At 41.3% G+C, this 125,000-nt stretch overlaps 3 protein-coding genes across 4 annotated transcripts; 1 reads left to right on the forward strand and 2 right to left on the reverse strand.

Moving 5' to 3' along the window:
- Positions 1-11,296: 11,296 nt before the first annotated feature.
- abcb7 (ATP-binding cassette, sub-family B (MDR/TAP), member 7) lies at positions 11,297-46,209 on the reverse strand. The gene is made up of 16 exons (XM_053630322.1): positions 46,049-46,209; positions 37,949-38,020; positions 36,502-36,576; positions 34,533-34,652; positions 31,840-31,972; positions 30,075-30,343; positions 27,593-27,681; positions 25,862-25,949; positions 24,173-24,347; positions 23,646-23,803; positions 20,653-20,816; positions 20,404-20,533; positions 19,131-19,302; positions 17,223-17,326; positions 16,354-16,461; positions 11,297-12,528 (listed from the first exon to the last, which is right to left on the reverse strand). Exons 1-16 carry the CDS (start codon positions 46,193-46,195, stop codon positions 12,304-12,306), a joined length of 2,229 nt encoding a protein of 742 aa, XP_053486297.1. The 5' UTR covers positions 46,196-46,209; the 3' UTR covers positions 11,297-12,303.
- On the forward strand, positions 46,152-64,444 carry LOC128611078 (uracil phosphoribosyltransferase homolog). The gene is made up of 7 exons (XM_053630325.1): positions 46,152-47,060; positions 47,146-47,188; positions 54,961-55,030; positions 56,582-56,644; positions 56,744-56,905; positions 62,561-62,659; positions 62,750-64,444. Exons 1-7 carry the CDS (start codon positions 46,906-46,908, stop codon positions 62,854-62,856), a joined length of 699 nt encoding a protein of 232 aa, XP_053486300.1. The 5' UTR covers positions 46,152-46,905; the 3' UTR covers positions 62,857-64,444.
- Positions 64,445-64,538: 94 nt separating this feature from the next.
- zdhhc15b (zinc finger DHHC-type palmitoyltransferase 15b) lies at positions 64,539-75,829 on the reverse strand. Of its 2 annotated transcripts, XM_053630324.1 has the most exons (12): positions 75,467-75,826; positions 75,030-75,056; positions 74,776-74,870; positions 74,575-74,695; positions 74,220-74,289; positions 74,040-74,072; positions 72,948-73,068; positions 71,391-71,523; positions 69,773-69,899; positions 69,504-69,613; positions 67,239-67,309; positions 64,539-67,160 (listed from the first exon to the last, which is right to left on the reverse strand). In XM_053630324.1, the coding sequence occupies exons 1-11, from the start codon at positions 75,717-75,719 to the stop codon at positions 67,263-67,265; spliced, it is 1,137 nt and encodes a 378-aa protein (XP_053486299.1). In that variant the 5' UTR covers positions 75,720-75,826; the 3' UTR covers positions 64,539-67,160; positions 67,239-67,262. The 2 variants fall into 2 exon arrangements, with proteins under 2 accessions (XP_053486299.1, XP_053486298.1); XM_053630323.1 differs by lacking the exons at positions 64,539-67,160; positions 67,239-67,309 and having other exon boundaries at positions 67,320-69,613; positions 75,467-75,829.
- Between the last annotated feature and the right edge of the window lie 49,171 nt (positions 75,830-125,000).

A 125,000-nucleotide genomic window follows, 5' to 3' on the forward strand; every position in this document is an offset into this window, starting at 1 on the left:
CGTGAAGCCAGAGGGGAGAGCAGCATCCTAAGGGAGGCCAGAGGGGGGGACGGTATTCTCTGTGGAGCCAGAAGGGGGAGCGGCGTCCTCTGCGAAGCAAGAGGGGGAAGCGACGTCCTCTGCAAAATAAGGTGGGAAGCGAAATACACTGCAAAGCAGGGGGAGGAGCGACGTTCTTAGAGGAGCAAGGAGGCGGAGTGATGTCCTCTGCATAGCGAGGAGGCAGAGCGACGACGTCCTCAGCTGAGCGAGGAGACAGAGCGACGACGTCCTCGGCCGAGCGAGGAGGCAGAGCGGCGACGTCCTCGGCGGAGCGAGGAGGCAGAGCGGCGACGTCCTCGGCGGAGCGAGGAGGCAGAGCGGCGACGTCCTCGGCGGGTGTAATGTTGTGGATATGGTTATATCTGCCCACTGCACCCTTTCATGGTAAATATTTAGGAATGAACTTTAAAATTAAATGAAGATTTTCACTTGAACGAGGAGCTCAAATATTAACGAATTTATTTATTCATTCCTACATCTTCAGTAACTGCTTCATCCTGGTCAGGGTCGAGGGTGCGAGGCAGGAGCTCACATCAGAACCTACACACAGATAGTAAACTCTGGCTCGAACTGGAGAACCTGGAGGTGTGAAGCAGCGACGCTACTTGATACAGGACCAAAAAATGAATGCCATTTTAATGAAGTACCTGATTACTTGATCCCACTCCAACCATTTATGTATCCATCCATCTATTTTCTATACCGCTTATCCTACACAGGGTTGCGGGGAGCCTGGAGCCTATCTCAGGGGATTCGGGGCATAGGGCGGGGGACACCCTGGACGGGGTGCCGACCCATAGCAGGGCACAATCACACGCACACACTACGGACAGTTTAGGGATGTCAGTGGTGGGGGCAGTGGTGGCTTGGCGGTTAAGGCTCTGGGTTACTGATCAGAAGGTCGGGGGTTCAAGCCCCAGCACTGCCAAGCTGCCACTGTTGGGCCCTCGAGCAAGGCCCTTAACCCTCTCTGCTCCAGGGGCGCTGTATCATGACTGACCCTGCGCTCTGACCCCAGCTTCCTGACATGCCGGGGTATGCGAAGAAAACAATTTCACTGTGCTGAAATGTATATGTGATTAATAAAAACTCATTATCATTAATCAGCCTACAACATGTCTTCAGACATGTGGGAGGAAACCGGAGTACCCAGAAGTAACCATGGAAGCACAAGCAGAACACGGAAGCTCCGCCCACACAGGGCAGAGGTGTGAAGCGAACTCTCAACTGCAGAGGTGCGAGGTCAAACGTAGCTCGTTTATTTATTTGTGCTGTTAAACCAGTGCATATCGGCTGCTTTTATACTGGAATTTTTTCTTCAGGCAGATTTCTAGACAACAATTTTTTAAAATATATATATCGCAGTTGATTTGAGATATTTTTATCCAATGTAAATCATACAGCCGGGCAGTTGAGGGTTAAGGACTTCGGTCAGAGGTCCTTAATTCCTTCTCAGTCCTGTGATTTGAGACCATAACCTTTCCAGTCCCTAACACAGGGCTTTAACTCTTATGATTAGTTACTTCACTGAAATATAACTAAAGAAAATTCTTATTAAAAAAAAAAACCTTTCCTGCTGTTTACGCTTTACTTTTCAAGCTCAGACTTGGTCCCTCAAGGCCCCGTTGGTCCCATCCTGTTTACCCATAATATGCTAAAATCTTGTGTTTATGTGACAGTATACTGTATGCTTATATCCCTTCTCATCTATTTCAGTCTCATCTCATTGCGTGAGATTTGAAGAACTCGGATGTTATCTTGACTTATTGCAAACTTTACTTTTTTTTTTCTCTCTTCTTTTTCCGGTGACCCCTGTGACATTTCCAAAATAAGATCAGGAAAAAGGTCGTTTTTATTTGATAATATGAATGTGCCCGTGCTTACTTTAAAATTTAATCCTTGGTTATATTGAATAATCTACATTAATTTTTTTTTTTTTTTTTAGAAACTAGTAAAGTTATTAGAGCGGGGCAAGCAACTAATGTACTACTGAGTGATTGAGACTAATAATAATAGATATAATTATTGACTATGTATAAATTCCATATTATGACTGCAGAACTAGGCTATTGGTTATGAAAATGACCCCCCCCCCCCCCCCAAAAAAAAAATAAAAAATTAACAAACAAAAAAAAAAACATGACGTTTATGACGTTGCTCTGTACATTACTGTTCGGATCGCACAACTGTTTGGTATGCCTGTTGTGTTGCATTTTTCTATCGACTTCACCTTACAGTGATGAGTGATGAAAGAGCTTTGAGCTGCATGTGAATATTCATATCTGTTTTGACCGGAAGCACTGAGACTTTACACATGCATTACCCACGTGGATTTACCCTCCTACACAGAGCGGTGGGAATAACGGCATCTTCTTGCAGGTTATAATGAATATTCATCTTACACACCCCACACACACACACATTTGCATGCTTCACTGTGTTACCCATTAACACCACTTCTTGAGCTTCTCTGACCCCAGGCACATAAACGAATTGTCTTAAAGTTCATTTATTTAATCATTCCAATGTGTATTGATTTTCACCAAATAGTGTGCTACTAATGAACCAATCATTCGAATTTCTGCCTTTGATCTTTCTGCGATATCATATATTAATATATTTTTATATATATATATATATATATATATATATATATATATATATATATATATATATATATATATATATATATATGATATGATATGATATATATTCATAGTTACATGACCCCAGTCAGATTTTAATCCTATTTAAATAAGGATTCATTTTTTTTTATTATGGTTTCTGCAGAGACAATCGATTAAGTCACATCCAGCAGTTAGGAGTGTAACACAACGCCTTAACCGAATCTGCATCTCTCCAGTGCTCAAAATATCTGTATCCTTACCTGTATGATTTTTATTTATTGTTTTATACATACCACTACGCCCCTGGAAAGATTAGAAAAAAAAAGAAATAAAAACCACACACAGAGCCACTGGGTCATTGTTTTTTTTTTGTTTTTTTCCCCCCATTCCCAGATTAAAAACAAACAGCAATTTGCAGAACATAACCTGTACTTCTTGTACAGTTCCTCAGCTATCTGAGCTGCCCTGTGGAACTTTCTTGCAAGCTTTCTATCTAATGTAACCGAGCAGGTTAGGGAAATATCTTTCCAAACAACAGCAGCTACCATAAGAATACTCTATGCGATTAGATCTCCTTCAGTCTTTCGGGTTTGTTACTCGCGTACATTCCAGAAAGGTTCGCCGAACGTGTGATCCGATTGGACTAGAAAGCTCGGACGTGGTATGATTTACTGTAGGACATTCATTTAAGAATGACGAAAAGCATGCGCGATGAACATAGGAGTTATTTATTTATTTTTAAATGAATGAAATGTTTATTCTTTAGAGACTCCAGCGGAGAGGTGTCGATCTGTGCACAGAACGTGGCTATGGAGCTGCAGCTCTATCAATAAAAGCATGTTTTGTTTGTGAATTTGGGCCAATTTGTAGGTATTTAGAGGCGAGTACTGTATTTAGGCTGGGATACTGTAGCAAACTACTGATGATGGACAAAAACTGGTGAATGGTCTGCGCTTTTTTAACCTTAGCGGTCCTACAAAGTCCTTTACACCGGTTCTCATTCACCCATTCACACACCAATCGCTACGTTTACATGGACAACAATAATCCGATATTAACCCGATTAAAGACGATACTCTGATTAAGAAACTGCCATCTAAACAGCGATTACTGATCACATTAATCTGACTAAAGTCGTACTCAAAGTAATGACGTGTGCTGTTAATCGATCCATGTCCTATAACACGTCATACGGGAACATGAAAGGAGTATCCTAAAAGCGACTCATGTAAACACCTTAATCGGAATATTGTCTTATTCAGAATATGGTCAATAATTAGATTACTGCCGTCCATGGAAACGTAGTCAGTGGTAGTGGAGATGCCATGCAAGGCGCTAACTTGCCATCGGGAGCAACTTGGGGTTCGGCGTCTTGCCCAAGGACACTTCGGCACGCGGAGTCACGTGGGCCGGGGATCGAACCGCCGACGCTACGATTAGTAGACAACCCGCTCTACCAGCTGATCCACAGCCGCTACATAAAAAATAAAAAGAATAAGCTTACAAGATGCACCTCTCATTCGTGAATGAATATTGTCGTTCTCTTGCGAGCTCTCAAACTACAAAACCATGAAATTAAAAATCTCCCATGACTTTTGTGATGTTTTGTGTGGGAGTCCCGATGTAAGCCTCTAATTTCAATGAGATTTGAATGAGATTACATCTTTAACAAATAAACAAACAAAAAAAACAACCCACAAGCAGAATATTGCACCTACTGTACTATTTGTATCTGTATTTGGGTTTGTTTAAAACTCTTTATTTATTGATTCCAAATAATATATTCCTTACATCCACCAATGGAAGGGTCAGGGGTGTATCAGTTATGAGAAAGCAGACACGCCATTTTCCCTCCGTCTCAGTTGGACAGAGAATTGCCCTGACTGGATATCTAGTGTATATTCAGCTTGTCAAAAGCCAACATGAGTCACGCAGAGTCTGGTTCAGACTGTATGCAGTGACAGAGGCGGATACGAGGATAAACACAGCACGGGATACAGCCGTATAGACACCGTTTCCTGGTAAAGGATAGGTTAAATTTCCAATGTTTGAATGTTTCGGAAGTGGTAAGTTAGTTTAAGGAACGTTTCTCATTGAAATGCCTGCTTAAAATAATAATAATAATAATAATAATAATAATAATAATAATAATAATTCATTCATTTAAAAAGTACTTCCTGAACGTTCACGAATAAAATACGGATCTTAAACCTTTTTTTTTCCTTTCTCCTTTTTCTTTGGTGTATTACTAAAATGTGGCAAAATTGTAGTACCACATTTTTTAAAACAAGATGGAATGATCTTTCATTTGAAAAGAAAATCATACAAGCAGCTTGCCCCATCACTCAGCATGACTATGTGTACTCCGCTTTCTTCCAGAATGATAAAAGACATCATGGAACGATTGTGCAGTCCTAAAACTACAAACCTCATCTGCCCAATTTACAGATTTATTTATTTATTTATTTATTTAGTTTTAGAAGACTTAACTACAACTAAAAGATGAAACCCAACCACATATCTACTAAATATTGCCCGTCTTGCCTTTAAGATAATCACTTCAAAGGTCTTGCTTGAATCACTGGTAGATCTCCTACTGCCCTGGCTCACCCTACAACCCATCTTGCCTCGCCTCCCCCCCACCCCCACCCCCACCCACACACATACACTCACACTTGGCCTTATTAGAGCATTTGGTGTGCTTTCCTGCCCGCGTTGTAACATTATCCCAGCACACGGTGAAAAGAAAAGTCCTCATTACGTCCTGAACTCTTGAATCTACGCAGGCGCATATCATGTTAGACACGGACATCTGTGGCTGGAACAGTTCATTTACTCTTCTTTCAAAAACCACTTTGAAACATAATTCTCTGTATTTATATAAAAAAAAAAAATCACACTGACGCAGTCACTACCTTTACAGTAAGCTGACTCAGTTCACTTACTGAGATGAATGACATACAGGGCGCAAATGCTAAATGCTAAAATACTCTTTAAATGTTAGGTTACCCTGGGTTGGAACGCAGGTTTGGACTTGCTTTATAAAAAAAATGGTGATAACACACCAAGATTCCTTACTATAAGGAACGTTTGAGCTGCTCGACCAGAAAATAGTCGTTTAAAATAATGATAAAAATAAAGAATTAACATGGCCGAGCGCTGGCCTTTGTCGGTCTGCAATATCAAAGCATTTTTAAAGACAGTGATACTGTAAATACGTTTATACCCCTGTCCTACTATACTACTATTCTATAAATGCAGTGCCTTGGAGGAGTATTCACCCCATGGACCCGCTCCACATTTTGTACAGTGCTGTGAAAAAGTATTAGCGTCCATCCGGATTTCTTCTGTTTTTGTGTACATCTCCTACTAAATAGTTTTAGATGTTCAAACAAAATACAACATAAAACAAAGGCAACCTGAGTAAACACACAATACAGTTTTTATTTCTTTTATTTTTTATTGAAACAAACAAACAAAAAAAACTAATTACGGCCTTAAAATGTAAACCTGGTTGTGCCACCTTTAGCAGCAATAACTGCAAGCAAACGCTTCTGATAACTGGAGATCAGTCTTTCACTTACCTCTAGGACTAGGATTTACTCTTGTGCTTTGGTTCACTGTCTCGCTGGATAATCCAGGTGCGCTTGAGTTTCAATTTACGGACTGAAGGCCGGACATTCCCCTTTAGGATTTTCTGGTAGAGAGCAGAATTCATGTTTCTCTCAATTATTGCAAGTTGGCCAGGCCCTGAAGCAGCAAAGCATCCCCACACCATCACACTTCCACCACCATGCTTGACCGTAGATATGATGGTCTTTTTGTGGAACTCAGTGTTTGGTTTACGCCAGATGTAACGGGACCCCTGTCTTCCAAAGAGTTCGATTTTCGACTCATCAGTACACAGAACGTTCTCCCAAAAGGTTTGAGGATCATCAAGGTGTGTTTTGGAAAAATTCAGACGAACATTAATGTTCTTCTGGGTCAGCAGTGGTTTTCACCTCACCACTCTTCCATGGATGCCATTTTTGCCCAGTGCCTTTCTGATAGTGGAGTCATGATCAGTGACCTTTATTAATGCAAGAGAGGCCTGTACGTCCTTTGATGTTGTCCTTGGCTCTTTCGTGACTTCCTGGATGAGTCGTCACTGTGCTCTTGCAGGAATTATGGAAGGTCGGCCACTTCTGGGAAGGTTCACTACTGTGCCGAGTTTTTCCATTTGGAGATAACGGCTCTCGCCGTGATTCTTTGGAGTCCAGGAGCCTTTGAAATAGCTTTGTAACCTTCTTCCTCAACATTTCTGGAATTTCTTTCAACTTTGCCATAGTGTGTTACTGGGTAAGACCTTTTAACCAACTTCATGCTGCGGAAAAAGTTCTATTTAAGTGTTGATTTGATTGAACAGGGTTTGCAATAATCAGGCCTGGTTGCGTCTGGTCCAGCTGAACCCCATTTGGGGGAATTAGTAACTATGGGGGCAAATACATTTTCACACAGGCCCAGTTTGTTTATGGCTGCCTTTGTTTTTATCTTAGTTTGAATTTCTGAAACAACTTAGTGAGATATACACAAAAACAGAAGAAATCAAATACTTTGTCCACATCACCCTAGTTTTAATTATTAATGGGATCTTCACAAACATACTTACAGTATCTTGAAGACTGAAGAGCTATCAAAACAAGTCCAGGACAACGTTCAATCCCGGACTTCAAAATGGAAAGAATATGGCACAACCACAAACAGTCACGAGCAGGCCATCCATCAAATGTCAGTGATTGGATAAGAAGGGTATTAGTCAGAGAAGTCAAGGGTACCTAAGAAGCCAAGGGTAACTTTGAAGGAAGTAGAGCTGGAGCTCAGATGGGAGACGGTAGACACAGGACAGCTTTAATCCAGACACTCCACAAAGCTGCACTGAAATATCTAGTGAGTCAAGTTTATTCAAATCATTTAAGAAAACTGATTGCCCTACCATTTAACTGACTGCTTCGAGTACAGCTAACTCATACACATTTGAGTTTACTTAGTCATTATTACATTTAAATCCACCAAGTTACATTTAAAGAACTAAGTCACGTTCGAAATGCTCTTTTGTTTATAAAAATTATGTTAAAAATCAAAACATCTCACTTACTCTGAGTAACCAGTTTATCAGGTATGTGGCATATCCAGAGTCTATCCTGGGAGGCAGGAATACACGCTGGATGAGATGCCAGTCCATCACAGGGCACCATGTATACACTCATTTAAACAATCATTCGCACCTAGGGGCAATTTATCTTAAGTCAGTCCATCTACCTGGATGTTTTTGGGAAGTTTGAGGAACCCAGAGAACCTATGGGAAACCCAGATGGACACGGGAACAACATGCAGAACTCCACATAGTCACCCAATGCTACGATCGAACCCAGGATCCTGGAGCTGCCAAATCTACGCTAGGGTTGCTCAAAACCAGGAACCTACAGTACATGTGGTAGAGAGGTCCAGTTGACCAAGTCAATGCGAAGACCTCAATCCGATCTGAGAATCCGCGGCCCGGTTCACCAATGGCCTGCGTCTAATTTAGCAGAACTTGAGCAATTTTGTCAAGAAGAATGAGCAAAAATTTCAGGATCCAGATGTGCAAAGCTGATAGAAATCTATCCTCGAAGACTGCCAGCTGTCATTGCAGCCAAAGATGTTCTATCAAATATTGATATTAGGTGCTGTGGCTCAGGTGGTAGAGCGGGTTGTCCACCAATCACAGGGTTGGTGCTTGTCCTTGGGCAAGACACTGAAGGGTAAAGACACAAGTTGCTCCCGATGGCAGGCTAACAGCTAAAGTTAAAAGGCGCTATATAAGTTCAGACCATTTACCATGTTACCATTTTATTTAGCTTAAGTGTTTAATTACCCATTGGGTCACAATAAAAATATTTGGCACTTTTTTGTTATAGTGTAAATCCAATGGTAAAATGTCTAATTAAGCCATTTCAATTCCAGGTTTCCAGTGTAAAATATGGAGAGGTTCAAGAAGGGGAGAGGAGAGGGGGGAATACTTATTTAAGATACAGTACCTCCTGAGAGGTACTTGTCCCAGTATAGTGACGCGGACGCTATATTGTAAAAACAGACCTGTCTTTCGGATGAGACGTTAAAACCGAGGTCCTGACTCTCTGAGGTCATTAAAAATCCCAGGACACTTCTCGTAAAAGAGTAGGGGTATAACCCCGGCGTCCTGCCGAAATTCCCCCATTGACCCTTCTCCATCATGGCCTCCTAATAATCCCCATTTCTGAACAGGCTACATCACTCTCTTCCCCTCTCCACTAATATCTGGTGTGTTGTAAGTGTTCTGTCGCACTATGGCTGCCTTCGCATCATCCAGATGGATGGTACACACCAGTGGCAGTTGAAGAGATCCCCTCCCCCATACTATGTAAAGCACTTGTATAAATGTAGCTGTAACTAACTTATACACAAAGAAAACCCAGCCCAAAGAATGGATAGTAGAAACCACAACTTCAGATGTTTTTCAAACATAGTTACAGGATTCCAGGAAATGTGTACAGGGCTACACAGATATCAGGTAACACACCATATGTGAACAGCGAGCGCTGAATAGCAGCAGCGAGAGAGGGGGAGAAAGAAAAAAAAAAAACACTCAGAAGAGCTTGGTTTAAAACAAAGCAGCCTTGTGCGATTTGCTGCTTGAATGACAGGAGAGGGAGTAAAGCTACTCAAGCAGTGGTGGAATGAGTGAGACTGACTAGGCTTGACGAAATAGGAATCAGTACCCGGTCTTCGTGACAGCTTGGGAATGTACAGTCGTGAGAATAAAAACGCTTGTTATGATACGTTTATTGATTGATAGATAGATCATTACCAGGTCCTAAATATTTGAACCTGTTGCAGGGCATCCCACATACTATTATCAGAAGGCATTAGGTGTGTAAAGATTGAGAGCATTGGATGAGTGAAAGCCTCCCAAAAACGTCAAACGCTTTCCATATAGAAATCAAAGATGAAAAATCCGGCATTATTGTGTTAATTCATCCATCTTCGTTAACGCTTATCCAACACAGGGTCACGGGGGAACCTGGAGCCTATCCCAGGGGACTCGGGGTACTAAGTTTGGATACCCTGGACCCATTACAGGGCACAATTGCACACACAGACACTACAGAGAGTTTGGAAATGCCAATCAGCCTACAACGCATGTTTTTGGACTTGGGGAGGAAACTGGAGTGCCTGGTGGAAACCCACGAAGCATGTGGAGAACATACAAGCCCACACATGGCTGAGGTGGGAATCGAACCTCCAACCCTGGAGGTGCTAACCACTAAGACACCGTGGCCCCCCATATTGTGTTAACCTTTAAGTGGATTATTTAATAACGTAGCAATCACCAGCCGACTAGATTTCAGTAGGCATTTACTGGTTTAGCATCGAGCTACCATCATGAAATGAACAGTATATACATCTATGGCTTCTTCATTGTTCTATGTACACTATATGGCTAAACGTGGACAACTGACCATCATACCCATACGTTCTTTTTGAACATTTCATTCCAGATTTAGTCACCCTTTGGCGTTATATTAACCTCCAGTCTTCTGGGAAGGCTTTCTACAGGATTTTGGAGTGTGGCTTGCTCATTTAGCCACAAGTGAGGAGGTCTGGGGTGCAGTCGGGGTTCCAGTTCATCCCAAAGGTGTTCAGTGGGGTTGAGGTTAAGGCTCTGTGCAGGCCGCTTACGTTCTTCCAGTCCAACCTCGGCAAACCACGTCTTCACGGAGCTCGCTTTGCGCATAGGGCCATCGTCATGCTGGAAAATGTTTGGGTCTGTTAGTTCCAGTGAAGGGAAATTGTACATCCTATACAATTGTGTGCTTCTAACTTTGGGAAAGAACCAAGTATGGGTATGACGGTCAGGTCCGCAAATATTTTTGTCCATATAGTGCATCTTTGTAAGAACCGGCCTCCGTAGGCGCCATTTCTGAAGGGTACTTGGACCCCGCAGATTGATGCTTGAGGCTATATTTGTTTATTCTTTGATGATTTCAATGGCATTTTATTTCGGCTTGTTGAACACGGTCAGTTATTTCATTCAGTGGCTTGTTAAGCCGGGTTAAATCTGTCCTTTTCGAATCGACTAATATCGTCACTGTTTTTTTTGTTTTTGTTTTTTTTTAATGGCTTCTGGTGATGTAACTCCAGTAGAAAGAAGGCAAAATAATCCAGCTCGTATCCTGTTCCTTTAGTTGCACCACACATATTATGCAAACTAAAACGAAGCACTAATTAAATGGCAAGATGAGCGTAATCCTGCTACTTCATTGCATCGCCGGACATTCGTGAAGGGGTTTCGAATTCAAGTGCGGTTTCTAGTCCTATCGTTTTATCCTTTGTGGAATCCAACGACGAGAACTGCAGTATAGTCGCCCCATAAGCATATGGATTCCTCAACGTGTGCTCGATTAGATTTAACCATGAACATCTGCTCTAATATTATCTTGCTCCACACCTACACACAAGCCAGCAGATTCCAAATTAGACCTTGAACAACATTCAGACATCAATCATAAGCTAGAGTGGCACATTTATCATAGGAAAACAATTAGCGCAAAACACACTAGGGTGAAACGTTCAGAATTATTTGGGCTTTTATTTCCAACACACCTTCTGCCTTTGCTCCGGACGTTTATGATGTAACGCCTCATTATGATGGGCCAACTACAGAAAATGTTTTTTCAGATTTCAGTATACTTCAATGAGCATATCTTTATTTTATTTTAAATAAACACAACTGACGGAGCACTGTAACACATCTGAGTGTCGTTGAGGAGAAAATCACTACGCATTACTATATACGACCCCACCCAGAAAGCTGATTTGGAGTTAAATTACTTCTATATTGCTTTTTGACAATATTTCAAGTCCATTCATCAATAATAAACTGGGCTGATGGAAAAAAAAAAAAAGAAAAAAAAGAATAGACCTAAATATAGTGTCATTATGCTGAATACTGCTCACAGCGAGCACATCGAGGCTGGGGTCAATTCTGCAGTTGATGTGCGGTGAGGAATGTGAAAATCATCACGTCCTCTCTTAAAGAACCAAAATATTACGAAATTTCTTTCAAGCTGATATTTGTGAAGCTCCATTAACATCACTGGTACAAATGAATGCTGGTTCAAACACCTGATATAACAAGACTCCGCCGCCATATTATATTCAAAAGGACAGATATAAAGTGTTCCTGTTACTTCTGGTCAATATTTCTCTTAAAAAATAGCCATGAGAGACAAGTGTACACCTGTACAATGCGATTCTGGTCTCTTCTTATATTAATATGTACACATCCATGATAAAAAAAAAAAAAGATTCCGCGTATGGAGAAAATGTTTTAAAAGTTCAAAACGCCTGCATAACGTGCTGAAGAGAAAAGGCGTGTGTAATTCACGTGACAAAGACTACAGAATACCAGACCAAGCCAGGAGACCTGCTGAACCTACCGAGTCCATCACTGCTGAGCGCGGTCTAAACTCAGGCACGTGATCGAGAAAGTTTGCCAAAGGTATGCCGGTATGTGCAAACCCGTTCCCATAATGTCTCCAGGAAGAAAAAATAAACGACTTTTCGTGTGCGCGTCTCAGCAGGAGCAGTTGCCGCAGCCCTTGACGCTGTTCAGGATCTCCTCCTGCAGCTTCCTGCGCTCCTCCTCCTTCTGAGAGACTCTCTCGGCCGGAGCGGGATGCGGCGTCTTGTCTCCGTTGCTGTTCAGCACTTTGCTGTTCTGCGTGTGCCACAGATCGCCGTACAGGCTGCCTGGAGTGCTCAGGAGTGTGTGGTGATCGCCTTGCTCTGCCACCTTTCCCTGCAGCATCATGGGAAATGAGAGACAACAAAAGGTGAGAAGGAGAGGGTGAGTGAAACACACACACGTGGATAAAGAAAGAGAAATAAGTGGAGGGACAGACAGAATAGATGACGTGAGAAACAAGGAGGGTTGACGGAAGGCCAGGGCGGATTAAAAAAAAAGAGGGTTGAGAGAAGAGAGGGCACAGGAGGAGGTAAGAGAGATAATACGGGGGAGGGGCATAAGACAAAGACAGAAGGAGGTGTAGATCAGAGGAGGTGAGAAAGGAGGAAATTGGACAGGGGGCGTGAGTGCATACAAGACGGAGATAAGAACCAGATCGAGAGAGAGAGAGAGAGAGAGGTAGTAGAGATTGGAAGGCAGTGATGAGTGGGGGTGGGTTAAGAGGGTGCATGAAAAAGAATCACAGGAGAGGAGAGAGAGAGAGAGAGAGAGAGAGGGAGAGGGAGAGAGACACAATTAAACTTCCATAGAGCAGTCGAGGTTAATGACAATTTACTGTATCTATTTTTTGCCACAACTGTCGTGACAGTAGCCTCCTCTTCTGCAATCTAGAGCTCTCTGTTCCTCATACTGTTCTACGCAGTAAGTAAACAAAAGCTGCGCGCTCGCTCGCTCAAACACACTCTCTCTCTCTCTCTCTCTCTCTCTCTCTCTCTGACACACACACACACACACACACACAAAATCTGGCAGTTCAGACAGGCTTTGCCTTGGGAGCACTTGAAGAGTCCGCATGAGTGTATTACAGTGCTGTTCGCCCGAGCATTATTGACTGTCTTAAATGGATATGATTCTAAAGCAAATGAGAGCACTGAGATGAGGGGCAATGGCAGATGAGCCAAAGAAAGAGGGCGTATGAGAGAAAGAAGACACAGACCGCGAAAACATGTAGCGGCCCTGAGCAGGCTCACACAGGCGGTGTGTGGGCGCGCTCGCAGCACCAGGTCCTAAAAGCCTGCCAGCAACAAAGAAAAAAAAAAAAAGAATAAGAAAATTTTAAATATTTTATATATATATATATTATATATATATATATACATACACACACACACACACACACACACACACAAAATCATTAAATTAGTTCAGCCGAATGTCAGAAACCGCTATGCCACCAATGTGCTGGCTGTATTTTTAGGCATGAGCAATTTTGAGACCCATCCTTTCAAGAAACGCAAGATTTACAGCAAAATCATGTCCTGCAGCGCACAGCGTCAAGTCAAACTATGACCTCCACAAGGCATGAGGCACGACCTCTGACCTTTGCCTCGATGCTTCTTCCATTCCCGAAGCTGAAAGGGCTCCACCTTTGAGAGATGCATGGCGGTGTTGAAGCTAGAGCCAAGCATGAAGCACTACCACTCATTATTTTAATGAGCTCCAGCACTCCCCATCCTCCCTCTCCTGAGCACCGACCATGCTGAACCCTGAACATCGTGTACGAGCGACCGTTACGTCCTAAAATCGCACACGTCAAAAAAATCATTCCTATATACAATATTACATTTTCGTATGAAAACTGCCTCGCCTTTTAAATTGCCTTGCCGTTTAACACGACGTATCTGATTTCTGATTGGCTGGCAGGCTTCATTTTCACGTCATAAAAAAAAAAAAAGTCAGGATAACGACATCCATCCTCCTAACAGCTTACTATTTAACCATGTTGGCTAGTAACCATGACAATGAGCATAAATAATGGTTCAGACTAGGCCTACAGTTACATATGTGCTATTGGAGTGATAATTGCAGCAATAGCCTGTGGGTGTAGGGAACTAGCAAGTAATTTACATATAATAGGACTGTGTTTCAGATCATTTATGGGCAAAAAAAATAATAATTCTTACATGTAAATAACCTTTTTACAAGCATGAAGTGTTCCAATATGAGAATCACACTGTGCTCACCTCATCTGTTACTTTCTTATATCGGGACATATTGCTGGGTTTCCTCACGTACACCACGGCTTGATAATGATTGGTCGGAAAGTGTTGATTAATTACATTTCTATACGACCAGCTCTGACAATCGTCCCGCTACAATATTGATATTAACGTGCGATATTAATCATTCTGATATGTTATAGTAACACATTACACAGGGACTGGTAGGGTGGTGATATGTTTTCAGAGAGAATGCATGTTTTATAGCATTTTTTTTTTTGAAGGAGTCTCCAGTGCCAGAAGTCTGCAACAGGCATAAAATTTTTTTTTTTTAAATTCTGTTACGTTTTCCGACAAAGGAAAGTCTTCAGGGACAGTCTTGAGGGAATTGCTAAAAATGTAATCATTGGCAAATTGCTGTTGTGTAAGAAGAATAAATAGATTTTGTTGTGTTTTAGTCCTTACATATTGCCTAACTAAGGGATCGTCAATGGACGGACCACGGTTCAGATCACTTGGGAAAAAAGGAAAGGGGGGGGGGGACAGTGTAGAAGAGCCAGTGTATTAAAAAACAAACAAACAAACAAAAACAAACAAACAAACAAAAAAAAACACCTTTCTGTAGTTCAGCAAATCTAGTTTTCTTAAGACGAACCAGCTCGGCTTCTGTAGCAGATCCTCTGCTGTGGTTTATTCGATCACGTGGATTTTGAGATAGCGACTCCAAATTTGCCATGGTAACATTTCGGTCCGTCCCCTATCGGTGTGCCAAATTTCCTAACTTTCCTATGTACGGTTCTATGAGCTGCCATAGACTCAACAGCAGAGAAAGAAGAAGAAAAAGAATAACAACAATAACGATTATGATAGGGGCCTATGCACCTGCGGTGCTTGGCCCCCGAATAACACAGACACACACACACACCATTAAAATAACTTTGATCATACAGAACGAAAGCTACTAAAGGATGTTCCGTAAATTAACTCCCATGCCAGCCATTTTAGTTCTCCACTAACAGACAATGACACGAGTGATCATGTTTTGTATGGGATGTGATTTCTACAGCCTCGCTGCTAAACTCTTGGCAAGAGAAAATGGCCTTATTTCCACATGACTGCACTATTAAATCACTACTGCTTATGAAAAGATAAAACGTCCTTAGTTTTTTTTTTCTCAAGGTCAGCTTTGGAGGACGGCGCGCGTGCGATTCACAGGACTTTCGCGCTCAGCTCAAGCGTCCTCTTACCAGCATGATGCTCAAGGCCACCTCGACACTAAAGACTTGGTTTTTCTTATGGTGACGAGGAAAACGTACGCAGTGGAACTAGAGGTGGGAAAAGAATGTGCCCAAAACCACGTCCAGTTTTGTCTCAAATACTAGCCATCACTGCTATGCTTTGGATTTATCGTTAATGATGCTCAGAAATAATCGCCATTCTGAGCTGAAGCAAACTATTAAAAGTATTTAAAACAAGACTGGAATCATTCCAAAATAAAATCGGGTGGAATAAACCATCAGCGGTTGAGAAAGTTCTCCTCCAGCCACTAGAGAACAGCAGCTGAACCCCTCATCAAGGCCCTGGAGCCTGAATTTGGCGAAATCGGGATCGCACCAAATCGTTTTGGACGGGTCTTCTACAGTGGTGCTTGTTGGTAAACGAGAACATTTAGCTGTACTCATGTTCGACGCACGTGAATCGAAGAGGGCTTCGACTGGACACGCGTCGTGATGGTGTCACGTGGCCCAAATCCGTGGGAAATCTAAAATTTCACGCTCCTCCGAATATCGTTAAGGTTTGCTCGATTTTCCGTTATTCTCTGCGATGGCAAAATCCTGGACGGTCCGATTTAAGGTAAACGGACAAACGGTCGCCGCACGTGCGCGGTCCGAGAGTCAAACTGAACACGGTTAGGAATGACTCCTACATGTGATCTTACCTGATTCAGCACAATAATCTCATCTGCATCCACGATGGTGGACAGCCGGTGGGCGATGAAGACGGATGTTCTGTCAGTTACCATTTTTTTCATGGAGCTCAGAATGTTCTAGAAAAAAAAAAAATAATAATAATAATAATAATTCAACAAGGTAAAACTCAATCAATTTCAAAACATTAAAATGAACCCCCGCCTGCCCTCACAGTGATGTTTCAACGAGAGAGCTTTCCGGTTCATTTCCAATATCTGGCAACAATATGATTGACAGGATTTATATGAGGACTTCCTTGTGACAGGATAGGTGGGGGGGGAATATAGCTAAATAAGAAGTGAAGGCAGTCAAAAGCAAACATCGCCCGTGTCTGTAATAACGTATAAAGCCTCGTCCTCGTGAAGAAGAAAAAACACTGAGCTTCCTCTTTGAATGTAAATATGAACTGAGAGAAAAATGATCTTTGCTCTATTGAAGTTTATTGTCAGCTGTACTCTTAACAATAGCTGTATACCAGTGAAATAAGTGCTATTTTACTCAAATATTACATTGGCGCCTAGCTATATTGGTCATGTCTGAGCCATCTAATTATTTTTGAGAGAATTTGATGCAATTTGCTTTCAAAGACAATAACACTTTTTGAAACAAACCCCCCAAAAATACATTGCAGATGAATTTAACATTATGAAGTGATGCTATTGGTTAATACTGCGATTTGTCCAGATTTCCAGTCAGATTATTGGATCACAAATAATGCCATTTCGGTATGTCTGTCAAACACTCCGAGAGAGGTACGCAAGGATTAGTGCACTGGTATGAGCTCCTAGAAGTTGTGTTTTAAAAAAACAAAACAAAAAAAACCCCTGAAATACTGAACCTCTTCGGTAATGGAGTCGAGGGAGGAAGTGGCCTCGTCGTAGAGCAGGATAGGAGGGTTCTTCAGGATCGCCCTGGCGATGGCCACACGCTGTTTTTCTCCACCTATCAGCAGCCGGAAAGGTGTGAGGTCATTAACGAAGGCATTAAGCAATACATCATTATAAGCCGATCAGCCATAACATTAAAACCACTGACAGGTGAAGTGAAGAACATTGATTAGCTTGTTACAGTCGCACCTGTCAAGCGTTGGGATTTATTAGGCACCGAGTGAACAGTCGGTTCTCGAAGTTGATGTGCTGGAAGCAGGTAAATTGGCGAGCGTAAGGATCCGAGTGACTTTGACAAGGGCCGAATTGAGCAGGCTAGACGACGGGATCGGGGCCTCTCCAAAACGGCAGGTCTTACGGGGCGCACCAATTGCTGAAAAAGTTCATGCTCGCTATGATCGACAGGTCTCGGAACACAACACACAGTGCATCGCAGCTTGCTGCGTATAGGACTGCATAGTTGTAGACCGGTCAGAGTGCCTACGCTGACCCCTGTCCACTGCTGAAAGCACCTACAAAGGGTACGTGAGCATCAGAACTGGACCATGGAGTAATAGAAAAAGGTGGCCTGGTCTGATGAACCATGTGCAGTGTTCTGCTGGGAAACCTCGGGTCCTGCATTCATATGGATGTTACTTTGACACGTACCACCTACCTAAACACTATCGCAGACTAAATACACCACTTCTAGGCAACGTGGCGTCTTTCAGCAGGATAACACGCCCTGCTACACTGCAAAAATAGTTCAGGAACGGTTTGAGGAACATGTCAAAGAGTTCATGGTGTTGACTCGGCCTCCAAATTCCCTAGATCTCAATCCGATCGGGCGTCTCTGGGATGTACTGGACAAACAAGTCCGATCCATGGAGGCCTGGCCTCGCAATTTAAAGCATCTGCTATTAACACCGTGGTGCCAGATACCACAGCGCACCTTCAGGGATCTTGCGGAGTCCATGCCTCGACGGGTCAGAGCTGTTTTGGCGGCGCAAACAGGACCGACACAATATTAGGCAGGTGGATTTAATGTTATGTCTGATCGGTGTACATATTTATAAAAATGATACACAGTCACTTCTTAGCCGATGGCCCAATTGACACCATTCACATTTAATTGTGCTAATTATTATCGACAACTGTAATTACTGCTGACAAGCAGCTTTTATTCCAAGCAGCAACATATCCTGCCCTTGAATAATTGTGCGCTTGAGTGTTCGGGTCACTGCACTTTACATGCATTGTCACAGTGTTTCTCATTAAAATTGCATTAGCATTTAGTATTCATATTAGTAAATTGTCCTGGCAACCGTATCTGGCTATAAAACTCTAGAAGTCTGATTTAAATAATGGTTCATGCGAACAAGAACGTGTTTTTGACAGATTTCCTAAATGACCACACACGTGAATTATGACCGAGATGTCCTCGTTAATAGCGGATATCCGTCTTAAAAAGAAACGATTATAGAAATCTTTACGCACACAGCTTCACCTTGAAGCACATTAAGGTTAAAGGAGAAACTGAAATGAAAACTTTTGCTTGGTAAAAGTCCATTATTTTTGGTTCTCATACTCTGGGCCTCTACAAACTAATAGCTTGGACACAACATCTACCTGTCCCAGGCGACAGCCTAGTGATTCGACCATCCCCGAGTCGCTGTACAAGTAAATCCACAGCTTCATCTCGACGACAAACTACAAGTCATAACGACGCGCGTTAAGCGTCCGGAGATAAAACTGATAACGGAGGATTCAGTTTACGTTGCCATGTTACCGTTATCATAAACGACCTGGTCCTCACTAGCTTCATACGGTAACAGCCTTAATTAAAAAGAACGCGCGCTTTAAACTGACGTTCGTCATACCTGAGAGTTTCAAGCCTCGCTCTCCGACCTGCGTCTCGTATCCATGCGGCATTTTGAGGATGGCATCGTGGATGCCGGCAAGCTTGGCCACTCTATATACGTCCTCTGGTGTGGCGTTGATGTTACCGTAGTGCAGATTGTAGAAGATCGTGCTGTGGAAGAGGACTGCATCCTTAAGCACAAAGAGGGGAAATCAGATGTTTGCATCAATTGTCTGTTATCGCTAAACCTATACTGTATTAATCTCTCAAAGATTCTATTACCAAGAGGTTACGTGAGGAAAAATAGGCCAAGAATTCAGTACCGAGAGATGTTCATTTCACCACTGATCGAAAACAAACCAGAATGAACCCAGATATTATTATTATTATTATTTTTTTTTTTTAAATAATCTGAACACTAATAATACATGTAATTATAATAATAATGCATAATGACGTTGACCGTTTCGGTCTCTTAATGTCTGATATCTATCTGCGAAGGACACTGGTAGTAGCGAGCTACCAAATTAGCTGAATGTCATCATTACAACATGAGAGCTTCATGCAAGAGAATATAAACAGTGTAGGATTACCCTATTATTAGCCTATGTTTCTGTATAAATGTCAAGGGAATTCAGCAGGTCTGCCTCGGCAAATGTGAGGCTCATCAATAAGTATAATCAAATTGCTGTCTTCGTGTTTAATATTTAGTGACGCACGAGTTGTGGTGTTACGCTATTATTAATCCGTTTGTGCTCTTAATTATCCACCGACGTCTTCGATCCTATATGCTTCATCAAACTGTCTCGGTAGTTGTGCACCCACTTCTTAAATGCCATGCATGGGTTCGTTTCAAATCAGCGGTTATTGCGCATTCTTGCAAATAAGCTCCCCAGACCAAAAAATAAATAAATAAATAAATAAATAAATAAATGAATAAATAATTGTCACAGGTGTCATTTTCCCCCCTAATACTTGGTTACGCCTCATCGCCTTAATAAGAGTGTCAATTCTGCCAGGATTCCAATAGTGTCTAGAGATAACTCCTGTCAATTTGATCCCACTCTTCCACTTAGAGTCTGGACAACAACAGACAATCTGGTTTTATGCTGCATTTATATCAGGACTATGACTCCACAAGGAACATTTCTGGGATCTGGGATCAATGGAGCCAGTTTATTTATATTAACTGTATAAGTATCGTTTAACAGAGGGGGAAACAGTCAAATATGTACTGCAGGATTACTTTAACTGGGAAATAGTAATGTTTTTTTTAATTTTAAAAAACCCACCTGAGGCACCACACCCAGAGCTTTTCTTAAGCTCTCCAAGCTTACATCTCGAATGTTCTGGCCTGCAATATAGATGTTACCTCGCTGGGGTTCATAGAAGCGAAATAGCAACCGTACGATCGTGCTCTTCCTATTTAAAAATAAATAAATAAATAAACAAACAAAAAGTTTAGTAATAGCTACTGGAGAAACATCATAAAACAGGACTCCCTGTAAGCGGGTAATGATGCGGTGAAGTGACGCTTTTACCCGGATCCGCTCCCGCCGACAATGGCCACTTTTTTCCCAACGGGTACTTCGAAGGAAATCCCGTTGAGGACCTTTTGTCCCTCTAGATACTCAAAGTAGACGTCCTCGAACCGGATGGAGGCGTCCTGTGGGGTAACGAGCAGTGGGGGGGCCAGGTCTCTCTCCTGTGACACAGAAAGCACATAATGGATGGGTTTATTTATTAGTAGTGAATATATATATTATATATATATATATATATATATACACACACATACACATACATACATATACATACACACACACACACACACACACATACAATTTCTCACAAAAGTGAGTACACCTACCCCCCTCACATTGTTGTAAATATTTGATTATATCTTTTCATGTGACAACACTGAAGAAATGACACTTTGCTACAATGTAAAGTAGTGAGTGTACAGCTTGTGTAACAGTGTAAATTTGCCGTCCCCTCAAAATAACTCAACACACAGCCATTAATGTTTAAACCGCTGGCAACAAAAGTGAGTACACCCCTAAGTGAAAATATCCAAATTGGGCCCAATTAGCCGTTTTCCCTCCCCGGTGTCATGTGACTTGTTAGCGTTACAAGGTTTCAGGTGTGAATGGGGAGCAGGTGTGTTAAATTTGGTGTCATCGCTCTCACACTCCCTCATACTGGTCACTGGAAGTTCAACATGGCACCTCATGGCAAAGAACTCTCTGAGGATCTGAAAAAAAGAAAAGAATTGTTGCTCTACATGAAGATGGCCTAGGCTATAAGAAGATTGCCAAGACCCTGACACTGAGCTGCAGCACGGTGGCCAAGACCATACAGCGGTTTAACAGGACAGGTTCCACTCAGAACAGGCCTCGCCATGGTCGACCAAAGAAGTTGAGTGCACGTGCTCAGCGTCATATCCAGAGGTTGTCTTTGGGAAATAGACGTATGAGTGCTGCCAGCATTGCTGCAGAGGTTGAAGGGGTGGGGGGTCAGCCTGTCAGTGCTCAGACTATACGCCGCACACGGCATCGAATTGGTCTGCATGGCTGTCGTCCCAGAAGGAAGCCTCTTCTAAAGATGATGCACAAGAAAGCCCGCAAACAGTTTTCTGAAGACAAGCAGACTAAGGACATGGATTACTGGAACTATGTCCTGTGGTTTGATGAGACCAAGATAAACTTATTTGGTTCAGATGGTGTCAAGCGTGTGTGGCAGCAACCAGGTGAGGAGTACAAAGACAAGTGTGTCTTGCCTACAGTCAAGCATGGTGGTGGGAGTGTCCTGGTCTGGGGCTGCATGAGTGCTGCCTGCACTGGGGAGCTACAGTTCATTGAGGGAACCATGAATGCCAACATGTACTGTGACATACTGAAGCAGAGCATGATCCCCTCCCTTCGGAGACTGGGCCGCAGAGCAGTATCCCAGCATGATCACGACCCAAAACACACCTCCAAGACGACCACTGCCTTGCTAAAGAAGCTGAGGGTGAAGGTGATGGACTGGCCAAGCATGTCTCCAGACCTAAACCCTATTGATAATCTGTGGGGCATCCTCAAACAGAAGGTGGAGGAGCACAAGGTCTCTAACATCCACCAGCTCCGTGATGTCGTCATGGAGGAGTGGAAGAGGACTCTAGTGGCAACCTGTGAAGCTCTGGTGAACTCCATGCCCAAGAGGGTTAAGGCAGTGCTGAAAAATAATGGCGGCCACACAAAATATTGACACTCTGGGCCCAATTTGGACATTTTGACTTAGGGGTGTACTCACTTTTGTTGCCAGCGGTTTAGACATTAATGGCTGTGTGCTGAGTTATTTTGAGGGTATGGCAAATGTACACTGTTACACAAGCTAACAGAGGGGTAGGTGTACTCACTTTTCTGAGAAGATATATATATATATATATATATATATATATATATATATATATATATATATATATATATATATATATATATATATATATATATACACACACACACATACGTATAGACACGCACACATACATATACATACACATATGCTGCTTGCTTGGTGGTGCCCCTTGGCTCTCGGGCCTTTCAGATCAGGTGTCTATATACTGAGATCATGTGACACTTAGATTGTACACAGGCGGACTATTTAATTCATTATGTGAGTTTTGAATGTAATTGGTTGCACACGATCTTATTTACGGGCTTCATAGCAAAGGGAACGAACACACATGCATGCACCACTTATCCGTGAATTTTTTATTTATTTATTTATTTTTTTTTAGAATTTTTTAAAATAAGTTATCTTTTAAATTTTACTTCACCAATGTGGACTACTTTGTGTACGTCCGTTACAAGAAATCCAAAGAAAAATCCATTTAAATTACAGGGAGGTAATGCAACAAAATGGGAAAACCGCAAAGGGGGTGGAGGGGGTGAATACTTTAAGTTAATGCTACATTCATCCATGTTAGCTGAGAAATCTAATGAAAAATCCCTTGTAATGTTTTGATGGGCTGGTCAGTCATGCAGAGAGGCGTTGGGTCGGGTGGGGGTTTAACGACCGTGACATGTTACTGATCGCTGGGAACAACTCGACGGATTTTGTTCGAAATAATTATAGGCTGCATGAAGAATGAGCTTCATCAACCTCAAATGCATTTCAACAACCCCCCCCCACCCCCCCACCTCCCCTCCCACCCCAAAGAAAGAAATGTTGCAGGGATTAAAATGAATACTAAAGCAAAATGTTATGCTAATTTATAATCCACAGAAAGAGCCGCGGTTAAGAATATGTGACTGTTGCAAAAAGCACTGACATTTCAGGCGCGCCGGAACAATAACGTTCTGATGAAGCTGGGATTGCAGTTATTAACATGATGAACAATTCAACATCATTTAAAGTGAATTGCTTTAATCAAGCGGGCCACAATAATAGATCAAACTGAACGGGCGATAAAACGAACGCGGCGGTCGAGTAGCGGCGTCTGAGCGATGACGTGCGGCGTAAAAAAAAAAGATCGTGGAAATCGGTCTACCTTAATCTTGGTGTCCACGCTGAGCAGAGTGAAGAGCGTGTTCATGTCGATGAGAGCCTGTCTGGTCTCTCTGTAGACTGTGCCGAGAAAGTTGAGGGGCATCGAGAGCTGAAACAGCAGTCCGTTTACCATCACCAGATCTCCCACGGTCATGGTTCCTTTCAAAACAAACCACGACGAAAGGAATTAGAAAGTCAGCGTTGTGGGCGGAGTTTTACCAGGCGGATTAAATTAGCGTGTATGGGTGACGCACAGGTCTGTGGAAAGACGGACAATGCAAGGTGAAGAAGTTAGCCGGACTTGTTCTTAAAGGTTCAAACGTAACGTGAAAAAGTGGTTTTTAGCCGAGCTAATACATAGGAATGGGCACCACACTGGAGCTTTCACTTGCCCAGTGGGCAAGACAATAAATTCCTGATTTGTCCAGCCCTCAGATCTTACTTAAAATAAATAAATAAATAAATACTGCACAATTTACTAATAGATATGAAAAGGCTTAATGTTTAACATGCACTGAGGATTTTCACCTGCCATTACGCCCTTGCTAGCCAGCACCATGACAGCCGTGAGCCCGACGCTGAAGATCGCGCTCTGTCCGAAGTTTAGCATGGCCAGGGTCAAGGTAGTCTTTAACGAAGAGGACTCGTAGACTTTCAGAAAGCTGTCATATCGCTCTGCTTCATATTTCTCATTGTTGAAGTACTAAAGGAAGAGAGACACAGCGAGCGAGACAGAGAAAGAGAGAGAGAGAGAGTGTGAGAGATAAAGGAGCACAAAAGGACACGTAAGATAACTGGAGGACTGGACGCGTAGTGAAATTCACAGCCATTTGAAGACATGCGAGGACAAATGACAAAAGTCGGGTATTCTAACTGCACCCGTGGGCACTTTTATCATCTCGGTCTGTTGAGTAAACGACTATCTGAGAGAAAAGAGTTTCAAAGAATAATAACAATAATACATTGGTTGGTGTGTCGTGGAGATGCACGCGGGTTTACGAAAACAAGGTAGCAACCAAGTTAACACATTTCAGCACAGGCTTAAAGGCCACGCAGGATCCGTGTGCTGCGGCGAGGAACCCGAAAGCTGAATGAAGAGATAAGGAAGGGGGAAGGAAAAAAAATCAAATAAAATCACGACTTCCCTTGCACTCCTGTTCAAAAATAGAACTGCATCGCACAGCTATATTAATTAGTTTCGAAACAGAGGTGAGGCGATAAACGCAGCTTATTAAATGAATCAGTCTTATCAACAGAACTGCTGATGACATGATTACAAAAAGCATCGGTGCAAATGAGAGAAGACTCTCCAATACTGGTCCACACTGACAGTGTTTTGAGACCCTTTTTTTTTTTTGGCTACACGCAGAGAGCGCTACTTGGCTTCATTAGCGCATTACCACTGTGTGCGGCTGCCTCCGCTGGCAACATGATCAAAAAAAAAAATAATAAAATCCCCTGGACCGTAATGACAATCAGAATATTTCATCAGACCGCGACAAACTTAACAAGAACTTTCTGTGCCAATTAGCTAGGGGAGCGAAAGGTATCAAAGAGCAAGCAGAGGAGTTTCATAGCAATTTCTCTGCTGTCAGGGAACATGCTCAACAGGATAGAGGAGACAAGTGTGCAGTAACGTAAAGTGTGTGTGTGTGTGTTTTGATGTTCTGCAAGAGCTTTTGCGAGTGCAGAACAGATCAGGAGTGGGTGCGGATCTAATTATGCATGCACGCTGGCTTACAGTGATACTAAATCCAGCTGCATTGACATCAGTGACTCGAAAATAAAGCCTTATACATAATACACCTGCACGTAACAACAAGGGCAGGGGAGAAAGAGAGGAGAAGGAAAAAGAAAAGAAGAAAAAAAAAAAGACGGCAGAACAGAAGAAAATCCGACAGGAAGGAGAAAGTCGAGCGCTGACAAAGAAACATGAAGGCATTAATCAAAAGCATCAGTGGAGAGCGTTAACGACTACGGCGGTAAACCGAGCCGAAAGGATTTCTACACAGACCTAATATTCTCCGATCGTACAGATTTGGTTTATTTTGCACTCTGAGGTTTAAATCCCAGAAGCAGATTAACTTTATTTCCGTCTTAGACGGTTAAGCGTCGCGGAATTAAACCAGCTGATTAAACATGACGAGCGCAAGAGAAATATTTGTGCCTGTAAAATGGATACGGTGGCTCGTGGCTGGGATGACGAGCGTGACTCACCTTTACGGTCTCGTAATTAAGGAGAGAGTCGATGGCCGCGTTGCCCGCTTCGTTATCTGCCTTGTTCATTGCTATCCTGAACTGGGTCCTGATCAAAAATACACAGCGTTTCAAGGAGAGTTCAACATTTACAAAGATGTAACATTTGTACTAATGGTTTTGCACTGAAATGATCAGACGGGAGGAAAACAAGCTCACGGAGGGAAATGACATATTAGTCACGTAGGGATAAAGTAGTAATAAAAGACGTTGGGACGTGCCGTTACAGTTAAATAATCAACGATAGGGTGGGGTGACTCATTACCACCCATAAGTCTATTCTCTTCCTATAACAGCACGGCCCGGAGTATTGTATTCCTCTCAAACCACAGCAATTTTGACAGCAATTACGTTTCTTTTTAATTCAAAATGTGTTTAATTAGGTCGTTCGCGTTGACATTATTACAGCTAAAACATTTATTTCCTCACCAGGTTTATTTATTTCTCTCTCGAAGGGAGTGAGACGATATAGAAAGCAGCTTGTTACCAAGAAACTGCAAAAACATCTGTCTCGAAGACCTCCTTATGACTGTCACGCAGTGCTCACGCAGGAAACTCCTTCCAAAAGCGTTAAATAAACGGCGCTTAACGGAAAACTTCACCGAATCGACGGTATGAGTTTTGCTGTCAAAGAACACATTTTTAAAATCTGTTTACTATCAAGCGTCTGCTATACAAGTCCCTGCGAATGAGCTATTACTATAGTAACAACAACGTCTTAGAAGGACAGCTAAAAACCTGGACTGCACCTGTAATCCTGGACTGCGCCTGTAAACCTGGACTGCGCCTGTAATCCTGGACTGCGCCTATAATCCTGGACTGCACCTATAATCCTGGACTGCAACTATAAACATGGACTGCACCTATAATCCTGGACTGCACCTATAATCCTGGACTGCACCTGTAATCCTGGACTGCACCTATAATCCTGGACTGCACCTATAATCCTGGACTGCACCTGTAATCCTGGACTGCACCTGTAATCCTGGACTGCACCTATAAACATGGACTGCACCTATAAACATGGACTGCACCTATAATCCTGGACTGCACCTATAATCCTGGACTGCACCTATAAACATGGACTGCACCTATAATCCTGGACTGCACCTGTAAACCTGGACTGCACCTGTAAACCTGGACTGCACCTGTAAACCTGGACTGCACCTGTAAACATGGACTGCACCTGTAATCCTGGACTGCACCTGTAATCCTGGACTGCACCTGTAATCCTGGACTGCACCTATAAACATGAACTGCACCTATAATCCTGGACTGCACCTATAATCCTGGACTGCACCTATAATCCTGGACTGCACCTATAATCCTGGACTGCACCTATAAACATGGACTGCACCTATAAACCTGGACTGCACCTATAAACCTGGACTGCACCTATAATCCTGGACTGCACCTATAAACATGGACTGCACCTATAAACCTGGACTGCACCTATAAACCTGGACTGCACCTATAAACCTGGACTGCACCTGTAATCCTGGACTGCATCTATAAAAATGGACTGCACCTAAAAACCTGTGATCTGTCTTTTAACCGAACTAGCGTCGGAGCCGTGCTGTTACAGAAAACCGGAACCTTCTGACCAACAGCACTAGGTATAAACCGCAACAACAATAAACACACCTAATATGCTCCATTACACACACACATAATTAAAGTGTTATACTGTACCTCCACTGTGTAACTGCGATGGTGAACAGTGTGTACGCCGATAAGGTCCCCAGAGTGACGAGAGCAAACTGACCGCCGCATTTATAATACTGCCAGAGAGACAAACACACAGACACACATTTCCACAGACCGTGACGGAATACCTTCTTCAGCCTGGCTAAAAAGCAGCCGCGGTTCGGTTCGCGTAGCACTTAACGCGCTTCCGCGGCGAGATTATACCCATTAAATTGAGTGTTACAAATGGACAAAGTAAAGGTGCGGTCAGAGTTCATGTCTGAATCATCGGAGCACAGACATCATTAAAGGACCAGAAGGTGACGAAGATGAGGACGTTAATCACACACTGCTAGCGGATATGGAGTGAGTGCGTGATCTTCGAGAGCACTGCATTAGTACAGACCAGCTTAATTCAGTCTATAATAAGCAGAACTGCTTTGCGATTCAACTGGTTTGTTTTCCCCCTGATTTCTTGATGTTTTCCCCGTCACTACGGTGCGACGCTGTTGAGAAATCAACACCGGGATCATTAATATTATAATGAGAACCTAATGAGAATTACTACTAAATTACTATACCGTAACATGCCATTCAAATCAGATTTAACTACTGCTTTTAGATCGTAAGCCAATCAGTATCTCTAAAGGCTGTTTATCAGACAGCTAATACTTCTTATCCGAGATCAGATAAGTGCTTGATATCTTAATGCCCTTTATCAGACATCTGGTATCTTAATGCTCTTTACGTGCTTCCTTAAAAGGTTATATAATATTTGATAGCCGCTATCTTAACATTTTAGGTGATACTGGATGAGTGGTGATAACCTATAACACCCTATATTATATACAGTCATGTGAAAAAATAAGTGCACCCGATGGAAATTGTTGGGGGTTTTTTTTTTGTTTTGTTTTTGGACATATTTGGACAAGCAAACATTTGATCATCTTTGAAACAGTGCCTATTAATAAAGCTGACGTACTTGAACAAAATCACAAGGAACATTAACTTTTCAATCAATTTTTCAACAGAAATTGCAATAGATGTGATATTCTTCTGTGGAAAAAGTAAGTACACCCTTGACCTCAGAAGCTAGTACTGCCCCCTTTAGCAGAAATAACTTCCTGTAGGTGTTTTGTATAACTGTCCACCAGGCTTGCTGGAATTTTTCACCATTCTTCCATGCAATATTCTTTCAGATTCATCTCGAGTTTGAGGGTTTACTTGCACGTACGGCCCATTTCAAATCCCCCCCACAACATTTCAATAAGATTCAAATCCGGGCTCTGTCTAGGCCATTCCATAACCCTCCATTTCTTCTTTTTGAGCCATTCCTTGGTGGAATTGATAGTGTGCTTAGGATCATTATCCTGTTGAAAGGTCCATTTAGATCAGATGGCCTCACATTATCTTCAAGCACTCTTTGATAAGATGCAGAATTCATAGTTGAATCAATGAATGCAAGCTGTCCAGTCCCTGAGGCAGAGAAGCAACCCCAAACCATAACATTTCCACCACCGTGCTTCACAGTTGGTATGAGGTGCTTCTCCTGAAAAGCTGTCTTTGGTCTGTGCCAAACATGTCTACAGCTACTCTGGCCAAACAACTCTATCTTTGATTCGTCTCTCCAGAGCACATTATTCCAAAAGGCCCGGTCTTTGCCTATATGCTCATTTGAAAACTGTAATCTTGCAAAGGCTTTTTCCTGACACACCTCCCATGCAGGTCAAATTTGTGCAATCTCTTTCTGATTGTAGAAGCATGCACTTTGACACCAACAGTTGAAAGACTTACTAGCAGATTTACTTTTTTTACATCGGACGGTCTGCTCTTGGGCTGAATTTGCTGGGACGGACATCCCTGGACAAACTGGCAGTCGTTTGAAGTCTGCACCACTTGTAGATTGTTTTCCTTATAGTGGAATGATTTATTTCAAATAATTTGGAGATCCGTTTAAATCCCTTACCAGACTCATAGGCATTCAAAACCTTTTTTTTCAGAAGGCCTTACAGAACTCTTTAGATCTTGGCATGATGACACCACACACCTCAATAACAAAGCGAACACCAGACACTATATATGAGAGGGGTATAAATAAGACCGGTTCCACCTGCACTCCCTAAGCAGGTTCTAATCACTTGCACCCAATCCTGAACACCTGAATCTAACTTTATGGATTTGAAGGTGTGATAAATGTAGGGGTGTACTTACTTTTTCCGTGTGAACGATCTAATTTTGTTGATTTAAACTACTACAAAATTTTATTGTCTTTTGATCGAGTACATCACCTTTATGAATAGGCACTATTTCAAAGAGGCTCAAATGTTTGCTTGTCCAAATATGTCAAAGAAGCCAACAATTTCCATGGGGTGTACTTATTTTTTCACATGACTGTATATATATACACACACACACACACGTATGCATATTATATATAAACATAATATCTGAGAACTGATGTTATATTTCAAACTTGTTATGTACTGACCAGGATGGCGCTGACTAGAGCCATCTCGAACGCTGTGGGTCCGAGATTGAAGACGAGGGCGCTGAGCACGAAGCTGATGCCACGTGTGCCCCGGTCGATAGCCTTGGACAGTCCGCCCGTCTGCCGGCTCAGATGGAACCCCAGGTCCAGGCTGTGCAGGTGCAGGAAGACATTCTTGGCGATGCGTCGGATGGAGCTCTGCGCCACCTTGCCGAACACGGCATTGCGAAGCTCGTTGAAGAGCGACGAACCCGCCCGAGACACGCCGTCTGAGACAAACAAACAGTGTCTCAGCAAGCGATTTACAACAGCGCTTCACCAAATACATAGCACAACCTTGTTATAGATGTGATTAAAGGACAAACATTATGCTCAAGTTATTCAACATTACACTATATTACAGATGGGCGATATGGACTTACAACTATATCACGATATTTTCCGGTATTTATCGCGATAGCGATTTCAGTGACGATATAACTATAGCACCATGCGCCACTGTTTTTGGCTACAAGTGACGGCTGTGATCATGAGAGCCTCAGAAACACAAACGCTGATCTAAAAATAAAACACATTTTCTCTAACCGAACCAGTTCCAGATTGTAGAGGTAGCTCCTCGTCTAGCGATAAACTCCTCCTCAGCTTCACGTCCACACAGTTCAGTTTAGTTCGTAAATAACATTTTTGTTAAAACATGAATGTTTCTACAGAGCTTACAATTCTGGCAAAAAAAAAAAAAAAAAAAAAAAAAAACCCCGCCCTGAAAAAACTTTCTGAAAAATTAGAAAGAACTAAAAACTCCGCCCTGCGCCCTCTAACTGTTGTTTCTGCCCTGATAGCAGGGTAAGTAATCATGTTACTGGACTCTCTCAGGAGGCCTCGGAAGGACAACAAGGGTGGAACAAAAGCCATCACATCGCTATTTTGCCCTTGAATATAAAAACAAATTCTGCACAAGCAGAATAAATCCTTCAACCTCAGCATTCAAGCTTGTGAATGCAACATACAATTTCTATGATGGCTAATTCTGCTCAGGTAAAAAAAAAATAAATAAAAGTGTGTGTGTATTTGCAGAGGCGCAGACAGACAGCTCCAATTAATTGTCTGTGTGAACAGAACCTAATGGCTCTCATTAAATTTGCAGCCACAGGGAGAAGTGACCATACATTTGGACGGCATGCTACAATAACTTGTGGTTGTTATTACTCGTTAAGTTCGTTTTATTGTCCTCAAGTGAGCAAGCGCGTAAGCGAGTATGTTCAAATTCACGCGTGTCACCCTTTGTGCATTCACATACATGTGAGCTGTATTATAGAGCAGGCAACCTTGTATACGGTCTAGTTCTGGAGAAACGCCATCGAGTGTAATCTGTGCTTTATTGAACTTCTGAGCCATTATTTAAGGACTTACTGATCAGGTCATATATATATCACAGCACTGCTTTGCTCTGTCGCGTTCATGAACGTTTAAAAGCATGGTATCTGAAATACGAGCTGGAAGACAGAGGCAGTGTCGAGGAGCCAGCCAGAGGATCTCCCCCATCAGAAGAAATAAAACCGTCACCAAATTAAAAAAAACACCAAATTATATTAGCATCTGTGCAGGCAGACGTGGCGGGTCCTCACTAAAACAACAAAAGGTTTAAAAGCAATATGGATACCAGTCTTTCTAGGTAAAGGTCACTTGGCTCATAAGGACGCTGTTCTGCCTGAGATGAAGTCAAACACCTGCCAAGTAAGGAGGAGTGGGGAGTGGGGTTACTCACAGCCAATGAGAACGGCCGTTGCCATGGTGGCCACCGTGTTTGGCGCGTCGCTCAGGTTCAACATGTGTCCCGACATCTGGTTTAGGCTGTCTACCGCATATTTAAACATGAAGGGCACCATCACATTGCTGAGCTGGAGGACGGGAGGAAAATGGGGAGAGGGAGAAAAGAAACAAAACAGGGAAACAGTGTGAGAGTGAGAGACGGAGCGGGCTTCGGAAGCATGCTGATGAGCGGTAGAGTGGCAGTGCATTAGGGGCAGAGTGTTTTGTGCACACTCCTCTAGACGGATCTGGAAATGAGTTGGTTGATGCATCCGCTAATGGAATTGAAATGGTTATTAAAGCTAATTAAAAGCTTGGGGACAGCTGCTCGGCTGTCGAGCTCTGCCGCGCATTAGACAGGGCCGGAGTGTGTACGCCATGTACCATTTCCCCTTAATATCCTCCCCTACTTTTGTTTTAAACCCTTATGCCCAATAGGACCATGAAAGTGAGGGATGGAATTTTAGGTGAATGGCATTTTTGGGGGGAATTTGATCCATACCCCCCCCCCCCCCGACCCCCCCTTGTGTTAGTGAACTGCATAATGTTCGCGCACGAACAAAGCACAAAGCAAATGGCCTTTAACCACAATCATGCATGCAAGGCTATGAATAGAAATAGTGCTTCGAAATAACAGTTTTTTGCAACAGGAAAGAAAAGCCCAATTACCAATTACTGAAGTGAAAAAAAAAAAAGAAAAAAAAAACCCCAGAGAATTTGCTGCCAACACCCAACTAATAACTTCATTTTTGAGTCTCACTTCCATATGTCTATAGTGCTGCCCTTTTCAGTAAAGAGCATGTCTGAGGGTGACTAGACTGCAACCAAGTTTAATTACTAATGCAACTTCGTATGATGATAACATGAACATGGCTTAATAAAAAAAAAAAAAAAATACACTACAAAAAAAGGCTTTATTTTTAAAAGATTTCTCAGCGTGATATATACTTTAACGAAGGACTGCTGACGGACGTTTCTTTCCCCGTATGAATCTGCCCAGCATGATTAGGTGGCAGGGAGCCAGACAGGCTGATAAAACGGAGCGGGTTATCGGTTCCTGACACGCTTGTCAATCTTTATCTACGTTTCCAGATATGCCCTTTCCTGAACTCCGGTGTGAGCACACCGGGAAATATTAATGCCCCCTTCCCCTCGCACCTGATCCTGCAGGACTGTGGCACGCTGGAGGCACAAATCATGAGTCACAATCCTTCAAAGACGCGTCTAATAATACAATTATACAGTATACGAGACGTTACTGAGGCTGGGCTCACGGATGGAGAACAATGGAGAGTGCATGCAGCAGCAGTTCGTTTGTGCTCATGCTGAGTGAGAACGGGCAGAAATAAACGTGTGAGTCGAGATCCTGTCAGTCCTCTTTTGGGTGCCAATTAGTGACGAATCATAACACAACACTTGCAGCCGAGGGCATTGCGTTACGCAACTCATCGGATGACCCAGTGTTCCATTGTGGAGACTTGAACAGCTGTGAAACATCCGCGTTTTCCTGTTTTTTTGCCGAACTCGGAACAGTACATAACGTGTCCGATGAGACCGGGCAAAACCTTAGACGAACGTTCTGGTAATGTGGATGGTGCACCAAGGTTACGCCCACTGCTAGGATGTTCAGACCATAACGTCATTCATCTCCTTCCAAAACATAGACAGATGTTAAAAAGGACCGAACCTGTCGTCCAGCAGGATCAGTCATGGGCCAAAGACTTGGTTTTGAGCGCGCCGATTTGTTTTTGTTTTTTGATGCTGCGGTCATCACGAGTCGTTGAATTACTACTTACGTTCATTTTTGCGCAGGTGGCGGTGGTTCAAACAAAAAAAAAAAAAAAATATTCGAATATTCCCAAACAACAAACCCTGGATTAACATGGATCTTAAACAATCTTTAAATAAGAAGAGAATAGCTTTTTTTAAAGGAATGAGACGTACGAGGTAAAAGAGTTCAATGGAGTTAAACGTAAGATAAAGGAGGCGCGAATATGGTATAAAGGGAAAGCTGAGAAGGAATTTAAATCCGGTAAGGTCGGAGATGCACGGAGGGGGTTAAATATAATGACGGGCAGACAACAGAAACGAATACGACTGTTTGATGATGACCCCCATAGCTTTGTAAATAGTTTAGGTGCTGTGAATAATGATACTCGGACAGAATCTGAACCTATACGTACATATACATATATATATACATACACACATATACATAAATTGTATTGTATTTGTTTTACGTATGTTCTTAATGGGGACAAATGTGTGTTCCATGTGCTTCATTATGTGGTATGTAAGTGGATGTGCAGTATTGTCTGATAAGATGTTTTTTTTTATGCCAGTGTCAAAGACGAATTTCTGTCCAGGAAATCTGAACAGATAATAAAGTCAAACCAAACCAACAAGGAAAACAAATAAGCAGCCAAATTGTGATGCTCCTCTTTGTTAAGCCACAATCATCCTTTTGGAAAAAGGCGCTGGTCTATTACTCTTTGAAATGATTCACACAGCAGCACATCAGAAGGGCTCGAGCTAATTGAAGCTAGACGAGACATCACAGGCATCGACATGATGGATGAAATGTCTATCGCGCTGGTGGAAATGACAAATTAACAGACATCTTCCCATGGTTCAACAACGTCGACCTACCTTCGCTCCGACAAGCAAGCCGAGCGAGATGGCCACTCGAGCTCGCAGATCCGGTCGATCCTTAGGCCAGACGTACGCAAACATGGCGGACAGGATCTTGGTCGAATCCACCTCCTTTAGCTAGGGAAAGAAAGAAAGAAGAAGAAGAAAATAAAAAGTGTCAATTCTGTACCATTTTTCATACTAATGAGAAAGGATGCAAGCCATGGAAACAAAAAGAAACAAAAACATGCAATCAACTCAAGGGCTGGAAGGTCAGTCCTTCAGATATGAGTTTGTTCACAAGAAAGAAAAAAAAAAAAAAGATTTGACTGCAGTTTTAGAGCATCAAAGTCTGGCTCCGCGTGACTCACAGCTGTGCACAGTTTAGCGTTTTCCTTTCTCCGACACACAATTCGCCTCATGATGGACTTGATAATTAACTCATGGGATGAATCTGATGGCACATGAAAGCTTTGTGTGTGCGAAGGTCCTCCGGGAATATAATTCGATTCGTTTGTTTTTAAACATTTCTCTCGTACATTACGCAGAATTCGACCCAGCCCGACCTGATGACTTTAAAATCTCTTTTACTAAAAGAGGCCTATACATGTCCATGCACATAGTAAACAGCCAGTCAAACCGAACACTGATGCCCGAGTAACCAGCTAAAGACAGCTTCTTGTCCTAATCAAACTTGCAGCTATGCTCGAGTACTACATTTCGTCCTGATCACTACAAGCTGCGAGTGAGCGAGTGAGCGAGTGAGCAAGTGAGTATCGCATCGCTGTGAACTCTTTGAAGCATTCGATGCTTGGGATTGTAGCTCGCTTTGCATATAAAAGGTGAAACCAACTGAAAGTTTCTGCACGATTCCATCCTCGAAAAAAAATAAAATAAATAAAAGACATGGGCAAGTTTAGAAGGTAAAGGCTTCTCGGAGACCGCAAACAGACACACGTTGTTGCGTTGCCAAGGGATGCGGCGTCATATGGTCCAGGCAGCAGTAGCCACTGGAGGTGGTGCCTGGCATCCCACACAGCACAGCTCCCTAGAGCCACCCTGTGCGTGCCAACCAACCTGTTTATGCAGTCAACCCACCTGCTGCCATTACTGTTGCGAAATTATTATTATTTTTAAAAAAAAATAAAAATAAATAAATAATAGCAAACTCCCTCTAATCCTGTCAATATGCTAACAGAAAAAAATGAGGCACTGGCAGAATGGCAATGGGACAAAATAAATCAAATTAAAAACAGCCAACACCTGTGCTTGGATGCATCCAATGAGGCAACATGTTGAGGAGAAAATGAAAAACAAATAAATAAATCAAATTAAAACAAGTGATGAGCTTCACTTCACTTCTCTGTCTGAACAATGACAAGAAAACTGGTTCGATTTCAGTCCGTGTAAATACTGAGCTAGTCAGAACACCTATAATACCTGCTCGTTCATGTAATAATCATAATCATAATCCTACCAATCCCAGGCTACAGTGTAATGCATAAAATCAAGTCAATACAGATCAAGACCTTCAGTGAATGTTCTCGTTAAACATCAGAATGGAAGGAAAAACGTGATCTCGGTTCCTCTGACTGTGGCATGATGGTTGGTACCAGAAAGGGACAGATCTGCGGGCAGAAACGCCTTGTTGAGGAGAGAGGTCCGAAGAGAATGACCAGACTGGTTCAAGTTGACGGGAAGGTTAGTCTTTATGACTGTACTTTACAGCACTGTTTACGACATTGGTGAGCAGAACACGCAGAACCTTGGGGCTACAACAGCAGAAGACCAGAATGAGTCCTGCATCTGTCGGCCGAGAACAGGAATCTGAAGCAACAGTGGGCACGGTCTCACTGAAACTGGACAGTTAAAGATTAGAAAAGAAGACCTACAGTGCCTGAAGGTTTGATGTGCTGTGCGTTTTGGATGGTGCTTTTTTTTTTGTACACCATGGTTGTAAAGAGTAGTTTCAAACAGTAAAGTTTACCACATTTTTGGGATCTGCACTCAGCCCTCCCCCTGCTTGACCATGCCAGCATGTTCTGTCTGGTATCTTTACATGCTGAAAGACAAATATACAGATTAATCATACTGTTTTCATCAAGAAGGGCATTTATACAGTGATTTCGGAATACGTCGGTAGATCAGGTCTTTGAGACTTGATCTACCGACGTAGATACATTTTTTTTTATGTTTTAATGGGAAAATAAATTACGTTGAGTGCGTTATAACCCCGTATCAATTACAAGGTTATATCGGAGCAGATAACACAAGATAAAAGAAAGAAACTCTGTGTAGGAGCACAATTATCTCAAAATGAGATAATATAATGAGAATCCCAATCCCATACTATGAAAATAAGAATCCCAATTGTATGAGAATCCCAATCCAATGAGAATGAGAATCCCAATCCAATGAGAATCCCAATCGAATGAGAATCCCAACGGAATGAGAATCCCAACTGAATTAGAATGAGAATACCAATCCAATGAGAATCCCAATTGAAGGAGAATATTAATCAAATGAGAATGAGAATCCCAATCGAATGAGAATCCCAATCGAATGAGAATCCCAATCCAATGAGAATCCCAATCCAATGAGAATGAGAATCCCAATCCAATGAGAATGAAAATCCCAATCCAATGAGAATGAAAATCCCAATCCAATGAGAATCCCAATCGAATGAGAATCCCAATCGAATGAGAATCCCAATCGAATGAGAATCCCAATCGAATGAGAATGAGAATCCCAATCGAATGAGAATCCCAATCAAATGAGAATCCCAATCGAATGAGAATCCCAATCGAATGAGAATCCCAATCGAATGAGAATCCCAATCGTATGAGAATGAGAATCCCAATCCAATGAGAATCCCAATCCAATGAGAATCCCAATCCAATGAGAATCCCAATCCAATGAGAATCCCAATCCAATGAGAATGAGAATCCCAATCCAATGAGAATGAGAATCCCAATCCAATGAGAATCCCAATCCAATGAGAATGAGAATCCCAATCGAATGAGAATCCCAATCGAATGAGAATCCCAATCGTATGAGAATCCCAATCGTATGAGAATCCCAATCGTATGAGAATCCCAATCGTATGAGAATCCCAATCCAATGAGAATGAGAATCCCAATCGAATGAGAATCCCAATCGAATGAGAATCCCAATCGAATCCCAATCGAATGAGAATCCCAATCGAATGAGAATGAGAATCCCAATCGAATGAGAATCCCAATCGAATGAGAATCCCGATCCAATGAGAATCCCAATCCAATGAGAATGAGAATCCCAATCCAATGAGAATCCCAATCCAATGAGAATGAGAATCCCAATCCAATGAGAATCCCAATCCAGTGAGAATCCTAATCCAAAACATGGATGATTGCATTTATAAGAACATTTGATACAAGGAAGGTCATAATATGTACTTTCACGGCTTCCAGTATTTGTCGACTGGTATCTCCTCGTGTTGATGTCCATGTTGATGACAGACTGAGACTCTGTAACAATCAAAAAAAAAAAACAAAGAAGCATTGATTAAACCAAAATCTACAAGAGCAGATAAAGCAGAAGAGAAGCATTTTGTGTGCATTTTTTTTCCGCTAATGGGGGCCAGGCAAAAGCCACATGAGGGCAAAAGCAAAAGCAAATGTAAAAGCAGAAATGCTATGATTAAGACAAAGGGAACCGTTACATTATAGTATAATGAAATATATTATATTATAGTATAGTGGAACAGTCAGAACATTAATAGCAAAATACATGCAAAAAAAAAAACCCACTGATGTATTTGGACAGTGAAACAATTTTCATAATTTTGCTTCTGTACACCGCCACAATAGATTCGAAATGAAGCAATCAAGCTGGGATTGAAGTGTAGACTATCAGCATTAATTCAAGGGGTTTACAGCCATTAAAAAAAAATCTTTTTTTTTTTATACATAGTCCGTCTGTTTTCACGGGCTCAAAAGTAATTGGACAAGCTAACAATTATAAATATAAGGATCATTTTTTTTTACTTAAAATCATGGACATCAAAGCATACAGTCGGGTCCATAAGTATCGTTCTGCTGTGCGCTTTTTCGTTACGTTCTGGTAATTTGCATAAAATCTGGGAGGAAGCACACACCTTTGAGGCATGTTGAGTGAGACGAGTCCAAGCCAAAGCTGACCACTCAACACAAATAAAGACCAAAAAAAAAAAAAAAGACTGTACCTCAGAAGTTTCTGAGGCAACATTTTCCCATAATTATTTTTTTAAACTATTTTTTGTGTTTATTCATATCTATTTTCTACGGTGTGGCTTCTCGGTTATGTTCTTGTCTAACTATCAGAGCCCAGTAAATCCACTGAAGGAAAAATAAAACCATTTACTAAGGCATAAGAAATATTTTCAAAATTATTTTGTATCTAAAATGATTTTTTTTTTTTAAATATTATGAATATTCATTTCATCATACACTGCGATGGATTGGCACCTCGTCCAGGGTGTACCTCGCCTTGTGCCCGACGCTCCCCGGGATAGGCCCCAGGTCTCCCGTGACCCTGTAGGATAAGCGGTATAGAAAATGGATGGCATCCAATGCTAAACTCACTCAAAGCGAGCCTGTGAAAAGGTTACTTATAAACACCCTACGACGACTCTGTTACTTTGCTTTCATACCACATTTTAAATAATTTCTCCGCACATCTTATTAAGAACACATTGGGACCTTCGTCAAAGTGCACACCGTGACAGATCCCACACAAACGCAGAACCTTTTCTGAGTTCTGTATTACGCTATGTGCACTGTGCTCAAAATAGATCATAAAAAATAGAAAGGACTGCACAATCCTGAAAATCTTAAACAGACTATGAGCATGGACGACAAACAAGCAAACAGTTATCCGACGAAAAAGATCCCACTTTAAGCTCTGTACTGGCACGCTGAAATGCCTGCAACCCTAACCCTAACCCGACAGGATTCAGAGTTCGCGAGCCGTAATTTCGCGATGAATTCATACTGAGGCATAAACCCATATTCAAATTGAAAACCAAATGAGCGGTCAAGAATTAAAACTGGGCATTAAAGTCCTCAGCTCATTGAGATGTTACAACAAAAATGCACTTAATGGCGTGTGTATGAATGGCAGTCTTTTACGACTTAACGTGAAGAGCCACCTGAGGCCTGATTGCAACTACTGAGACGGAAAATCGACTTTAAAAAAAAATAAATAAATAAAAAAATAAAGGGAAATGAATACAAAATGGAACAGTAAAGACACGAATCTGCTTGTGAGAAAGAAACTACTAAATCAATCCTAGGCTAATAAATAATGTGCTAGCCGAGTTCTTTGCTACTCTTCTCATAGTTTATTGATGGATTGTCTAGCCCATGCAAGTCAGGCTAAAAATATATATATATATATATATATATATATATATATATATATATATATATATATATATATATATATATATATATATATATATATATATATATATAAAATAATACAAACAGCTTGAGTGTAAAAAGTGTCTTAAATGGCTCTGAAGTGGTTTTACCTGAACACCAGCTGACCCAAATCTTCTCACAAACCCATAATGCACCAAGCCAAAGAAATACAACTGTTTCAGTGGCCTGTACAAGTGTACTGCTAATATACTAGTATACACACACACACATGATTTGATATTGAAAAGCCTCACTCTCTGGGTGGGTGGAAAAGATACTAGTTTTAGTTTAGTGATGTTTTATTCATGTACAAACAGCCCACCAGTGACCCATAATGCACCCAGCCAAAGAAATACAGTTGTTTCAGTGGACTGTATAATACGCCTCGTTTCTACCGGTATACCAGCCACCATTAACTCAAGCAATGTGCTGTGTAAAAGGTCACACTTAAGCACACAAGAACCACACAGGAAAAAGGCACTGAAAGCCATAAGACTGAAGTTTAAGACTGAAGCTCGCCGGCCACTTTAATAGGAACATCTACACCGCTTTTTTTTTTTGCGCTTTCATGCACTTATCCCAATCAGCCAATCATGTGGAAGCAGCGCAATGCATAAAATCATGCAGATAGAAATAAAGGGCTTCAGATAAATCTCATATCAGAATGAGGGGGTGGGAGGGGAATGTGACATGAAACCCACCATGCCAATGGGATGGAAAACGGTCTCTTTTTTCCCCCAATCTTCAACTGTCTGAATTGCGCTTTGCACCGCTGCCACACGATTCGCCGACTGGATAACCGCATGGATGATATTAAAGTGACCAGCGCACGTATGTAATATACGATAAACAGGATAAGACCAAAAAAAAAAAAAGAAGTTGGTATTATTATAAAACGGACAAACTTTTAACAACCAAGCTGACTCGCTCTAAACGGCACAAGATTGGAGAAATTTCCTCCATTTTCTCCACTCTCTGCGTCGTTTAACGTCGCCGAACGATAAACAGACGCTTTAGAGTGCTGTTCTTTAACAAAAGAGTAATCGTTGACGAACCAACCTGTACGGCGATTCACGATGGAATCCGCGTTACGTAAAAAGCTTATTTGTTTCGCTAACGGCTAATTGGGTTTCACCGACGTGAAAACGTTGAGGTTGACAAGGTGTTTACAAGGCGAGTGTCTGACGGAGTTGAGCTTTAATCGCTCTGTGGACTATATAAACGGTAGAAATGATAATAACTACAGATACAAAGAAAACCACGATAAGCTTGCGGCGCTGCTGGGGCAGTGGCTAAGAGTGGTTAAGACAGTGGGCTACTGATGTGATGGAAGGATGCGAGTTCAAACCCCAGCACTGCCAAGCTACCATTGTTGGGCCTTTGAGCAAAGCCCTTAACCCTCAACTGCTCAGATGTACAAGTGAAATAAAAAATATAACTCACTCTGCATAAGAATGTCTGCCGAATACCGTTAATGTAACGTAATGTAATGCTGTCCATCCGTCTCAACAGATGAGCGCTATGAGCAGAACCCCGGAACGTCAACACGTGCGCTCTGACCAACGAGAGGGCAGTTTGCTCGCGTTTCGGAACAAAGCGCAGATCTTCACGGCTGAAAACGCCCTAAAGTCCATCAAATCTGCGTGCAATTACAGGCGTTTTTAATCTCCCATCTGCACCTGTCAGTTTGAAAGGACAAACCTGACTTGTGCCTATGCAACCTATATTTTTAGCATACGTAGACTCTCGCCTAGTAACGAGAATCCCTGACAAAAGGTTCATCAGATACCGCACTAATTAAAGAACACTGTGTCACACATGCCAATGCACCAACACTACTGTACATGCTTTAGACCACCTCGCTTTACGTGAATCCTACCTCACTCACAAGTCGCTTAAATATAAACGAATGCTAAACGGCTTGAGAAAGGGCTCAAACTCTCTGAAAGTCCTGGAGTTTCAACTCTCAGCTAACTCATCTTAACTTAAAAAGCGACGTGACGTGGAAAGAAACACAGGGAGAATGACAGCTTCCAGGTGTGTCGCTAGCTACAGTAATCAGCACGCAAACCAAGACGTTCTACACAACTCTGCGCTTCAAACGTCCACCTTCATAGCGCCACCTACTGTACATTCTTCCCGTTTTTGCGAGGAAACCGCATCAGCAAGTGCTGCTCCTGAACTCTACTATAGCGTAGCTAAATCTCGATCCCTCGGTCCCGCACCCAAACCTCACTCGAGCTATTAAAGCACCGGGATCGGCCCTGATCGGGACTCCGTCATGAGGAAACGTTAAGGACGAATCAATGAGCGTCTGGTAAAACAGTAAAGGAAGCCAGTGTGCTCCTTATAGACTTCTGTGCAAGCCTGAGTGCTGATAATCTGCAGACACGCACACTCGTTACCGCGAGTCTCGCGGCTACCTAATCTCATTCGTGGAGGGAGGGAATGCTTCTGCGGCCTTATCTCAGCTTGGCACAAGTGGCGGAATTTGACAGGCATTTGCTTTGACAGCTGCAGTCATGTGACAATGCGACAATGCTCCACGACCTCTACGCGAAGGCGGGTCACGCTAAAGCCGCACTTTAGCGTGGCGACTAGTGTGATACTGAGACCCTTTCGTTTTTCATACAAGTCGAGAAGTCACCTGTCAGTTGATCCCTCTTTGCTGTCAATAGATGTGGAATTACTCTGAGCTTCACCTGCTGTGTTTGTTCTTTAAAAGGCAGGCTTTTCAGTTTGTTTGTTTTTAAATCTTGCAGAATATTCCAACCAAAGTCCACCTTATAACGAACCCCTGTACATTCATGCGGTTATCTAATCAGACGATCATGTGGAAGCACTGCATTGTGAGGAAAAAACACCAGAACGGGGGGGGGGAAAAATAAATAAAAGTGTCTGAACTCTCGGACTTTGACCGTGGCGTGGTTGTTGGTAGCAGAAAGGCTGGTTTGAGTGTTTCAGAAACTGCTGATCTTCTGATGTTTGATGCAAACATTAACTGCATGCACTGTGCTGCTGCCACATGATTGGCTGATTAGACAAGCGCATGAATGTGTGCAAGTGTTCCTAATAAAGTGGTCACTGTTACGGTGACCGTTAATCAGATGTCCTTACACCTTATTTTCACAGAACAAGAGCAAGACTTAACCTCAGGACAGAGGTTTATCTACAGCACACTAAATTACTTTTGCTTAATTATTTATTCCGAATTTGTCATGTCACTAAATTACAGTGCGTGGAACTATCGGTCGTCATCTTACGAACTGCGTGCCAGACCTGAAATTGAAGAGGGAATGTCAGACGGCGTGGCGTGGGGACGTAATGACGTGTGCCGTTAATCGATCTACGTTCTATAACGTGTAAAACGGGAACATGAAAGGAATATTCTAAACACGACTCATGTAAACACCTTAATCACAATATTGTCTTATTCAGAATAAGGTCACTAATTAGATTACTGCTGTCCATGTAAACCTAGTCACTGATGACTGAAACATGACCCGATGACAATGTTTACAGAGCGGTTGTAAACGTGTGTAAACACAGTGGGCTGTTGTTTTTTGATCATAGCAAATTATGCCCTAAACTAGCACTCTGTCCATGCCTCAGTGTTGCTGCAAAGCTAGGTCTGAGAGCCATAGATCCTCTAGCATGATGGACTTGGATATTGGAGCGGAGATTCGACGCTTGAGAGTCTCAGGCTTTTACCTTTTTTTAAAGCCTACAAATAGCTTGGGTTGGATCCTCCAGTTTTCCTCTTTTGTTTGATTTCAAGCCAAAATACTGCCAAATGGATGATGTAGGGCCGTTCTTACAAACCAACCTAGTGTCATTCATGTTCGCGTCTGTCAATTCAAAGATTGTTTAGTTTCCGCAAATGCCCGTTTTATTTCCTTAATTTTCTCAATACTGAGCTCAGTCAAACAGAATTCATATGACGGATTATCATGATGTTTTAATAAGGAAATATTGGGATGATAATATTTCACCCAGCCCTACTAGATCAGGTGTATAAACTATTATTTCATCTGTATTTGTGTAGGGAGCTATATGGGACAGAGTGCAGACCGGAAGTCTATTTCTAACTACATTTGAGGACTTTTTAGGCCACTTTAGCAACTTCATCACTCAATCACTGACACCATGGAGCCCAACGGCCAAACACTGATGACCACTACCGTATCACAACGACCAATCACTGACCACCACGGATCCCAACGGCCATTCACTGACCATCACGGTTCCCCAAGGACCAATCACTGACCGCCATGGTTCCCCAACGGCCATTCACTGATGACCACTACCGTATCACAACGACCAATCACTGACCACCACGGATCCCAACGGCCAGTCACTGACCACTACGGTTCCCCAACGGCCAATCACTGACCACCACGGTTCCCCAACAGCCAATCACTGACCACCACGGTTCCCCAACAGCCAATCACTGACCACCACGGTTCCCCAACAGCCAATCACTGACCACCACGGTTCCCCAACGGCCAATCACTGACCACCACGGTTTCCCAACGGCCAATCACTGACCACCACGGTTTACCAAGGACCAACCATAGACCACCACCGTCCAAACACTGACCACCACGGTATCCCAACAACCGATCGCTGACCACCACCGTTCCCCAACGACCAATCACTGACCACCACCGTATCCCAAAGACCAATCACTGACCACCACTTGGCCCACCAACCCACCAATGTCCCACTGTTTTGAAATCTCTTCTTGGATAAATTTACAAGTAATAGACAGTTATTCCATCTGTAACTGGTTCCTTCAGGTCTATTTCCCCTGACACTCACTACACAGCTTAATTTTGTAGGCACGCTTGACAGAAATTACAGTATTGCTTAAATACATAAATAGTTAGTGTGTGGTGCCATGACCAAAGATTCTAAGAAATAAGTTATAATCTATTGTTTTCTATTCTGATAAAACTCTACTGTATTCCGGTCTGCAATATGCCTTCAGATGTTTTCCTTCCAGTTTGTTTTTTGATATTCAAATGATCACCTTAATTCAGCAAATATGCAAATTAGTCCAAGACATCATTCTGTGCCTTCTAGTGACTTTTAAAACCATGCATTAGTTACTTTCCCATGAAGAAACTTGACAAAATAAAAAGAAAAGTTAAGTTACATTTTATATATATATATATATATATATATATATATATATATATATATATATATGTGTGTGTGTGTGTGTGTGTGTGTGTGTATATGATTTCATACCACACTTGTGTAAGGTTGTATGGAGCTGTTTGGGGTACAGTGCTGAGGGGAAGTCATCAGTAAACAATTTGTCCGTTTTGGAATTGCGCAAAACACATTTAAGATCATTTTTCTGTATGTTACAGGGCAATATGACAAAAAAACCATTCCATGATTACCAGAAAAGCATATCGTGACATACTTTATCCCGATATTGATTAGTCTAAGACATCATCCGGTGACCTCTAGTGCCTTTTTTTTTTTTTTTTTTTTAAACCACACATCGCATACGAAGATATCGATATAATGACATAATAATGATATCGTGACTACTTCATCACGATATCGATATTATATCATCACATTGCCCAGCCCTACCCCATGACATGAGAAAACACTGCTCACCTGATTGCACACTTCCTAAGTGTCAAAGCTTTAGTGAACTCTCAAACCACAGACATGTAAACTACATGAAACTTATAGTGGTAAATAATAATAATAATAATAATAATCTGAGTTTTGTACATTTGTCGAAACCTCCATATAAATGACTCCATTTTTTTTTTTACCTGAACGCTACGACAGGTAAAGTCATTTTTATAACGTAAAGCGTATTTATATTACTTTACACGAATCCCAAACAACAACCTGCTTATTCACAAACACTACCCATTAATTTACAGCTTATGCGACACACTATTTCTTAACGTGACCCCGTTTGAAATTTAGCCATAGCTAAATGGCAACGTTAGCCTTGCTAGCTCGTCCGTCCTTGTTTGTTACTTAGCTAGTTAGCCGTTAGCTCCGGTAGGTTGCCATTAATTAAAGTCTGACACGGGTCACACTTCATTTGCAGCGTACCTCATATGCGCTCCTCTGTTTCCGTTTGAATTCACTCTTACTGTTACAACTCCAGGCGTGATAAGAGCTAGATCTCTGAAGGAGGAGAGCTAAGTTTCGTCTCTGAAAGCTGAACCCGCACCATACCGGGACCAAGAGCGGCGCCATGTTGGTGACTGGGGGTCACGTGATCACGCGGAAGTCCCTGGAAAGTTTCCAGTCAAGAAACACCGGTTGCGTCTGGTGGTGCATTATTTATTTATTTATTTATTCATTTATTTTATTTAAATTTACGCTAAGAAATTATGAACGACAATTATACTTAAAGTATGCCCAATACTATATTTCAGAGTTAACTCACAATTCTATGTCATTCAATGAAATCGCAGTATATACAGGGTTTTACGGAATGAAGGGTGCGTTGAAGTAACTCAACTCACACACGTTTGCGCATACTGCCTCAATACACATGGCCATTGAAAGTGCAACAGATTTTATTTTTATTTTTTTCTTCTGTTATTTGTGTAACAGATTTTCTCCCTTTACACGCAAAGATAACTTCACCTCGGTGCAAATTAGTGTGATGAAGGACTTTCTTCCGAGCATGACAATTTTATTTAAAAAAATATGCAATTTTGACGCGCCGAAACAGCCGCCAAAGGATGTGACGCTGTCACGTGCTGCCACTGTATGAGAAGACACGTTGTTCGTTAGTCCATTTCTTTTTCTTTTTTCTTTAGTGTGCGTGTTGTAGGGTTCTGTAAACGATTACATTCTTCCATAGGCACTTTATACTTAGACGTAGATCATGTGTCATTATCAGCGTGCCTTGCTATAATCAATAGGCTGCACGTGGTGGTAACTGTGAACAGAACACAATGAAGCAGGTGCGTTTTACCAATGGCGTTGGTTCTGAGAACGAGTCGTTGGAGAAAGAGAGTCAAGCCGCAGTAAACAGCGACCCCCCGATCCAGCTGAAGCTTTTACCCCTCACTGATCAAATCCGTGAACTACAGACCATAATCAGGGACAAGTGAGCTTCAACCATGTCCTGAATCATGCATGCTCTGCACTTAGAACACGTGTAGTACTCTAACATTTGAATGTGTTCCCTATAGAACCACAAGTAGAGGGGAGTTTGTGTTCTGTGCTGACAGACTGGTAAGATTTAGAATATACAATCCTGTACAAAATCTGACCTATACAAACTACTACAATGATTGTAAAGTCCCCAGTCAAGTTCCCTTAATAACAAGTCAGTGCTGAAATAGTTACATGCTTATGTGTAAACCTTCTCTACACAAACGAGTGTGTAAGTCACAGTTTACATATACTGTTTAGACTTGCATACAGAACTGTGCAAAAGTCTTGGGGACATGTAAAGAAATGCTGTGAAGCAAAGATGCCTTCAAGAAGAATGAAATGTTTCTACAAATCAAGAGATCGACAATAGATTTATCGTTATTGCACAGTACAGATACTCAACAACGAAGTGCAAATAGCATTGTTCAAATTAACAAAGTTAATATAGAGGTATTATATATACCTCTATATATAAATAGAGGTTTATATTTATATATACATATATATATATATATATACATACACATACCGTGTGTGTGTGTGTATGTGTGTATATATATATATATATATATATATATATATATATATATATATACACACACACACACACACATACATACATGCTGTGTATATACATATACACACATACAGCATATATATGTATATGTACAGTATATATGCTTGCCACGTCTACTGTTAAAGTCCATCGCAACCTTGAACCTTGTGACAGCTTCTCGATCCAGCCATGAGAGTGATTTCAATATGGCTATCTGGGAAAAAAAAATATTATATAATTATATATATATATATATATATATATATATATATATATATATATATATATATATATATATATATATAATATAAACTAGGGAAAATTTTGGAAGATATTTTGCTAAAAAGTGTTCATTTCTCCTGTGTATGGAGACTTTTAGGACACCCTGTATGTTTGTGTGTGTGTATATATATATATATATATATATATATATATATATATATGTATACAGTCATGTGAAAAAATAAGTACACCCCATGGAAATTGTTGGCATTTTTCAGATATTTGGACAAGCAAACATTTGATCCTCTTTGAAACAGTTCCTCTTAATAAAGTTGATACACACTCTCAAACGACACATAAAACCAAAATTTTGTAATAATTTTCTATTTAAAAAAAAAATAGATCAGACACATGGAAAAAGTAAGTACGCCCCTGCATTTATCGCACCTTCAAATTCATAAGATTAGATTCAGGTGTTCAGGATTGGGTGCAAGTGATTAGAACCTGTTTAGGGAGTGCAGGTGGAACCGGTCTTAGTTATACTCCTCTCGTATATAGTGTCTGGTGTTCTCTTTCTTATTGAGGTGTGTGGTGTCATCATGCCAAGATATAAAGAGTTCTGTAAGGCCTTCAGAATAAAGGTTGCGAATGTTTATGAGTCTGGTAAGGGATTTAAACGGATCTCCAAATTATTTGAAATGCATCATTCCACTGTAAGGAAAACAATCTACGTTTCTAGATTGTTCAATCTACAATCTATCTAAGTGGTGCAGATTTCAAACAACTGTCAATTTGTCCAAGGATGTCCGTCCCAGCAAATTCAGCCCAAGAGCAGACCGTCTGATGCAAAAAGAAGTCTCCAAAAATTTCACCACAAGATCTGCTAGTAAGTCTTGCAACTGTTGGTGTCAAAGTGCATGCTTCTACAATCAGAAAGAGATTGCACAAATTTGCCTTTGCAAGATTACAGTTTTCAAATGAGCATATAGGCAAAGACCGGGCCTTTTGGAATAATGTGCTCTGGACAGACGAATCAAAGATAGAGTTGTTTGGCCAGAGTAGCTGTAGACATGTTTGGTACAGACAAAAGACAGCTTGTCAGGGGAAGCACCTCATACCAACTGTGAAGCACGGTGGTGGAAATGTAATGGTTTTGGGTTGCTTCTCTGCCTCAGGGACTGGACAGCTTGCATTCATTGATTCAACTATGAATTCTGCATCATATCAAAGAGTGCTTGAAGATAATATGAGGCCATCTGTCCGAAATTGAAGCTGAACCGAAATGGACCTTTCAACAGGATAATGATCCTAAGAACACTATCAATTCCACCAAGGAATGGCTCAAAAAGAAGAAATGGAGGACTATGGAATGGCCTAGTCAAAGCCTGGATATGAATCTTATTGAAACATTGTGTGGGGATTTGAAACGGGGGCAGTACATGCAAGAAAACCCTCAAACTCAACTGAAACTGAAAGATTATTGCATGTAAGAGTGGTGAAAAATTCCAGCAAGCTCGGTGGACAATTATGCAAAACGCCTACAAGAAGTTATTTCTACTAAAGGGGGCAATACTAGCTTCTGAGGTCAAGGGTGTACTTACTTTTTCCACAGAAGAATATCACATCTATTGATATTACTGTTGAATAAATGATTGAAAAAGCTCATTTTCCTTATTGTTTTGTTTAAGTACATCAACTTTATTAATAGGAACTGTTTGTGTATATATATGCAAGTATTAGTCATAAATATATGTAGGTGATACAATGTTGCTTGAACTTTTGTGAACCCTTTAGAATTTTCTATATTTCTGCATAAATATGACCTAAAACAACCAACAGATTTTCACCCAAGTCTTAAAAGTAGACAACGAGATCTCAAGTAAACAAATGAGACAAAAATATTATAAATTTATGATTTATTTGTTGAGGAAAATGATCCAATATTACATATCTGTGAGTGGCACAAGTAGGTGGAACCTCTTGGATTAGCAGTTCATTTGAAGGTGAAATTAGAGTCTGGTGTTTTCAATCAATTGGATGACAATCAGGTGTGAGTGAGCATCCGGTTTTATTTAAAGAACAGGGATCTATCCAAGTCTGATCTTCACAACACATGTTTGGGATGAATAAATGAGATCTCTGAGGACCTCAGAAAAAGAGTTGTTGATGCTCATCAGCCTGGAAAAGATTACAAAACCATTTCTAAAGAGTTTGGACTCCACCAATCTACAGTCAGACAGGTATACAACCTGAGGAAATTGAGAAAATTCAAGACCATTGTTATCCTTCCCAGGAGTGGTCAACCAACAAAGATTACTCCAAGAACAAGATGTGTAATAGGTCATAAAGGAACCCAGCGTAACTTCTAAGCGACTAAAAGCCTCTCTCACACTGGCCAATGTTCATGTTCATGAATCCACCCTCAGGAGAACACTGAACAACAACAGTTCCTGTCTGTGAAACATGGTGTTTTGCTGCATCTGGGCCAGGACGACTTGTCGTCATTGATGGAACAATGAATCGTGAAATACACCATCGAACTCTAAAGGAAAATGTCAGGACATCTGTCTGTGAACTGAATCTCAAGAGAAAGTGGGTCATGCAGCAAGACAACGACCCTAAACATACATCATTCCACCAGAGAACGGTTAAAGACGAATAAAGTTAATGTTTTGGAATGGTCAAGTCAAAGTCCTGACTCTAATAGAAATGTTGTGGAAGAACCTGAAGCAAGCAGTTCATGTGAGGAAACCCACCAACATCCCAGAGTTGAAGCTGTTCTGTACTGAGGAACGGGCTAAAATTCCTCCAAGCCGACGTGCAGGACCGATCAACAGTTAGCGCAAACGTTCAGCTGCACTTATTGCTGCACAAAGGGGGTCACACCAGATACTGCAAGCAAACGTTCACATACTCTACTTATATGTACAGATTTGTCATATTGGATCATTTTCCTCAATAAATAAATCCACCTTTAGGACTTGTGTGAAAATCCATTGGTGTTTCAGGTCACATATATCCAGAAATGTAGAAAATTCTAAAGGGTTCACAAACTTTCAAGCACCAGTACCCAGATGGTACTGGTGTGGGGAAGAAGCTGGCCCTGAGCCTGCTCGTTCTGATGCGAACGTTCCTGTATCTCCTCCTGGAAGGAAGGAGGTTGAACAGTTTTTGAGTGGGATGGGAGGAGTCCCTGGTGACGTTGCGTGCTCTATGCAGACATCTACTGTAGTGAAGATGTTCAATGGCTGGTAGTTGGGTGCCAGTGATATGTTGGGTGGTTTTCATCATTCTTTGCAAGGATTTTCTTTCAGATACCACGGAGCTGCCTTATCACACTGTCACGGAGTTGGTCAGGATGCTCTCAATGGTTGCAGTTACTGCTATAAAAAGCTTATATAAAACTACTATAAAGAGCAGTAAACAGTAATAAACACTACATTGCGTGTTTTGTCTGAAAAGAGGTCTGTTACGTAATATGCATTAACAATTAGTATGCCTAAGATTTTTTGCACAGTACTGTATGTGACTGCCATCGTTATGATACATTTCAGGCAGATTTCTTTGTGTTTAGCTTTAAAACACTTTAAAAGCATGTGCAAATCATTTTTGTAACTACTATGTGCTCTCATAGCGCATATATATCACATATAACGTCTAAGCCAAATGTATAATTTTACTCATTATAATTACAATCACAGTATAACATGACAGTGTAATATTGTGTGTGTGTATATATATATATATATTATATATATATATATACACACACATTCAGTTCAAATACAAAATTAGCATTTTCAGAGTGTATCTTCAAATTACACAGTATTGGAAAAATTTGAGTCATTGGTAATTTTGTAAGGAGTAAAACATTTTGGGACGTGCTGTTATAGGAAAATAAGCAACAACTGGTTGAAGTTGAAGTAGATTATTTTCCAATAATGCCCCAAAGTGCTTTATTCCTTTTCTACTACAGCACTTTATAAATATCTACAATTCTTTATTTATTACTGAATGGCATGTCATGCTTTTTAACTGTATATACAGTCATGGGCAAAAGAACGTATACCGTCCTTCAATTCTGTGTTTGTTTGTTTTTTAATAGGAGCCTAAATAACAATTGTGTGGTCCTCATCAACTTCTATAAATAAATAAATAAATAACCTCAGGTTGTAACTCGCTAGATTTCAGTATGTAGTTACATGTAGTCATGTAGTGAAAGAAAACTAAACCAACATTCAGAAACCCGGTGGGGGAAAAATAAGTACAGCCTTCCGACTTGCACCATCATTAAGAGAGTAATTAGTAGCCAGGTGTTACTAATGAAACCTACAAGATTAGGTAATCATTAAGAAGTGTGACTAGATCTATGAAATCAGAAAGTTTTGTAGTTTGGTGTTATGGAGCACTCAGGTGTGTGTCTACATCATGCCAAGAAGAATGGACATCAACCATGACCTCAGAGAAGCAATTGCTGCTGCTCATCAATCTGGGAAGGGTCATAAGGCCATCTCCAAACAATTTGAAATTCGCCATTCTGCAGTGAGGAGGATTGTTTACAAACGGAGAGCCTTCAAGACAGTTGCAAATCTCCCCAGGAGTGAGCCTTCCCAAGGTCAGAACATTTAATGTTGAGAGATATAACGGAAAACCCAAGAGCTACATCATGTGACCTACAGGCCTCTGTAAGCTCATTAAATATCTATGTTCATGACATACCGACTGTCGAGCATGGTGGTGGAGCGGTGATTATTTGGGCTTGTTTTGCAGCCACAGGACCTGGGAAACTTGCAGTCATTGAGACAACAATGAACTCCACCAAAATATTCTTGAGAAATTCGAGGCCATCTGTCCAGCAGCTTAAACTGGGATGAAATTGGTTCATGCAACAGGACAGTGATCCTAAGAACACCAGCAAATCAACATCTAAATTGCTTAAAGAAGAAAAAAAAAAAACAGGTGTTGGAATGGCCAAGTCAAAGTCCAGACCTCAACCCCATTGAGATGCCGTGGTGGGATCCTAAAAGAGCTAAGCATAAACAAATGCCCTCTCGAACATCAATGAACTGAAGCAATGATGGAAAGAAGAGTGGGCCAAGATGTCTTAAAAACGACGTGAGAGACTTCTAAACTCCTACAGGAAATGTAGTGCTACATTTCCTACATGCTACTGAATTATAGGGTGTACTTACTTTTTCCCACATGGTTTCTGAATGTTGGTTTACTTTTTGGTGGGGGGGGGGGTGGTGGTGGGTGTTGTCACTTGAGGTTATTTGTTTGTTCATAGAAGTTGGGGAGGACCACCCAATTGTTATTTAGGCCCTGATAACTAAAAACATAGAATATAAGGAGGGTGTACGTTCTTTTTCCCCATGAGTGTAGTTACATATAAATCATTACGTCCACGTACCTTATCTCGGCTATAAACAGTCATTCCCTCGCCAGCTTTTCATATGACCAAGACATCGCAAAGTCTTCTGTTCTGAAAATTTACTGACCTTTAAAAAGCACTGACACTGGAGACTCCTGCTGGAGATTTCTTTACAGAAGGCTTCACTACACCAACACCTAGATATTTTACTTTGTTCGTTATTAGCATTTTGTCCATCCTGTGAATGAGCTGTTAACGCGTTAGAACGTGTACGTTAATATAAACGTGATTTACCTTACAGCCAAGCCTATTTTCAGAGCTGCTAACATAGAACCTTAATCAACACCTTCTGACCAATCAGATTAGAGAATTCATCAGCGCTGTGGTATAACGTTCCAGAACATCCATCTGTCGACGCCAAATTAGCAAAACTCAGTGCATAAAAATACACCAATCAGCCATAACGTTAAAACCACTGAGAGGTGACGTGAATAGCATTGATTATCTCATTACAGTGGTACCTGGGATATATTAGATGGTCTGCACTTATATAGTGCTTTTTTCCAAAGCACTTTACACTGTGACTCATTCACACACACACACACACACACTCACACACCAATGGGAGCAGAGCTGCCACGCAAGGCGCTAACTTGCCATCGGGAGCAACTCGGGGTTCAGTGACTTGCCCAAGGACACTTCGGTATGTGGAGTCACGTGGGCCGGGAATCAAACGGCCGACCCTACGATTAGTGGACAACCCGCTCTACCATTAGGCAGGAAGTGAACAGTCAGTTCTCGAAGTTGATGTGTTGGAAGCGGGGAAAAATGGGCAAGCGCAAGGATCTGAGCAACGACTAGGTCGGAGCATCTCCAAAACCGCAGGTCTTGTGGGAGCGTTCTCGGTATACAGTGATTAGTACCTACTAAAAGAGGTCCAAGGAAGGACAACCAGAGAACCAGTGACGGAGTCATGGGCGCCCAAGACTCACTGATGCACGTGCTGAGCGCAGGCTAGCCCATCTGGTCCGATCCCACAGAAGAGCTACTGTAGCACAGATTGCTGAAAACGTCCACGCTGGCTATGATAGAAAGGCGTCAGTGCGTCACAGCTTGCTGCGTATGCGGCTGCGTAGCTGCAGACCGGTCGGAGAGCCCGTCCTGACCCCCGCTCAACTACGGGACAAATGTGCTGGAGTCCAAAACAAGTCCGATCCATGGAGGCCCCACCTCGCAACTTCCAGGACTTAAACCATCTGCTATTAACATCTTGGTGCCAGATACCACAGCACACCTTCTCAGAGCTGTTTTGGCGGCACGAGTGTGTCCTACACAATATTAGGCAAGTGGTTTTAACGTTATGGCTGATCGGTGTATAAAATCGATTACAGGGACACGTTTAACTTCGCATACATCAAGTATAAAAACAGAAGTATAGCTTTAACGTGGTACTCATCCCGAGTACCAAACTATAACCAAAATATAGTTTTGCTATATACATAAGCATGCCGAAATGTAGAAAATCTATTAACCGAAACAACGTACTTGAAGCGTTCGTTGCATAAATGAAGGGCTGTCATGTTAAAGCATACTCATTTTCATCTTCACAAGGGATTACTTGAACTAAATCAGTGATTTAAATCAAGCGCTTGGTGTTGTGCACTGCCGTTGCATTAAGACACACTCTTGATCCGTCCGTAGATTAGAATTGTAGTTGAAGAAGGACTAAATCAGCTGCCTTATACTGAGTGCATAGTGACCACACCCACAGGTGAGTACTTTTCATTTCACGTTCTAGCCGAGGCACTTTTCCACAGTTTGGTTAAAACCTTTTTTTTCAGGATATAGAGTTCACTGGCCACCTTGAGTCTTGTTACATTCCACTGACGAATCCCATAATCCCCTGATTCCCCTAACTTTTTTGCCTGTGCTAATATCAGCATCTACAGTGGCCTGTTAATGCCAAACATTAAAAAAAAAAACCCCAGCAACAGAACCAAAAACGGAACAGCTGGTTGAGAAACATAGCGACATGAACTCAAAACATTTGGCCCAGCGTATGACTGTCACAAGGCTGGTATTTAGCAAAGCGAAAACAATAACATGAAGTTGCTTCCTTATTTAAGGCTTGCGTAATACTGTGCAAAGTTGACAGCATGTCTGAAATGACATCATGTCAATATCTTTGATAAAAAATAAGCACAAATACAAACATCAGTGTATTCATTTAGGCTTTAACGTATTTCCTTTTACTGTAAACACCCTCCAGCTCTCGGTTTTCCACAGACTGACACACACTGTAGCCGACCAGCAGCAGGGATCTGATGGGGGTTTTACACAGGATCTCCCAGTGCAACTGCAGGGTGCTCCTCGTAGCACCACGATGGCCAGCCAGACTTTGGCTTCCCATACTTCTGATACCATTGAATGAATGAATGAATGCCTTTTATTGTCACTATACACATGTACAATGAAATTAAGAGCCACTCCTTTTTGTTTCGTGCCAACATGTACATAAAATAAACAAGAAGAATAAACAAGATAAATAAACAGATAAATAAACAAGATAAACAAGATATTGGGGCGGAGGGGGGAGGTACTATGAGATGCACAGTTTTGAGACACTATATACATATACTGTGAAATCAGTTGGTGGGTAGACCGTGGCAGCTTCCGTTCCGGAAGGATCTGTTGTCTCAGATGGACGGCGGGGTACCTGGAATCCAGGTCCAGCCCGTCTGCAGCTCTGGGTTTGGCTTCTGGGTCCAACCCTCGAGCTGTATGCGAACCTGCTGTTGTTCATACTGTCGTCAGCGCGAGAGCTGCATCGACATGTCTGGGATATTTTCTCTTCATGGTGCAGGGATCCCAGTTTTGTGCAACGTCTTTTGGAAGCAGGCAGGCCTGCTTCCACGTTGAAAGTATATGTCACGGCCATTTCTGCGTATCATCTGAACTGTTACCTTGGCGAGCAGTTTCTTGAAAGGTGCAAGACGCTTAAGGCCGGCCCACGACCCCCAATTTTCCCGGGTGGGATTTACGGCATGTGCTTGACTTTCCTTGAGTCCTTGCAGTCTTCTGACCTTAAGTGAAAGTCTGCCTTTCTATTAGCCATTGCTGTTGTGTTGTTTATTTGCTGTTGTGTGTTTATTTTCTGTTGTGCTTTGGATCTTGCTGTTGTGTTTATGATCTGCTCTTGTGTGGGGTTTTTTTTTCCTCTTGTGTTTTTGGTTTGTTCAGGTGTTTTCTGATTACTGACCTCCAGACATTTTCACTGCTATGCAAGTTTTCATGAACAATGCCTTTCCATTTTAACTTCCAGGACAGAAGTATGAAGGTGTGAGATTTAAGAGAGGCAACTGCGGCGTCAGTATAATGAGGAGCGGTCTGTCACATTCCACATTTCCACAGTTGTACCTCGATATATAAACAAACCGGTTTTCCGAATTTTCCCGTGACGCTCTACATATCTGTCCCTAAACAGGTGAAGCGATGGAGCAAGGCCTAAGGGACTGCTGCCGATCTATCCGCATCGGCAAGATCCTTATACAGAGCGACGAGGAGACGCTGAAAGCTAAAGTATACTACGCAAAGTTCCCGCCGGATATTTACAGACGCAAAATCCTGCTCATGTATCCTATCCTGAGTAAGTGCTGAACGAACCCGTTTCAGTTGTAGACTAAAAAAAAAATTATATTACTGTTGTGTGCAAAAGTTTGTATCCCTCAAGGGTTTTCGACGGGAAAAGAACTATGTACGTCTAGTTTACACTTTATCTACAAATGAGAAAGTGTATAGCACATGGCAGAGTTACAACAGATATGTCAATGGAAAAATTCCATCCGGATTTGCTTGCGTATTCCATCCATCCATCTTCTATACCGCTTTATCCTTTTCAGGGTCACGGGGAAACCTGGAGCCTATCCCAGGGAGCATGGGGCACAAGGCGGGGTACATCCTGGACAGGGTGCCAATCCGTCGCAGGGCACAATCACATACACACTCACACAGCCATTCATACACTACGGACAATTTGGACACACCAATCAGCCTACCATGCACGTCTTTGGACCGGGGGAGGAAACCGGAGTACCCGGAGGAAACCCTCGCAGCACGGGGAGAACATGCAAACTCCGCACACACAGGGCCACGGCGGGAATCGAACCCCCGACCCTGGAGGTGTGAGGCGCACGTGCTAACCACTATTGTTTGCGTATTGATTTTTAAACTTATACCATATGATTTTCATCCAAGATTTAATTTGTAATTAAATTCGGAGTTGTCCTGCGTGCGTGGAGTTTGCATGTTCTCCCCATGCTTTGGGGGTTTCCTCCAGGTACTCCGGTTTCCTCCCCCAGTCTAAACACACGCATCGTATGCTGATCGGCATTTCCAAAATTGTCCATAGTGCGTGAATGGGTTTGTGTGTGTGTGTGTGTGTGTGTGTGTGCGATGGCTTGGCACCCCGTCCAGGGTGTCCCCCACCTTGTGCCCCGAGTTCCCTCGGATAAGCTCCAGGATCCCCGCGACCCCGTGTACGATAAGCAGTATGAAAAATGCATGGACGGATATTTGTTCCATTTCTATAATTAAGCAGCACTCATTATGTACGTCGAATTGGTTTTATATAATTAAACAAGGGATTATGGAAGTAAAGAGTTCTGAGGGAAGAATAGAATAGAAAAGCTCTTCTACAGCTCACTGGGCCAGAAATCGAAAGACAGAAAGAGGTCAAGAGCTTCTCATCTTATGTTATTTTGTTCATAGGATATCTTTCTGAAGCACCGACTAAACCTAACCTGCATTGTACTACTTTTCCCAAGTGCTCTTGAGTATGCGAGTGCGTATAGAGTGTAGAACAGAACACACACGCTCCCTGTAGGAAGAAACAACCGAGATGAAACGATTAGCGTTAATGTTCTTCAAACTACGTCCATGGGATAGTTGCGAAATAGCTAGCTTGCTAATTTGGTAGCAGAGTAAAGGAAGAAAGTCTGAGCAGAAGTGGAAAGTATTTTAACGCGCAGCTTTCGGATCACGATACCTTCCGCGATCTCGTTCTAATCCGCTTCTGCTCCTGAAGTCTATGATCATGTTGAAACGATCCTCCAGCCACCGAAGAGATTCCCCCTCTCGAAATAACTAGGGCAGGTCAGTGAAGGCACAGTACCAGCTTTGGAGTGCAGAGAACTAAGATTAGGAGACCTAATCTTCACCTGCTTTCTGGGATATTCTCTCTGCAACTACTATTATACCTCTTATTAACTAGAGATGCACCGATGTATCGGCTGATAGTTTAGAAACATCAGGGCCGATTATATCCCGTCAATCAAAAGAGGGCGGGAAAACACATCGATCCCGTGCCGTATGTAAAGACGATGTCTGTTTTGTGGAATAACGTCAAAACTGCAGTCTGTAATCTCTGCACTGCTAACCTTTTACACCGGACGCCGCAGCAGCGAAGCGGGAGTTTCGACGTCGCGTCAAACATTTTTATTCGCCGCGCTGCTCGAGCCGAATTAAAGCGCCAGTACACCGATGGAAGATTTCAATGAAGATGAGTCGACAAAAAGTTATATATTGTACAGAAAAGTATATTTGTAGTGTAGTATATTTCCTATCCAGTTCACTTTTAATATATATATATATATATATATATATATATATATATATAAAAAAGTTGATATTATATAGGACCAGTTTGATGTCAGCGATGAAGTAGAAATGCTTTTGTTTGTGGAGAGTGAATGTGAGACTAACAGGAGGGTTTGTTTGTTTTTTTAGAATTCAGGCAATGTTAATATGAATAAATAACATTCGATAAGTTAAGAGATCTTACTTTTAATCTTCAGAATTGAGTTCATGTTAATTAGAGTGATGTGTTTTCTGTTGATGAGACCAGTTAGTGTGAAACAACTTGTTGAAATGGAGTTTTTATTTGCATTTCTTTCAGAATTGTGGAGTGAATTATTATTCATTTAAAATAAGGCATAAAAGGCAGAAGTATCGGTATCGGTTATCGTATCTGCCGATATCACTCCGAATAATCCGTTATCGGTATTTTGACCACAATCTGATCACAAAACCAAGTTACTTAAGCTTATGTGTCTTTCACTGTGGAACACAGCTGTCCAACATCTTTAGACATCTAGGCAGACTGACTGATTTTACCATTGTGTTTGATTAACTGGCTTCTTAATCAACCAGATCTTGGCAGGCAGGGTTAGAAAGCAGCGAAGAATATTTTTAAAAATAAATAAATGATTTTGGGGGGAAAAGTTTTCCAGAATATAGCCATAGTGACATCCAATGGGATTTCCCAGGCTGCCTCAGATATTTTGTCCATCATATGCATTGGCACACCTGCAATTTTCACATCGCCTTCTACAACACGGTCCGATTCCCAGAGCACTATATCCTAGCCACTTTGTTTGAGCTGACCTTTGCGTCTCGTTCCACGTTTCCAGCTTGTTCAGCCACCCAGGATAATTACGGGTCTCGGAAGGAAATTATACAGGACCTGCCAGTTAGGCACAAAGTGCTGAATAGCACGAGGACGGGCCCTTGAAATAGCAGCGTAATGGGTGGTTTATGTCGGACGTTAATACACTTAACCATTGTGCGCTGTTCAAAGTCAAATGCCGCAACGAATAATGTCTTCATCAGTGCTCGTCAGTCATTTCCTGGGATGTTAGGAACATATATTTACCAAGTACTAATTGTCTTGCTGTTGGTGTCATCAGATTAATCCGGCTCATTGTTGGAGAGACAGAGACGCACAAAATGTTTAGACAGCACCGTGTTATTCATTTCGCTTCACATTTATACGTTAAACACCCACGTAAAAGAAGAAGAAATACGGTTTATATAATGAAATTGTATAGTTAAGGAACTGATAACAGGATTGCTTTTGAAGCTTTGGAATCTTCTCAGTAATAAGGAGCTTCTCACATGGGGCTTTTCTTAAGAAACATTCGCTCCGCCGAGTGAAAATTTTATCCAAAGCGAGTGAGCAGATGAGGGTTAAGGGTCTGAGCCGCCTCCACAAATCCATTTCACCAGAAACTATGAAGACATGTTTTTATTTACACTCTAAACTCGGCTACGGTTTCTGCAGACATCACATTAGGTGAATAAGGATCTAGTACGAATAGTTAGTCTGCTTAAAGGCGTTTTACTTGCAAGCTTGCAACCGAAGAGTGCTTTTCTCACATGGGGAATGTTATGCTTTGCTCAAGTTGCCATAGCAAAATGGACATAAATAGATTGTTTTATAAAAGGTTGTAGTTCTTCAGAAGTTAATATAGCAGAAAATGTCAACATTTGACCATGTCCAAGGCTGCCATACAGGAAAAAAAAATAAGTAAACCATTCCTATTTATACACTCATTAAAGAGAGTAAATAGCAGCCAGGTGTTACTAATGAAATGCACAAGATTAGTTAATCATCAAAAAGTGGGACTACCGCTGTAAAAGCAGAACTTTTTGGTAGTTTGGTGTTCTGGAGCACTCGGGTATGGGTCTATGTCATACCAAGAAGAATGGACATCAACCATGACCTCAGAGAAGCCATTGCTGCTGCTCATCAATCTGGGAAGGGTCATAAGGCCATCTCCAAACAATTTGAAATTCGCCATTCTGCAGTGAGGAGGATTGTTTACAAACGGAGAGCCTTCAAGACAGTTGCAAATCTTCCCAGGAGTGAGCCTTCCCAAGGTAAGAACATTTAATGTTGAGAGATATAACGGAAAACCCAAGAGCTACATCATGTGACCTACAGGCCTCTGTAAGCTCATTAAATATCTATGTTCATGACATACCGACTGTCGAGCATGGTGGTGGAGCGGTGATTATTTGGGCTTGTTTTGCAGCCACAGGACCTGGGAAACTTGCAGTCATTGAGACAACAATGAACTCCACCAAAATATTCTTGAGAAATTCGAGGCCATCTGTCCAGCAGCTTAAACTGGGATGAAATTGGTTCATGCAACAGGACAGTGATCCTAAGAACACCAGCAAATCAACATCTAAATTGCTTAAAGAAGAAAAAAAAAACCAGGTGTTGGAATGGCCAAGTCAAAGTCCAGACCTCAACCCCATTGAGATGCCGTGGTGGGATCATAAAAGAGCTAAGCATAAACAAATGCCCTCTCGAACATCAATGAACTGAAGCAATGATGTAAAGAAGAGTGGGCCAAGATTTCTTAAAAACGACGTGAGAGACTTCTAAACTCCTAGAGGAAATGTTTACTTCAGTTTATTGTTGCTAAAGGTGGTTCTACATGTTACTGATTATAGGGTGTACTTACTTTTTCCCACCTGGTTCACGAATGCTGGTTTATTTTTTGGGGGGAAATGAATACATATTGAAATCTGTTGTTTTGTTTTAGGGTTATATGTTTGGGAATTTATTTATTTATTTATTTTTGATTTCCAATGACAGCACGATTTTTGATGTTTATCTTTTTTTTTTTCCCTAGTGTATTAATTATTCAGTTTGCTTCTGTAATGTTTCTGTTTATCTATCGATTTATTGTGTTATTGTCAGCATATTACTGTTAAAAACAAACCAATAATATTATACGGTCTCAACGTTATAGTTCTTCTTTTTCAAAGTTCCTATTTCCTTAAGTCCTTGTCAAGAGATCCTCCATGTTGACCGTTCGATAAAACAGTCACAGAGCTAAACTCAAAACAAGGCTTTACAATAAAACTGTACCTTACGTTACATTTTTCAAATACACCACTCCTAAAATAAAAAGTAGAACAAAGTAATAACCACGAAATATATTCGCATTTTTGACAGTCCAAACATTGTGACTCAGTACATTGAATTGTCCATCCATCCATCTTCTATACCGCTTTATCCTTTTCAGGGTCACGGGGAAACCTGGAGCCTATCCCAGGGAGCATCGGGGACAAGGCGGGGTACACCCTGGACAGGGTGCCAATCCATCGCAGGGCACAATCACATACACTCACACACCCATTCATACACTACGGACACTTTAGACACGCCAATCAGCCTACCATGCATGTCTTTGGACTGGGGGAGGAAACCGGAGTACCCGGCGGAAACCCCCGCAGCACGGGGAGAACATGCAAACTCCGCACACACAGGGTCACGGTGGGACCCGAACCCCCGACCCTGGAGGTGTGAGGCGAACGTGCTACCCGCTAATCCACCGTGCGCCCCTTTTAATTCTATAGTTTCAAAATATAAATGTGTCATTTTGGTGTGATGATGTGAACGGAAACAACATGACCTAACAAATCTGCATCAATCATTTTTGCCCTGTAGGTAGTGGGAATGCTGTCGTTGAAGCAGTCCGAGTGCTGATCGATCACGGCGTCCAGGCTTCACGCATCATTCTCCTGAGCCTCTTCTCCACCCCTCATGGTAAAATAGCTTCGAAGTCTTTTGAACTCACGACGCTTTTATACACCAGACATAAGGGATTTTTGACTCTGCCTCGTTTTGTTATTTTAGGGGTTACGTCCATAGTACAAAAGTTTCCAGAAATCACCATCCTGACCACCGAAGTCCATTCTGTAGCGCCAACGCACTTCGGAGAGAAATACTTTGGGACAGACTGAATTTTCATTTGGAGACAGCCCATTGAGTATTTCTTTGCATTTCTCCAAGTTTGGAATTGGTTTGCGTTATAATTTAAACTATAAAATTAAAAAATTTTTTTTTTTTTTTTTTAAAGTTTGAAGTGCCTTAGTATAGTGTGTTAGAAGTGCAGTGCATGGTTGTATAATGCAATGGTTCTCAAAGCAGGGTCTGTGAAGCACAGCTGGGGGTTACAGCAATGGAAATCACAATCTGCCATTATCACAGTTTGACTTGTATTGAATGGGTTTATTCTAAAGCTGTAATAGGCAGAGGTTTTATTTACTGGATTTAAGAGCATAAAGAATAGCCAGTGATTGCTAGCTAGCTATTTACTATTTTTAGTACTTTAGATACATTAGTATAACTCGTAAATACAAATAGGCGACGAATTAAAGGAACGCGTTGTAGTCTTGGCGGCGCTTCTACAAATCTCTGGAACCGTAATGTGGAACATTAAAGATTTGTCATCAATAAGACACGTCGACTGCCACACTGGCACTTCAGCTAACCACTTTTGACTAGTGCTATGAACATATGAAGCACCTGATCTGAATTTGCCCCGGGGAAATAAATGTATACTTCTCTGTCCAAACATCATACACATTGTTTTCATTTTCATCGTTGTCTTTCATTCGTTATCAGTTCGTTAATCAGCCCAGAGAGGGTCAGCGGAAACCAGATAGGTCAAGTTTGTCACAACAAACTTTGATGTTGGCTTGATAAAGCCGGTCTGAAAGTTTAAAATCGTTTCCGTTGGAAATCTGAAAGTAACGTGTAGTTTTAAGAAAGAAAAAGAGCGACCGATCGCTAGGGTGCCGATACCTGTAGCGCTAGAGCGATAGCCAGGGTGCCGATACTTGTAGCGTTAGGGAGATACGGTGCCCTGAAGCGTCGTCGTTTTAATTTGACGTTTGAATATGGGTTTCATCCAAACGTCAGTATCTCAGCAACTAAGGTTTTCTACTGATGGAAAGTTCAGGAAGGGTGCCGAGTGGTTAGTACGTTCGGCGCACACCTCCAGGGTCGGGGGTTCGATTGTCACTGCCCTGTGTGTGTGTGCGCGGAGTTTGCATGTTCTCCCCGTGCTGCGGGGGTTTCCTCCGGGTACTCCGGTTTCCTCCCCCGGTCCAAAGACACGCACGGTAGGCTGATTGGCGTGTCTAAAGTGTCCATAGTGTATGAATGGGTGTGTGAGTGTGCCCTGCGATGGATTGGCACCCTGTCCAGGGTGTACCCCGCCTTGTGCCCCATGCTCCCTGGGATAGGCTCCAGGTTCCCCACAACCCTGTAAGATAAGCGCTATAGAAAATGGATGGATGGATGGATGGAAAGTCCAGGAATAAAAAGCTCCAATAAACATCCAAAACACTGCACACGTTTAAATAAGGAGTTTACCCAGATGTCTTACGTTCATAGACCTTGTTGATGGGGGTATTCCCTTTCCAGAACCCACACACTAACTCTCCACTGCTTTTCTAGAACTCAATTATAAATCTTGTACAGTAGCACTACTTGTATTGTTCTCCGCTTGATATATATCGCTTTGCTTGTATTCCCCTCATCTGTAAGTCACTTTTGGATAAAAGCGTCCGCTAAATGAATAAATGTACGTGGAATTTATTCGATTATTTTCCTTTAAATTATCACCCATCTTCAGGAGTGTAGTAATCTAACCGTTTTTAATGCATAATTTGAATTCGTTAACGTATAATGCATTGTACCAGAAGTGAGCACGAGGATAATGTTTCAAAACGAGGGAAGGTCACATGGGAATATTACATCAACATAAAGACTCTTAAGAAAGGATCGTATGACAAATACAGTTACACATTATGACAGGAAGTGTGTCTTACGCATTTCCGTAATACCAAGAAAAGCCTTAAGTACAAAAAAAAAAAAAAAAAAAAAAGACAGGATGTTGATATGGAATACATTCAGTGTTACCTAGTGAACTGTGGCACTCTTGACTTAAGATTACAGTACAAAATTTATGTGGAGAAATGACAAGAAACACAGGTCAGCTGCAGTGCCACACTGTTTCCTGCGCTCACCGGGTTCAGCTTATGACCCCGATAAGCCGAATCAGCTGTGATTTAAGCAAATTACAGTCCCCTCCGAAACTATCGGAACGGCAAGGCCGATTCACTTGTTTTGCTGTACGTTTGCGTTCGAGATCAAATGTGAGAAGAGAGTTTAGAATTCCAGCTTTTTATTTCCTAGTATTTGTATGTTGATGTGTGACAGGTTGAACGTATGACTGACAGGTGCTCCTTGTTACCCAGGTGTGTCCTGTTAGATTGATTGTTTAAAACAATAAATAGGTTGGTTTTAGCCTTCGGTTGCACCTGTGAAGACTGTTGCGTCTGTCGTTAAAAAAGACGAGCCAACATGAAGATCAGAGAGCTGTCTATGGGAGAAAAGCGAGGAAAATCAAATCAGAGGCGTTGCACAAAGATTGGTCGTAGCCAGTAGAGCAATTTGGAATGTTCTGGGGGGGAAAAAAAGAAAGAAACCATTGGTGTACTGAACAACAGACACAGAATGGGTCGGCCAAGGAAAACAACAACTGCCGTTGACAGAAACAGCGGTCAGTGACATCATCAACAACCTCCGTAGGGCACTGGTGAAGGTATCACAATCCACCGTCGGAGAAGAATTATAGAGCAGATATATGGAGTCCGTACCACAAGATGCATACCACTCATCAGCAGTAAGAATCAGAAAGCCAGATTGGAATTCACAAAGAACTGCAGAGACGAGCCACAAAAGTTTTGGAATCAAGATTAACCTCTACTAAAGGAAAGGATAAAGTGTGGAGAAAGAAAGGAACTGCTCACGATCCAAAACATACAAGCTTGTCTGTGAAACATGGTGGAGGTAGCGTCATGGCTGCTTCTGGAACATGCTCTTTAATCTTTATTGATGATTAAGTCATGATGGTAGCAGCAGAATGAATTCAGAAGTATACAGGAACATGTCTGCCAACTTCCAGAGAAATCCATCCAAATTAATCAGGAGGAACTTCATCATGCAGCACGAAAATGATCCAAAACACACTACCAACTCAACGAAGCAGTTTAACACTGGGCGGGGGGGGGGAAGTGGAAGGATTTAGACTGGCCAAGTCTATCACCAGACCTTCACCCAATTGAGCAGCATTTCACCTTCTGAAGAGGAGACAGACGAGAGAAACCCTCTGAAACAAACAACAACTGAAAGAGGCTGCGGTAAAAGCATCACACTAGATAAAAATCAACAGTTTGGTGATGTCATCGAGTCACAGGCTTGATCCAACTAAATATTACGTGTTATTTACTTTAAAACTGATCTGTTCCTATATTTTTGCTCACCTAAAAAATGAGTGGTCTGATAAAAAAAGGTTCTACGTTTTAGGTTGTTTAACACGTCTAGATGTAAATACAAGGAAATAAAAGCTGAAATTCGAAACTCCTCTCTCATATCCATCTATCCGTCTCAAACCCAAACGTCTGTGGTGTAGAGCACCAAAAATATAATGAATTGGCCTTGCCGTTCCAATAGTTTCGGAGGACCGTATGTGGACTTGGAATGGAGAACATGGAGTCAGACTTCCACAAAAACAGCGTTCATCATTTGTTACACACTATGTTTACGAATTGTAAATAGCAGGCTGCGTTTTAAAGGAATACACATAATCAAAACACGCACATCTGTAATACATCGTTTAAAAAAAAAAACACGGACAATTTAAATATTTAAATAAAGTAGTATTCACTGCACCACAGTGATTTTACAGGAGAGTCCTTACAGTCTTTGATGAATATTTAAGGCTTGGAGAGAGATCACGCTTGCAGGACAATTAGTAGAACTTGTAGAACACAGGGAAAAATGGCAGACGTGGTCTTTCCTGCAGCTTTTGTCAATGCTATGACACCAGCTGCCACCGAGAATGGAGCAAACACGTTAAAAGATGAATCCAAGAGCTGAAACGTAATAGAAGATGAAATGCAAGGTCATTAAAACCCATCGTTATCTTGCACTCAGAAGACAAAGCAAATCCAAGCCCCTGGGAACAGTCTGATTGTCCTTGGTGAATCTCTAAGACGATGGAGGTGCTTGTGTAAGATTTAATAACCCAGATCATACAAGGTAAAACAGAAAAGAAAAGAAAAAGAGGACAAAGCCACTCTCTGAGGCCATGCTTTTCTGAGATCCTCCAGTATTTGGAATGCTGCGTCTTCATCCGAGATTTGGTGTTTCGTCGCCTTTACAGTGCAAGCCTGAAGCAGCTGAAAGTGCTCCTCTGGTAAATATATAACAAGAGTCAGAGCAAATATTTTCCCTCATCCAGACTCAAATAAACAAAAAAGTCTATACGTACCGAGCAGTGTAGTTCAATCGATTACTATTCGATATCCAGTCGGACTGAAGCGTCATTCTCCACTTCACCATCTGTAAATAAAGTACATATAAAGTAACATAGTCTGTTTTCTATTTTTGCCAAACAAAACTAGATAACGATCATCTACGACTGTTACAGATAGAGCAACACAATTAATCCTATTGTATTCATCTTATTCATCTGTTCACTGTTAGTGATACTTGAGATCAGAGCTGTTGCTTTGGACCACCAGGGGGCAGTGCCCTCCTTAACCTTTTGATCTTCTGCTCAAAAAGAAAATTCACGATAATCTTTGTTAAATAGAGGTGTGCAACGATTATTGGCACCCCATGAATTCATATGATATATATATATATATATTTTCAGGAAATTGTTCAACCATGACTTCCTGTTTCACAGGGGTATAAATATGAGGTAACACATAGGCAAAAATCCCTTAGTCATTCATAACAATGGGTAAGACCAAGGAATATAGCTGTGACGTGCGGTAAAAGGTTGTTGAGCTTCACAAAATAGGAAGTGACTATAAGAAAACAGAACACGCAATGAAAATACCCATTTCCATCATCTGGAAACGTTATGAATCAACCTGAAAGAGGACGTGCGTCTATATCGTCTCAACGCACCGTGAGGAGGGCGGTTCGAGTGGCCAAAAAATCTCCAAGGATCACAGCTGGAGAAATGCAGAAGTTAGTTGTGTCTTGGGGTCAGAAAGTCTCCAAAACTACAATCTGAAGTCACCTACAGCACCACAAGTTGTTTGGAAGGGTTTCAAGAAAAAATCCTCTACTCTCATCCAAAAATAAACTCGAGCGTCTTCAGTTTGCAGACACTACTGGAACTTCAAATGGGATCGGGTTCTATGGTCAGATGAAACCAAAATAGAGCTTTTTGGTAATAAACACCAGAGGTGGTTTTGGTACACAGAGAGGTAGTCATATGGAAAAGTACCGCATGCCCACGGTTAAATATGGACGTGGATCTTTAATATTTTGGGGCTGTTTTTCTGCCAGAGGACCTGGACATTTTGTTAGGATACATGGCATCATGGATTCTATCAAATATCAACAGATATTAAATGAAAACCTGACTGCCTCTGCCAGAAAGATTCAAATGGGCCGTGGTTGGATCTTCCAGCAGGACAATGATCCAAAACATACATCAAAATCAACACAAAAATGGTTTACTGACCACAAAATCAAGGTCCTGCCATGACCATCCCAGTCCCCTGACCTGATCCCCATAGAAAACCTGTGGGGTGAACTGAAGAGGAGAGTCCACCAGCGTGGACCTCGAAATTTGAAGGATCTGGAGAGATTCTGTATGGAGGAACGGTCTCAGATCCCTCGCCATGTATTCTCCAACCTCATCAGGCGTTATTGGAGAAGACTCAGAGCTGTTATCTTGGCAAAGTGAGGTAGCACAAAGTATTGACTTAAAGGGTGCCAATAATTGTTGCACACCTATAGTTAAAAAAGATCATTTTCTTTGTGGATAAACCTGTGTTGTGTTTGCAATTGTTTGAGATCCATGACAGCAGAGTATTTTTGTGATTTCTTTTGAACAAAAGATTAAACAATAAAGACCATTTTTCACACCCTTCTCTGCTCATATTTACCAAGGGTGCCAATATTATATTTCGTTGTTTTAGTCCATTTGTCTGGGTTTTTTTTTTGCTCCCACATGTTTATAATTCAAACGGATAAAGTTAGTGGCTAACTACAGTTACCTAGCTAGTATCTAGAGTAAGAAGTGTTGGGCTAATAAACGTTAAGGTGCTAGCTCAGCAGTCTGTCGACTTTAAAGATGTTCACAGCTCAGAACTAGAGCGACTCAACCGCAGACAGTGAAGAAAGGATTTCCCTTATTTCAAAACCTTTACCATGCTAAGTAGTCTAAATAGCCATTGTCAGGAATGTGGTTAGTGTTGCAACGTGCAAATCCAAAAACACGGGGGGAAAAAAAGTCAGCTGATCTGCACACAGACTGAAGCGAAGGGCCAATGGATAAAATAAACGGCAAGTATTTGTGATTTCATCACCTATTATTAAGCAGAGAGAGAGAAATGAGATGACGGCTCCAAACACATTTGCCATGATTTATTTAGAGCAGATATATAAAATGTGCCTAATTTGGGCATTCTTTCAAATGCAATTGATTAAACAATCACAGCGATTTAATCACACTTAAATCACCTGGAATGGGGCAGAGGTTGTTCTTTCAGTTCCATTATCTTGTCCTTACCTGTGCCGTCCTCATCTGACCCATCTTCCCTCCATCTCCTCTCGCTGGCCAGTAAAGGGTTTTGACATTCGCTCAGAGTCCGCAGAGGGAAATAGTGGCCGTCACCTTGGCTAAAGACCACAAGGGACACTGATTACATATACACACAGCATTCTGAAAGCCATGATAAGATCATTATACAATTCGTTTTAATACCATTCCACCAGTTATATTTTATACACACACACACACACACACACACACAACGTAAGGTACTGTACTTTACTAACCTGGTGAAGATCGGGAAAAACCAGAGCTTTTTGTCTTCCCCAAAGACCTGCAGAAGGTTCTTGCGCAAACCAACGTTAAAGCCGTTCCTGTCGGGACCATTTTGGAACACGGGTGCAGAGAAAGCCTCTGGAAAACAGTGAGCGTGCGACACAAAGAAAAGATGAAGCTTTTTTGGTTTTTAGTTTATGTGCTGTGTTATCTGTCTATCTACACTATATGGCCACAAGTTTGTGGACACCTGACCATCAGACCCATGTGTGCTTGTTGATTGTCCAATTCCAGATTTAGTCTTCCTTTGCTGTTATAATAACCTCCACTGTTCTGGGAAGGCTTTCGCTAGATTTTGGAGCGTGGCTGTGGGGATTTGCTCGTTCATCCAGCAGAGCATTAGTGAGTGAGCATTGATGTTGGGCGAGGAGGTCTGGGGTGCAGTCAGAGTTCCAGTTCATACCGAAGGTGCTCAGTGGGGTTGAGGTCAGGGCTCTGTGCAGGACGCTCCAGTTCTTCCAGTCCAACATTAGCAAATCATGTCTTTATGGAGCTCGCTTTGTGCTATATATTCCATCCATCCATCATTATGGAATTTAATCGAAATACCATATCGAAATTGTATTTACAAACATTCGTGATACAATTGCAGTCGAAATGAATGAACTATGACTACGTTTACATGGACAGCAGTAATCTAATTATTGACCTTACTCTGATTAAGATAATAATGTGATTAAGGTGTTTACATGAGTCGCTTTTAGAATACTCCCGTCATGTTCCCGTTTTACATGTTTTAGAACATAATTAAATTAACCGCCCTCGTCATTACGTTGCCGCGCCACGCCGTCCGACGTCCCTCCAGAATTTCACGTATCAACATAGAGTTCGTCTTCGTTATGGTACCGTATACAGTTTTGGGTGTTTTTATTTAATTTTTTAACGAACGCTTTAAGTGCAGTTAATTATTTGTCATGCTGTACGTGCTAATAGACAACTGCTTGAAGCCGTGGGCTGCGTCCCAAATCGCGTACTTACCGTCTATATAGTAGCCGAGATACATGTATTTTTCCCCATGACAGGCCTGTAGTAGGTAAATATGAGGTTTGGGACGCAGCCGAACTCTCTTCTTCGCCGTAAAACTGCCGTGTGTGATCGTGTCCTGTCGCAAAATGCGGTGAAAACTCTCACACGACGTTCATAATGTGATTAAGGTGTTTACATGTCACTACTACACGTCCATAATGCGACTAAAACAGGAGTACTCCACCTGTCTTAATTAGATTAGAGCTTAATTTGATTATGACCTTAATTAGATTAAGGTCATTAAAAATTGCTGTTTACATGGTAGTTTCTTAATCAAAGTATGACCTTAATCGGGTTAAGAGTGGATTATTGTTGTCCATGTAAACGCAGCTTATGTTAATCAAATAAGTTCGAATAATGTTTGTTAGACCTGAAGACAAGTTTTTGATTGCATGCACGTTAATAGCTCGTTTTATTAGATGCGATTATTCAGACTGTCTGAGCTGCCACTAGTGCTTTCGGCTTATGCAGTTGCCATATAAACAGTATAGCGTTACTTAAACTAAACTAAACAGTGCCAAGAACACAGAAGAGCCATCATACCCAGTGTGGATCTGTTCTTAGCCACCAACCAGCAGTGGTATCCCAAGAGGAACATGAGGCTCACAAAGAACATGACAGCCACAAACAGAAGGAAAAGGACATGGAACTTAGCATGGCTGTTTGGAAGCTCGCCCTGAAAACACACAAAGGAAATGTTAAATTCACTCCTTTGTCTGAGGGGGAGAAAAAAAAACAAAAAACACGTTTCACCATGAAAGGAATAAAACACGATGGGGCATGCTGTTATAGGAAAACAATCAACGTCAGGGTGGTGTGATGCAGCCTGTTGCCACAACTTGCCAATTATTCCCTTGTTTTATTTATTAAAGAATGACAAGTCATACCTTTATCCGTTTAGCGTTACGTTTAATATTGTTGAACAAAAGACGTTAGTTCCTGTAATCACGTAGAACAGCTATAAACAGTATAAATTACCCTCACCAGCCCCTGTTTTTCGCTCTCTCTTGAAGATGACACATTCAGTACATATACACAGACAGCAATAATCTAATTATCGACCTTATTCTGAATAAGACAATATTCTGATTAAGGTGTTTATATGAGTTGCTTTTAAATATATTCATTTCGTGTTCCCGTTTTACATGTTGTAGAACGTAGATCGATTAACGGCACACGTCAATACGCCACGCCGTCCGACGTCCCCTCCAGAATTTCACGTATTGACATACAGTTGGTCTTCGTTATGGTATTTTACGGAAGCTTCAAGTGCGGTTAATTATGTGTCACGCTATGCGTGCAAACAGACGACTGATTGGACCGTGGGCTGCGTCCCAAACCGCGTACTTACCTACCGTAGAGTAGCTCAGATACATGTATTTCACCTACTATATAGTAGGCGATTACGCGGTTTGGGACGCAGCCGTGCTCTCGTTTGCCGTCAAACGGTTGAGCGCTGCCGCGTGTGTCCGTGTCCTGTCGCAGAACACGCTGAAAACTCCCACACGACGTGAATAGTGTGATTAAGGTGTGTACATGTCTGTAATGCGATTAAAACAGGAATACTCCACACGTCTTAATTCGATTTGTGTTTACTTCGAGTACGACTTTAGTCGGATTAAGGTCATCGATAATCGCTGTTTACGTGCTAGTTTCTTAATCAGAGTACCGACTTAATATCGCGATATTGTTGTCCGTGTAAACATACTGAATGATACGATGCTACAAAGCCCTGTGTCCAAAAGGCTTTCTTTCCCCTCCATGGTAGAAAACTTCACGTTACAGCTTAAGTTACAAAGTGCTGACACTGGAGACTCCTTCCAAAAGTGCTAAATAAATCTCACTGTATCAACAATTACAAACTTTTTTTTTTTTTTTAAATCCTTGTTTTAATCATTAGAATGAGCCCATTGATATAAGCCTGTTGTTTGTATTACTGTCAGAGCTCCTGTTTTGGAAAATTAGGCAACAGTTTCTGACTATAATCAGATTTGGGAACTTAACAGTGCCGTGTTTCATATTTGACTTGGCCAGCAAGCGGAGGTGTTAAAACAAAGGTCTTGTTTGTTTTCAAAAGGCACACTTTATGAGGACACTCACCACCCAGAACTTGAGGAAATACTGGAACACGGTTGATGCGATGACGACACAGTAGAGCATGGAGTAAGACAGAAAGAGAAGGAAGAACTTGTAGTTTGAGAAACCGACGCAGTTGTTCACCCTGCGTGAGAAAACAAATCAGACAGAGACCGTGGTTATTTATTTGGGTTCCATTAATAATTTATGACATTAAAGGAATACTCATAATTTGATCAATCTAAACTCTATTGTATACCAAAGTGTATTATTCAGCTTACAGACTAGCAATTTGCCCATTTTTGATTGGCTAAGGAACTACAATTTTTACATCATAGTACGTTTAATGTTGCGACGTGGCCACAAAACAAGTTACAACCCCAGTTCCAAAAAAGTTGGGACGCTGTGTAAAACGTAAATAAAAAAACCGGGGTGGCTAGGAAAAAGCCCGTCCAGTCCAAAAACAATGCGAGCACGACTTGGGTTTGCAAAAATCGCATCTAAACAAAAGTTCTGGAACAATTCCTTTTGGACTGATGAGACCAAGGTGTAGATGTTTGGGCATCGTGCACAGCGCCATGTTTGGGAAAAACCATACGGTGTATAACCACAAACACTTCATAGCAACTGTCAAGCATGGTGGTGGAGGGGTGATGATTTGGGCTTTGAGATACTGTTGTTGGATCCTAAGAGAGCTGTGCATCAACGAATACCCTCAAACATCAATGAACTAAACTGAAGCCATGAAGAGTGAGTCACAATTTCTCCAAAATGACGCGAGAGACGGATAAACTCCTACAGAAAACATTTACTTCAAGTTATTGTTGCTAAAGGTGGATCTACATGTTACTGAACTGACACTGTTATTTGTTCCCACCTGGTTGAATGTTGGTTTAGTTTTTTTTCGGGGGGGGGGGGGGGGGGTTGCTTAATATTGAAATCTATTCTGTTTTTGTTTGGGGTATTTTAGGTCACCTGAGGTCATTTGTATACAGAAGTTGGTGAGGACCACACAATTGTTATTTAGTTCCTGATAAGCTAAAAGCACAGAACTGAAGGAGGAGGGTGTACTTTCTCTCCTCCCCCCTCACCTTGGACAGTGATTCTTTAACTCACCATGGACAGTGATGATCCATTTTCAGGACACACCTAGAACAAGAACATTTAAAAATGCTGTAAACATAAAAACCGAGCTTGTGTCTGACAAACAAACACCTTCGAATTATTACAGGAGTCTCACGTACGGTGATCCGGTCATAATGATCAAACGGTACAAAACAGAAAGGTAAAACTTACGTTTCACAAACTGAACAGTGGTGACAGCGGTCTGGCTTTATTAGTTGACAGTGATCACAAAACCTGGTAGCTAAACATACACAAACGGAGTGTCTGAATGGAGTTCCATGCTTCAGTATGTATTTACTGCCTTCTCATACAGCAAGCACAGTATATACTGCTGTAACTAACACAAATAGACCATTATGTCCAGATGTCATGTAGAGACAATTCAAGAGAGTTTAACAGCAGAAAGAAAGGGCCAGCTATGAAAGACCCTTTATATTATCTAGTTCGTAGTATAAATATATTACTGTACAGATATATACTGTAGCAAACTCTTCTGACAAAATACATACAATTTAAGGACGTCTACCTCCTGACTGAGCTCGGGTGAAGATGGGAAGCTTGTTCGCTATGTCAAGCAAGATCTGCTTCTGAACGTCCGGCCTCTCCTCCATCTCGTACCTCTCTTTGTCCGTGTAGGAGAGGTGGAACTGTCGCAAAAGAAGAGCACCCGTTTAGCACTTGACCAGTTTGGTAAACCATACGAATCAAACACGTCTACGCCACGTACCTTTTTAGACGGCGTGGCGGCTGGAGTGAAGATAGCCTTCCAGTAGGTCCAGCAGAACATCACGAAGCATACGTGGAAGACCAAAAGGTAAGCAGCTGCAGAGAAACCCAGATCGTATTCCATCGTTACGACGAGAGCAGGCACGTTCTCGATCGTTATACTCGTATAACTCGGACCCAAACAAGCGCAATATTCTGGAAATTTCTTGAATCAAAACCGAGACAACGCTGAGCAAGACATGTAGAGGGACTTACCCTTCTCCAAGGTATTGTGGAGAGTAACTGCATAAAACATAAATAAGGACTCCAAGTCAATTCACCTTGCTTGATAATAAACAAGGATGGTAAATAATGAATAAATAGAAGAATGAAAAGTTTTGTTGGTATGCTGTTTGTTCATATTATCAAACCCATTCATCTGGTTTAACTACAAAAACCTAATAACGTTAGCTTAGATAACTTCTGATAAAAACATATAGTAAATATAAATGAAACAGAATTTAATTTTGATTAAAAATATATATATGTGTGTATACGTAAGACCTTAATGATGAGACGAGGTCGAAAATCACTTCCTTGCTGTTAATGTAAATGTCAACACAGCTACAGTCGACCGAGAACTGTATACCAAGCTAGGCAAGGTTAGCTCGCTAAACTAGAAGGAAGAAAGAAAGAAAAACAACAATACTTACAAAAGCAAAGTTCAAACACGTAGGCATAATAAGACCACAGGACCACGGCTGAAATAATGACAACGGGTATCCAGGAAAATATTCTCTGACAGCATCTCAGTCCCCTCGACAGAGCCATAGTCAAACCAATCCAGCATACATCATGTTCTCTGCTATCTACTGCTAATCCTAACCCGGAAGTTCTACTGCTAATCCTAACCGGAAGTAGTTCTGCGCTCCATTGATTGAGACTGTGGCGAACAAACAGAAACATATTTATTTTAATATGTTTTATAGTCAGTCTAGAGAGCAGACCGCTATATAAAATGATATAAAAAATAACGGATTGTACATGCTAGGTGGTATACTATTTAAAAAATAAACAGATAAACTAATAAACAGGAAACAAAGTTCGACAGTAAACATTCAGCTGAACCCCTCTGGTCAAAACAGTCATATATATATATATATATAAATATATATATTATATATATATATATACACACACATATACATATATGTATACACACACATATACATATATGTATATATACATATATACATATATATATATATATATACATATATACATATATATATATATATATACATATATACATATATACATATATACATATACATATATACATATATACATATACATATATACATATACATATATACATATACATATATACATATATACATATACATATATATATATATACATATATACATATACACATATATACATATATATATATATATACATATATATATATATATACATATATATATATATATACATACATACATATATATATATACACACACACACATATAGGTTTTGTTTGTATGCTGTTTGTTCATATTATCTAACCCATTCATCTGGTTTAACTGCAAAAACCTAATAACGTAATAAAAACATAGTAAATACAAATGAAACAGAATCTAATTTGCTTTACAGTTAACATATATTTTTATACTTATTTTCTTCGTTATTTAACATGGCTAAAAAATATATGAGAGGTATTTCTAGAGGTATTATATTGTACTTATATATAATCATATATGATTAGTATCCACGGTCATTTAAAATACATCATAGACCTGAAATAAGATAAGATACACACACAACAATATTTTATTCTTGATTTAGTGGCATGCTACAGTGGTTCTGAGTACCACAGTGTAATTTACTTTCTAACATCATCTTATTTTTAACCTCTCATTATTTATCTAGCCTAATAAATAAAATACCCAATAAGAACGCACTGTTTTGAGCCATCACATATGCGTTACACATTTCAACCAGTAGGTGTCAGTACATGTCTACTGATAAAACAATGGATTCACACAAGCCCTAACTGAAAATTCATGAACTACTGTAAATAACTGGGCTCAAATGAAAAACCTCATAACTTAAGTCATAGACATTCACATCTTTTTTTTTTTCGTTCTTTCCTTTTCTTTAAACTAAATTGTATTTGATCAAATGTCATAGAGTTTGGTCTGTTCAAGTTAAGACAACAAAGAGTACAGCTCTAGGACACGGCAATAATTATTTCATAATTAATTTAATAATCATTGATTATTAATAATGATTTCTATTATTAAGTTCACGAGTGAGAGAGTGAGAGGACCACAATAAGCATACTACTCTTAAAGGACATTTATAAGAGAGCTCGACGGATAGGTGGATGGATAGATGTAGCTAAAACAGTTGATAGCAAATTTTTTTCCGGCTTGTTTGTTGTTACAGGGGACAAAGTTTTTATTTTATTTCCTGTAGATAAATTGTAAACCAGTATGTGTTAATGAAATATGAATGAAACTATTTGATAGAAATATGATATTACTTGTAGATAACCAAATATTTATTCAAAGTGCAGAAAGGATTTTACGTCCAGAGCATATTACCATGAATTTATTCAAGTTCCTGCAGAACTAGGCTAAAGTCTCTGTTTTTCACAACTCCACACGTTTCATGCTACTGTACATTTCTTTTGGCAAGCCAATTAAGGCTTTGTGCACATTAGAGGTCATTTTAGAGCTTATTTCAGATTTTAATTCTCTATATCAGAATTTAAGTTTACATACACCAAGTTGACTGTCTCTTAACAGTCTGGAAGATTCCAGAAATTGATGCGATTATTTTTAAAAGCTTCTGACTGACCAATTGTCATAATTAAGAGTTACTTGGGAGTTCGCCATTAGCTGTCAAAGGGCCTACCTTTAGAGCCAGTACCTGTTTGCCCTTGATGCCATGGAAAGTCCCAATTCAAATTCAGTCAAGACCTCACGGGAAACAAATCGTGGACTTCCACAAGTCCAATTCCTCTATAGGAGCAATTTCCAAACAACTGAAGATACCACAAGCATCTGAGCCACCAATTGTATGCAAATCTAAAAAAAATATTGGGACCACACAGACACGGCATCATTCAGGAAAGATACAGAAAGTAATTCCCAGGGATGAAAGGTTCAAATGAACCCAAAGACAACAACAAAGGAACTGGTGAAGGAGTTGCGGGTGTCAGGTATCAAAATATGTACATCCACCATTAAGAGGGTCCTACATCACCATGGATTGAAAGGCTGTCATGCAATGAAGAAGCTCTTACTCCAAGACTGGCATAAAAAACCAGACCACCAGCCTTTTTGGAGCAGTGTTCTCTGATCATATGAACCAAAAAAATTTGGGCCAAAATGATTAGTGCTATGTATGGAGGAAATAGGATGAGGCTTTTAATCCTAAGAACACCATCCCAGCTGTGAAGTATGGGGGTGGCAGCATCATGTTATGGAGGTGTTTTGCTGGAAAAGGGGCTGCTGCACTTCAGAAAGTAGATGGCATCAAGAGAAAGAAGGATTATCAGGAAATACTGAAAGAACATCTCAAAACATCTCAGTGTCAGAGTGGCCATCACAAAGCCCTGACCTGAATCCCGTCGACAATCTGTGGACTGAAAATGTGTTCCTTGAGCAAGGAGGCCAACAAACATGACTGAGTTACAGCAGTTCTACCATCTCAATCCACCTGAGGAGAATGCTGAGGCAAAATGATCATTCTGATCACGAGGAACCCAGTTAAAATCTCCCTTAGGGCACCTAAAAGGCTAGAGCTGACCTCTAACCTTTGAAAGTTTGGTATAGATTGATCTACAGATTTAGAACAAATCGAATGCCAAGTCATTTGTACTATTCTGCATGTTTACTAGTATGAGCTCTTTGTATTTTTAATCTATAGTGTGCATACACAAGTGCCTAATGTAAACATTTCTCGAAGCATTTCAAAATAATTTCTAGCTTTATATTGCTAGAGAGTTCCTTTGTATTATATGTGACTGAATTTTTGAAATCTGTCTGCCTTACTGGAGTTTCTGAAACATCTAAAGTCATAAACATCATAAAGGACTGCAATGTTAAGCCCAAAAAGACGCAGCCCACTCTTCTGTTGGCAGATATCTGTCAAACAAGTTGCCCTCCACTAAAGACCCACAAAGCTGTCCAAAACTTAAGCCGGTCTAGTGTAGAGGGTTTGCCATAAGAGATAAGGACACCTTATTTGCTGTTGACTCCCTCCTTCGTGCATTTTTAAGGATTACTGTAGTTTCTTTGGTAGTGGTATCGGTTCTAAATCTTTCCATAAACTCCAGATTGTTCCAAATAAATTCTCACAAATCCTCCGTCTCAGCACCGTATCACACTAGAACGTTCACCAACTTCCCATAAAGTCCATAAAATTGCCCTTATTTTTGGTGTTCTTCTCCCCTACAAACCTACCTGCACCCTCACATCCTCCACTGAGTGATAAATTGGGATAAAAAAGGGAAAATCCAACATTTCTACTAAGGTGTCGGGCCACCACGAGACACAAGAACAGCTTCAATGCGTCCTTGCACAGATCCTACAAGTCTCGAGAACTGTACTGGAGAGATGAACACAGTTCTTCAAAAAGACAGTCCTGGAATCAGTGTATTGGTGTCTTGATGATGACAGTGGCGAGCATAGTTGAGGTCCAAAATCTCTTATAGGTGTATCATTTTTATCTTCATCAAACCATTCCGTGAGCCCTCATTCCCAGTAGATGGAGCGTTGGTTTCCTGAAAGAGACTGAACGTCAAGATAGACATGTTTCTTCAAAGGTAAAGGTGTATAGATCAACTTTATATTGATTTGCAGTGACTTTTGCTTCCTACGGTGCCCTGTTTTTTTGTTTGTTTGTTTTTACTTGAATTTTAATATATGTCTTTGATCTATGGCATGCTGTAGATGTGGGAATGATATTGTACATAAACTCTTGTGCAGACCTGTGATACATACAGGGCAAACAATCTATGGGGAGTTCTCATACGTATCCAAACAGAGTGCTCATACGTATCCATCCGATGTTGGTTTGGGCCTCTTACAATTCATCGAGGTAAACAAATACTACATCTTACAGGAAATAAACGATTCAACAAAGTAGTCTGTGGGAATTGAGGTCTTCCACCAGAGAACAACAAAGAGGCTAGTATTTAAGATGTTCTGTCCCTTCAACCGCAAAGAGCTCCATTATGAATAAGGCTGGAACTTTGATGCACAAGTGATGCAGGGATTCCGTTAGCTGCTGGGGCTATGGAAGACCAGAATCTCCCCCTTGCATCTCAAGGTAATCCCAAAAGACTGATGGGATCGTGAAACCCTTATGCTGGCCACCCAGCTAGCCATCTTCACCACAGATTGGGATTTCCACACCTCTATAAACCTGGTATTTGATTGTCAGCCAGAGGTATCTGGAGCCCCAAGGGTAGATCATCTGTGAGAGGCCGACTCCAGGAAAAAGACGAATCGTGGCCGAAGTGCGCCTATACAAATCAGTGCTTTGGAACACAGTATGAATCTGTCGAGGGAAGGTTAGGAAGTAATCCTGGAGGTAGAAGTGCAGGCTATGGCTCGATTAGGGATGCATTGATACAGATACTGGTATCAAGTAATGATCTGATACCATGCTTATTTACTTATACTCATAAAACATGCCAACATACTGAACAAATACCGATTTCCAATATCGTGATATTACGTAATCTAAGTCTAGTGTATGTTATTGTACTAATGAACAGACGACATGAAATCTGGACGTAGTTCATCAGTTTACACGTTACTCAATTCTGTATCAGTATTGGTATTGATATAGATATTGACAAGTATCAGAAATGTATACTAAAATGGTATCCCTAATTGCGAGGGCGCATGCAAGACATTACAGCAGCTTTAGGATGTTGTGTACCAGGACTAAGATCTGTGACTAGTACGCATGAGTGAATAGCAGCGTAATGACACAATCAGACCTAGCTCGCTCCCATCTTCCTAGCTATCTATTAGCTACGTTCTTTAACAATGTTATCCGACTGTTAACAGGAGGAAAGAAGGCCTGTCCATCAACACATCAGCCATAATAGTAACTGAGTCGTGATCAAAACATTTATCCAGTTAAGCACAAACAGCTCATGACGGCAAGTCTGGGCAAATCTTTAAGTGAGAGTGATCATACCTTGCACTAATGGAAGAAACCCACATTCAGCAGGGGTGTCATGTATTTTGTGGAGAAAAATGTGCGAGGGACAAGATTGACATAGCAGATTTGCGGCCAATTTTCTCACAGTCTTAATTCTTCCTTCATACCGCCCTAGCATTATTCTTGTCGTTAAGGCGCCTCTTATGGAACGCTCGGTGGAGGATGAAGCCTCCGTCTGTTTCTGTGATTCTCTAAAGAGACATATTGCCTATGATACACAACATATGAGGCTGCAAATTAGTGTGGTTGATGTATATGACTCAGTAAGTGTTTGTGTGTATTTGAGAGGGAAGAACAGCATGAGTGAACGTGTGTCTATTTTTAATTACATTCCCAGATTCCAAGCTGTCTGCTTGAGTGGCTCTCTTGTCGTGGTGCCTTGGCAAGAGTTTACGTCCATGACTAGTGTTTTTTGAATCACACAGAATAGAGTGTAATAGCATTCCCATCTCATTCCCTGCATGCTCGAATGTCTGGATGGAGAATTCATCATCCATGCCACTTTTTGAAGTGAAGATGGAATACATATTGGAAAATTCGTATTCACCGATCTGCGCAGGTGATTAAGAAATGTCTTGTATATGTTTATAGTCATTCCTGTCAAGTTCTCCCTTTATACAGGGGTTTGACATGAATATACTAATTACTGACAGGCTGATTAAAACAAATTCATTAGATCTGAAGAGAACAAAACAGCTTGAAGTAACTTTCTGGCAGCATCTGCAACATAATTTCCTATAATCTCTATAGTTTCTATAATGTAGGATGATTCCTAGCATTATTTTCTGCTCTATTAAAATTGGGAATTTTGCTCTAACTTCAATACGTTATATAAAAAATTATGGTTCTACCATTGGTCCCTTTGGGGACTCAACTTAAAATGGGTTTCCTTTCTTTATTATGGGGATCTCTTTCTTTATACCCCATCTCTGCTTATATTATCCTTAACAGCAGAATAAACAATGGCCGGGTGGGGAGAAATTAAAGGCATCTCATCCAACATGTGTGAAAATAAATCTACTCCATGGGTGGAGTGAGTGTCTTCGACAATCACGGAAATTTTTAACGCCCGTGCCACAACATTAGACAATGTCCATGAAAATAAAGGCAGTAAATTAACGCTGTCCGAGTCGGAGGTTACGTTTGCGCCCTGGTATTTGTAGGATTACTGGAAATGATGCCGAACACAGCAAATCCTCTGATTGTCTACAGTCAATACAAACTACGCGTAGTACCGAAATCATGGATCTGCATATCTGAATTTGGTGAACCTGTTTATTAACTAATTCGCTGAATGAGGCATGTTTGGTCAGGGAAATCATCAAACTGTACTGGACTTGGGACCTCCAGGACCACTGTCAGGCTTCCCTGAACTAGAATGGGATTTAAATAGGATTAAATTCGATATTAGTGGTGCAATCCTGCAATCTAATTATATTTTCAATAATCACAGAAAAATAATGGGTCATATTGGCTTTTAGAAAGTTTCACAATGTCAGTTCACTTCGTGCAGGCTTTGAGCGGTCTAACTAAACCAGGCTTGTTAATATACAAGATTCGGTCACCTTAAATATTTTTCATCAGCGTATGTTTATAGGACCACTACAAAGATCAAAGAACATCATTCACACTTGACTGAAATCTTTTCGCAGATGGAAACTCTGATTACACCTCTGTGTCTAAAGTTAGCCTCATCGTCGGAATCCAAAACACCAACTGGAAAATATGACCTAAAAATAAGCTCTCGTTTGCCAGGAAACAGCCAGAACAAAAGAGGAATCCAGTCCTTTACAGTGGTTTCATCGCTCGCTGATCAGGTTTCCACAAATACGGTCGGTAGCGCAAATACGTGTCACTCTGTTGAATGACAAGGAAGTAAGACAACAATAGCGGCTATAGCTCAGCCAAGCTGGTGTTAAGACAAGACTGTGCAGTCGTGTCTTGGAAATCAGAGGAAAGACAGCTGGGAACCCCATCATGCTGGAGGTTTACAGACTGTTTGCACTTCATTGTCTGCTGATCTCCGGTCTCACCAGTGTGCTTTACCTGTGTTCGGCTCCTTTTTTCTTTCTTTACCGTGTCTTTTCCACAATGTTGACGTTTCCAAGGTGACCCGAGCACCATCACTCATCTCTCAAGTGTTGTGGCACGGATGTGGTCGAGGAAGTGACGCACAGTCTTAGTGAATGGATTCTGTTATCCAGAACCTTTTAAAAGGCTCAAAAAAACATCCACTGACACTCTTTAGACCTACTTTGGCTTGTAGATAATCGATAGACTGTTTTGTTTTGTTTTGAAGCTGTTTGAACCGTGTGTTTCGATTTTCCATGTTTTGGCCTTTCTTTTGACTTTTTCCTTATACTTTTGCCCAGTACAGGGTGCGACTGCAGCAGAGCAGAGGGCCAGCAATTCTGACACCTGCAGCCTTCTGAAGGGATTTCGAAAGCCATCTGTGACCCACCTGGCTATTGAATCAGCAACCCTCCATGTCTCGGGCTCGGGTCCCAAACCACGAAACCACATCTGGGCCTCATCTGATCATCTGAATCACTGACACTTGTCCACACCCTTATTCCCATGGTACAGCACATTCCAACATATTGCTGTACAAAGAGAGTCTATAAACACAGACACCCAGAACACATGGATTATGATATAGTGCTTGTCTTTTACCATAATTTGTCAGTACAGGAATACAGACAAAGTAGCAAAGTAGATTTATATTACAGATAGGTCGAAGCATCTACTCTCATCATTCTCAGAGCCTGTTATTTGACAAAGTTCCTGTGGGGAATTGTGAGGTAGAGTGTAACAAAACTCATTAGCACTTGATAATCCAACTAATGTGACGCAATGATAAGGCCTAGTGGAAAAAGAATTGCATTCTGGTCACCAGGGGCAGTTGCTTCCCAAGCCAGGCCTATGACTGGTGCATTTTTGTTCAAGTGCATCAGGTCTGCTCTCTGATTGATGATCAGTGTTTGGCATATTGAGCTATAAAGGTGGATTTATTGTGTCTTCTGGTGTAAAACTTTACTAGGAAAGACAATGGCATTGAAAAGCTTGTGACAGGAGCGTCACTATATATATATATATATATATATATATATATATATATATATATATATATATCTGAAGACATTCTGAACATTCTACCAGGCTGCTGGATGAGGCATATAGAACACAGCAATCAGTGCATAACTCAACAGAAAAATTTGTCTCAAGCTGTTCTTGGGAATTGCTTTGCTCTGCATGAACCAGCAGTCACACAGAGAGTGTCTCAATTATAAACCACAATATTGTTCTCCAGTCTGTTGGAAGAACTGTTTTGAGGAAAGAGAGACTGAGTCAACTCAGGAGAAAGACTGAGCTCACGCTAATGTAGCGTTCAGAGAGTCTGGGCAAGAGTATTCAAATGTGTCAAATGCTAGTACGGCTTACGCCAATTTATGGCTGCTCCCTTTTTGAACCCAGCACAAGTAAATGCCCTCCAAAGTGAAAATGTTCATCAATAAAAAACCCAAGCCCAACACATAAGGGGTCTATTTAAAAAAATATAAATCTACATTTGAAAGAATAGGTAATCCTCTGTTGCACGTTTCCAGCCACTTTTTTTTTTTTCCTTTGACAGCTGGCTATCGGTCTTATCAGCGGTGACCACAAAACAGTAGAGGAAGATTTGTTTTAGAGGAAGATGCCCGGTCTGTAGCCCTGCACTTGAATGCGGTTGGAAGTAGAAGAGGGTAAACAACAGATACGTTTCTACTGGCACCGTGCAAATCAAGCTTGGTGCAGAGCTATTGACAAGAAGTGGGCATGGGAGGAGGATTTGGAGCTGAAAAACCAGGCAAAGTTCTGCAGTCCAGGTCTCACCAGCCAGCAAGCTGTGAAGGAAAAGCCAGCCAAAGGTGGCCACACTAAAGTGTTGTAAACCACATGAAAAAATGATGGCCTCGGCATTTAAGCCACTTTCCTGGACTGTTAATGTATTTTCGTGTGCTGGGTTAGCAAAATAAATGGGCCACGCTGTGGTGTTTAGCTTTCTGTGGAATTTGACAGATGCAGTAGTAGCCACAGGCGTGCCGGATGGTAGTCAAAGCATTCAATGGCTGACCTCACACACCCCTTCAAAGAGGGTGTAATGGACCCAACACCCAATACATACACAGGCAAACCAAGCTCTTCAAAGCGTGCCATGAAAACGGAAAGTACTATTTCCTTCCTTTTTTTTTTTTTTTAAAAAAAACATGACTCAGGAATATCAGGTAAAAATATTATATCTTTCGTCCGCTTTGTCCGTAAACCTATCTATATACGTTGTGTGGTTGGAAGTTTTGGTCACTTTCTGTAGGACTGGTTTGCCATGTAGGCGCGTACAGTAGCGCAGCAGTTAGCATTGCTACCTCACAGCTTCAGGGTCCTGGGTTTGATGCCAAGCTCAGGTTACGGTTTGTGTGCTGTCTGCAGGCCATAAACACACTAATAGGCTGAATGAGTGTGAAGGAGTGTGTGTAATATTGTATACCTACCCGTGCTCGGTATTCCTGATCTGATCCTGATAGGCTCTGGATCCACTGTGAACATGATAAAGGCTGTTGCTAAAGCTATGACGTCTTGGATCTTTTGATGATGAACATTCTGTAAGTAATAAAAACGTCCCTCGGCACAACAGTATTTGTTTCACTTATTATTATTGTTACCACAGACAGCAGTTTGCTCACAGGATCAGATTACACCAGCAGTTTTTGATGCCTCATTAAAAGGTCCCTGCATCTTCTCAAAGCTCATAGATGGTCTCAAAAGCCAGACCCCTTTCATTTGCTCTAATTATAGGTTAGAATAGTGTGCAGTGTTTACATACTGGGACTTCAACGTGATGTAGTATGGCATCCAGTAACGACACACTACCATTTCAGACACACTAATCTTTCAGCATGAGATTTAGGATAGTACACAGTATGGCACAACATCTGCTCTTAGAGTGTTTGTATCTCATTAGCTGATTAATGACAACAGCGCAAAAGGCTAATTATAGAATCATGTTGCAGCCTGTATGCAACCTAGCTGGATGTATGCCTTACTACTGGCCATTGTTAATCCAATGTTTCAGAACAGATTCCTGCTCCTTGCCACCCTTTTTACGACCTTAGCATGATCAATTATAAGCCCAAATAACTGTCAGTGGGGTGCTTGTTTTTTTTCTGGACGGGGTTACAGTTGCTGATTCTCACCACTTGCTAATGGTACTTTTCCTTAGAAATATGACCCCTACTAACCAGAGAGGCTGAAGGCTAGCACATGCCACCATATCTTTTTGAATGCTACATTGTAGGGCAGCTTAACACACTTGGAGAAAAGCACTATTGTTCTGCACAAATGAGCTCACAGACACCCATAACTGCCTAGCAGAAAAAGTAATCCCAATCCTCCCACCTAGAGAGTAGGACCAATTTCAAGTAGCCCTCACTACAGAACCAAAAGTCCAGATACCAACCTGATCCAGCTCGTCCTACCTGGGCAGAGTTAAACCAAATGTCCAGGGTGTGAAAACAGCTCAGTGTGTTTCAGGATGGATGTGTGCTCTTGAAAAGTGTGTTGTTCCATAACCCATTCGAGCATCTAATGGGTTAGGGGTATAGGTGGAGTTCGATCAGGTCCAGCTCTACCCCCTGGATTTTTGGTTCTACAGCAAGGACTATCTATCTCGCCAATTTAATCTGCAGTCAGATTTATGGATCTCCCCCTTGCTAAAGTGAATACGTTTCTGTCGCACCACTTGGATACCTCTTGCCTGATTCTAACATGCTTTCAATCAACATTATTGGACATAATCCCATGCTTAATCCTCATATCATTTATTACAATGTATGAAGTAAAGATGGCTCTAGGATGACAAACACGAAGGTGAAATGAAATATTATGGTTAGTTGAATTATTCGAGTCAATATTAGATTATGGTCAAAATTCTTGACCATAATCAAATGTCAGATAGTGCAGTTGCGAATAACTCTTTGTATAACACAATGAACAATTGGGCCACGAGATAGGGATTCATTGTAGAGCAATGTCAATGTTGTGTAACAATCAGAAATGACATTTCACATTGTGTTTGACATATTAGTTCATTTATCTTATGTCAAGATGACACACGAGGAATGTTAGGAAAATATTGATTATTTAGATAGTGATGTGGCTTTCACTATGACAACAGAGGTGGGATTAGTTCAGGGATTAGTTCAGTCCTCTGATAAAGGGCAGGCAAAATATTGTTTATACCTGCAGGTACAGGTGAAGCTTGCATTCTGACATCTCTATCTCTATATAGATCCTTTTCATCTAAAACTGAGTTGGAGATTATTGTGCCAGTGGCATGTTTAAATAGTGTGCTTTTAAATACAAATAAAAGTGAAAACACGAGCTTTGGCAGTGACAAGAACTTTTTGCTGCACTGTATTTTCCACACAGATGTAATAGCCAAGAAAAATAGTGCGTAAACAGCTCCACTTCAAAGATGGCAAGGCACGGTGCGATCTTGTGCAAACGCCCTCGGCCAAAGCAGACAGCGCAGACTCTGGGCTCTGCACAGCTGCTCGTGCTGCATTTGCATAAGAACTTTCCAGTTGAGGTAGTTTCTTTCAAATTTCTCAGCCTCTCCCATTTTACAAGGTCCTTTAAAGTTTCCAGACAGAATTATTAAAGAGAAAGAAAGAAAGAAAGAAAAGAAAAAAACAAGGTGGCTAAGGTCTCATAAGGGCCTGATAAAAGTGCCAGTGATCAGGACCACAGTTCCATGCTATTGTCTCACTGAATGACTCGCCAGTCACCCCCGTGTCTGGCACGGTGTTCAGAGATGAATTCCGATGGGCACGAGTTCACCAGGCTGCCATGTCACTTTGGGCAAGGCGCACTCGTTCTCTCATAAAAGCGCATGCTGCTTGTTAAAGGCCTTTTATGTTTAGGTTCCTGCCGCCTCGCTCTAGATCTGTCATGTTAAAAAAATGCCTCCCCTCCTCTGCTAGCGTCACCCCTCAGTGTAACAGAGTAAGTATTGGCTTGCTGAGAGAATAGAGCTGAAATGCTTCTGTGTGAAAGAGACTTGTTTTTGTAATGATGATCGGTAATGATGCAATATAATTAAGAGTCTTGGGGTCGATAACCGTGGCCCAAATACAATTCAAAGGTGCTATAATTCATCCAAACCACTAGAATAACAATTTAAAGACACCCCAGTCCACGACAGCCCAAAAGAGAGCGAGTCTACTGAAAAATACCGAAAGCCGGCTCAAATAATACCAAAAGGAAGGATGACTACGCCTGTTTGGGATCTGATAAACCTCCATATCACTCGCTTTCCAAAGTCAATGTTGTGTCATGTTTGTAACAAAGTGGAGCAGGAAAGACTGTCATTCAAGGAGCACACCCATTAACACAGTTGAATCTCACGTTCTCTCATCCTTCTCAGTAAGGGTGAAGTCAGTACGTTCTCTTAGTATGAACGATTTTTATACCTTTATAACTACTCTCAGTACTGCTTAGTGAGTCGTGTTGTCGTTTTGGCAGGCTGGTCGTCTGGTACGAAGCGGCAAAAAGGTGTTCTCCTGCTGAACTTGGTACGTGGAAAGCTGAGGCCATCATGCACTTGTCCTTTTGGCTCCTAATATAAGGCAGAACTAATTATCATGAGAGTTCTGTGGGTGATTAATGATATTGATTCAATTTTCCAATCCATGTTTTTCGGCCTGTTCTCAAACGTTTTCATCAGTATTGTCACGGCCAATTAGAATGATTGTTCACTGCTGACATCAAAGGCTGACTTGGCGAACGGGAATGAATCTTGTATTTGAACTTGCATACTTGGAAGGACTGAAAAACAAGTTTGATGCCTTATTACCTCCTTTTATATGTAATCAGAGAGGATGCGAGGAAAATGCGAGCTATTCAAACAATGTCCTCACATCAGAATCGTGTAAGTGAGAACATGGATGAAAGCTCGTCGCGAACAGTCACAACGAGGAAGTTAGAGCTCAGGAATGATCTAATGAAAGAGGATGTCAGTATGTAAAAAAAAAAAAAAAAAAAAGTGTGCATAGATACCAGGCCGGTAAAAAAGGTCAGAGCTTTATCCCTGTAAAACTGATAACACAAACCCAGACGGAAATGGAAAATAGATCTGACAAAACACTGCGTGCTTAGTGTGACAAAATAAAACAGCATCCTACCTAAAATATCAGATATGCAAAGTGTTGAGGTCAGTAGTAATGCATATCTGCTGGCAATACATTTTGATTCTGCAAAGGGAAAAAGCAGTTAGAGCTGCTATTCAGTCTACTGTTGTCTGTGTATCTGATGCCTATGGAGAGACAGGACTGTAGAATACAGCATTTTAGATTTTTTGTTTTTATTTAAAGTGACGGTGGAAAATACCGAGTGGTTCTGTTTGTTACTAAATTGGGTATGAAAGTGTTCTTAATGGTACGAATGTTAAATTAATGTCTGATGGTAAAACCCAGCATTTGGATTGGCTAGGCCATCTTGAGTTGTCTTTATTGAAATTAGATTAAATTCTCCTCTAATATGTCCTGGTACATTACTCCATTCATGTTTCCTTCAGTGGCATGTAATGACCCAGTACATTTACAGAAATACATCCCCATATCACTTCACTCTGGTGGTCTTGGGATCACACGCAACCCTTCTTTTGGCCAATTATTGCCAAAGATTGCCAAAGAAAGCCATTTTTTGTTTCATCTGACCAGAGTATGTTGTTCCAAAAGAGTTCTGATTTGTTTAAATGCTTTTAGATGCACTGTGCTTTTGTTTCTGCAGCGGGGTTTTGTATGGGGTTGATTTTGGACTGTAATTAGAGATGATTGTGGTGCTGTTGATTGCTTATTGTTCGTTTTCAAACTGCAAGCATACAGTAGGTTAATAGGTTGAGCCATCCATCCATTTTGAGTACCGCTTATCGTACACAAGGTCACAGGGAGCCTGGAGTCTATCCCAGGGGACTCGGGGCACGAGGTGCCAACCCATAACAGGGCACAATCGCACACACTCACATTCACACAGCATGGACAATTTGGAAATAGATAGAGTTTTTATTCATCATGTATACATTACAGCACAGTGAAATTCTTTTCTTCACATACCCCAGCATGTCAGGAAGTTGGGGTCAGAGCACAGGGTCAGGCATGGTACAGCGCCCCCGGAGCAGAGAGAGTCCCTTGCTCAAGGGCCCAACAGTGGCAGCTTGGCAGTGCTGGGGTTTGAACTCCCAACCTTCCCATCAGTAACCCAGAGCCTTAACCACCAAGCCACCACTGCCCCCTGGGGGAGTGGGGGACTACGGGAGGAAACTGGAGTACCGGGAGGAAACCCCCGAAGCATGTGGAGAACATGCAAACTCTGCGCACACATGGTGGAGGTGGGAATCGAACCCCCAAGCCTGGAGCTGTGAGGCAAATGTGCTCCCCGTTGATAAATTAGTAGGTTTATTAATTTACTGTGGTGTCAATATCTTTGGTAGAAACGCTGGGAGTGGCCACAGCATGTCATGTTTGAATGCCAACCAATAAGGCATGCAGTAAGCCACGTAACGTCTGCATTTTCCATCGGCTCATAAGGCAAGTTGCAAAAGCTGCTCAGTAACAATTCCAGATCCCACTGTGGGATCGTTGTTCTGTGTGAGCGTAAGATGCTTACCCTTAATGCTGCCACAAACATTTTTAGTGTAGAATTTTAGTGTAGATTGTCAGAAAGAGACACTTTCAGAGAATCTAAACCAGTGTTTATGGTGGAAGACAAGGAGATTTTGCCTACTGTTCAACACCTTTGTGAAAAAAAAACCTTTCCACTTACCTGCGTACAACCAACACATAGATGGAGCGCACTTACAAAAGTATACAGTGCTGTGAAAAAGTATTTGCCCCATCCAGATTTCTTCTGTTTTTGTGTATATCTCATACTAAATTGTTTCAGAGATTAAACCCAAGTGTCCCACTGTATCAGTGATACAACATCCACTTGTCAGTGTATCATATGCTTACAATACAAACCAGCATATCAGCTCTTCTATATTCTGGCTGTATGTACTGCAGTTTTATGTACAAACCTTTATCACCTTGTACTATTAATGAGGGGACCCATCTGTATAAATCTTCGTCGGTGAAATCGGTACAAGAAATTTGTAAAAAATTGTCTGGTAGAGCATCCAACTTTTTTGCCAAGCCAGCCTGCTGCTTTAGCGCTCCTGATTTAATTCTCCTGCTTTTCATTTTTCATACGTCTTTAGTCTGGTTCAGTGTTGAGCTACCAGGTTCAGGTGGCAAACAATCTGGGCATTGATCATGTCCATTGTCCAACTCCACTGGGCTTGGCAGAACAAATAACTCACCCTAAAAAGGTTGTAAAAGTTGACAATTCACACAAGCTATAACTTTATTAGCCTAATATTACTTACCCAGCATCCACACTGCTCCACAAACTTAAACAATAGGCCATGTGTCTCGTTCAGTAACGTCGTCAATTGTGGCAAAAAAATAGTAATAAGTCAAATATTAGAATAATACGGTGCGCCTTAAAATAAAGGGTCAGACTTTAACAATAACCCTAGCAAAAATCAAAAGATCAGACTAGAGCACTACACTCATCATCTTGAATCCACTTCCTCAGCTCCTCACGACGACGGTAATGGGCAAGAAGACAAGTGTGACATAGCAGGGGCCTTTTATAGGTTGCACATGTGAAGTCACAACATGACAAAGTGACGCCTTTGATAATCACAAGCAAACTCTATTCGTTCTGAATGAAAGCGTAATAAGGGTCATTGACCCTAATAAGGGTTATTGACCCTAAACTGCAGCAACACAAGAATTATCAAATCCTTCAGCCAGAATGTTTTGGGTTTTTTTTTCCTTTTCTTTTAATCTGGTTCCTGCATGTACAGACAGTGGACACAGCACTCCTGTCAAGCAGTAGCCTACTACAGTATAATGTCCCAGTGGAAAAGATGTAGCCCTTGCGTTAGAGCAATTAAAACTTTACACAGCTACAACCATGGTGGTGAGATCTGTGGATAATGGGAGAGAACGTTCTGTAACAGCAAATCCTGGGTAGATATCTGAAGGGTTTGCACTTTACATTACATTGCACTTGCTGCGTGGCAATTTCTGGAGATGACTTTCAAGAACAAGTACCCGTTTTGGTCTCCCATGTATGTCCAAACAGCCTAAAATGGCTTTATCGATTCTGTAATGACATTTGTGTTCATTTCATCTCCACAGGGTGCTCCACCCTAACTAGAACCAGATGAGTTGTAGCATGTCATACTTGGACTAGAACCAATCACACATGACAGAACTGGGTGGGTATTTCTATATTTCTGATAAAAAATGGGAGAGAAAAGCAAGAAAGCATTTCTAAAGGGACGTTCAAGGTTTTTTTTTTTCTTTCTTCAGCACGAGGCCTGCAGCACAGCTGTTTTTAGGATTAAAAAGACTATCTGCTAGTAATGGAGTGCTAGGCAGTATGAAGGCCTGACTCCTGCGAGATCCATTTAATACTTTTGGGGGTTATCATCGAATACGGGTGGAGGGCCACACACACACACACACACACACACACACCCACAAACCCTATGTATGTGGAGAGACCCAGAACTGAAAATTCAGATTCCAGAGAGCCTATTTTTATCACAATGGAAAACTTTTTCTTTTTAGTCCCAAAATGAACGTCAGGGTCAAAAGACAGCTCGTTATAATATTTTATACTTTATATATCTCAGTGTCAAGGAGAGTGTCACTTTATTTCACTGTCTTACTTGTGTCTTTCATGCTTTCCACCTTCCTTACAAAGTAGACGTTTTACATTGTTATCCAAGGGAACTATGTTCCAATAGCACATTTCACGCAGGACATAAAAGCAAGTCATACAGTAGGAATAAATGAAGGAGTGACGGAAGGAAAGGAAGGATGGAAGGGAAACACAGCGAATAAAAGCAATGGATTAAAATGACACATTAGGAGAGAAACCGAATTGTAGACATTTTAAAATTAAAATAAAAAGCTGGCATCGTCAATGATAGTTATACATTTTAGCTATGACTACATAGCCGTCAAACGAACTTGCTTGTGATTGACCTCACATACGGTACTGGCAGAAATCTAGTATATTTGTGTGCACTTCAAAGGCAAATTAGATTCCTGCTCCTTAAGTACATGAATTTCTTTATTCATGCATTAGAGTCATGTACACTATTAAAACAGGCCATAAAAATTAGGGTTAGGGTACTTAAATTTATTTTTGAGGGTCACCAGACGTTCAGTTTAGTGGCTAGCTGTCCACTCAGAGTGTATGATTTACCTTAATGCATGTTCAGGTATTATTATTATTATTATTATTATTATTATTATTATTATTATTATTAATGTACTTGTCCTGCTCCTTAACTGAGAAACTTGGTGGCTTCAAAAAGCTCAGGAGAGACCCAGTCTCTAGAAAGCATGTGGCAGTGATTGCTTTGACACCGCAACATGCAAAGTGTTGGGTCAGAGCAGTAAAGCGCCTTAAGAAGCTGCCTACACTCTGAAATTCTGAAGTCTTTTAACTGTGATTTCTCTCCTCTTGCTCTCTCTGATACAATGCCCCACATGTCCTGCGTAATCTTGGCCTCGTTCTATATGAAACTCGGGCAAATGAAAGGCAGGGCCTTTACTTGAATTTTACAGCAAGCCCCAACTGCTCTATTATAGCACAGCTTTCTATAAATCCATATTTTGAACAAGGGGCAAGAGAGAGAGAGAGAGAGAGAGAGAGAGAGAGAGAGAGCAAACGAGTCCATTCCTAAGTCCACTTGCTTTAACTTTATGTTTCCCAAAGAGGCTACAGACCACAGAAAGTGCTAGACTACTCTCATCAACAGTCAAGACTCCAGCTTACAATGAATTCAAGCTGCAAACACACACCTGTTTTCCATACTTGCCAGAGATATTATGAAGATATTTATTGAATTTTTTTTTTTTTTTTTGCACTGAAATTTCTTTAAGGTATGGAACAGCATTATTTCCACTGATGGTTTTAGGGAGGTTGAGGTGGAGGTGGGGTGGGGTGGAGGGGGGGGGCGTGATATAGAGCTGTTGTAGTTGTGGTTTTGTATTCACCACAAATCCAGCCACCAGCTAATCCCTTTTGAAAGCTCACTTGCAATAAAGTGCAACCATGCTTTTAATACTGGCCCACTAACCAACCAACATTTCTCCATGTAAAGAGTTTATTGCCGTGGTTTTCATTACAAATGTACACTACAGGGATTTGCTGGCTGTAGTATTTAATGTACATGACTATACATAACGCCCATCTCTGTTTTAAAGCTCAATACAGCCCGAAGGGGGAGAAAAAAAAAAAATCAGGCGTGTAAGTTGTGTTCTCTCACTCTATGCAAAATCTGTGGAAATTTTTCATCACAGAGTGGGAGAAAGTGTCAAATATGCGCACACTGTAAATGTGATTGTATCTACAACTAGAAGAATATGATTACATGGTGTTATTTATTCAGTAAACGCTCTATCCTGGGCAGTATTGTGGTCTATCCAGAGCCAACCCCAGGAAGAATACACCCTGAATGGGATGCTTGGACAGGACAGCCTGGGGACACATTCATACCTACAGGCAATTTAGCATAGCTAAATGTTAGCATAGCTAAATCTAGCATCTACCATCTAGCATGTTTTTGGGAGGTAGGAGGAAGCCGGAGAATCTGGAGGAAACCCATGTGGACAGGGCAAGAACATGCAGAGCTGGAGCTCAGGCCCGAGAACCTTGAGCTGTGAGACAACAACACTGCTCGATGCACCATCATCCCGTCACGTTGTACTTTAATTCTAGTTGTTCCATTTGCCATGAAAAGATCCATCTATCTTCTATACCGCTTTATCCTTTTCAGGGTCACGGGGAACCTGGAGCCTATCCCAGGGAGCATCAGGCACAAGGCGGGGTACACCCTGGACAGAGTGCCAATCCATCGCAGGGCATAATCACATACACATTCATACACTACGGACACTTTAGACACGCCAATCAGCCTACCATGCATGTCTTTGGACTGGGGGAGGAAACCGGAGTACCCGGAGGAAACCCCCGCAGCACGGGGAGAACATGCAAACTCCGCACACACAGGTCCACGGTGGGAATCCAACCCCCGACCCTGGAGGTGTGAGGCGAACGTGCTAACCGCTAAGCCACCGTGCGCTTTCCGTGAAAAGATGCGTCATCTTTATTTTTTGTCAATGTTACTAATATTCGATACTAGAGACAATTTTCGTTAAGACGGCTCAAGAGCACGTCTGCAAAATACTACACTCTTAGAACAAGGGCTTGAATGAAGGGTCCCTAGTTTCTAGTTTGGAAACACACTGCTGTAGTGTCCTACTCAGAATGTTTAGGGGGATCTCCCAGAAGGACTGCTGAAGAACCACTAAGGTTTTTTTTTAAATAAAGTGTCCAAATGTTAATAGTAGCCCGACACCAGGGCAATATACTGTCTAACCTGCGTCCTCTTACCTCAAGGCAAGAGGTGATTGATTGTGTTCGATATCGTTTGGCCCAGGCCAGTATGCATTCCCATGGACAGTTAAAAGCAATGGAATCCTTTTTATACCGTATGTCTGTTTCAGAGGAGGGATTGGCATCGCAAGAAATATATCAGCAGATGGAGACTTGGGATTTACAGCTCTACTGGATCAATGCTTACTCTCAGTTAATGAAATACACCACATACGGTATTTTCCTGCTCACTCCCCTTCATTAGCACTCTGTCCAGATCGCATTAGGGTTTCATCAAGTTATATCAGATATGGGATTTCACCAAAATAAATGGAGTATTTCTTGTTTTCCGAAGCACATTTGCTGTTCACTCAGTTTGATTTGTTGGACTCTACAGCCGTAATTCATTGGAAACACTTCCAAATGTTTATTGGTCTATCAGTATCAGAGGTGGGGCGAGTGCACGGAATTAAATCAGATATCAGAATCAAGACAAGTGGAAAAGAAAGCATTGCAGCAATTACAACCTTGCTCCATCGGGCCCCCTGCACAGGCCACAAAGACATCAAGCATCATTAGAGCTCATTTGGGTGGATGGTGACCTTCAATCTACTCCTACGCCGTTCCTCAACCAGCCTGTCAGTCCTGGCACAGTTTCGACATCTGCGATCACTGTGTTTGCGCTCCAAATTGTAGTCGAGCGTCAGATATAAAGAGCCCGCGAGACCCATTCGCTTTAGCAGTCAACGTCCGCTCCACCAGTGCGTCACACGCTCCATGCCGGCACTTTCTTTTTCTTTCCTTAGTGGGTTTGTTTTTTTTCCCCCCTCTTACAAGTGCTTTGACCTTTGGAGATTTTTCACAATTGTTCCTTTCCCCCTTCTTCTTCTTATTTTCTTTCTTTTTATTTTCCATCTACTTTTTTTTTTTTTCCTGCCCTCCCTCTTCAGTTATTATTATGCCTATTCCTTGTTTTGTTTTGCTGTTTCTCTTTGGCGATTTCTATGGTGACAGTGCGCTTCCCAGGAACAATGAAAGCCTGGGGGGATTAAGAAGCGCGAACAGTCATGACTTTTTCATAAATAGGTAGGAGACAGAGGAGCACTGAATGGGATCAGCAGATGTGATGGGAATGGCAGAATTTCGATCATTTGGAGAAACAAAGACAAAAAAAAAAAAAGACATTATGATGGAAGGACAAAAGATCAAGACAATTTTGTCTCGTCTGCACCAAGCATGAGATCATCTCATGCAGTATTGCTTCACTCTGTTGCTCTTTATAATTTACACAAAACTAAAAACAATTGCTGTTATCCAGTAAGAAAGCAATTATATTCAACATAATCAAAGCATTCCAACCATTACCGACATCTGTGAATTCGCATCTCTCCTTTTCCCAAACCTATTCTGTCTCAGAGTCCAAGAGTTCATTCCACCTAATTTCAGCATTAACTCTTAATTCAGAGTAATGGGAGACAAATATCATGCTTTGAATTTTTTGGCAGTGACACTTCTAGCATAAGCAGTCCACTGGAAAACAACAAAGATGGATCATCTTTTATCCGTCATAGCACAGGGTGGGTTATGATTAGCGTGATCATCTTCGCAAACGAAGATTTCCAGTGGTGAGCACTTCTGACCTCACAAACGTGCTTCACGGCTAGTTAAACACACACATATGCACGTACATGCACACAGCTCTGGCAACCCAACAAGCACAGTTAGCACAGAGAGCATGAGCGTGTTACCATGTGCGCTCTCTCTCTCTCTCGCTCTCGTTCAGCCTGGAAAAGCCAGCCACTTTCACCAAGAGCACTGGTCTCAGGGTGCATACTTAGTAACACACAGTGCAGGTGTGTGCGACGAGACAAATGCATCCATCCAAGAAAGAAAAAAAAAAGAAAAAACAGAGTTAAGCTGTTATACTTATTACACAGTCCTGGGAGATCACAGCCAACATGTATGGGCTTAAGTTGAAGTAGTTTTGAGAGTTCTCAGTCAAAGCTATTTCTCATTTAGTACAAACCCTGGAAGTCCTTTGTTAGATGGAAGGCTATTCTCGTATCGGAACGTTTCCATACCAAAGACTTGAATGAATAGTCCTCCATTCCCTGGTGCTGTCAACGATATCAAGGATATCATCACCTACATGACGGTTTGGACAGTGTAGGGATTATCGGTTTAAGTTTAGAGCCGTGTTACTCCTGAAGTGCATCCTCTTCATGACGCTGACATCACGAGCGTCTCATGGTAACCGAGAGAAATATTTTGCCTCCCTCACAGCCATCACCTGTCAGTTTAGACAAAGGGGTGACGAGAATAATTCAGCACGGGTAGGACACATAGAAAGCTAAGGAGACAGCAAACATTGGGTAAGCAAAGAGGTAAGAACGTAACACAGTGTGTCTTGAGAGGAAGCTGCAAATCTCAGTCCGTATGCTACGTCCTCCATCGTTTTCATACGTTTGTGATGACGGAAAGACTTTCGTGCGTTCGATTCGATGTCTGTTTTATGACGTTTCGTGTCAGCTAGTAAATTATCTCCGTTCCTATAGCACGACTTGAGCCAAGTCTACAGTATACAATAGAGGCCAAACAATCTCCACATTTCAAACTTAAATGAAAAAACATAAACCTGATAATAAGGTATGGACAGCGGTGTTACAACAATAACATATACCTGTAATTTAGTTCGTCCATCTATTCATTTAAGCATCGTGGACGCAACATATTCATCTCAAATCCATTCCCGTTGTCCATTGTGTTGAATTATGGTTTGATTTTTTTCCTCCGAGTTGATTTTTCCTCTGGAGGAAAAGAAACGGCAGGACACTCAAAGCCTGCCAAATGATCAGAAGAGTTTTGAGCACTGCTCACTGTGAGACTAGATTTGTATATCGTCATTGAGACATGCTCACTGTAGACTAGTGGCAAGTTTGAAAAGCGTTCACCAGACAGTTTATTCTGTGTTTCATCTTTTAAAAAAAAAAAAAAAAAAAGAAAGAAAGAAAAAAAGAAAAAGGGTGTTGGACCACCCTCGTCAACGCATCTGGATGCGAAGCTGGTAGTCCTGCTTCACCGCTAACCTTGTTTCTCTTATTTTCATGGCTAATGTTTAAAGTTGTACCGAACAGAATCAGGTTTTCCTCCATGACTGTACAACGTGAGTCGATTCTTGCTACATCACATGCAGAGGTGCATCTCGTTCACTGAAAAAAATTCATGATTCGGTGGTTCAGTAAATATGAAAACAAATACAAAAACAAATCTGTGATTTTTACACACACACACACACACACACACACAAAAAGTAATGGATTATCATACATGGATTGGCACCCTGTCCAGGGTGTACCCCGCGTTGTGCCCGATGCTCCCTGGGATATGCTCCAGGTTTCCCCGTGACCCTGAAAAGGATAAAGCGGTATAGAAGATGGATGGATGGATGGATGGATGATCATACACACACTTCACACTGTACTGGATTGACGAGCATTGACACTTCTTTGGCTTTGGTGATGGTCGTTCCATCTTCTTGAGTTCCTTGTAGAGATATGACTGGAGGTGAATCTAAAAATGGCAACGTTCGCCCAAACAGATCAAACAAGTGGTGTGGGCAGATGGTTCGGTCTGGTTGTGTGTTTCTCGCCCCCATAAAAAATAAGAGAAGTCTCAAACCTGAAGTGTTCTGCATGCACACTATACTAACTTAGGTACCCCCTAAAAATGAAGACTGAGACTTGAACCCTTCCCATTATACTGTAAATTCACCCTTAATACTATACTACACTTTCCACGACTTGTTTGTATACTGTGAAATTGTTTATTGTTCTTATTGCGTATCGTTTCTCCAAATGATTCTGTGTGTACGATTCGATTGTGTATCGTCTTGTATTATGTTACGCCCTTTTTACCCTGCCTTTCTTGAGAGGAATGGACAGAAGAAGAATTTCATTTTCATCAATCAATACAGATCTTTAACAGTACAATAAAGATCTTGAATCAGAATGACTTAAATGCTTTAAAGTCTGTTCTAAATTAATCCACGTAAAATATGTAGCCGAAAACTCAAAAAGTTACTTACTTAACTGGGTTAAATTGACTATTATTTTGCAAGTGCTCACAAAACTATGACAGCAAAAAAAAAAAGAAGTAATGTTTACTTGAACCGATTGCGTACTTTGCATAAATGGAGGCGTGGTCTTTGAACTGGATTTGCATACGCGTTTACAGAACTTTAAACTGATTGAATTTTGAGCGTTATGGATGGGTTGTTTTCAGTATTTCTTGTTTTGTATCAGTTTTATGGCCTACGATTTTTGTATTCCGAAAAGTTCTATTGGTTCTCCATCTTTGTTAGAACTTTGTTAATTAATTATCTTGGGTTCTGCTAGTTCAGTCTTTATGAAGGGTTAATGTGAGTGCATTTACTCACATTTACTCACTTGTGGTTAAAAGTATTAGTGGCCGTTAAGTACGTGGTATTGATATTGTTTAGATGTGTATTTTATAGAGTTAAAATATATGTAGTTCAAATTGCTAGTTAAAAGTTACTTATATTTTTAGGAGAGTAATCAGTCGTACGAGGTAAACCTTACTTATAAATATACGTAGTTAAATTTACTAGGATATCGTTGTGAGGAAATTGTTACCTCAGATTTATTGAATAAATTTCACTCTCGTATTTTTTTTTTTTTTTCAGTGTTGGTCATGGTTTGAAAAGTCACTGGCAAACATGGTCAGTAGTCATTTTGATTCTGAACTTAATCGAGCTGGACGTGTGTTCCTATCCTACTCCTGCAGATGTTTTTTTTTTTTTTAATGAACTTAGTTGGTTCTATTTCCCAAAATTGAAACAAATCCATTTAAAACCACAATGATACACCGCTAAGATAAATCCGTTAGCTGCTGAAGATGACTGAATGAACGGGGTACATGTGCCGTGGGAGCACCCTGCCACATCCAATATGCTCCCGTGTTTAACAACATGGCCACAGATGTGAAAGGAAAAACCACAGAACTTGAAATTGAACTTCATGAACTTCTGCTCATGTTCAGTGAAGACTTTTTCCTGGTCGGTGTCATGGTGGATCCAGAGTCAATCCTGGGCATGAGGTGGGAATATACCCTGGATGAAATGCCAGGCCATCGCAGTGCGATGTCGAGACATGTAGATTAGCCAATCTGGCCCTGGTCTTGTGTTGTATAAATCATGACTAACATATCTTAAAACGTCCATTAGAGGCAGTACTGAAGTAAGGATGAAAAGGGAACTTAGGGGCACATGTTCCATCAACTTTGATTTGAAGTTTTGCTAGGTTGTGGCCATTTCTTAGTGCCCTGATATAGTCATATATAGTCATAGCACAAGTTTTTTTGCGCATCAGCCAAATCAAATATGCCTTATAATTATATTTTTTGGCCCCCTTCTAGACAACTGCTGTCCACCCCTGCTATATCTGTCTGATCTTTCCCCATCCATCTGCATTGTTTGCTTGGCCATGCAGCAACAGTCAGATCTGATCTGGAAGATTCCAGAAGGAACAGCAGTTGTGAATGGAGAGCTGATGGATAGATTGCTCTCATCTGTCTGAGCCCAATCTGGTGCACAGTTTTCCATGTCTCCTTCACTGATAACCAGTCATACAGCTTGCGGGTAGCGTGACGTTACTCTTCTTAAAAGACTGGGCATTCGTCATTTTCGCACCAGGAGGAAATGAGACAGCGTACCACAGTTCCAACATGTCAGAGCGTCCACTCTCCACAGGAGTACAATCCTTAGACATCTGACAGCCCAGAAAAGTAGCCATGGGTCTAGCCAGTAGGACATAGCAAGTGTTTATGAGTATTGTGTTTGTGCCGCTAACGTCTTGGACATCTGCTGGATTCAGGGTGATGTAGCTATCATTAGAAATTGAAATCATAACAATAACTCCATTATGATAAGGTGGTTGTTGTTTTTTTTTCTCTTTAAAAAATGCCCACCAAAAGATATTTTGTTTGTTCAAAGTAAGACTTTCAATGGAGTTTTACTGAACCTTATTGGAAACGTGCGGTCTCCGTTCGTCCTGTTAGGTTACCACCCATAACTAGTAAAACCTCCCTCTCCTACAGCTACATTTGTGTGGTCTCATGGGTCCTCATACGCGTCTCTAATTGGAAGCCGAACTTAACGTTTATAGCAAATAATAATTAACCTATATTCAACTATACAACATGTAGATGAGATTTTTCATGCTCGGTTAGAAGTAATTGACAGGTAAAAACAAGCACACACATTTTGTGGTGTTTAACAGCCTAGTGAAAGCTAAAACCCTCATTCCTTTAAAAAAAAAAAAAAAAGGATTGTAATGACTTTCTTGTGGCTTGTGCTACTAATACTCATGTGAGCATTGCAGAAAATTCATGTTTAATTTGTTCTGTCTGCTCTGTTTTCTTTGAATGATTTAGGGCCTTTGGGTATGGGCTGAAATTTCAAACACAAGTTTCATTTTTATTTGACAAGTTCAAAGTTAACTTTCAAGTCAGATATACTTTATATAAATACCAGCAAGTTCCCATGGCAACCTAACAGTAACACTGCATATTTTCCCAATTATCAGTCTATGTATTTTTATTATATTGGGTCTAAAAGAATAATATTTCTAACAACCCTGACCGTTACATCATAAAATCCTTTTATATCAACAGTTTAAAAAATTAGCGTTCTCTCATCTTCAGCTTCTTTCCAAATTCCAGGGTGCTGTATGTTCAAGGTGGATATTTTTTGCCATCAAAGTCCACTAAAATCGGTCCCTGCTGGAATTATTGGATTGTACGTCAGAAAACTATCATTACCTCAATACGTTGCCAGGAAAACTCCAGCTTATCATTCATCATGATGTGATTTTACAGTGGTGTTAAACCAGTGACATATTCAATTTCGATTTATTTTTTATATATATATATATATATATATATAGCGCTTTTAACAATGGACAATGTCGCAATGCAGCTTTACAGAAATCTGGATATAGATTTAGATTTAGACCCTTAACGAGCAAGCCAGAGATGACAGTAGCAAGGAAAAACTCCCAGAGATGACATGATGAAGAAACCTGAGAGGAACCAGACTCGAAAAGGAGCCCAGCTTCGTCTGGGAGACAATCTGCAGATTGTATGTATGCTATGATATGTAGCAGATTGTTACATGTGAAGCATGGAAGAAGATATTTCTTCCCTGAGACTTTACCCTGATTAAACAATTACAGATGGTTTGCGTATATGTTTTATAAGCGAAGAGGCCTTACTATTGTTTGGTGTGAAGGGACGAGAAATCCTAATGGTGGGTTTTGTCATAATATTCGTTTATTCTAGGATCTCACGTTACGTGGTGACTTATATACGTATAACCGATTACCTGTAGTCACTGTTGCATCAAAAAAACATGGTGCTGTTTGAATGGGAAGTTACAGCTGAACTCGACACAAATATGGTGAGTAAATGTTTACACTGGTCTGTATTCAGTGTGGCACTTTACGGTTGAATTCTGTCAGTTTGTAATATAAAGATCATCAACGGTGGTTACATTAGGGTGAAATAACCTACAAAGTTGGCTGGGAGATTTGGGATTTTCTTCCCCCTCCGGTAAAAATGCTATTTTAAGCTAGTCATGAAAGAAAATTTCGTAATGTACCTCACCCGTCTCCACAACACGGATTAACCTGACAGCTGTGACTGGCAAGTCAATACACATTCAAAGCTGTGCCCCAAACAGCATACTACACCTAGATAACTAAAACACAAGCTCGGGTTGTAAAGGAATGGGCTTGCTTTGCTGTGATCTCTCAGCACACTTTTAATAGAGCGCCACAGAGCGAGTTTGCCTTGCTTCAAGGCCGATGGTTACAAGCCATGAAGGGTTACGTTATAGGTAGACAACGTGGAGGACAAAACTCTCACGTCTGACTGCTTCAAGATTTGGATATTCGTTATTACCCCATCTTAAATTGAGAAGCGTCGGCCTCGTTCTGCCTTTCTCTGACCTATTTGATGTCTGACGATTGTGTTTAATTACAGCTTGTTTGGAGCAAACAAAACACCAAGTTTCGAGCAGATTCGAGTAGAGTGATGGAACGTAACCTCTTGAAACTCATTCATTCATCTTCAGTAACCGCTTCATCCTGGTTAGGGTTGCAGGAGATCCAGATCCTATCCGAGGAACACTGGTAGCGAGGTGGGAAATGCACCCTGAATGGGAAACCAGTCCAGGTCAAGGCACTCTCTCTATACACCTACATTCATAGCATTGAGACGATTATCGTCATTTCTACGGTGTTGGTATAGAACCGTTACGCACGACCGACTATGTTCCTGTATATTATTAATGGATTAGTTCGAGTTAGTGTGAGGTATTTGAGAGATACATATTGCTTATATTACTCTACCTCTGTCAGTGGGATATATCGTGCTAAATTTGAATTATTGTGCGTTAAAAAAATGCCGTTTTAGAGATGTGCAGAGGTAAATTCAATAGAGAAATGTTTCAGTTTCAAGTCATTTGCTCTGTGAAAATGATTGCTTTGTCTTGGGAAGACTATACAAGGCAGAGCGCCGTCCAAAGAAAATAAGACGGCCGAGAATAAAATGAGAAGTGTGACACGCCTCGGTATTTATAATCTGCACGGAGAAATATAATGTCACCCCATGAATTTTTATGGAGCATTGTTGGATGATTTCTTTTTTACCGGCATTCCTTTTTATCAGATATTTGTTCACAGGCTTTATATCACTGTCATAGCCATAGGTGTTGATTTGGGTAAGAAAGGTAGCAACATTCCCCGTCAAATTTCCCAAATGTCCCCAACAACATTTGGGATTTTGACAGACATTGGACCATCCTCTTGTTGGTTAGAAGCCGGTTTAGACATTGCCGCCATCAACAAAGTAAAATATGTTACGAATGGCGTGTAAGCAAACGACTACGCTTTGTCTTTGACGTTTCAGAGGATTACAAGGAAACATTTCTCGTGTGTTCCCTCATTGAAAGACAAGATCCTAGCTTGGTATTAGTTTGGATAACACCTAGAAAGTTTATTTGGGGGGGTGGTTGGGGGGAATTCCAATACCCAGCTTGCCTGAGTGTGCACACCCTTTTATAATTGAGAATGTAGCCGTGTTAAGAATAGATCAATCAATTACATTCGACCTCATGTAAAATACCAATTACTATACACCTACGATCAATTCAAGTGACCTGCAAATGATGTACAGCTGTTCCTACCACACTCAAAAGGGACCTCGTGCTCACCCGGGTGGCTATAAATAATTCACTTCTATAAAATGTGTACTACATGGTCAAAAAGTGCAATTGTGTAACCAGGAAATTCATTATAGGAGAAGGTCTGGAGTGCAGTCGGCGGTCCACTTCAGTCTAAAGGTTTTCGGTGGGGTTGAAGTTCTTCTACACCAACCTTGGCACACCCTGTCTTCCTGGCATCGCTGGGACATGATTAGGCCGTTTAGTTCCAGCGAAAGATAATTGTAATGCTACACCATACAAAGACATTCGATACAGTTGTGTGCGTCCTACTTTAAGGCAACAGTTTTGGGAAGAATCGCATATGTGGTATACGCATGCCCCACAAACATTTGGCAATACAGCGCGTGCTGCCTGGCTAAATCACAGCTTCTTCCATCAGCAAATAAGGATTCTCAACAGCAGGGCGCTAACCGGTGCTTTTCCTACCTCGCCAGACTGACCCGTTCATGCAAATGCTCATCTCACATATAGCCTCTTCTTTAATTCCTTATATGGACATGTTGCACTATTCCACTTGAAACTTAATACCTGTGGATCTTTTTGCACAGTTTGGTGTTGTATACATATCATGCGCTGATTACTCAATTGGTACTCGAGTGCCATGTAAAACTCGCATGTAAAATCTCAGCGACACGAGCAATTGTGGGCACCTGTGAGCTCATGTATGCAGATAGTGCTGGCTGGTGAGTGGGAATTGGCAGGTGACCAAACTGGAGAGAACATGAGGAAAGAAAAAAACAACAACAACAACAAAAAAAAAAAAGTATGGCAATTTCCTTTTAAGTAAATCTAATTTCTACCCATTTAATATATAAGGTTAACCTTACGCGTTGACTCGGCTCAAATTAAGTTCAACCGTGTCCACTGGACACGTTGTTCCCCGTGTTTGTTTTTTCAAAATGAGCCGTATAGTTCCCGAGTAACCTCTCTTTCATGCGTCCCCGACTTTCAAGAAAAACCCGCCGTACGCCTACGTCCTGACCGAAGTCCCGAGCTCTTCCCACGATCTGCACGTTCGTTCCAAATACAGCAGGTGTTTTGGAAAGAAAGACACTCAATAAATCCAATAAAGGATATGTTCACAGGCAAACAAAATGTCATCAGGCTTACCATCTACCGAAGGCCAATTTGAATCAGAAATGCTGAAAGGATACTTAAAAGGACATCTGTTTCCAGTGACTGGGGCAGACAAAAGTCAAAAATCAGCAGGAGAAACAGTCCCACGGTCTGCTGGATTGAATTAGCCAGCTATAGATAACCGTCAATTCGGGCTCGGGCTCAAAAACAAACATTAAGTTCACACCCTCGGCTATTAGTGTTGTATTAATGAAAGTGGATACCCCTATCTGTCCTGGACATCATCAGCTACAGGCCACTTTTGGCCTATCTGCACAAGCAACCGCAAACATTGGCGAAACACAGAAGGAAAGCTCACGCGAGGCCTCAACCGTCTGTGCAAACTGTGCCTTGAACTGTTGGGCTGCCATGAAAACAATTCAGCAGTTGCCGAGAACAGCTTACAACAGCTGCTCGGCCTCCCCGGACTTCTCCGCTACATAAAACAGAAGAAGAACAGCCATTTATCTTCCTCTGTCTCCCAACACGAACAGTATGCATGGTTGTGGATTTACATCGCCTATATTTCTTCCTAAAAGAACAATGAAAATAATATTTTAAAATAAATAAATAAATAAATAAATGATTCGATTCCCTGAATTTCTTCACAACAAAGTTTTCTCAAATAGACAACATGAAAATACAGCACAGTACTACCGAAGAATGTTCATCTGGAAAGTTCATCTGGTTTTTTTTTTTGTTTTGTTTTTTTTTCATCCTCATTTGTGTAAGACCACGTGACCGCAAAAGAGCACAGTGTAGCAGACATGACCACAGCCTTCGAGGTGGTAAGAGATGGTGCTTAATATCTGAATCTCTCTGATTGACAGTTCCATATAAACACATTCCTTTTAGTCTGAACCATCATTTTCCACAAGAGGAATGGAGGTCATGTTCAAAGCACAGACTTGTCTGGGATCTTCTAGAGGAATCACCAGAAACTTTATATCTTTGACCTCGTGTCAGTCTGTATGTTTTTTATTTGGCTCATGCATTCGAAAAGCTCCAACAAGATGGCATGCTGCTGGAAATTTGATAGATTTGGTGACTACACATCCTCATGGTCTCTCTTGAGTGTTGTGCAATTGAAAACAGACAATCAAACTGGTTTCATTTACAATATGATGTTTTTTGTTTTTTTTAAAAAAAGTTTAAATGATTGATTCAACATGTTCACAGCGAAATGCTAGACACATTCTTTTCTCGAGTAACACCCTTCTAAGACAAGATAATTGGCAATGAGCTACTGTGTTTAATTCCTTCGGGCCACAGGTTCAGGCCGATCAGATAATGAATTCATTTTAGACCAAAAATGTGAAATAAAGTCAAAACGATTCATTCCGCAGATTAGAAGAGTGGACAAGCCTTACGGTGAAACGGTCCAAATACCAAAAACCCAGTCCAAATTCCAAAGCCTGAGAAAAGTGGAAGTAAAGGAACAACTGAAATCAAGTCCAAAAAACAGCCCAGGCCGAGGGAGTAGAGAAACGAGCTTAAGGCACGGAAAGGTAACTAATGTTAGCCATTAACCTCACACTGTTGTTTTTGTTCAGCTTATTTTCATGAAAGTGACATCATGCTACAGAAGTATTCCAGATTCGTTTAAGTGAGCCCTTTAAAGTATCCGCTGACCCTGGGATAACCTCACCTATGCAGATGGCTCTGTGGCCTAGACATACCTGACAATTTTGATCGGCTCTCCTTCTCTCCAGAGAGCAGGAAGACTGCGACATGATAATGAGGACAAACATTCCTTATCGAGAACAAAGCTAAGCTAATGACATTTAACTTTTATAGCAGAACAAGGAGCTTCACGTGAGCAGATGGCTTCGAACTGCTTTCTCTTCTTGCTCGTTAGTTAGTCTGCATCGTCTGGTCGAACTGGTCTGCGAGCTGCGACGGCTCATTATGATATTAGATGAGAGAGCTAAAACATAAATATCAATCAATAGCTCAAGAATAAAGCTATTAGTGTTTAGCAATGCATTATATCACGAGGTCTTATCAGTGGCATAATAAGAATGATGTGATGTAAACAATTACACACACACACACACACACACACACACACACAGAGAGAGCAAACAGGCAGCTGCATTTGTTAACCGTAATGTTTGTAAGTGATTCAAGGCTGTAATGCTGTACTCGGTGCATGCTGTGTTCCCTCGGAATACCAAACATGGTAAATAAAAAAGTTATACGCTTCTGTTCAAACCAAAAAAAACAACATTAAACATACTGTTCTGTCATCTGTCCTCATTCACTCGCTTTCAGTAACTGCTTTATCCTGGTCAAGGCTGAGGTGTAGCCGATACCGAGCTCAGGAATACTGGGCACGAGGCAGGTATACACCCTTGATGGGATGCTAGTCCATCTCACGGCACTATACACATGCACACACACACACACACACACGACTAGGGGAATTTTGTCTTAGCCCGTCTACCTGCCCTGTTTTTGGAAGACGGGAAGAAACTGGAGAATCTAGAGGAATCCTGTGGACCCTGGAGCTGTGAGGTGGCAACGCTGCACATTGTGCCACCATGCCAACCCTTCACCTGTCCTTTTGTTGTATTGGTACTTTGATTGGACGATGCTTAGACTATTTCATTCGAGTTTCATCTCCAGAGTCATTCTGGGAACGAGAAAAGAAAGCTATTTGAATTGCACGTCTCGGTCACTGTTATGTGATGACGTGTTATGGATGTGTCAGACAGACATGGACTGACTTGTGTAGTCACCTGACATGACTGCATGAATCTACAGTCGGGGTTAGAAAGAAATCAGCCCCAGCCTCACTTCACGACTCATTGTTTATTCCAAAATAATCCACCTTAAAAGATTGGTTAACAGCTCATAATCTGACATGGATGCCAAAAATAAACCCTTATAACCATTTTTTTTTTGGTTTGTTTTTGTTTTTTTTTGAAAGACAGGTAGAAGAATTACACCAGCCGACCCTGTCTGTGACCGTTAAAAAGTTTAGCAGAACTATTATTTGTCACACTGCTTGATGAACATCACGGTTTTGTCTTTACGATGAGGCTCTTAAAAAAAAAAAAAATAAATAAAATAAAAAAAAAAAAAAAAAAAAAAAATGCACCGTTAGTGTTTCTTCCACTTTATTTTTACATAGTTGTAAGCAATATATATTCAAGTGCTAATGTATTTTCCTCTGCTACAGTATGAACACTGGATCAGTTCAACAAAACAGACTTCGTATAGAAACCATAATGAACTTTCCTTTACTTTCACACTATCCAGATGAGGACGGGTTCCCTTCGGAGTCTGGTTCCTCTCAAGGTTTCCTCCTCGTATCATCTTAAGGAGTTTTTCCTCGCCACCGTTGCCACCGTCTCGCTCAACCGGGATAAATTCACACGCTTAAAATCTCTATCCTGTGTTTATATGTTTCTGTAAAGCTGCTTTGAGACAACGTCCCTCGTTAAAAGCGCTACACAAATAAAACTGAATTGAAAAATTGAATAGAATTGCTAGCGGTGAGGGCATCGGCCATGATGAAGAAGAAAAGAGGTGGCTCTGGGGAACATTTTAATCCTTCTCTCTGCTATTCCCAACAGCGTACAGTAATAAATCTAGAACTCTTTTTGAGAGAAGGGCATTATTAATAATTTTCACATTCGTGTGCGGCACACGAGCTGACAAGAACATGCTACTTGTCCAAAACGGTCCCTGTGCCATTGTAAACATTCCTCTTTTTCATTTATCATGGTTGGCTGCCTTCACCGCACACGAGCTGATGAATTTACTGTGTCTTTCTGAAACAGCTGTGAAGCCACAGCTATGAGTGTCGGGAGCGGATGATTTAGCAGAAGAGAACCTGGAGCATCCTTCCATTTGTATTGCTCACGTGTGCCACTGCTTCCCATATGGCATCGTGGGCCGGGCCACGTGTACAAGCACAAATGTTGTCGTGATTAGACATGAGCCAGACAGTCACCTTTGTGACAAATCTTGAACAGTCGCCCTTCAGTCTCTGGCAGACGACCTAGACAGGATTAAACAGGTAATCAGAAGGTCGCGTACTGTGAAGAAAGAGTCTCATTTCACACGGCTTTTGAGAACATGTCGGTCTTTGAGAAAACGACTGGAAATGGAATACGCAGACTAACTGGAAGCTCAGTCTCATTAAGCCCCGACTTGAACTCGTGGCCCACTGAGAGAAATTCAACTACTGACTATTTCACTTTCTGTCAGAGTTCTATGAAATTAATTTCTCGGTAAGACATGTGCAAAGTCAATACTGAACAACGATTAGTATCCTAACTGGCCAGTGTTGTGAACTTTTTCCAAACAGTGCAGCAATCCAGATGTTTGCCACATTACTGGTAACAGGTGGAAAATGACGAAAACCCCCAAAAAGGGAATGAAAAAGGGTGAAAAAAATCAACCCACATCGTATGAAGCTGTTGGACATACATGAAAGACTATTGCTATGAGACCACGATACACAACTGATGTGTTTACTTTTCTTACACATGGCAAATGATATTAACACATTAGTCTACTATATTCTGCTTTTTTTTTTCCACCCAAGTACCAATACGCCAATGGCACACAAGCAGTCATTGTGATCATTAAAGAATTTCTTCATTATCTATTCCAGTTTTAGAAAATTAATTTGCTTTTTTTTATTTATTTATTTATTTATTTATTTTACACAATTGATTCCCAAAGTATTATGGTATGAGACAAAAGCAGACTGGATAGGGCATTGCTGCTTGGAAGATCTATGAATACTTCATATTAGGCTGCATAACATTATAAGACAAAGATGGATAAAAATGGCTTTTTTTAAATAAAAAAAAAAAAACTTGGAACCAAATCATGGCTGAAACCAAATCATGACAAATAAAAAAAATTAGTTTTGTAAGGGGACATCTGCAAAAACGAGGCAAACACGTCATTCTTCAAATTTTGAGAGACTAAATATCAGACCAACATTTTCCAGGTTCCATGAACATATTGGAAAATATTACTTGAAACTACTTGTGTTTTTGCCCTAGTTCTAACCTAAATGTTTTATGCATCAGCTCTAACCAAGAACTGTCCCAAAAATGTCTCTTTTTTAACAAAGCCCATTGTCCGTTGTTTCGAAACCAATCACCCGTCACGAGCAGACGTACCTGCTATTCCTACAGTATTGCTGTAACTATTCCCGTCTACCTCTGTCCTACTGGAAAGGCTTAACTGCAAGTCTTTCTTTGCATGGCTTCATTGCTTCTTAAATCGTGCAAATTTGATTTGTTTTGAGTATTATGTAACCAAATGCTGCACCCTAATGGCAGGACAGACTTTGAGATACCAAAGAGAAGGAGAAGAATATTTGCAAACGTTTGTCTGTGTATTTTCTCCCCAATTTGGTCATCTGCCAATTCCCACCCATCAGCCAGCTCTCCACGATCACACACCAGCTACCGACCGGGTACGGTGAAGCCTAAACGTGCTTCCTCAAAGACTCTCGAAGGCAGCCAATTGCATCTTTTTGAACTGCTGCATGTAACACACTTGGAGGAAAGCGCTATCTAGTACGTGAGCATAGATGAGCTTAGAGAGGTCAACGATTGCTAGTGTCACTGTGATTGACAGGGGAGAGAGAGAAAGAGCGTAATAAGATCCCTCCCACCAATTTTGCAGTCTTGGCTGCCAGTCACAGAGAGCAGTGGATCTTTCCTTTTCTTTTTCTTTTTTTTAAAAAAAAAAAAAATCATATGTTTGGGACACTTTCCAAGATTAAGTAAATATCCTCCTCATTTTGAGGAGACAATGTTTTTGTTGGATGAGAAAACAGATTTCCGTACATACCCCATTCTGACTTTCAAACACTAAATCATAATCGTAGTTAAGGTAACCATGTGCTGCAGGGTCTGGAGCTGGTGGCCTTCGTTCCATCACGAATAGCGTCTTTTTTTCATCACTACCCCCCTGACGTGAACTATATTCTAGCGGTTTCCCCGTCTCTTTTCCCATCATAATGGAGGTTTCCATCATATCTCTGCTCTCTGATCTTTTCCTTTCCATTGGGTCATTCTGTTCGAGGCTCACTTCCATCGAGAGTGGAAAATACATCAGCGCTGCTGGGAATTAACAGTCGCTTCCCGAATGGAAGTACAGATCATACGCCTACGTAGAGTATGCAGGCTACTCAAGTCATAGTTTCGCCCTGACTCAAGCTGTTAGCTCATCATTACAATATCCCAATGTCCATTCCTAGAACTCATTAAGGTCATTGTCTGTCAGGAGTACCTAGTCAACTCGATGACACGATCATCAGCAGTAAATACGCTAACGATGCTAACTAATGTAAATTCAAAACATCTTTATCCTGTCTCGATATGATCCTCCAACCAGCCCGACTTAGTCTGTGTACATCTGACCATTGCTTATACGGTCTACAGAAGAACTTAAAAGGCGGCATATATTATAGAAGAAATGGTATCGATCATGTGAAAAAGAGAACAGATACCGCTGTGTTTATGTATGCGTATACAGTATTACTATTCGGAAAAAAAAAAAAAAAAGTGTACATCATGTGACTACAACTTAAAACAAAACAAAGCAGATGGTGTGTGAATACAACCTTTAGGTATGTTTCAGTTTTATGACATGGTTTCCAGAAAAGAAAAAAAAATCATTCGATAATGATTGCTTCGGTGTCGAGCAATCTGTTGAATTCTTGATTCTGATTGGCCAGAAGGTCTGGATTGAATTGACAGGCTGTGATTCAAATCATATGCTTATATCGGTGCACTCATCGCGATACGTTAGCGTTTCTATAGTAACACCTTTTACAATCGTATAATCAAGTGATATTTATTTATGACATGATTTTATGGAGATGCCAGTGATCCTGAACCTTTCTGCTCTCCGGAACGTGCCTGATCCATCCGGATGCCCTACTTCATCAACTGGAGGCTACGTTCTCCCACTGCGGATGACTCGAAGCGGTGCAGCCTGGAGATTGCTGAGGATATGGTGCCGCTGGAAGTACCATGGAAACGGTTTTGGACCTCAATTCCACATGGACGTTCTCGCTGTGGTTGCTGGGACTACGGTTGCTACGATGGCCTTAGGACTGCAAATACCACATCGAGTTTTGCACTCAGGTCTCCTTTAGTGAACGGTGGACTTACTTCTTTTTTTTTTCTTCCTCTTGACAGTCTGGAAAGCTCCGCTGTTCATCTGCCTGGACTACCTCGAGCAACGGATGTCTCCTCCATTGGACTTCCAAAAGCGAGATAACATAGCGCATGACACGAGTACTGAAAGCTCTACTGGAAACGGTTTGCGTCGGCTAAAAGATCACCTCACCTGGAAGTGCTAACATCTTCATAACATCATCTAACATCAACAGTGTTTACAAGCTGGTGGGCAGCACTTATCATGAGCTCATATGCCCTCACTTCTCTCCTTCATAATCTACAACATTTATTTTTCTTTGAGGGAAGTACTCGTCTAAGGAAATGAATTGTGTGTTTGGACTGGGTGTTCCACAAGAGCTAAAGCAAACCAACATGTTATTGATAGGCTTACAATGGCACACTAAAGCACTATGAAGTAACAAAAATGGAAGAAAAGGGCCTTGTTTATACCTGATTTCACGGTCCCGAGACCACCCTAACGAGGCTTGAAGTGCATCGTGTGATATAATTCAGTGTTACCGTTCGCATTGTTTCACAGTCCTGACATCTTCTATTGTTATTGGGTAAGGTATTTTGTAAAAACAGGTGTAACGTTACGAGAGGATAAAATTCCAATACGTAAAAAATTGAATTTGAGGCAATGCTTTTTGTACATCACGGCAAAATGAAGTAAACATACACAACCAGCACATACACAACTTGCAAATCGAAAGCAAACGGAAGCTCGGGTACTATTCCGAAGTCTTCTCCTGACTGAAGAAAGAAAGAAAAACAAAAAGCCCAATAGGTTGGTTGACCTGGAAGACATCTTATCAAAGAGATTTGTTTGTACTCTAACCAGAGTTACTACGTTTTCTTCTGAACAGGCCACTCGATTCAGCGCTCTTTCAAAATCAAACAACAGGTGTCTTTGTCAGACTTGAGGGACGAGCGAGAGGCTCTGGGGGGAGTTTGGGTTTCACTCTTTGAAAGTGATATGAGGTGGCCTGTGTTTCTCAGGCCTCCCCCTTCCTGCGAATCTGGCTGCTGAAGGATGGACCACCCAACTCTCAGTACTGTGAGGGAACCATCTTCCCCACCAGCTCCATCACTCCACTCTGAGGAAGTCATTCATTTCAAACCTCCATCCATCTCTTCTGACCAAGGAATGAAAACCAAAACACAGACGAAGTACAAAAATACAATTAAAGTCCGTCCGATACGATATGCCGTGTGGTCGTAATCAATTCATTACGTCGAACCGATTCGGTTCTCGTCTCGCGCTCGTTTGTTTGTCGTTCCAAAAAACGCGAAGACGAGGAATTTTGCTTTTGTTTTGCTTTGCATGCACCAAAGAAGGAAATGGATTCGTTTTTCCCCCTCTTAATTATTTCATATACGATATAGACTCGTTTGTATCGTTTCTACTTGTTTCACTAGTCAGAGTATCTAGAAATTAAATGTTCGTGAATCCAAATATGAAAAATGCCCACTACTGTACATTTCAGCATGAACAGAGTTTACTCTCCGGCTATTCTCTTGAACATGCTTCTGTTTATATATATATATATACACACACACACACATATATTATATAGGATACGCCATCAAAAATGCCATCAACATAGTATGCAGAAACCCCTTCTGGGTGATTAAAATGTTCTTAAATGGCGGCACCTGAAAGAGAGCCTGGTGATTTTTTTCAACCGCCATGTCGTCCTCTTTTATCGTCACCCTTTTGATCACCCATAATGATCCATTTTAGCAGTACATCAGGTAATAACGGCTTTAATCTTTAACCTACCCTTCTGGCTACTAGTGACCCGGTAATTGCTAATACACATCGCTAATTGCTAATACACAGCTTCATTCATGTTGAACACGGAGAAATCCTGGTTGCGTTTACATACGGTCGCATGGGCGAAAGATGAAGCATATCGTACACAGACACTGAGCGATGATCGGTGTTTACAGGATGAAACGAACGCGGAGGAAAGACGATCGAGAGCGTGAGCAGGAAGGACTTGAACCGAGTGAAATGCGTTGAACCTGTTGTCTCAGTCTGAGGACACATCCATGCCAAGATGCGCTCAGTCAGTTTGCCTGTAAAGTGAACCTTCATCTGTGACAAATGGCTGTGGCATTTTCAACTCTGGCACTGGAGGCTCCTAAGGGAACCTTTTATGGTGCTAACAGTGAACCGTGCATGAGGCAGAAACCCTTTATAAATCCCCACTAAAGACACAGAGACGCAAAGCTTCCATTTAACCTCCACTTTTTCCACATCGAATTCGACTGCCGTGTAACACCCAATCATAGCTATGAAAAACTTCTGTCTTTTTTTTGGGATCGACAGTTTGCGTTGACGTCCCTGCAGAGGCCAGGACTTTTTGAACGCTTACAAGCTCTCGGTGTGTACGTACATACTGTATAACAGAATCACTTTCCTCCGAGTTGTGACCTAGAATATTTTAAAAGAAAAGTTCTAGCGGGTGTCGCAATAGCCGATCAGCGATTTCTTGAGAGTTTTCCTTTTTCACTGCATCAGCCAACGGGTACAGATGATCTAACGTTGCTCCGTTACCTACACGTTACTCTGCGTTGAATGACGCTCATGATGGATGAGTTTTTCACCGAGCACTGAAAGCAAGGCATCCAATACGTAGATGCCCGCTGTGATCAAGCACAATTATTTGGATAGAAACCCTGGGAAAGCCTTCATACGACATGACAAAATAAAGCAAAATCTTGGATAAGAAATTCCGGGGGCCACTTTGGTGCCAGCAAGGAGATCTTTGCTTTGCCAGAAAAGAAAAGAAAAAAAAAAATCTGTTTACTCCATACCTTGGCATGACTCTATGGGAGATACAGTATCAGCTCTTTTAGATTTACACACACAGTCCTCCATTTATCAGGCATAAAAATCTCATCCTGTTTAAGGAACCTGTCGTAACACAGCACAGCCCGAGGAATCAGTCCGCTCTGCCTGGTAAAACGAGCGCCCTTCCAAAATGCTAACCATATGTTCCACGCTCACTGAGATCAGAAATACTGCTAAACACTTTTGTAGTTCTTCAGAGTAATTTAATGTGAGAATCCTTTTATAATTATGGCACAAGGTCCGTGTAGCTAATTCGAAACGTTTGGCACCAGACATTACAATGTTTGACATTACGGTTAATGTTGTGTTTAAAGGGCGAATTCTTTTTGATATATGCTTCTAGAAGTTTTACTAAGCGCTGTCGTCTGAAAACTAGACATTATACATGCAGAGACTTTGAATATGAGGTGCGCAATTCAAAACGCAAATCAGACCGGGGCCAACAAAAAAAAACACAAAAACAAAAAGAACAACGAGACATCAAGGAATTTCATTAATAGAGTACCATCACAGCTGTACAGAATAGATGGCGTGTAAATCAACGCAGACATAAATCATTTGGCATATAAAACAATAGCTTTGGTCATGGAAAGTCATGTCCTCGATTAATTTCTCTCTGAGAATTTTCTCATCAAAACGCTTACTTCACCCCTACACTTTGTTCATTACAGCAAAAACATCTGGCTGACAGGTTTTTCTGTCTTTCAACAAAAAAAAAAAAAAAAAAAAAAAAGGGAGACTTGGGTAGTTTTATTCTTCTAAGCAGCAAGAGTAAGAAACTGGATTCGCCTGCACAGACTCAACATCTACAATTATATCACAACTTTGAGGTTAGAAAGAAAGAAAGAAAGAAAGAAAGAAAGCGTGGCTTGTGAGACTCTAACCTATCACTCGTGTCGTTTCAGCACTCTGATCACAACCGTTTAGAGTAAAATATATCCCTTTTTTCACCTTTATCTCTTTTCTTAGATGGACTAGAGACTAGTAGCCCGGGTTTGATTCCCGGTCAGGGAACCTACCCCAGGCACTCTAGGGTTGCACGAGTCGGTGCACTTTCAGAGCCGGTCCCAAGCTTGGAAAATGGGAAGGGTTGCATCAAGAAGGGAATCCGGTGTAAAACGTGTGCCAGAATCAAAATATATGGACAGGTGATCTGCTATGGCATCCCCGAATAGGAGCAGCTGAACGTGGGGGGGGGTCTCTTAAATGACTTTTCTTGATGATTTCCGAGGAGTGAACAATATCCCAGTGACGTGTCTAGATTTACAGAAAAGGAATAAAGTGGAGGCAAGAGCATATCAGAGGGATGCCAATGTTTAATTACAGACCTCTTTCAGCTTTAATCATATTTACATCTAGATGTGGTAATCAACTTCGAACATGCCACTTTTTGTTTGAACCCACCCATTTTTTTCCCCAAGTGATCAAAAAAGATTTGACTGACGGATGTTTCTTGCTGCCCCGAATTAATAGCTCTGAACGTCTACTCTCGGTTTGAGCTGTAGGTTTGTTGTTTTGTCGTTAGAAAAGGATAAACCAACATGAAGACCAGTGAGCTGTCTAGGGGAGAAACGCAAGCCATTTTGAAGCTGAGAAAAGAGGGGAAAATCGATTGCACAAGCACTGGGCATAACCAATGCAACAATTTGGGATGTGCTGAAAAAGAAGGAAACCACTGGTGTACCAACAACCAGAAATGGAACAGGTCGGCCAAGGAAAACAACACCAGCTGATGATAAACATTGTGAGAGCTGCGAAGAATGCCCCCGAAACTCACTCCACAGGCCAGGGGTGATGGTATCACAATTCCATTCAAAGAAGAATTCAAGTGCAGAAATATATATAGAGGTCCATACCACAAGATGCAACCCACTCAGCAGTAAGAATCAGAAGGCCAACTTGGAATTTGCAAAGAAATACAGAGATGAACCATAAAAGTTCTGGAACCAAGATTAACCTCTAGCAAAGTGATGGAAAGGCCAACGTGTGGAGAAAGAAAGGATCTGCCCATGATCCAAATGATAGAAGCTCATCAGTCAAGCATGTTGGAATCAAGGGGAAAACAGGAAGGTTTTAGACTGACCAAGTCAATCATCAGATGTTAACCCAGTTGAGCAGCATTTCACCTCCTGAAGAGGAAACTGAAGGGATTTAAAAAAAAATAAAATAATAAGAGTCGTGCACACACATCACTACCTGAGGTCGAGGGCCAGTCCGAGCCAGAATTCACAGACCGTGATAAGAATGCTGGCATTTCTACATCTGAGGCTTTTTTTTTTAAACAGTATTTCTGGTACCATCTTGGTAGTTTCGGGTTTTCTTTTCTTTCTTTTTTTTTTTATTGTTTAGGCCACACCCATTTTGAGTTAAAATCCAAATGCAGATACAGATATGGATATTTAGAGCACTAGTCAGCTGCAGATACAGATAGTGGCACTGCGTTACACCCCTACTAGATACAGTATGATTCATTAGATCTCTATGAATGACTTAAATAAAAGGCCTTTTGATGTTATTTGAGGTCAGAGTTGAACTAACAAGGCTTATTTCCATATAGGCATGTAGACAATGTCTACTGTCTGCAAATGTTGGTGTATCACTTGTTTTCTTCAATGACTTATTAGACATTTTTGAATGTCTGTTTAGCGGCGAGTCAGTGTAACCAGACTTGTGTAATAATCTCGAAGAGGTTTAACTCGTTCAGTCACTTTTATTGCCAGACACTTTAGTCTGTAGTCCATGTGGTTTTCGTTTCAGGTATCCAGAGAGCGGTTCAAAAATAGTATCGCTGTCCAACTTCGATTACAGTCATCCATACTGAATATGTATGATGTTTTACACCGTATAAGAACATGAAGGACCTCACTGAAATCCCACTCACCTTATCCCAATATTTCCAAATCCGATCAACAGTTCTAACCTTGAGAGCAGTTTATGAATGAGGTGCAAGTGGCACATCTGTTCTGTGGTAGTCCATCATAACTTTACAGTCTTTGAAAGATTCATGACATCGTGGAAGTTTGGCAATTCACTTTTAGCCTGCGAACAGCGGGGGAAAAAAAAAAAAAAAGCTGTTTATAATACCTTTCTACATCTGTTTAGCAGAATGATTACTTAGTGCAGAACAACATGTTCAACTTGCTGCTCTCGTTTTTTTTTTCTTTTCCCTTCCTTCTTCTTTTTCGTTTGCCAAAGGACCACAGGACACCTGCCACAAGTGTTTGTGTCTCTAAAATAAGAATCTGCACTCAAGCTGTCAAAGTTTCCCCGCTTTGACAGGCTGTTAAGAGTAATCATAAAAAAAAATTAAAAAGCTACATGTCAGCACTCCTCCACAATAGCTTTCGATTGGGGAACAATGTGGCACGAGATGTGGAAAGAGTAGAACTGAACATTAACACCTTCTGTAGCATTAGAACGATAATACTGGAAAGAAAACGTTCCATCACATGCAATCAAAATCCAATTTATTGGCACCCTTGATGAAAAGAAGAATAGTGAATATATAAAATAGCACATTTAATTAGGGATCGTTTGAGATTAACACTGGGCATGAGGCGGGAATTCATCCACACCTGAGCAGTTGAGGGTTAAGGGCCTTGCCCAAGGGCCCAACAGTGATAGCTTGGCAGTGCTGGAGCTTGAACTCCTGACCTTCTGATCAGTAACCCAGAGCCTTTAACCACTGAGCCACCCCTGCCCACACCACTTTATGAAATGCCCATAGGTATAAACACGTATGGGCAATTTAGCCACATACAATTTACCTACGGCAATGTTTTGTGGTGGTGGGAGGAAACCGGAGAACCCAGAGGAAACCCACATGGACACAGGAACATATAAAATGCCACACAGACAGTACCCTGAGCTCAGAGGCTGCATTTTTGTTTCTATGCATCCACGTCCATGCTTATGTAATGTTAATTTAGGGTCATTATCTTGTTGAAAGATCCATCTATGAACAAGTCTTAACCTTCTAGCAGAGGTAACCAGTTGTTGAGGTTAAACGTCATGGTACTTAGTGGAATTCATGAAGCGCCAATGATTCCCCAGCGTGTATTACGGTGGGCATCAGGTGCCCACTTTTCCTTGTATACAGTCACCTTTTATCGCAACATGCTGATGGTGTACACTGGGCAAGAAACAGCTTACTGTTATGGAGGTAGCACTTGCAAGATCTTCCCTTTGTAAAACTACACTGCGGTCTATATACCTATATACGCTTATTCTCTGCACTGTGAAGGCTGGCGGTATGAGGACATCAGTCATATTCCTGGCAGGTATTTAACTATTCCAGTCGTTTTATGGCCCTTATTTTGCTGAACTCTTTATGCTTCGATTTTATTTCTATTCCTCGAGTTTAGCGGATCAACAACCATCTGTCTCGTGTGTTGAAAGCTTTTTGGCTTTCCTCGTGGTTAGGGAGCACAACGGAATTTTTTAATTGTACAGCCTCATATTTGGTCAACAGCAACAATGGAGTTTCTGGATACTGAGAGTGCGTCAATAATTTCTTCAAGCATGTCAATAATTTTGCTGCTTGCTACAAATTAGGGTGCACGGTGGCTGAGCGGTTAGCACGTTCGCCTCACACCTCCAGTGTCGGGGGTTCGATTCCCACCGTGGTCCTGTGTGTGCGGCGTTTGCATGTTCTCCCCGTGCTGCAGGGGTTTCCTCCGGGTACTCCGGTTTCCTCCCTCAGTCCAAAGACATGCATGGTAGGCTGATTGGCATGTCTAAAGTGTCCATAGTGTGTGAATGCGTATGTGATTGTACCCCGTGATGGATTGGCACCCTGTCCGGAAGTTCTGGACTTCGGCACTGGATCCACGGACCCAGCAGGTACTGAAGATGAAAGAATGGTTTATTTTATGTTTTTTAATACACTGATCTGATCATTCTGGGGACATTTATTGGAGTAAAAATATCCATTTGTTTCAAAAATGCAGTGAAATAAAAAGTTATACTAAAGTAGATTTCCCAAAACATTCCAAACAGTATTGTAAAGAATTACTAATTGCTACTGATTTTTTTTTTTTTTTCTTCCTCCATTCTCTTGAAGGTTGCTAATAATTCTGGAATTGACTGCAGGTCCCAGTAAGATGTGCTGCAGAAGATATAGTAACTGGAATCTTTTTAGTAGCCCATGGCTGCTCGGTCTCGTCTTATGGTAGATCAGATAAGTTCAAAGACTGAGATCATCGGTGTATTCTCCTTATAAAGGCAGACCAACCTTTTAAAACATTGTGTACTTCAAATACATGGGCTATATCGTTACAGATTTTTGTAGTTGGTGTGTTAATGTTATTAATAAAAAATATTTTTTTAATTAAACAATTTAGGCTCGAGAACAATGCAACTATGTAGTATATCCATCATGACCAAACACATTCATTCGTGCATGTTCAGTAACCGCTTCATCTTGATCAGGGTCGTGGTGGATCTGGAGCCTATCTCAGAGGACACACAGAGAGCATGCAAAACTCCATACAGAGCTCAGGAACAAACTGGGGACCCTGGAGCCGCGAGACTACAGTGCTCAACATATCTAATCCTACTGTGGGAAAAACCTCGAAAACATTTTTTAATGTTTAATATACAGTATTTTTTCTAGATTTTTTTTTCCATGTTTACCGACTAAACGCCAACCCTTAAGGATCGTTCACATATACAGCGACACGCAGCAACAAAGCGACCGGAGACCAATGGGAGCTGGAGACCTCCGGCGATATGAGCCTCAGCGACTAGATTTTCTAGACTTCCAATGGGAACGAAGACGTGATCGGTGATCCGCCATGCCGCCTGCGAGACAGATGACCACAGTGACAGGGCGCACATACTGCTTCTCCATCTCGTAGTACATGATGCACGTATACACTGGTGCATTATATATACACAAACTCTCTCCTTCCAGAATGTTTCATTTCATCGGCAAGAAACTCGGTTTTGTTATCAAAAGAAGAATGCAAGCCGCACCACCCACTGATAAACGTTACTATGGTAACCAGTCGTCAGATCACCTACTGGCGACTTCTTAGTACAGCGACTGGCAGCAATAAGATCGCTGTATGAGTGAACGTACCTTTATTCTGACTGATGTTAGACCTTACAATTCAGGGGCATCTAAGGAAAAAGCCGTAATCAGACTGTAATGTGGAGGATGATTAAAGATGCTGAGCGTAAAGTCATCCGAGTTAGGCTGCAAAGGTGCGAACGGGCTGTATTTCAGACTCACCACTGCACTCCTCTGGAATGCCTTTAAAACAAAAAATAAAAAACAGAAGAGCCTGTGAAAAAGATTACATCACCCTCAACCTTCCTCAATAATTAACTAATGTGTATGTATTTTATCATACCCTGACAGTTCATGGTTTTAAAGCAACCTGAGAGCTTGGGTTTGTTTATTTTAAGTGAAGCGAGCCACTCTGCACCCTCTAGTGGTCAGAAAATGAGGGTTATGCAGATGCAGAATGCTGTTCCAAAGCCTTGACTGAGGTTGTAAGCGAGGTAAGTCCTTCATATTTAAACCGAACAAACAAGTTTAACTTCAGTTGCCAGATGTATGTAAATATGTATTTAATTGTATAAAATCTGACTTCATTAAATGGAAGAAAAGCTGCTCTAAGTTCAAGTAACAAGCAAAAACATTCCTTCATATGATCTGAAGGAGCAACTTCGGACGTGCGTATACTACACAAACACTATCAATTACAGTTACAAGCAGGAATGTTGTTGACACTTTAAGGCCTAGGTGACTGCAGTAACTGGTCATTATGTCAGAAGTATGTGGACCAAAAAGGTGAAATAATTCCTTTGTAGATCAATCCTGCAGATTTTGCCCCCACAGGTCTAAGAACAGAATGACTCTGCAAATTTTCTTCATCTGTGGATGTTCTTCACTGTGATCACCAAGACCATGATGTGATTGTGACAGTTTGAATGAGAGAGCGAGAGAGAGCGAGAGAGAGAAGGGTGGGGGGGGGGGGGGGGTGACCAGCTGGATTGCCATGTAAATAGTTGTAAAGATAGGTAGAGCTTGGCTCAGTGCCAAGGCCCCTACAAAGGGCTTCTAACATCTGTTTGAGGCTAAATCTCTGGTCTGTGTTGGAGAAGAAGAAGAAAAAAAAAAACAACTCACTCTTGCTCAGATGGGGTCTTTCACATGATCACGCAAAGACACTTTACATATCCAGTGTCCGGATTCGAAACGACCCAATTATATATGTTAACTTCCTGGCCTAATTATTTACATGATTGGGCTTCTTATGCGCCACCCGGAGGGAACCTTTGAAGATCCACTCGATTTTGTGCCATTATGTAAGAATTGATATTGTTTTATCAGTTCAAGCGGTCTGTCTAAGCACAGTCAGGGTCAACATTAGAGCTCATACAGTCGGATTTACGCCGTGGATCTTCCATCGCTTTAGATTTCATCACACGTGGGAGGAAATCCAAAGCACAAATTGAAAAAAGAAAAAAAACAAAACACAACAACTTACTTGACCAAAAGCAATCAAGTGTGCTGAAGAAATGTAGATACGGCATTACTTGGGACGGCTTTGGTACCGGTGAGGGAGCTTTGGGGTCACATGACACAATCCATCCTCTCTCTGTCTCTCTATGAAACTAGCATATGAAACTAATTTGTATTACAAATGTTGGTTTTAGACAATGTTCCTCACCAACTGGTGGCTCGGGGAGAGATGGAACACTTTATTTTTTAAGAGCTTAAGGCAAAGCAAACATATTAATTAACACTATCTTTATGCAAGACCGCCAAGCCAAGCAGGCCCTTGAAACGCTACACCATTACCTAAATTCGCATGCATCTGTCTGTGTCTTCACTCAGCCGTGGGTGTGCGTGCCGCCTGGCTTTGACTGAGGCAGAGAGGACCACCTGCGTGAAAGGGGAGACCCAGCATGTTATGTCTCCGCAACGAAATAAAATAACACACAATCCAGCTCTGCAAATAACTCTGTGCTGCGGATCATTTTTCTGGGCGCAGCCCCGATACAAAGGTAAAATAAGAACAGATGATATCATACGCCAGGATGGGAGGGGAGCGCGTTTGCTTTCGAATTGCACCATGGTTAGTCCTAAGCTCTTTAGAAGAGAGGCCCTAAAAGATGGCATCCGGGCCCGAGGCCACCCTCAATGCAGACTAGTGGCAGGTTCCGGCATTGCACTACTTGTGCTAGAGATGTGGAGATAGCATTTTTAGAACATATTCTCAGTGAGCGTTGATACGAAATGATGGTTTGCGAGCTGGTAATGCTGCCGTGCTACAAAACAAATAACGCCGCCTGAGCTCCAAGTTTCTGTTACGCAATAACTGCAACCTAGTTCTATTGACGTAACTTTATCACTTCGAAAACTTCCATTCGAGCCACACAATTCACCTTAAAATGATGAGTAAAATCACAAGTGACCAAGCACCAGCATTATCATCATTACTTCTATTCCCCTGATAACTCAAACCCACCACATCAGCTACTATGTATATGTAAGCCTATATAAACTATAGAAATATATAGGCACATGTGGATGTATACACTCACCAAGTACTTTATGAGGAACACCTGTACACCTGCTCGTTCATACCAGCGGCATAATCATATAGATACAGGTCATGGCATGGCATGGTTGTTGGTTCTGCGGATGTAAATGAGAAAGGTCAGAGGACAATGACCGGCCTGGTTTGGGCTGAGAGGAATGCTACAGGGACTAAAAAAAAAAACCACTCTTTTAGAACCGTGGCAAGTAGAAAAGCAGCTCAGAACACACAGCACGTCATACGTTGATGTGAGATGGACAGAAGACCACGTCAGGTTCTACTCCTGTCTGTGTAGAACAGGAAACCGAGGCTACGGTGGGAAATGTGTCTCTTGGCACACATCGAGCTCCTTCACATCACTCGAGCATCCACAGAATATCTGATCAAAGTTGCTGACCACAAGCATCTCTCTTCAATGCCACAATTTACTCACCTTATAATAATTCATTCCAACATGATAAT

Source organism: Ictalurus furcatus, chromosome 8 (genome assembly GCF_023375685.1).
Source record: "Ictalurus furcatus strain D&B chromosome 8, Billie_1.0, whole genome shotgun sequence".
Lineage (NCBI taxonomy): Eukaryota > Metazoa > Chordata > Actinopteri > Siluriformes > Ictaluridae > Ictalurus > Ictalurus furcatus.

What these genes read in the sequence shown, in the direction of transcription:
- zdhhc15b (XM_053630323.1), bottom strand. Translation starts at nt 75,719, where the DNA reads ATGTTTCTGTTTGTTCGCCACAGTCTCAATCAATGGAGCGCAGAACTA. An exon ending in CCACAATACCTTGGAGAAGG is followed by an intron (nt 74,871 to 75,029) that starts GTAAGTCCCTCT and finishes GTTTCTCTGCAG; the next exon opens with CTGCTTACCTTTTGGTCTTC. An exon ending in CACCCGAGCTCAGTCAGGAG is followed by an intron (nt 74,290 to 74,574) that starts GTAGACGTCCTT and finishes GTGTATGTTTAG; the next exon opens with CTACCAGGTTTTGTGATCAC.
- abcb7 (XM_053630322.1), bottom strand. Translation starts at nt 46,195, where the DNA reads ATGGCGCCGCTCTTGGTCCCGGTATGGTGCGGGTTCAGCTTTCAGAGA. An exon ending in AACAGAGGAGCGCATATGAG is followed by an intron (nt 38,021 to 46,048) that starts GTACGCTGCAAA and finishes TGATTGTTACAG; the next exon opens with AGTCTCAGTCTGTCATCAAC. An exon ending in TCGACTCCATTACCGAAGAG is followed by an intron (nt 16,462 to 17,222) that starts GTTCAGTATTTC and finishes TTTTTTTTCTAG; the next exon opens with AACATTCTGAGCTCCATGAA.
- LOC128611078 (XM_053630325.1), top strand. Translation starts at nt 46,906, where the DNA reads ATGAAGCAGGTGCGTTTTACCAATGGCGTTGGTTCTGAGAACGAGTCG. An exon ending in CGTCAGTATAATGAGGAGCG is followed by an intron (nt 56,645 to 56,743) that starts GTCTGTCACATT and finishes GTCCCTAAACAG; the next exon opens with GTGAAGCGATGGAGCAAGGC. An exon ending in GCTCATGTATCCTATCCTGA is followed by an intron (nt 56,906 to 62,560) that starts GTAAGTGCTGAA and finishes TTTGCCCTGTAG; the next exon opens with GTAGTGGGAATGCTGTCGTT.